The following is a 144,179-nucleotide window of genomic DNA, read 5'->3' as shown; positions in this document are numbered from 1 at the left end:
CTTTGTGCTATGTTTGCACTGCAAGTTTGTGATTGACTTTTTTTTTTAAGATTTATTATTTATTTATTCATTTATTTTATTTATTTTTGGCTGCTTTGGATCTTAGTTGAGGCATGCAGGATCTTTTGTTGTGGTGCACGGGCTTCTCCCTAGTTGCGGTGCGTGGGTTTTCTCTCTCTAGTTGTGGCGCGCAGGCTCCAGGGTGCGTAGGCTCTGTAGTTTGCAACGTGTGGGCTCTAGTTGAGGCACACGAACTCAGCAGTTGTGGCATGCAGGCTTAGCTGCCCTGCGGCATGTGGGATCCCAGTTCCCTGACCAGGGATCAAACCTGCGTCCCCAGCCTTGTAAGGCGGACTCTTTACCACTGGACCACCAGGGAAATCCCCTGTGATTGACTTTTGATCATGTGATTTCAAAGGACTGGTGTCTGTTTTTGCCTGGGGATTCCCAGACTCTAAATATCTAGCTATCCCTGATATATCCAGGTAGCCCAATCCCGAAAAAATACCAGGTGATGCACCTCAGGGCCGGGGGACAGGACTCAGACAGCCCAGCCACAATGCCCAGCAGGCTCTGAGGTGAGGTTAGCAGGCATGAGTCTGATGGCTTCTCTCCAGGACAGCCCACTGTGACAGGACACCAACTCTGGGTGACATAACTTGCCCTAGCTAGTGAGCAGTAGAGCTGGGACTTGAATTCAGGTACTTTGACACCTGAGCCTTAGCATTTAACCACTAGGTTATCCTGCAACTCTTACTACAACATTGTTGTCAGTACGAAAAGGATTCAGAGGAGAGAGTGTTTGCTGTGGGCTAGGATTGCCTGTAGGGCTTTCAGGTAGAATCTGGGAATTAAATGGTTTAGGTTTGGGTTATGAGGAGGAAGAAAGAAAAAGTATAAATAAAGATATGGGAAGAGAAAAGCAAAAAGCAAAAGATTAACAACAGTAACAACCATAATAATAGCAATAAATTAACATTACAGATCATTTTACTATGGGCTGGGACTTTGCTAAGTGAGCCATAGGAAACATTTTATTTAACTCTTAGTAAATTCTGATGAGATACAATTCCATTTTATAAATGGGGAAATGGAATTTAATGATATTAAGTAAGCTGCTCAAAGCCATGGAGCCGATAAAAAGGTGTAGCTCAGTAAGTGGACTGATGGAGGGATAAGGCACTCATGGATGGGAGGGCACCATGGGATGGGAGAGGAAGAGCATAGGGACAGTCAGTGGAGGGCCTTGAATGATCATTCCTGTAGGCAGTGGGGAACCCTTGAAAACATTCTGAGCACTAGAGTGACATGATGAAAATGGATGCATAATAAAATTCTTTTTTTTTTTTTTTTGCGGTACGCGGGCCTCTCACTGTTGTGGCCTCTCCCGTTGCGGAGCACAGGCTCCGGACGCGCAGGCTCAGCGGCCATGGCTCACGGGCCCAGCCACTCCGTGGCATGTGGGATCCTCCCGGACCGGGGTACGAACCCGTGTCCCCTGCATCGGCAGGCGGACTCTCAATCACTGCGCCACCAGGGAAACCCAATAAAACTCTTATTTTTATTCATTAACTCTCCCCACCCTCTGATGAGAGGTGGAGACCCCTTGCTCAGCCATAGCGGGTAGTGATTGCAAAGGATGAGCTGAAGATAAGAAAACCTGAACAGTGTGGCCATACTCCTTTCATGCCTGCTTTGGGGGCCCTAAAATAATGTATCTTAAACAAGTGGTTAGGAACAGCAGGACTCCATTGAAAAGAATCTGCGTCCTGAAAGCAGAAGGACCTGGATCCACATCCTGGCTCTGCCACTCTCCAGCTTTGAGCAAATCTGCTCATGTCAAATGACCAGTCTGTGGGACCCTGGTGGGGAGAGCAGAGACCTGGTCTCGCCATGACTGTCTGACTCATGGGCTCTGTAAGCATTTGTTTGAATAACAGGTGAATGGATTGTTCTAAACCTTCCTCTGCATCTATACAATGCGGATCATCAAACCTATTTCATAAAGTCCTGCCTCCTGTAAACCAAGGACTTGCAAACACTCCAGGCCCACACAAAAGAGAGGCTGGAGTTTTTGCTGTCATAGTATCCTGCCTTCCTGTGAGTTATGCCACAGGGGAGGAATGATAGTTCCTTGTTTCAAAAGGTAATTTTTTTTCTATTAAAGCAATACGTGTTCGTTTATAGAGAATTTGGAAAAATTCAAGGAAGTTAAAAATAGAAAATAAAAAGATCTTACTCTAAGATAATAGATACCGGTGTTCCTGTTTTGGCCAATTTTCTTTTAGTCATTTTTTTTCTCTCCATATATATTTTACATAATAAAATTGTGATCATGCTGAATAAAAAACTTTCTAGCCTGTTTTTTGTCGTGTCATTTTATGAGAACTTCCATAGACCTTAAATAGTATTTAAAATAGGATTTTGAATGCCAGTGTAAAATCTCAAAACAATAACTACACTTACTTTATTAAAACTTTTTGTTATTATTGAGCAGTTAATTGGTTTGCAATTTTTCAGTATTCTAAAGGACATGGTAATGAACTACCTCACTAATGGTGCCCTGAGGTTGGTTCCAGGCTGACAACATGAGTCACCAGTGCAGCTTTTAAACCAGAGATTTCTGTCTTCCTCCCTGGGGGTCCTGAGCAATAAGCTTAAGGGGAGGGAGATGGCTTTTAAGAAAAAAAAAAGAAAGGTTGGGTCCTCTAGGTGATCCTGATGGAGATGACGGACCTCTAATTTTGAGTTCCCTGAGGCCTGGCCTTGCGCATGGCTGGAGTCCCACACCTGGGTACCTGGAACACAGTGGGTGCTTACTAAACATGTGGTGACCAGATCATTCAACGCGTTTTAATTCTGGTTCCTCTCTCCTTAGCACAGAGTCTTGGAAGACAAATTATTGGGTTAAAGTTTTTTTTTTTTTTTTTTTAATTTTGTATTGGAGTAAGTAGAGTTTATTTATTTTTAAATTTTTATTTATTTATTTACTTATTTCTGGCTGCGTTGGGTCGTTGTTGCTATGCACGGGCTTTCTCTAGTTGCGGTGAGTGGGGACTGCTCTTCGTTGCAGAGCACAGGCTCTAGGCGCACAGGCTTCAGTTGTGGGTTGCAGGCTCTAGAGTGCAGGCTCAGTAGTTGTGGTGCATGGGCTTAGCTGCTCCGCGGCACGTGGCATCTTCCCCGACCAGGGCTTGAACCCGTGTCCCCTGCATTGGCAGGCAGATTCTTAACCACTGAGCCACCAGGGAAGCCCCAGGGTTAAAGTTTTAATTAAAAAATCTTATGGATATGTTTATAGTGCCTTCTTAAGAAATCAACACACATTTCTTCTTATTTTAAAAGAAATAACTTTTCTTAAGAGCAATATAGATCCATAATAGAAAAATTATAAAATGCAGATAAGTGAAAAAAAAGAAAAACCTCAATAATCCTACCTCTTGGGACCATCCAGTTCTTTTCCTCCATGTATATGTGTGTAAATATACATGAAAAATACATATTAGACATGATCTAAACATAATGTTTTATGATCTGCTTTTTTTTTTCTCTTAGTGGGTACTACAATCAATTAAATCCAGGTTTGTAGTTTTTGTAATTATATTTCTAGCCTGTTAATAATTAATTTCTAGTCTGTTACATCTATTTTCAACAAGTATCTACTTTAATGACAGAATTTAAATATTTCCAAAATGATAAGCAAATACATTAAGAAAAGTTATCAGTGAACATTTTGCTTGGCATGGTGTAGACTGAAAGTTTTCATACTTTTTGTACTTAAAGAACTGGTAAGATATCTTTATGGGACCAGTATGAAATTGACATATGAGTAAAGGCATTTAAATAACCTACTACCATTTACTGCCAAATTACAGAAAGAACAGCACTGCAGTGTAAAAAATTTAAATACATTTACTGTTATGAAAATTAGAACACACTCTCTGATGAAATGTGGAGCTCCTATGTCACCCTAGAATTGTAAACTTGCACAGTGAGATGGCATGTAGCAATTGCAAAGGATGCGCTGAGGACATGAAGGCTAAAGTTGAGGAGAAGTTGGCTTATGTTGCCCCAGGCAGGTGAAAACATCGTCATTAACCAGCTCTAGCTCTTCAGTATCAACAAAACAAACCGAAGTCTTGCATTTCAGCCATTTTATTCTTGTTTGCTTATTTGTGAGCTCCTAGAAGGGAGAGATCACATCTAATTCATCTTCATAAACTTTGTGCTTAGGACTGTGCAGATAGGGTAAATGAAATAATGGCCGAGGGGACCTGCTAACTGGTGGATTCCAAGGAAGAAACATATCCTATTTCTAGACTGCTTTCTTTTCACTTTATCCTTCAAGTTTCCCAAAGTTGCTCTTTAAATTAGTGTCCACTATTTGAGCAAAAGACTTAGGTTATAGCATTGAGGAACAGGTAATTTTTTATTATTTATTTATTTTTTTTTTATTTTGCGGTACGCGGGCCTCTCACTACTGTGGCCTCTCCCGTTGTGGAGCACAGGCTCCGGACGCGCAGGCTCAGCGCCCATGGCTCACAGGCCTAGCCGCTCCGCAGCATGTGGGATCTTCCTGGACCAGGGCACGAACCCGTGTCCCCTGCATCGGCAGGCGGACTCTCAACCACTGCGCCACCAGGGAAGCCCCCAGGCAATTTTTATACAGTACGAACTTCAGTTTCAAGCTCTAGCTGGATTAGAGAAATATATGTATTTAACATATATTATCTTTACAGCAACTTAAACTGTAAAAAAAGGGGCATCTCCAAGAAAGTATAAACATACTGCTGCTGCATGAGTCAGGCTGAAACTGCTTTGCAAATTTGGTCTCCGTCCTCGCTCACTTTAATGTCTCATTGCTATTTTGTTTCTCCTGGCAGAGGCTCCATCCTCTACCTGCTGAACTCTTCTTCCTCTTTGAAAGCCTAGTTTAAATGCCCCTTCCTCTACGGAGACTTTTCCTCTTTCCCTTTCAGTGTCTCCAAACTGGCCAGAATTAGTCCTTCTCATCTTTGTGCTCCCATAATGCTTTGTTCATACCTCTGTTTTAACACATCCTTGTGCTTTTTTTTTTTTTTTTTTTTTTTTGGCCACGCTGCACAGCTCATGGGATTTTAGTTCCCCAAGCAGGGATTGAACCTGGACCCTGCCAGTGAAAGCACCGAGTCCTAACCACTGGACCACCAGGGAATTTCTCATCATTGAGCTTTTTTTTTTTTTTTTAATAAATTTATTTATTTATTTATGGCTGCCTTGGGTCTTCGTTGCTGCGCGTGGGCTTTCTTTAGTTGTGGCCTTACTGGCTTAGTTGCTCCGCGGCATGTGGGATCCTCCCCGACCAGGGCTCGAACCCGTGTCCCCCACATTGGCAGGCAGATTCCCAAGCGCTGTGCCACCAGGGAAGCCCCCATTGAGCTTTTTTGGTGAAATGTATGGCTTAAACCATTTGGGCTGATATAACAAAATACCATAGACTGGGTGGTTTGTAAAAAACAAACATTTATTTCTCACAGTTCTGGAGGCTGCAAGTCCAAGATCAGGTTGCTGGCATGGTTGAGGGAGGACCCTCTTCCAGGCTGCAGACTTCTTATTTTACCCTCACATGGTGGAAGAGAGGAAGGCAGCTCTCTGCGGCTCTTTTATAAGGGCACTAATCCCATTCATAAGGGTTCTACCATCACGACCTAATCACCGCTCAAATGCCCCACCTCTTAATACTATCAGCTTGAGGGTTAGAATTCAGCACATGAATTTGGCAGGACACAAACATTGACTCTATAGCAGTGTATATGGGTCTATCTTGGCTGCAAGGTGGAGTTTCCCGAGGCCTGGGGAGGGTTATTATTTATCTTTGTATCCTCAGTATCTGGTACGATCCATGATGTAGAGTAGGGACTCCTGAACTTTGACATTTTCAGGCCCTTCTATTCAGCATCACCAGCTGTAAATACATTTAAGTCTTTTTTGTTCTCAGTGGCTGCTAAGCTGAACCTGTGATGATTCATAGCAAACAGGTTGTCCTTTGTGAATGGACTCTATTGGCTGGGTGGTTTCCCAGCATCCTCAGCCCATTGTTAAACCCATGAGAAGGCACTGTGGGTGGGGTGGGAAGAGACTCTTGAGGCAGATGCAGTACTCAAACTCTCTCCCTCTCCATACTGTTACTAAGCAGAGTGGCTTTCTTCTCACCCCATTGGTCTTCCAAACCCAAATGTGTTTAATCACCTACAAGTACCACTCATTAACTGCCCCTAAAAACAATAATTAGGTACCACATTTTAATGTGAAGTGATCCATGTTACTATTGTTTCCTCTGTATAGTGACTCTCCCACTGCTGGTATTGTGACAGCTAAATAAAAAGGCCAGTAATATATGGGTTTCTGGTTTTTGTTTTTTTTTTACCTTGAGGAAACAAAGACTCCCCTGACGAAATGAGATACTAGGAATCTCAAAAGAGCCAAACAGAACAATACGTATTTTTTTAAAAATATTATTATTATAAAGCCACCAAGAAGGAATTATTCAGCAATAATAAATGGGAGACTGGTTATTATTAGAGCTTATATCCCATCATGAGAGGAGAAACCAAGCTGTTCAAGGCAACCCGTAAGGGGTGGGTGACCACAAATGCACACAGTTTGCTGGAGCTGACACAGTCTCCCAAAGAAGACAGACATTAAAAAGCAACAAAGATGCTAATAAGAATTGGCCAATGCACCTTTTCAACAAAGCTCTTTGGTATTGAACTGAATTCTTTAAAACTTTCTTTAATATGGCTTTTTAAAAAACTATTTTTAATTTTTGTATGTTTTTTAAGGTTACTTTCCATTTACAGTTATTATTACAGAATATTGGCTATATTCCCTGTGTTGTACAATATATCCTTGAGCCTATCTTACATCCAATAGTTCGTACCTCCCACTCCCCCATCCCTATATTCCCCCCTCCCCCCACTGGTAACCACTAGTTTGGTCTCTATATCTGGGAGTCTGCTTCTTTTTTGTTATAGTCACTACTTTGTTGTATTTTTTTAGATTCCACATATAAGTGATATCATACAATATATGTCTTTCTCTGTCTGACTTATTTCACTTGGCATAGTGCCCTCCAAGTCCATCCATGTAGCTGCAAATGGCAAAATTTCCTTCTTTTTCATGGCTGAGTAGTATTCCATCACACATATACATATATATATATATATCACATCTTATTTATCCATTCCTCTGTTGATGGACACTTAGGTTGTTTCCATGTCTTGGCTATTGTACATAATGCTGCTGTGAACATTGGGGTGCATGTATCTTTTTGAATCAGTGTCATTGTTTTTTTCAAATATATACCCAGGAGTGGAATTCCTGGGATATATGGTAGTTATATTTTTAGTTAAACTGAATTTTTTAAAAGAAGCAAACCTCATTATTAAAAGAATGTTCTGTCAAGTGTTGCTCTGTAGGAGCCCTCACTGAAAACCTGTCTACCCTAGTTTCCCTGGAACTTCTCTATTTCTTGGTTGGAAGGTGTGCAATATGTCAGCACCAAGATTCTAATTCATTGGCCTGAGGGATACTCCCCACCACTCCCCACCCAATGGTCTTCCTCCTAACTGCCATGGAAAGCTCAGGGCGACACCACAGACCTCTCACCATCTGATTGGCCTGGTGCCCAGGAGCACCATGGGAGAGAATTTGAATGCTCTTGGCAGTTGAGATACAGACCTTGACAGTTGTAACTGATGGACTGGCTGGGGCACTGCTGAGGGACGTCACATTCCTGAGAGTAAACTCACGCAAAGTAAGGAGTTTTGCATGATAGACTGGTCTGAGCAGCAGGGATTGTTGCTGGAAAGGTGGTGTTTCTGAGGACAGGCCTTTGAACCCACCTGGTCCCCATCCCCTGAGAGGGCTCTGTGCTTTGTGAATGAGAGGATTATGAAATAAAACTGAAAACCAAGACAGAACAAATATTGTTTGGGGTCCCAGCCACTTGAGAGAGTTGGGCACCAGTAAAGAAAATGTTTCCCTGTTGGGTAGAGAGAGGTGTTAGGACTGGAAGTTAGGAGGCAGGGGATGAGGAAGGAGAGGCGGAGGGGAGAACAGATCCAACAGGGTCACTGGAGGTCAACAGGGTCACTGGAGGTCACAGGTGGGTAAGTGCTCCCCCATGGGTCTCTCTCAGGTTCTGAGCATCACATAATCAGGCACTGCTCTGAGAGCTGTGGGTATCTTTCAGAATCAAGAGAAGGTTCTTAATTTTAAAGAGAGAATAACCCACGCAAAAGATGGGACATAATGACCAACAGTACAGGACAGTGACATCTTGAAACTGTACCAACAATAAAAGCACTAGGAATTCAGAGGAAGAAGGGATTTCTGGGAAGGTGATTAGAGGAGACTTAGTAGAAAAGTTTAAAAGAGAGACAACATTTAGGTAAGTTGGAGGAAGAAATAACTGGGGCAAGAAACCTTCCTAAGAGCTGAGATGTATCTTGAGTCGGTCAGCAACTCTGAGTACCTTTGGTATCCCATCTATTGTAACTATACATCGCGCTCACTTTCGGTTTCTCAGTATCTTCTCCACCTTTCTAGACATTATTATGAGGGGCCCTGACTAACTGGAGAGACTCATACAGAAACCCCTGTCCCCAGCACAGCTACTTCATTACCATGTTCCCCCCACCCCTGAGGAGAATCATCACTAGGCCTTAGAAAAAAGAGAAAACAAAAAGGCCATCAACAAATTGAAAATTGAAGTTGAAAGGCAAGTCTTCAGATTTGGAGGGAGACTTGTATCTAGTCTTTAAAGGGAATGAACTGTCTGAGGCAGCAAATACCAGTTAATAAATGAATTTTGTCAATGGGGCTTATCTGAATAATTCACACGAACGCATATTTTATTACCCGAGATGAACACCTTTACCCTGGTTCGCTTTTGGCTCAAGGTACAAGGTTGCAGTAAAATGGAAAATACAAAATAATTACCAGGTTAAGAGAATTTTCAGATAGGTGCTCACTCCGACCCTGACCCCACTGCAACAGAGGATCAGTACAACGTGCACTGGAGGACTGATGCTGCAGGCAGGCTAACTCTGTTCTTCCACTCAACCTGGGAGACGGGTTTACTATGCAATGAAAATAATTTTCTCCCAATGCCATCATTGCTCTTTGGCACCAAGTGAAGGGGTAACAAGGAAGGGGCCAGGTACCTGGCTTGACAGGTCCCCTGTTCCCAGGCAGCCCGAGTGGGTGGCCACATTGCCTTGTGCTGGAAGTCTGCTTTCTCCTGAATGATCTTGGCTGGCTCTCAGTTTGACATGAACTCACTGTTCTTTGCCAGTTTTTCAGTTCCCTTGAAGGGGCAGGTGGATAGAAGCCTGCCCTGCTAAGGCAAACCCTGACTTCTAATAGTGCCCCCTTCTCGGCTGTGCTTCTGAATCTGGAGTTATAGCAACCAATGACCAGAGATGCTGTTAGGTGGGAGTTTTGAATTTTGGCTGCGTGTTTGGTCCAAATGTCATTTTTGAAAGGAAAGTGTTTCTTCGGTGTTATTATTTATAATACCACTACCACTATCCCACCTCTACCTCTCTCTAATAAAGGTCAGCCCCAAGCAGGCTTCTGGGGTTTCAGGCCACTAGTTTATTAACACCAGTGACACTGCCAATATTAAACTTCAAGTTATATTCATTTATTTCATACTCTTCTTTCCTTCCTTTTCTTTTCCTCCTCCCTCCCTCCCTCCCTCCCTTCCTTCCCTTCTTCCTTTTTTTTTTTTACAGTCCACAGGAACATCATGACTGCATTCTCCTGAGCATTTTCCTGTGGCACCCAGCGTGAGGGGAGTATGTTCCTGTGAGATCAAGACATTTAGAGGTAGATGTGGCCTGTCACCTGGACCTCCTGGCCCGGAGTCATTTCAGGTGGGGTATCATATGAACTATAGGTATTAGGAGGATCTTTGCTTTTCTACTCTAGTTGCTCCATGACCTAACTTCTCAACCTCACTTTACAGCCCTTCAGCCTTTTACGTCCATTGCCTGATGGTCAGATGTAGAACCCCAGGGATCAGAGAGGAATTAAACCCTTCTCCCCCTACACCCCTCTCCTCCAGGGAGATCATCAAAGGCCAATGGAGAACTGTGCCCTAGGAATAACCTTAGACTTTCTGAAAATCGTGGGGTTCAAGGACTTTAAGACGTGTGGCTAGTGATTTTTCTGGAACCCTTTTCCCCTCAGGGCTTTTAGGAGATAGGCTGAGTGAACCGTGTACTTGTCTCTGCGAGTGCATGGAACCTACCGCCACAGACTTCAGGCTCTGTAGAGAACCACTGGCCAGGGGATAGGTTGTTAAAATGTTAAGTGAAATGGGCAGTTGAACATGCAGTGAGTTCACTTACAAAAGGAGGAATATGTGCAGGTGAAAGATCTGAAGTACACTGAAATATTCACATCTACGTGTGAGATTATAGTTGATATTTTCTCTTTGTTTTTTTTTTACACTTCCCAACCCACAAAGAGCATGTGTTAATTTTTATCAATAGAAGGTTAAAGAAAAAGCCTTTAAGAAGAAATAATGTAGGGGTAGGAATTGTGCTGCTTTCATTTCATCCTTGTGGTTAATGAATCCTACAATTGACACCTGGCCTTGCACCTGGGTCGCGATTTACCAGCGTGGAGTCTGGGGTCTGCTCTAGTGCTCCTGGGGCAACAGAAACAGTGGTGTCTTGGAGACATGGAAATGAATCCCTAACTTATGGAGTCCTGGGGCTTGTCATGGCAATCAAGTTATGCGACCCTCTTAGTCATTTCAATAACAGAATCATAAGGTTTTTTTTTTTAATTAATTAATTTTTGGCTGCATTGGGTCTTCGTTGCTGTTCTGGCTTTCTCTAGTTGCGGTGAGCAGGGGCTGCTCTTCGTTGTGGTGCCGGCTTCTCACTGTGGTGGCTTCTCTTGTTGCAGAGCACGGGCTCTAGGCGCGCGGGCTTCAGTAGTTGTGGCGCGCGGGCTTCAGTAGTTGTGGCTCAAGGGCTCTAGAGTGCAGGCTCGGTAGTTGTGGCACACGGGCTTAGTTGCTCTGTGGCATGTGGAATCTTCCCGGACCAGGGCTCGAACTCGAGTCCCCTGCATTGGCAGGCGGATTCTCAACCACTGCGCCACCAGGGAAGTCCCAGAATCATAAAGTTTTACACCTAGAAGGATCTTAAGGAATCATCTGATTTTTTCATTTTTGTGGGAGAATCCGGATAAGAGTTTGATAGTAATAATATCTACTTTTTAGTAATCATTTATTATGTGCCAGGAATGATACTAGGTACTTTTCATAGATGAATCTTTAATCACACCATCAACGTAAGTATTATCGCTACCTTGATGTTATAGACAAAGAAGTTGAGGCATATAGTTTACTCCAAATTATCTAATTGGAGTCCAAGGCTGATTTTGAACTCATGTCTGTCTGGTTCTAAAATGGGCTCTTACTATGCACAATTCTGCCTCTTTATTTCTAGCATGGGCTGCGTGATGCCCAGTCGTAGAGCTTTGCCTCTTGCCTCCACATTGAAAACTCAGGTCTGTTTTAACCTGTGTGGGTTGAGCAGATCAACCCGCAAATGGCATTCCCCCTGCTGGGGTAGCCTGTGTGGTCACGAAGAAGCCCACTCTGTAGCTTAAAGGCCCAGGTCTGCTCTTCTTCAAAGCAATGTGGCCACAGGCCTTCAGCTTGAGCTTAGACTTGCTTTCCTTTACTCACTCACTTCCCTTTCACTGTGAGAGCTCCCATTCACATGCTGTGGGAAGGCCCAGAGAGAGTGAGGGTGTGGTGGGCAGGAGCTTGTCACCAGCAGCCCAGCCACAGGAGGGAGCTGGGAGGGAAGCCTCAGGCTGTAGCACCTTGAGGCCTCTGCTAGTGGTGGCTCAGGCCACCCCCTCCTGACCTCTTCTGCCCTCCAGCTGTGGGAAGGCTGGGCTGATCTGATCTTTGGGGAAGAGAGGATTGAGGGCAGAGAGGTACCTTCTCTTTTAGAGGGAAGTAAAGACTCTCAAATCATGAATGGGACCAACTTAAGAGTAAGTTCTCCACGTTTCAGCCTGGCCAGAGGCATCTGGTTAATCAACTACAGTATTCAAAACAAGGGTGATGGTGTGTGCTATATGTGGCTGAAGACTTTTCCAGAGATTATAACACAATAACGTATGGATAAAACCCCAACTGCACTAAATATAATTAAACCTTTCTTTGATGATTCAGAAAGCCTTTAGAATCCCATTAGGTCACCATTAGACTTATCATCACCCTTGATGAGGCAGGCAGCTGAATAAAAATGCCAGAATTAAAGTTAGAGACCTCATTCCTACTCTGCCTTGGGCCGGTGACTTGACCTCTTGAGCTACACAGTCCCCTCAGAATAGGAATGACAACGTTACATCATAGTAGAAACCTGTGTGTAAAGAATACTGCTGCCATTATTATCATTACTAGTAAGCTACCAGATGCCAAACTGCTGGCCAATAGAGAATTCTATCAAATGTTTTTTTCTAACACATTTCAAAGTAATTTACTCTCGTCTCCTTTTAAGGAAAACATGGCTTTCCCAACAGCAGGGATTGCTGAGAAGTGATATTTACTCAAGGGCTAGTAAGAACATTTAAACAGTGTTTTTAAACTGTAAAAATGGTACATAAGAAAGCCGAGATAAACCCACGCATATATGGTCACCTTATTTTTGACAAAAGAGGCAAGAATATACAATGGAGAAAAGACAGCCTCTTCAATAAGTGGTGCTGGAAAAACTGGACAGCTGCATGTAAAAGAATGAAATTAGAACACTCCCTAACACCGTACACAGAAACAAACTCAAAGTGGATTAGAGACCTAAATGTAAGGCCAGACACCAGCAAACTCTTAGAGGAAAACATAGGCAGAACACTCTCTGACATAAATCACAACAAGATCCTTTTTGATCCACCTCCTAGAGAAAGGGAAATAAAAACAAAAATAAACTAATGGGACCTAATGAAACTTCAAAGCTTTTGCACAGCAAAGTAAACTATAAACAAGACGAAAAGACAACCCTCATAATGGGAGAAAATATTTGCAAATGAAGCAACTGAAGAAGGATTAATCCCCAAAATATACAAGCAGCTCGTGCAGCTCCATATCACAAAAACAAAACAACCCAATCCAAAAATAGGCAGAAGACCTAAATAGACATTTCTCCAAAGAAGATATATAGATTGCCAACAAACACATGAAAGGATGCTCAACATCACTAATCATTAGAGAAATGCAAATCAAAACTACAGTGAGGTATCACCTCACACCAGTCAGAATGGCCATCATCAAGAAATCTACAAACAATAAATGCTGGAGAGGGTGTGGAGAAAAGGGAACCCTCTTGCACTGTTGGTGGGAATGTAAATTGATACAGCCATTATGGAGAACAGTATGGAGTTACCTTAAAAAACTAAAACTAGAACTACCGTATGACCCAGCAATCCCACTACAGGGCATATACCCTGAGAACACCATAATTCAAAAAGACTCATGTACCACAATGTTCATTGCAGCTCTATTTACAATAGCCAGGACATGGAAGCAACCTAAGTGTCCATCATCGGATGAATGGATAAAGAAGATGTGGCACATATATGCAATGGAATATTACTCAGCCTTAAAAAGAAATGAAATTGAGTTATTTGTAGTGAGGTGGGTGGACCTAGAGTCTGTCATACAGAGTGAAGTAAGTCAGAAAGAGAGAAACAAATGCCATATGCTAACACATATATATGGAATCTAAAAACAACAAAAAAAAAGGTTCTGAAGAACGTAGGGGCAGGACAGGAATAAAGACGCAGATGTAGAGAATGGACTTGAGGACACGGGGCGGGGGAAGGGTAAGCTGGGACGAAGTGAGAGACTGGCATGGACATATATACACTACCAAATATAAAATAGATAGCTAGTGGGAAGCAGCCGCATAGTACAGGGAGATCAGCTCGGTGCTTTGTGACCACCTAGAGGGGTGGGATAGGGAGGGTAGGAGGGAGATGCAAGAGGGAGGAGATATGGGGATGTATGTATATGTATAGCTGATTCACTTTGTTATAAAGCAGAAACTAACACACCATTGTAAAGCAGTTATACTCCAATAAAGATGTTAAAAAAGTGGTACATATTTTGAAATAAAAATGAAAAAGTTACAATATTACAGAAGAGAACTTAAAAAAATAAAAGTCCCCTTCTACCCTTATTGTCTCAGTCTTCTCCAGGGGTCAGCCTGATGTAGCTTAGTGTGTGTGTGCGTGTGTGTATGTGTGTTAGATTTAAATTACACTAGTCATTATTATTCTATGACTTTGCTTTCTTTCCACTTAGCATATTTTTGAGATCTTTTTATTCTTTTTTATAGCTGCATCTGCATGGCCTTCTGTAATATGGATGAGTTTTATCTTGTTTAACCATTGCCCTATTGATGAACATTAAGTTATTCCTAGTTTTTCTATGGCAAAAAATGCTGTAGTAAGCACAGGATGACAAGTTTATGGCTCGACTCAGATGTGGCCACTCAGTAATTTTTTATTATCTGATTTTCTTAACCCATACATCCTAAAGCATATTTTTCCTGAGCAAAGACTAATGAAAGAGGTAACACTGAATAGGAACAAAGCAAGTGATTTGCTGGCTTCTAAAGAAATCTATACACTTGTGCACCTATCAACACAACTGAGATTTACAGCATTTACATTAACCCCCAAAAGTTCCTTCTTGAGCCTCTTTGTGGTACATACTTACTCCAGCTCTAGGAAACCACTGATATGATTTCTGTCTCTAAAGTTTTGCCTTATCTAGAAATTTCATATAAATGGAATCCCAATATGTAGCCTTTTGTATCTGGCTTCTTTCACTTAGCAAAATATTTTTTGAGGCTCAGGCATGTTGGTGGACCTATCAGTTGTTGCTGTGTAGTGTTCCATTACATAGATGTACCCATTTTGTTTGTTCATTCGGATTATTTCCAGCTGGAGGCTCTTTTCAGTTTTTGCCTGTTATGAATAATGATACTGTAATCATTTGTGTATGGACATATATTTTTATTTCTTTTGGGTAAATACCTAGGAGTGGAATTACTGGGTCTTATGATAGGTATATGTTTAACTTTTTTTTTTTGGCGGTACGTGGGCCTCTCACTGCGGTGGCCTCTCCTGTTGCGGAGCACAGGCTCCGGATGCGCAGGCTCAGTGGCCATGGCTCACGGGCCTAGCTGCTCTGCGGCATGTGGGATCTTCCCGGACTGGGACACGAACCCGTGTCCCCTGCATCGGCAGGCGGACTCTCAACCACTGCACCACCAGGGAAGCCCTGTTTAACTTTTAAAAAAAACTGTCAAATTATTTCCCAAAGTGGTTATTTCATTTTACATGCCTACCAGCAATATATGAGAGTTCCTTTTCCTCCACTTCCTCACCAACACTTGGTATTGTCAGTCTTTTTTTGTTATAGCTATTCTAGTGGTTGTATAGTGGTAGCATTCTGTCATTTTAATTTGCATTTTCCTAGTAACTAATGATGTTGGGTACAATAAAGCCACTCATATATGTTCTAAATGCCTAACTAAATCTTTTGTCAAATTTTTTATTGTTGAAATCTTTTATTGTTGTAATCTTTCTAGATTCTGACTATAAACCTTATATATAGATATGTTTATATATTTATATATATGATTTGCAAATAGTTTCTCCCAATCTGTGGCTTATCTTTTCATGTTTTTTAGTTGTGACTTTTGAAGAACAAAAGTATTTAATTTTGATGAAGTCTAAATTAGTTAAGCTTTTCTATTATGGATTATGCGTTGGGTGTCATATCTAAGAGATCTTTGCTTAACTCACAGTCACAAAGATTTTAGATTATATTTTCTTCTAGAAGTTTTATAAAAACAAGGTGATTTTTAAGGTATTTCAAAGATTTAGATGAAGTTAATGTTCTCTATAGGCCCTTCCTAAGCTAAAATCAATGGAGTTAAGTCTACACAGGAGGTCTTTCGTACCTTTTCCAGGGTAGTTTTCACTGGTTGGCTAGACTGTATACCCACAGAATCAACTAATGTGTCCCTAGTTACTGACCCCTCAAAATCTTTTCCCAAGGAAAAATGTGAGATCACGCTCATTTAGAAGGATCTGGAAAGGTTTCCTTTGAGGAGGTCATATTTATTTCCTTTACCATAAATAGAATGTTCTTGGTGTGTCATTTCATTTAGCAAGTGTAGGGCAATATCTCTTAAAACCGAAGCAGTAGGGCAATATCTCTTAAAATCAAAGCAGTAAAGAATTATTTCTGGGCTTCCCTCGTGGCGCAGTGGTTGAGAGTCCCCCTGCCGATGCAGGGAGCACGGGTTCGTGCCCCAGTCCGCGAGGATCCCACATGCCGCGGAGCAGCTGGTCCTGTGAGCCATGGCCGCTGAGCCTGCGCGTCCGGAGCCTGTGCTCCGCAACGGGAGAGGCCACAATAGTGAGAGGCCCGCGTACCGCAAAAGAGTCATTTCCTATTACTAATGATTTTGACATGGGCATATTTCTTCTTGCTTCTTTTTATTCCTAGTTACTCATTTTATTTCTCAAGTAATCAGGCAATTATTTATTAGACTTTAACAAGGTTCTTTGACCATGTCTGTGTGTGTGTGTGTGTGTGTGTGCACATGCACACATGTGCACACTCAAAGATTGCATTGCTCTTGATTATTGGGAGAACTTAAATCTCATTTCTTCCAAATCTTCATTGGTCATAGCATATATAGGTCCTCATTCCTTACTTGAAACACTCAGAGCCAGGAATGGTTTAAAATGTGTAGTTTTTTTTAATCTTAGAGAGATACTACAATGAATATTCTGAATGAATATAATTTCTCCAGTCAAGATGACTAGTAATATTTATAATATGGACATATTAATATTTTGAAACATACTGAATACCTACAATATGTGAAATAATAAAGACCATAAATAGCTTCAATCAGTTCAGATTTTCTACCACTTGAATTCACGTCTGGTTAGTTTTGGGGGCAAATGAGTTGTAAACCTTTCCATTTAGAGCATTTGTGGATTCTGAACTGAGAGTAAGGGCTAGTGGATTTGTACTGCCTTTCCTGGGGGCTCGCTGCAGCAGCTGGTCCTGTGGACCGCCGAGTTCCTTAGCCACAGTTGACCACTGCTGGTTCTGCATTTGGGGCTGCTGTGAGCGGCTGTCCCATTCCAGGAGACACAGGGAAGCATGGACTTTGGTGAGTTTTGGTGAGGCTTTCGGCCTGAAAGAGTTTTCTAAATGAACATTTTAAAGAGAGCTTATTTCCACCGTATACAATGCTATGGTTTAGACTGCTTTCTAGGGGTAAGATATTTTGCCATTCAAAATCAATATATGCTTTAAAAATACTTCCTCATCCCCACTAATTCTAGGGCACTAATTCTATCTGCCTCAGTGCACAGGGTCTCAGAGGCAGATGCCCAATAAAGATCCGTTATCTAGGGGGCCCAGATTCCTGGCTTGGGGTGAAAGTATATTCTATAAAATGGAATTAAATCAAGCTGTGATATACTTGAATCCCACTGAGAGCTAGATTATATGGTCAATGGCAGCTCAGAGGCACGTTTTAATCACTGAGCACTGTGGTGCTGACCTGATGGCGCTTGTGGAAACTGTTGGCCCACGTTCCTGGGGAAAATGAGAGCCTCCTTGGTACCCACAACTTCTTTTTTCATGAAGAGGAAGCAGCTTAGCCATTTGTCTGATGGTACTTTATGAAAAATTACAGAAGCAGTACACACTCGTCATAAAATATTTACACAAGTAATTATATGTCCCCTAAGCATATAGAGTAAAAACGTGAAAGCCCTTCGATGCCACATTCCCACCCCATTCCTGCCACCCTCTTCAAGAGGTCACCACTGACAGTAATTGGGTGTGTGTCGCTCTAGGCCTTTTCCTTCCTATCCATGTATATGCACACACAAACACACCTGCACAGTCATATTTAGAAACAAATGGATTGTACTCTTCAAATTGTCCTGTAACTTGCTTTTCTTAACCACCTGTCAGAGACATCTTCCCTTGACACTACTATCCTTTTGATGGCTGTAGAGCATTGCCAAGAAGGTATTTAATTGGTCCCATAGTGAAAAACAAGTAGGCAATCTTTCGGGATGTTACAAACTGTGTTTCAGTGACATTTCTTATTCATATATTTTTGTGCATATATGTATTTTTATAAAATAGATAGTGAAATTTTCATGGTTTTTGGTTTATCTCCAAGGTTTTCCTCCCAACAATTGCTTTAAGTCTGAATTTCAGCATTCTCCTCTGTCCGTCTACTGTTTATCGAGAAAGCCATTGGGGCACTGCTTTGCCATTAGGCAAAGTCATCTTTGCTGGACACATGGGTGTTTCTTGGGGTGAGGATGCGGGAGGTTCAAAGAGGAGGATTGCTTATGTTACAACTTCTGATACTTTTGATTTTAGTTTAATGTCATTTAAAAAAATCTCCTCCCAGATATAGGACAGGTCAGATAAGATAAGAGCTTACCTTCACCTGTGTAAATTGTTACAAACTTTTTGCAGCGCTCTTGACAATATCTACTGAAACGTAAAATTTCTCAAAGTAAAAAATCTTACTTCCACACATTTCCTCCAGTCACCTGTCTTCTAGAGGAGCATTTTGTATCTCTCAATACAAATTAACCTCAGATTGGAGTTAAAGAGAAGGTATAGAGAAACTTAAAAAGTTTTTAGTCCTTAAGGTAAGGTCAAAGCTGACTGACTTTTTTAGGAAAAAAATCTGTAATCTTGGTCTCATTAGTCTTATGTTCTAAATGCTGAGCTTATTAGCCTGGACAGAAGCCTCTGATTGTTCACAAACCAGCAAACCTTCAGAGGTCTTGCCCTCTGCTTTAAAATATTTGAGCAGCATTTGAATCTGGTGGTTGGGTTCTGAGGAGGCTGTGACTGTGCTGGGGACCTTCCCAAGGTAGTCCAGAAGCAAGTCAGAGCCAAAGGCCAGGAGGGAGAGGGGGACTGAAGTATCAGGAGACCAGGTACAAACAGCCTGGGCTCCAGGCAGGTAAGTGGACAAGTGTGCGCGTCCAGGTTAGCTTAAAGGATCAGAGGTCCATGGGGAAAATATACTCCCAACATTTAACTCAACCAGTGAAAAAGCTAAGAGAACTCAAGTCACTCCCAAGCAATAGAACACCTGGGTATTTCTGTGTGACCAAAAAAACCTTTCAGGCTTTAATAAATCTTTTGGCTGATTTTATGTTGTAATGTAGAAAAATGATCGATTAGAAGAAGGATTGACAGCGAAAAGCGAGTTATATCCATGTTTTTCTTTCAGTGAACACTTTGTTTTTCCTCTTTCTACATGACGTGATATTTTATTAATTACTGTTTACCCTGTGTTTATTTATTTAATTTTTTGGCTGCCTTGGGTCTTCCTTGCTGCTTGAGTGCTTCTCTAGTTGCCGCGAGTGGTGGTTACTCTTCGTTGCGGTGCGTGGCTTCTCATCGTGGTTTCTTCTCTTGTTGTGGAGTACGGGCTCTAGGCATGTGGGCTTCAGTAGTTGTGGTGCGTAGGCACAGCAGTTGTGGCTCGCGGGCTCTAGAGCACAGGCTCAGTAGTTGTGGCACACAGGCTTAATTGCTCTGCGGCCTGTGGGATCTTCCCGGACCAGGGCTCGAACCCGTGTCCCCTGCATTGGCAGGCGGATTCTTAACCACTGCGCCACCAGGGAAGCCCCTGCCCTGGGTTTATTTAGATATACAGTACATGCACAAATTAATTTAGATATATAGTAACCTGATTACATTTTAATTTTTCAATTAAATGTTTTCATTTTTAATGTTTACTTCAATTTTAAAAATCACTATATTCTTTTCCTTGGAATTAAAAAAAAATTTTATTGGGGTATAGTTGATTTACAATGTTGTGTTAGTTTCAGGTGTACAGCAAAGTGAATCAGTTATACATATACATATATCCACTTTTTTTTTTTAGATTATTTTCCCATATAGGCCATTACAGAATATTGAGTAGAGTTCCCTGTGCTATACAGCAGGTTCTTCTTAGTTATCTATTTTATATAGAGTAGTGTGTACATGTCAGTCCCAATCTCCATCCGTGACTCTACTCCTGTTTTGAAAATAAGTTCATTTGTACACTTTTTTTTCAGATTACACATATAAGTGATATCATGTATTTATTTTTCTGTGTCTGACTTCCTTCACTCAGTATGACAATCTCTATGTCCAAAAATCACTATATTCTTGTCTTCAAGTTGCTTCCAGGATTACCCTCTACCTTTTCTTCCTGGAATTTACCACATTTGCGAGTAGCTAGTTTTGGTTTAATTTCTGTTTCCCTCACTAGACAGTAAGCACTCTCAGGGCTGAACCATATTGACCTTGCTCATTTTCTTTTTTATTTCTAGCAACTTGCACAGTGTCTGGCACTGTCTGGCATACAGTAGACATTTAATATGTACCAATGACCAAATGAAGGAGATCAAATAAGGTTAAGTGTTTAAACCAATAAGCAACCCATCGTCAGAGGCCATGGGCATTGCCGGAGTGTGGAGCAGAGAATGCAGGGAGAGCTTTCTAGAGGTGGGGTTTTCTGACTGGATCTTAGCCAGGTGAAAAAGTGGGCCAGAGTCCAAAAGAGAGAAAGGGGATGTTGGAAGTGGCCACTCATTTGACGTTGGCCAGAATTGGGCAGCTCCCTGTGGCGAGTGGGGAGAGACAGTCAGGTGCAGTGAGCAAGACTGGCCTGAGGGACCCATGTGCTGAGGAGGTGGAGCTTACTTGATGGTGGGGCACCCTGGGGTTGCCGTGGCAACAGGATGAAGTTCAGATTGAGGAGAGGGTGAGACTGGGTAGGGACATTGCTTAGGAGACCAGAGCGGTCATCGGGCACCCTCTTTTTTTTTTTTAATTAATTTATTTTTTTAAATTTTTGGCTGCTTTGGGTCTTTGTTGTGGTGCGCGGGCTTCTCATTGCAGTGGCTTCTCTTGTTACGGAGCACGGGCTCTAGGCACGTGGGCTCAGTAGTTGTGGCTCGTGGGCTCTAGAGCGCAGGCTCAGTAGTTGCGGCGCATGGGCTTAGTTGCTCCGCGGCATGTGAGATCTTCCCGGACCAGGGCTCAAACCCGTGTCCTCTGCATTGGCAGGTGGATTCTTAAGCACTGAGCCACCAAGGAAATCCCCCAGGCACCCTCTTTTAACTTCCACTCTCTCTCCCTCGTCCCTCCCCACCTCTCACCAGCACTTCTCAGAGGCTTGCTCCATCCCCACAGTTTCCTCTTTTTCTCCTTCCATTCACTTCTTAACCTATTGCTCGACGGCTTCCAACACCACCCATTCCAGACCCCATGGATCCCTCTCCCCACACCTCACACTCACACTGCTTTCACCATAGTCACCGGTGACCTCCTTATCTCGTTGTGGCAGTTTCCAGTCTCTGTTTTGTGGGACCTCTTGCCCACTATATTCCCCTTAAGATATGTTTTGAATAGGTAGTTCATTTATGGTTCAAAGCAGAAAGCTGAGGACGGGCGGACAGTCTCTCCCCTGTCCTTGTTTCTCATTTCTCCACAGGCAGCCACTGCTCTAATTTCTTACGTACACTTCCAGGGATTTTTTTTTTTTCTTCCAGGGATTTTTTATGCATGTATTAGCAAATACAATTTTATTTGTATTTAATGACAAATAAGAATATAGATTCTTCTTTTACCCCCTTCCTAACACAAACAGTAGAATATTATGTACACTGTTTGGCTTTGTGCTTTTTGTATTCAATAAATTTTTAAAAATCCACATGCATAGACACTGGGTTTCTCATGAGCATCTGACCCTCGCCTTGCTTTAAACTGAAATACACATTATTTCTTTTTTTTTTTTTTGCGGTACGCGGGCCTCTCACTGTTGTGGCCTCTCCCGTTGCGGAGCACAGGCTCCGGACGCGCAGGCTCAGCAGCCATGGCTCACGGGCCCGGCCGCTCCGCGGCATGTGGGATCTTCCCGGACCGGGGCACGAACCCGTGTGCCCTGCATCGGCAGGCGGACTCTCAACCACTGCGCTACCAGGGAAGCCCTGTCCTTCAGGAATTCTTTACCGAAGGACTCCTCTTGATTCACCCAGTTGTTCTTCATTCCCGTAGCATCCTATACACACCCATATTATTGAACTTGCCAGCATAACTGATTTGTCTGTTTTTCTCTCACCAGACTATGGGCGCTTGAGGGCAGAGATACATTTAATTCATTTTTTATCTATAGGGATATGACGAATGCTGAATGAACACATAAATTAAAAAAATAGGAGATGCTCAGGGAAAAGTTGACTTGGTAAACATTTGACAGCTGTGGTGACTTCATATGTATTGGAGCAGTGAGGTATCTCAAAGGATCCCAGATTTTTGGATTTGATGCAACGAGCAGAGATCAGGGCTCTAGACAGAAGAACAGGATTTCATTATACATTATATATTATATATATTTCTTTATATATATTAGAATAGTCTAGAGGAGTAAGTTCAGAGAGTTATCATCACAGGGTGGCTGAGGTCAGGGTGTGGTGAGATGTCACCCAAAGATTATAGTGAGAAGAGGAATGAAGAGAGGGTCCCAGATGACCATAAGTTAGTGTGTGGGAGACGGGAGAACAGTGAGCTACAAGTGAAGGACGAAAGACAGGAGTGTTGTCCTGGAACCCCAAGGAACAAAGGGTTTCAAGCAGATGGTGTAGGGGGCAGAGATGTGAACTGCTGTCCAAATGTCCAGCAAGATGAGGACAGAGAAGTAACCATTGGATTTAACAGCTCTGAGATCTTTGGTAATCAGCACAATGCCAATTTTAGTGTCGCGGTGGGTCAAGAGGTGACTCTGAGGGTGAGAAAGGGGAGGCCAGGGCTGTGGAAGATACTTCTAGAGGTTTGCTTGTAAAGAGAAGAAGCACGTTGCTCTAGGGGTATGTCAGGGACATGTAGAGTCAATGCAGAATTTTGTTTATTTATTTATTTAATTTTTTTTTTAGTGATATGCTGGCCTCTCACTGTCGTGGCCTCTCCCGTTGTGGAGCACTGGATCCGGATGCACATGCTCAGCAGCCACGGCTCACGGGCCCAGCCACTCCGTGGCATGTGGGATCTTCCCGGACCGGGGCACGAACCCGTGTCCCTTGCATCGGCAGGCGGACTCTCAACCACTGCGCCACCAGGGAAGCCCTATTTTTTAAATTCTTTTCAAATTAAAGGTAGCGTACATGGTCTTTGCAGAATATTAAGACACCATGGGAAGGTATTAAAAAGCAAAAAAGATCATTTATAATCCCACCACTCTATTTCAAACACTGCTGCCATTTTTTATTATTCCCTTCCAGTCTTCTCCATGTATTTTAACTGAGTTGAGAAGAGAACAAATGAGTGATTATAGGCTCTGCTTTTGCACCTACAGAGAATTGGCTCTAGCATCTGTCCCTGCATTAATCACCCAGGTTGATTTGGCTGATCTAATTGGCTAGACCCCTTTCCTCCCTCATGGCTCCCTGGGTGTTTCTCCATATGGAGTAATTTAATTAGACGGAGATAAAACTTCTCATTCATTCATTCAACAAATATTTATTAGTTGTCCACCACGTGCACTGTGTTAGGTGCTGAAGGATGGAGCAGTGAAGCAGACAGACACTTATCATCTTCTCATGTTTGAACAGTGTAATTTGCAGAGGGACTTGGCTTCATACTACGGTAACAGGCACTCACCTGCTAGACCTTCAGGCAAGCTTTCAATTTCATTTGCATAACTTTCTCACTTGATAATTCCTCCAGCATTAAAAACTCTTCAGAAATGTTACTTTCAATGGCTGATGTTAAATATTTAGTTTTTCTTTTCCTATTTTCCCCCATAACAATGCTGCCAGAAATATCTTTGAAATTAGGCTAGGTCCATATGTTGTACTATTTTCCTAGAACTGATTCCTAGACGAGGAATTTATCCAGTCAAAAGATCTGAACCTTTCTAAAGCACTTAGATACCTTTTGCCAAGTTGCTTTTCAGAAAGCACCTACTAATTTAAACAGTACAAAGACACCTTTTTCACCTGAGAGAGGGTTCATTTGTTTATATGCTGCTTTGGCTGAACCAGCATGAAGAGAAAGGTTGAAGATAAAGAAGATGGAACAAGGTCCCTGAGAAGCAGTGTTGGTGAGATCTGGAGAAGGTGCTAGAAAGTAGTTTTGAAAAAGAAGAGAGAAAGCTCTCCTGTTGGGACAGGAGTTAAGGAGGGTGCAGCTACAAGGAGTGTTTACTATGTATTGAGAGAGGGGGATCTGGTGGCCTCTATTTTCTTCACATGCCAGGAGGCAAGATCATCTTGGCAGGAAGCGGGAAGATAAGGGGAGGTAGGCTGATAGCTTGGGGAGAATGAAGATGTTTCGGAAGGGCTGTGCAGAAAATGGAACACCATCTAAAAGGTGCAGATGTCCAGATAATGTAATGTCACATTTTGTTTATAGTTGTAAGTGAAACCTTGATCATTGATACTGGGACCCTGTTTACCAGAGTATAGTGAAACTGAGGATTGGCAATTATTTGATTAATTTGATGAATGTTCCAAATTAGAAGCACCAGGTCAGGGTATGTTTCCGACCTAAATTGTACAGTGCAGTTGTCTGCACTGATCAAATTAACCAGCTGATTGCCAAATCTCCATTTCTCCCTGTCCCCTGTGGACATAGCTTAAAGAACTAATAAGTGAACTGGACTCTGCCCCAATCTATTTTGGGATAATTGATGTCTTTGTACTCGTATCCCAGCAGCTTGGTATTAAACACTGAAGCTTTGTGGAGACTATGTCAGGAGGCGATTTACTACCTCAAAAAGCAGCCTTTCTCTTATCAATCAGAAGTTTGGAGGAAATTTTCCAAACTCCCTAAGGAAAATTGTACTTTATTGCTATGGAAAAATATTTTATGCCATGCATTTTGCTTTATAAAATGAATTTTTTTCAGATTCTGAGTACTTATGATTTTTGTTTCTGTCTTCAAGTATTACTTTAAAGCAATTTTCAGTTTTACATTTAAATGGTTTTGGTTCTTAAAACACTTATGTTGACTGAAAGTTGGCTTTTTTTTCTTTTCTAAATGAACAGTGTCAGTGATTTTAACCTCTTAAAGGATAAGGAAAATCAATTATGGTGAAGAAACATTTCATTCCTTACTGTTTAAATATTTCCATCCTAAATTGATGGTTGATGTAAAGTAGGCTGCAAAATGAACGGAGGCAGCTACTGGGATAACGGGCTCTGAAACCTATTTTGTGAAATAGCAATGAAATTTGAATAATTTAGGAATTGACTTCAAGGCTTTGAGCTTCCTTTGTATGTTCTTAAACAATGCCCTGACATGTCATTTACTTATATATGAAAGCGAAGGTAACCGTTGCTTTACTCCAGTTTTGACTCTTGCCTTCAGAGACTCGGCCCACTTCTCTTACACTCAAGTATTCATCAACCTGCAGGGCTGTGATGGTGTAAGATGATGGCGTCAGAGGACCTGGCACAAGAGTTCCCTCCTCTCGAAGAACTTACAAGCTGTTGAGGTTTGCTAGCAGACCAAACTCTTAACAAACAGTAACCCTGTTTCAATCTGAATACTGTTCAGATACAAATGCAAAGCACAGCTTTTGGCATTAGAGATTTGTCATGCGCTCTTTTTTTTTTTTGCGGTACGCGGGCCTCTCACTGTTGTGGCCTCTCCCGTTGCGGAGCACAGGCTCCGGACGCGCAGGCTCAGCAGCCATGGCTCACGGGTCCAGCTGCTCCGCGGCATGTGGGATCCTCCCGGACCGGGGCACGAACCCGCGTCCCCTGCGTCGGCAGGCGGACTCGCAACCACTGCGCCACCAGGGAAGCCCTGTCATGCGCTCTTACTAACTGTAAAATAGACAAACAAGCAGAAGTTCAAAATGGCAGAATTACATCGTTTGCATCTAGATTTTAGTATGTTCCAAATCTCTGAATTGGCAAGAAAGACAAATTGGACTCAGCCTAGTTACTTCTAAGCAGCCCAAAGGGAAGGTGTGCAAAGGAGGATCCCTGGGGTCACTGTGGCTTCCTTGGCTCCAACCTCTCACCCAGAGGGAGGAACCTCCCAAGTCAGAGGATCCCAGAACCCAGGTTTTTGGAGAAACTAGAAGCCTAGATTTTTACACAAAATCCATGATTTCTAAACGTTAGTATTTCATATATACATGTTTGCCTGTGACACTGGACTGGATTCAACCTGAGGCTGTTGTTCTGTGACCTCTGACTGAAAGGTTTCCAAGCTCTGATTTCTAGGTAAAAAGCCAGACTTTACCACTTGTTTTAGAGGTCATTGCTTATGTCACATGATAACAAACTCGTTCCTTTTCATACCTTGATCTGCTCAGCCTTCTTTTTACATTTCAAAGAAATAAGAAGAAACTCGTATTTGAATAAAAGGAAGGCAGAACTAAAATTAGACTTACTACCTTGTTTTCCTCAGAACTGTCCATTTCAACTTTTCTGGCTAGATCATTCTTTAAGAAAGCTTTTACTGCACATTCTATAGCATTTTCTTTCCAATGAAAATATGCTGTGATTTTTATTTGTTAATTTCAAGAGTCAAATTTTGTCATTTGTTTAGTTAAAAAAAAGAAAGGAAATAACTTATTTTGGGTAGTGTCTATCGAAGGAGTAGTTAACTTGGAGAAATGTCACAAGGTGAGGTCTTGATTTACCCTGGGAGGTGTAACACTTGCTGTAGGAGGGAAAGGCTCTCCAATATAGGTGTGAGTAAAACGATTGTAACAGTAGGACCAAATCATGCTGGAATGGAGTTTGGTGTGACTGTTCTTTCTGAACCATTCAGTTTCATGACTCATCTTGTCAGGGACACAGTAACATACGTATTTGTTTCAGGTGGCGAATGCCTTATGATGTTTGTTTCTCTCCTCATGAAGTAATATAAAGCAATTATGGTGCATGCAATAAACTTCCATTTATATTAGAATGATATGAGATTAGCTCTGTTGATGAGTAAAATCTGCTTTACTGACTTTCATTCATCTACAAAATAAACATTTATTGAGAACTTATTATTATATTGAAATGCAAAGATAAATCAACAAAATACTTAAAAGTTGTTCAATTTATAGCACATATGTAACAATTAACATTTTTCTCCCCATTCCCCTCTTGCTGATAGGAAACTATAGCTTTGAATTGCATAATTTGGGAGTAAGAGAGATAGAAAAACATTTTTTCCAGGAAGCTCTTCTTTTCTTTCTAAAAGAAGGAAAGACCTGCCAAGGTCTGTAAATAACGTTTTCCACCGTCAGTGGGGGCTCATTACAGGCTTGCAAGGGTGTCCTGAGGAAACTTCACGAGAGGTTTGGGGAGGGTTACTGCAAAGCGTCAGATGAGTTCATTCTGGGTGCAGAAATTCACATTACATGGATAAGAAAGAAAAGAAGAGCAGTGAATAAATTTTTATAACTCAGGTTCAAAAAAATCTTAATGTTCTATTGATTGAATTTTGAGTATTTGCCTAGAATACTATGTGCTTTTTGATTTTCCAGTTAGCATTTCAGTGTGGATACAGAAGACAAGATTACTGCAGATCAATTACATGGAAAGAGAAAAAAGAGACAATGCTGGATGACACAGGGGCAGACAGCAGAAGGAGAAATCCAGACCTTGGCAAAAGCCATGTTATCCAAAGCGGACTGTAAGTCTTGCCCATGATACTCCTTCTGTGTTATAATAGTGAACTCTTATATAGCACTTAGTATGTGTGCGGCAGTTCTAAACCTTTATATATAATAAATCATAGATGGATGTATAGAAAATAGATGCACAGATAGATGAGAGAAATTAATTTTACAAGGGTTATTTTTTTCAATAATTTCCATTTTAGGCATGGGTTAAAGACCCCATTTAAATTTCATTGAGAAGAGAAACCTCAGGCCTCGGGAACCAATGGCCATTTGGTCTTGAAGCCATTGCCTGGATGGAGTTAGCTAGGTAAGCATCCTCAGGCAGGAGTTGCTGACTTTGACCTGGTTCAAATTCATCCAAATCCATTCACCACTAAAACTGTCCAGAAATTATTAATCTTTGCTATATCATAAGGGACATTAATGACTTGCAATGCCTTAGGGTCACTGACATGAATAATAATGATCACAATGCTGTGACATAAAAAAAAGGTCATTTAAGATTTTTAGACATCTGATACTAGAGATCTAGTTTTATTACCAGCTTTCATTACCCGGGTATGCAAGGTGTAGGTGTGTGTGTTTCTGTATGTGTGTGTGTGTTAGCATGTACACTCACGCATATGCCCATGTGTGCATGTTTACATGTAGTTGAAGACTTTGACAAAGAGACAAAGATGAGAAAACTGCTATGTGGTCTTGAAAACTGGCTGTTAGCTTATAGACAGAGCATTGAGAAGAGAGCTCCTGGAATTTCTCATGCCTAAGGTCACTGGGACAGGAAGAGGGAGCCAAGCCTGCACGAGGGGATCAAAATGTTTTAGGTGGGGTGGCAGGAAAAATGAAGAGACAAAACCAGCAAAGTGTGACACTCTGGATGTTAGAATGAATGACAGGACAGAGTAGCATGAGTTGGCAAAGGGTCTGAAAGGTGGAGGGGTAATGTTAGGCAAGGAGGGGAAAAGAAGCTATTGATGGGCATGACCTTCCCATGAGTCAGATTTGCTTTGTGTTCTCGGCTCTTTTCTCATTCTATTCCTGGTCTTGTCGGGGCTTGATTAAGTAGATACTGGCCCAGGTGATCCTAAGAACTTTCATGTGTACATTTTTAAACCAAACATTATCAGGCAGATAACTTTCATTAAGTAGACATTCACTACACGTTGGATTGGACTTTTGGACCTTTTGATGTGCCTTCAACAATCCCATTTTCCTTCTTTTCCTCTTTGCCCTTACTTATGGACTGCTTTTTTTTTTTTTTAAGAACTTTAAATACATTTTTTTTAAGATGCCAAAGACTAGATGCTTCCAATAAAAAATACATATGTACCAGGAAAATTTATACATTACTTTATTGGTTCAATAAATATTTTCCCAGACTTTGTGCTAAGCATGAGGGGCATGCTGTGAACAAGCCAAAGGGCCTGCCCTCCTGGGGGTTACAGTCTAGGGGGGAAGAGCTAAATCTCTGTTTCCACCCTTTCACAGGTCCTATCAAGCAAACTATTGGAATCAACCTTGCATATTTTAGATTCACTCATCCAATATGGAAAGTTCAGAAATTCAGTTGGGAGTAACAACATTTGAATTTGTCTCTAGATCTAGTCAATCATGGAATTCCCAAATGTAGTGCTTCTTTTTGACAATGCAGTAGGCTTTCACGACCAGATGTCAGTGTTGATGGGCCAATAGGCAGTGGCTCAAAACAGTGTTCTTCATATTTATAGGGGAACATAAATGTTAATTTATTCCTCATCTTTAACACGCTCCATAGAATGTGGGGATACCTTAATAGCTTAAACACAAAGTTATTTTCCTGTTTCCCTCAGCTCTCATAAAAAGTTTGGGTCATTTTTATCAAACAACTATACTTCTCAATGATAATGAAAGTGAAGTATATAGAAAATTTAATTTCAAAGCAGGATAAGAAAGAAATATTGTACAATTTCTGAAATCAAAGGAGATTTTCTTGTCTCCAGCTAGCCACAGCCTTTTATCCAACTCCTTATTTTAAAAAATCCTAGAGGAAGACATGACCAGCTTTGTATGAATTAGTGGAAGATTGTTTCTATCTTCACTCAGTTAAAAATCTACATGGGATTATTAATAATGATTTTTAATCATAGAGTGAATTTTTCTGATAGTTCAAAGTGCTTTTGAGACAGGTAACTTTCCAATCCCTGGGGAGCCCCTTATTAGAAAAGATTATAAGAGGCCAACCTGCCTTACCCTAATTGCACCACATTTTCTCTTTATCTCCATGCCTGATTTTTAAGGCATGATATATCTTCAAGGCCCCTAAACATAACATACATTATGATGATTTTTTCATCATAATTTGGGCCATATGACCCTTCTGCATTCATTGAGTTAATAGTTAAGTTATCATTTGGCTTAAGAATTTTATTTAAAATAGCTTTGAAGAGAGAAGGAATAGAAGGAGCTGTTACTTGGCGTTTTTGTTAGGTTCCTCCATTTATTTCAGAAGTGCTCTTTCAGGGAACGGCCCCGGCAGTGTGGGGAAATGTATACTGAACAGTGGTGGACAGAACACTGTGTGAGGGGTCAAGGGCGGCAGGCCCTGACTCTGTACCCTTGCTTCTGCCACAACCTGGTCAGGCAGCCTTGGGCATACCTAACTTTTTTTCTAGCAACACTTTTTGTTTGTCTTATAACTGTAGGTTTGTAAACTGGGGTCTATCTATGGCTGTTAGTATGGTTCAAGGATGGGTTTTTTGGGAGAGGAGTGTCTGTAACCCCCCATAAATAGTTTCATAATTCTGTTTATGGACATTATTTTTTTTCTTAGGTCCATAACTTTGTTTAGATTCTCTAAAGGATCTGTGATCATCAAAGAAACCTCTTCTAGAGGATCATTCAGTTGTAACATTCTGTAACCACTGGCTGTCTTTATGTGTGTGCATGTTTTCTTCTAGACCATAAGAATGTGTTCAGATTGTCACTTGTCACCAGAAGGAGAGATTCTGACCAGGATATTTAAGAACATTGCTTAGAGATCCTTACTAGAAGGCAAAAAGTTCTGATGCTAAGGAGACTTGGCTGGAGCTTTTAGTTTACTTTTTGCATCCTGCTTCTTCCATCTGTATTAATTTCTTTCTTTTTTTTTTTTTTAGTAATTCTTTCAGATTCCTTTAGAATTTCTTTCAGTGATGATGTCTGCATATTACGATCTCTCTAATCCTTATTTGTCTTTCATTTTCAAATGACACTTTAGTTGGTTATAGAATTCTAGATTGACAGCTATTTTCTTTCAACACTGAAGAGTCAATGATTTTTTGGTCTCTTTTGTTACTGATGAGGTATCTATGTAGTTCTTTGTAGAAAAGATGTCTATTTTCTCTGATTGCTCTTGATATTTGATCTTTTTCTTTGAGATCTTGCCATTTTGCTCTGAACTGTTCTGGGTGTGGATTTGATTATGTATTTATATTTTCAATAAATTGCTATGACATATTAACTTTTGAAATCTCCCCCATCAATAAGTATTGATATGAAATATATTTCCATGTCAATAAATATGCATCTGTTATGCCAATTTAAATGATTGCATTTCTGTATAATTGGCAATTAAAGCATTTAATCTCACATTTTATTTGAATAAAATCATATGCATACACAATCACAGAAAAGGGGTCATAGCCTACATGTAAGTATTGAATACTTCTGATGTGCTGACTAGCTCACTGGTGCTCTGAAGCTGCTCATACTGTCTCAGGGAGAGCTGACTGTGTGCATCTCTTCCCGACTCCACAATCAGTCATGCCACTTCGGCCGTAGTGGGAGTATTTACACTATGAAAATAGACTAAGGAGGGATTTTTATTTCCTTCCAAATTGGTTCTTAGACATTTACCAGCACACCACCTTCCTTTGGACACTTGTTACCTCTTGCCAGCATCCACAGTACCCATGTTCTGTATGCTTAGGCTCTCCTGGGTCCAGAAACATTCCTGACTTTAGCAATAAGCCATTTGACAGTCTCAAGTCCATTAACAAATGGTCCATAGAGTCATTCATTCATTCATTCATTCATCTATTAGGACACTTCTATAAAGAATATTTATGAAAATCTTCTATGGGTGAAGCAGCATGTTGGACAGCAAGAACACACAGTTGACCAAGGATAGGACATCTACTAAGCCAAGGGTTAGCTTTAGTTCCCAGTGTACATTCTTCCTACCACTTGGCATGATCATTAGTTGGGCTATATTCCTGAGGCCTTTCATGTATCAGCCTAATCTTTCTGCATTAGGACATCCATGTCAACTTAATGGGGAGATGTGGTCAGAAGCATGGTATAAGTTTGTTGTTTTGCTTATAGATATGAACTTCTCTTAGCAAATACTGCTTCAGGCTTCTGAAGAGTAGCAGAGCCCACTGTTTATCTGTAAGTTCTTAACCTCACCAAGTGTCTCTAAGTAAGCAATTTTTTTTTTTTTTTGCGGTACACAGACCTCTCACTGTTGTAGCCTCTCCCATTGCAGAGCACAGGCTCTGGACGTGCAGGCTCAGCGGCCATGGCTCACGGGCCTAGCCGCTCCGTGGCATGTGGGATCTTCCCGGACAGGGGCGCGAACCCACGTCCCCTGCATTGGCAGGCAGACTCTCAACCACTGTGCCACCAGGGAAGTCCTAAGTAAGCAATTTTAATAAGGTTTTCATCTTTAGAATTATACATTTTGGAATTAATTTTAGATGTTTGGGAGTTGATTCCTACTTACTGTAATTCCTAGAAATAACTTAAAAATTTAAATTCTGAAGACACCAAGTAGTTCTTCCAGTGTTATATTTTGATGAGTTCAGAATAAATTAATAAAAAACAGATGAATGAAATCCTTTTTAGAGTGCACATGGGTTTAAAAATTAAGGCTAGATATATTGACAAAACATGTTTTGGCTTTTGCTAAGCCCTGAAATTTTTAAAGAGCTTGGAACATTTGGAATTGAAAATGTGACTGAAACTACTAATATACTATTTAATCAGTATAGTGTCTGTTAAAACAATATAAAATTTTTAACTGAATTGATTATTCTCTCTTTATGTAAATCTGATAAAGTTAATGTCTTAGATTCACTAAATTAAAAATAACCGCAAAGAATTATGTATTTCATAGATTAGTTATAGGTATCTCATAAGTAAATCAATGTGTTAGTAACATGAAGACATTTAAAAATAAGATCCAAATTCAGTTATTGATGAGATCTAGTAAGCTCTTCAAAAATTCAGTGCTTATGTAAATTATTGCATAAATTAAGAAAACATGCAAATTCAAGTATATGTGTTACAATAGCTCCGAAACATCTGTAAACCTGTGAGGCAAATATATACTTTGTATCCAATGAGGTTTGAGACAAAAGCACAAGATTTTGGCCCAGAATCTTGAAGGAGTCATTCAAAATATTATGGGAAGTGTCTAAAGAGAGAGATGTGATTACCCAGGGAGTTCTTTGATGAGCTCAGATGTTAATGAGCCATGGGAGAATGGCGATATAAATGAGGATTCATGTTTAAAGGTTGTAAGAAAGGTTAATTTTAATATTCAATAGTCCACATGAAACACCAAAGACCACAAAAAGGACATTCAGAGCAAGAAGAAAAAGATGTACAAATTTGGGAAAGAAAATGTTATAATAATAGAAGGTGGAAAGAAGACAGATATATTAGTTCTTTTCATCTATTAAGAAACATGGTCTCCAGACTCTGAAATGTAGGGTAAACATTGTAGACAAGGGTACATTTAACTAGGATAGAATAAGAATTTTAAATCTAAATAAGTCCATGCCTTCAAATAGATTCCTGCCTCCATTTTCTTTTTAAATTTATTTATTTTATTTTATTTTTATTTATTTATTTTTGGCTGCATTGGGTCTTCGTTGCTGCGTGCAGGCTTTTCTCTAGTTGTGGCGAGCAGGGGTTACTCTTCGTTGTGGTGTGCGGGCTTCTCATTGTGGTGGCTTCTCTTGTTGCGGAGCACAGGCTCTAGGCACGCTGGTTTCAGTAGTTGTGGCACGTGGGCTCAGTAGTTGTGGCTTGCGGGCTCTAGAGTACAGGCTCAGTAGTTGCGGCTCACGGGCTTAGTTGCTCCGCGGCATGTGGGATCTTCCCAGACCAGGGCTTGAACCCGTGTCCCCTGCATTGGCAGGCAGATTCTTAACCACTGCGCCACCAGGGAAGCCCCTGCTGCCTCCATTTTTAAATGACATATGCAAGGTGCTTACAGAGTCTACAGATGTGACCACCAATCCACTGCTGATAAAACTTAATGAGACATTGCTGACAATGTGAGCAGGGCCAGTAGATAGGAAGTGAACACATGCTACTGCTGTTAACAAAAGGAAAAACAGTTGGACTACTAAATTGTAATGCAGATCCTGGGCAATAATTGAAAACAAATTATAAATCTAATGATTTCTAAGTACCTAAAAGAGAAGCAGAGCTGTTCATTGTTGTTGTTTTGGTTGAAAAACCAAATGCATCGACAAGCTGTATCTTATACTCAGCAAGATTATAGCCTCTCATGAAAATCTAGATGATAGGAGAGTTGGATGGATTAACAGCATGCCTCTGTGATCACAGGCTCCGGACGCGCAGGCTCAGCGGCCATGGCTCACGGGCCCAGCCACTCTGTGGCATGTGGGATCCTCCTGGGCCAGGGCACGAACCCGCGTCCCCTGCATTGGCAGGCAGACCAGAGAGGGATTCTTTAGAAGAAGGAAGTGTCGTAAACTTAATCTTGTTCTGTTCAGAACTTAAATGACTTAAATGGGGGCATATATAATATTCATCAAATTTGCAGAGAGGTCCAGACTGTGAGGGAGAGTTAATAGAAAAGATGACAGGTGTAAAAAGATAACACACACCTGGAATAATGGGCTTAAACTGACATAATGAAAATTAACAGAGATTACTATTAAGTTTTGGATTTAGGTAAACAAAATAAAATCAAAGCACACAGGAAGAGGTTGGAAGTCCAGCATGGCAGCAGTTTATGCGAAACGTTGATGGACCACCTCAGCTGCTCTATTTTCTGTCTCATGAGAAATAAAAAGTCATCACACATCATGATGGTCAGAAAGCACATTTGATTAGAGTGTTCACTTTTGGGAGCAAAGTAGTGAGGATGGTGATGGTTCTTACAGTTAACTATCAAAACCGGTGGCTGGTTGAATGGACCGACCTAAATCTAACAGGCCAGCTTATCTGTGAAGTGTGGAACAGGAAAAGGTTTTTGAACACTATAGTAAGATCCAGGAACAAATCCTGGCCACACTGTTGGGTGTCTGTGTGTTTTCAAAGAAGTCCCACAAATTCTATGAGCCTCAGTTTCCTTGGCTGAAAAGTGAGGATAAAAATACTTCTTTTGCAGAGTTGTCATGAGGATTATAGATGTTTAAGGGACTTAGCCCAGGGCCTATCCCCTAGTATCTGCTTGGTAAATGGTAGCTGTTAGAATGATAATTATCACCTAACCAGTGCTTGGAGATAGAAGTATGTGTGCATTTTAGCAATTAGGATACTGGTTCCCAGGAACTGGGTACTCATAACAAAATTAGGGAGAGTATGAGGACACCGTCTTTATGAAGACTAAACTAGGGATCGGATTATTAAATTTTGATGGAAATGGTCTCTATTAGAAGCAAATGTTATTTGATACGTACATCTTGAAGGAAGATGAGTCCCGAGCTCTGAGGTTTAAGGCTGCAAATGCGGGAGACTGATTTGAGGCTAGGTGCTAATGCCGTTAGAGGATTTTTTAGGACTGTTAATGTTTTTATTAGTGCTCTGTTCCAAAGGTCTGCAGCTCTTGAGTGGGCTGCCTAACCCTATTTTCCCCACAAACTCTTATTTTTCATGTGCAATTTTGCAGAAGGCAAGGGTTTTTACAGTTACACATATGTTGCATTATAGCAGAAATGCTGTAGATGAAACATAGGAATGTAAATGAAACCTTACATTTATTTGATACCTTACATTTATTTGATATCTTACTCTTAAAGTAATTCCACAAACAACACATAGCTAGGAATAAACATGGACGGAAAGGTACAATGGACGAGAGCCTTGGATTAGGTCTCTGGGGTGCTGGGCTCTAGTCCGAGCCCTTCACTCGTTAATTGTGTATTATGAGCTTAATTGTGTCCCCCAGATTGTAGTCGTAACCCTCAGTACCACAGAATGACTGTATTTGGAGATAGGGTCTTTAGAGAGCTTATTAAGGCTAAATGAGGTCATTGGAGTGGGGTGGGGGGGCCCTGATCCAACGTGACTGATATCTTCAGAAAAGGTTAGTACATATAGGCACAGGAAGAAGATGGCCATCTGCAAGCCACGGAAGGAGGCCTCAGAAGAAACCAACCCTGCCAAGACCTCAATCTCAGCTCAGGCTTCCAGCCTCCGGAACTGTAAGAAAATACATTTCTGTTGTTTAAGCTGCCCAGCCTGTGGTACTTTGTGATGGCAGCGCTAGCAAATGAAGACACTATTTAACTCTGATATTGAACCCCTCTGAATTTTCACCTTACCTGTAAAATGGAGATTATGATATAAAAGTGGGTGGTATTTTAAAATAAACAGGTAAAATAACCTATTTTGTATTGAGGGAAAAGATGACACGAAAGCAGATTGGATCACAGTAACTTTAAATTTTTATTTATTTCTCTAGAAGTCTGAGAGAGAAAATATACGTATATCCTGCCTTGAAAAGATCAAAAACTCTATGTTAAAACTAACTAAATAAATAAATGGATAATTACTTACAGGAAAATTCCCCAGTAGCATAATGCCATCGATCAGAGAGTGTTCCAAGAGAATTTCAAATATAATTTGATCCCCTCTACCCCCCAATTTTAATTTGCATCATCTTTCCAGAAACATACCTATTTCATAAACTAGGACGTACCTGTACGTGTTAAATACTTAAGGTTTGACTTAGTAAAAGATTTCAGGTTGCTGAGAGCAGCCCAGCCCTTCTGTTATTGTAATGCATGCAAAGGCTGCAGATGATAATCAGAGCTGTGTTGGGCATTCCACTTTGCACCTCCTAGGGCATCAATTTTCAGAAACTGTTAGAACCCAATAGAAAAATCTCACCTAAGATTCATCTGTGAGCTAAATTACAGGGGAAGCCATTATCATTCATTTTACATGCACTATTGGTCCAGGTTGTCAGCCAAGCACCTCTGGATCACAGGGAAGGGTTTTGTTAGCTTTGAGAATCCTGAGAATTGAAACAGTCACCTGAGGTATTTCATTGTTCTTCTGATCAACAAATGATTCCTAATTGAGCCAGAAGGATGTATTGAGTCCCATGCCTATGTTCTAGAGTGAGAACGGAGGAGTAGAAATTTAAAATCTGGTTAGAAGGGACCAAATACTAAACAATTAGTAATCAGTGACATGTTAAGTCAAATGGAATTAAGTGAAAAGGGACTTCAGAGGAGGTCAAGAACAGTGCGCGTTTGAGGAAGTGGATGAGGCTAAGGTAGGAGGTGGGAAGGATCTGGAAACGGAAGCTTAAAGGAGAGGATACGATGGAAGTTATTTTGGGGTGGGTGCAGCCTGAGAGGAATGCTGAGTGTGTGTGTTTTGTGCATACGTGCTCAGCACCCCTTTCTTGGGGAGAGTGTTGAGAGGAGAGATGGCATGAGCAAAGATGTGAGCGACAGAACCTAGATGCTGTGTATGCGTAATGCACGGAGGGAAGTCAGGCTGTGAGAAGAAGATGTGCGATTCCTTCATATGTACTATCACGATTAGGAATGTGATATTTCTCAATCCTGAGAATAACCTACAAGATTAAGTATAACCAACCTCATTTTGCAGATAAAGGAATTGAAGTTTAGGAAAATCAAGTGACTCGTCTTCAGTCACACATAGTAAATGCACAAGCTTCCAAAGTCTTCATGAATTTGTCCAGGCATAGTGGGACATACAGGGGTCCACATGGATATCACAAATTAATGGATGCTGTTGGTGCAAGAGGGTTGGTCCAGCCCTCTTGCTCAAGTAGGGGCTCACTTGGTGGTGCTTTGTGCTCCAGAGCTTCTCCCTGGGATGAGATCGAAGCTCGTCTAAAGCTGAGCTCACATTCTTGTTTCACTTCTCCTCCCTCCCCACACACTCTCTCCCGAGAGCACTCCCCCAATAAATCGAACCCTACGCAAAACACAAACAGTCCCCAGCTATACCTCCAAATTGTGATCGAAGTGCACAGTGCATCATTGCTACAAGTGAGGACGCTGTGCTGGGGAACTGCCTGTCCGACAACATCGTGCGGAGCGGGCTGCGGGAGTGGGTGATGAGGGCCTCTGCCGTTAGCCATCGTGTGGATGTTAAGCACTTTACCTGCATCTTCATACCTAAAGCTTATGACTAACCCTTAAGTTAGGTTCTATGACCATCCATATATGTATAGGTGAGGAGACTCAGTTTGGAAGAGGATATATTATTTGCTCATGACCACATAATTTGTAAGTTGCACCGTCAGGATTCCAACACGCCTATGTTTAACTTCATATTCAGCTCCCAAAAATAGTTTCTGCATACTGGAACATGTAACTACTAAATGCGAAACATACTGGAATATTTAGGGACCATGGCTCACAACATCCAGGGCAGTAAATATCTCTACTTAGTGTTGAAGGGAGAAACAAGTCATAATGGTGGATCCAATTTAATCCCTTAAATGGGTCACCATGAGCACAAAATGATTTGAGAACTATTGAGCATAAAAGACATAACAAGTTGGGCAGAGGAGTTTGAAGTAGGTAGAAGATACGGTGACCACACATTAATTATCCAAATTGGAACACTATTGAGGATAATAAGAGATGCCGTTAGTAATTACACAAGGATAACAAGTGTAAACCAGGACTATCTAGCAAATCAGGATGTATGATCACCATAGCAGTAGGAGGCAACAGGGAGCTATAGAAAGTTCTTGAGTAGGGGTGTGAAATAATTCTGTCAGTGGTATGCAACATGATTTAGAAGAAACCTTGAGCTGAGAGAACAGCAGACAGGAGATTGTGATAGAGATACTAGTGTGATTTGTCTAGGTTTTTGTCCTGACCCCTGTTTTATTTCTCTAGTTCACTGCTTGAAATGATTGTCATTTCTGGACCTCAGCATGCTTGCCAGAGACTATCAGCCAATCCTCATGTCCTGGGGGAACAAAACTCTGTTCATGTACCCCAGCCATGGGTGAGATCCTTTGTTTAATACAGATGGACTCTGCCTTGGAGCCAAAATGTCTTCCATCTGCTGGATCTGCTCCCTTGGAATATCTATGTCCCCATGGGGTGTCCCATGCCCCCATAGGGCCTTGTGATTTTCCCCGTGGACACTTCTGGATGAACAAGAGGGAGGGGATGCACATCTGTCAGTAAGATATTCAGGCATTCTGCCCAGATAGATTTGTTCTAAAGGTCATCTCCCTCTGGCTAATGCAAGAAAGTTAATGGAAAAGGTTTGCACGAGAGGTCTAATTTTGTGGGGCCTATGTTCCTCGGAGTTTTTAGCAGTTCTGGGTTAAATGATGCGGCCTCCTATCCTCATGTAGGGCCTTATGGCCTCTTGTCTCCTTGAGTTTTAAACACATTTCATTACCTTTACAGAGGTAAGATTAAGGGCAAGAGTTCTAATCATGTGGGTTTCAGAGGGGAAAAGAACAAAGGACCTGGGACTTCCCTGGTGGTCCAGTGGGTAAGACTCCATGCTCCCAATGCAGGGGGCCTGGGATCGATTCCTGGTCGGGGAACTAGATCCCACATGCCGCAACTAAGAAGTCTGTGTGCCAGGCTTCCCTGGTGGCTCAGTGGTTAAGAATCCGTCTACCAATGCAGGGGACACGGGTTCGAGCCCTGGTCTGGGAAGATCCCACATGCCGGGGAGCAACTAAGCCCGTGCACCACAACTACTGAGCCTACGCTCTAGAGCCCACGAGCCACAGCTACTGAAGCCCATGTGCCACAACTACGGAAGCCTGTGCACCTAGAGCCCGTGCTCCACAACAAGAGAAGCCACCACAATGAGAAGCCCGCACACTGCATCGCTGCAACTAGAGAAAGCCTGCGCCAGCCACGAAGACCCAACGCAGCCAAAATTAATTAATTAAAAAGAGAAAAAGAATGTAGGAACAGAGCTAGATGATGGGGTACAAGAGGGGTCTGAGGGAGGGAGAGGCCAGTTCTATTAAAAAAAAAAAAGTCTGTGTGCTGCAATGAAGATCCCATGTGCTGCAACAAAGACCCAGCGCAGCCTAAATAAATAAATATTTTTAAAAAAGAGGACCTTTTTTTAGCTCTTTTTTTCTTTTATTGAAGCATAGCTGCTATACAATATTATATAAGTTACAGGTGTACGATATAATGATGAACAATTTTTAAGGTTATACTCCATTTATATAGCTACTGTAAAACATTGGCTATATTCCCTGTGTTGCACGAAAAATCCTTGTAGCTTAGTTATTTTATACATAGTAGTTTATACCTCAATTCCCTGCTGCTATGCCCCTCCCCCTTCCCTCTCCTGACTGGTAACCACTAGTTTGTTCTCTATACTGTGAGTCTGCTGCTTTTTTGTTATATTCACTAGTTTGTTGTATTTTTTAGATTCCACATATAAGTGATATTATACAGTATTTTTCTTTCTCTGTCTGACTTATTTCAATTATTTCAATTAGCATAATGCCCTTCAAGTCCATTCACATTGTTGCAAATGGCAAAATTTTGTTCTTTTTCATGGTTGAGTAGCATTCCATTGCATGGAATCTTCTTTATCCATTCATCTGTTGATGGACACTTAGTTTGTTTCCGTGTCTTGGCAATTGTACATAGTGCTGCTATGAACATTGGGGTGCCTGTAGCTTCTCAAATTAGTTTTTGTTATTTTTGGATATGTATCCAAGAGTGGAATTGCTGGGTCACATGGTAGTTCTATTTTTAGTTTCTTGAGACTCCTGCATAATGTTTTCCACAGCGGTTGTACCAATTTCCATTCCCACCAACATCGTAGGAGGGTTCCCTTTTCTCCACACCCTCGCCAACATTTATTACTTATGTTCTTTTTGATGATAGCCATTTTGACAGGTGTGAGGTGATATCTCATTGATTTGCATTTCCCTGATGATTGCAATGTTGAGCATCTTTTCATGTGCCTGTTGGTCCATCCTTCAGAGGATCTATTATTATTGATGGAGAGCTCCTTTGTAAAAAGATAGACTATGGACTTGCAGTGTGGAAAAAAGTGAGAGACAGAGAAAGACTATTGTCTCCAGCAAATCACCAAGGTCTGGAGACATCCAAAGAAAAATTAAGCATGTAGCTTATATCTTTTGGAATTGAAACACAGGTCCTTTCTTTTTTGTTTGTTTTCCAACAGCATTATTTTTTATTTTATTTTTTAAATAGATCTCTATTGGAGTATAATTGCTTTACAATACTGTGTTAGTGCCCTGGTCCTGGAAAATACTGCTTATGTGGGAGAATGAAGAAAACAAATAAGCTAGGGAATAAGTGAAACAAATTTAGGGAAGAACCCTTCACTGTGTGGACGTGGGAATTCGTTTCTGAATTCATGTTGCTTGTACTGTCGTAGTAAAGAACTGAAACCTGTGAAATGGGCATAGAGTGTATTTTTTGTGATTTACGATGCAGTGAAAAACAGTCAAACTTTGGAATCACACAGACCTGGGCTCAAATCCTAGAGCTATCATGTAATAATTGTGGGACTTTGGATAAACTCCCTACCTCTGACCTCTATCTTTCTCATCTATAAAATGGCAGTGTACAATAACACCCCCCCACGCCGAGACTGTCACAGGCTGAAATGAAGTATGTACATTTATCAAGCCTCAAACATGGAGCCTGGTACTCAGTAAGGTGAGCTGTTGCTGTAATGGTTCTTGCTCAGACAAGGTGCATATGGGCTGACTTGTGCCTCCTCTTTGCATGGCCCCCTCTTTTTTGTTTTTTAGTGAAATATAGTTGATTTACAATGTTGTGTTAATTTCTGCTGTACAGCAAAGCGTTTCAGTTATACATATGTATACGTTCTCTTTTGTATTCTTTTCCATTATGGTTTTTCACAGAATATGGAATATTTAGCACAGCCCACTCTTTTTTTAAAAATACTTATCTATCTATCATCTATCTATCTATCTATCTAATTTATTTATTTTGGCTGAGCCGGGTCTTAGTTGCAGCGTGTGGGATCTTTAGTTGTGGCATGAGGGCTTTTTAGCTGCGGCATGCATGAGGGATCTAGTTCCCCAACCAGGGATCTAACCTGGGCTTCCTGCATTGGGAGGGTGGAGTCTTACCCACTGGACCACCAGGGAAGTCCCAGCATAACCCACCCTTAAGGCATGTATCACACAATCTTAGACTCAGTTGTTTGTGTGCCTCCCCCATCAGATCACCTGCTTCTCCTTGTATTCCAGAGCTTGGTACACAAGTGCTCAGAATATGGGCAATGGATAGGATTTCCTTTTTTATATTTTTGGTAGTAGCAGTAATAGCCTCCAGGCAATATTCTCTTTAAAGTGTTGAATTGATGGTTTGTGTTATTTTTTTTTAAACAAGAGGCTATCTGAAACTACCATTGCATTTGTAAGTTTCTTAAAGACATAAACTTCCAAGTTTGTTTCCTCATCAAGAAAATACAGAAACTCATAGAACCCCTTTCTTATGGGGTCGCTGTGAGAAAACAAATGGCTCAGGGTCCAAGGAGGGCTTGGCACAGGCCTGGTACTGAGTGGGTGCTTAGTAAGCACTTGTGATGGTTATGTGTCCAACTTGCTGTGCTTTTGCTATTATAGAGACATAGCATTCAGGGTTATTTATTTTGCAATTTTTATTTAAAAAACATGTTTATATTATAAAACCTAACATGCTCACTGCTGAAAATTAGGAAAATATAGAAAATACCAACTGCTCAGCTTAATGATTGGCACCTCTCTTGGGCTTTCGTGGATTGAGTTTGTGGTGGGTGATACTCTTCTTGGAAGAGGTGAGAGAATTGGAGACCAGAACTGGGATCCTCAGACAGACCTGTAGATGTAGAAATCCTCTGGCCCAGGGCCTTGGCCCAGGACTGGAGCACATTTGCTTGGGGTTCCCAAATGGGTTTGAAGAACGTTATCAATGATGGGCTCGGCTACGTGGCCTCTTTCTTTGCAGTCTGTGTTTCTGAAGACATCTTAATGGAACCAGAGTACTGCTCTGGAACCTCTGGAATGGGCCAATTGTCTCACCACTGCTAGAGTCCACGTCTGGACTCAGACTGCCTTGGCTGGGGGTCCAGCCTTCCGGAACCTGACCCCTGGTGTTGGTGAGGTCTGTTTAATGTTGGTTTATAAGAGCTTGTAGGTCAAGTAAGCTATGCCTACATTTATGACCACAGTTTTCTCATCAGCTGTTTGAAATACATTCTCTCATTTTAAACCTCTCAACCACACAGGGACCCTACCCTTTCTCCCACTCATCAAACTGACCCTTCAGTAGTGGATCCAGTGACTACACATGGAAATGGTCCGTATTAACTGTGTGGCTGCAACACAAGCTGTCTTCCCATTCTTTCCATATATGAGGAGCATCACCAAGGATACATCAACAATTACATTCTCTTGATTCAGTCTGAGAAAGAGCTTCCAAGTTGGCCCTTCCTGTCCATCTGCATTGTCTGGTCTTCTTGAAGTCCTGAAAATGTGTTCATGCCATCCTACAAAGGACTGTCAACCTAGTCCCAACCCACATTTCCAGTCTCATTTCCTGGAAGCAGCTGTGGCCGGATATTTTGGAGCCAGCTGCTCCAGGTATTTTGCTGCCCGGGAATCTATCACAAATGACACAGATGTAGAGAACAAACGTATGGACACCAACTGGGGAAAGTGACGGGGGCGGGGCCGATGGTGGTGGGATGAATTGGGAGATTGGGATTGACATATATACACTAATATGTAGAAAATGGATAACTAATAAGAACCTGCTGTATAAAAAAAACCATAAAATTCAAAAACCAAACCAAAACAAATGTCCATAAGCGTCTTTCCAATGCTATTCTTTTTACCTAGAATATTCTCCTATGTTGGAAAAGTCCTGCTCATCCATTTTTTTGCCTAATCTGAATGTCACTGCAGTGACATCCTTTGTTGATTCTGGAAAATAGACAGTTATCCACTTCCTTCCAGTGCTCTCAGAGCTCTCTGAATTGTCTCTCTTGTGGCCTTTATGGTGTGCTGTAATGATCTATTTACACATCTCTCTCCTCCCACTGGATTGTGAGATTGTGGAAGGCATAGATAGCTCATATTCAGTGGTGTGTCCCTAGAGCCTAACACACAGTAGGTGTGCAGAGCTGGTAGGAGGAATAACTAGTGACAGGATAAACATTTTTCTGCTCTTGTGAAATGGGCTTTAGGCTGCTGTGCTATTGGGATCTAATGTAAAATGATAAAGTTTAAAGGGGAAAACTTTCCTGACCTGTTGCCACATACAGCAAGAGATTTTATTGCTTATTTCTGTTCTCATCTGCCATATGGCTTTCCATTCACAAACTGCTCTAGTGAGAATTACTTTTGCAGGTAATTTTCTAATGATTGTCTTGGGATAAACAAATTTATCAGACTTGTTTGGCTAATGTATTCAAGGAGGTTCACAGGGGAAAAGATTAATCATCTAAGAAGCAAGCCGGTGTCTGTCATTAGGCGGAAGGGTCCAGAGATGATCAGAGCTGAGCGGGTGGTTGCTATGACTGCAGATACTTTGCTCTCCCTTTGTGAGGTCAACGGCAGCTCCCAAGCTGATTGGCTAAAATTAGATTATCCTGCTGACCAACCATGGGGAGTTAATTTCATCAGAAAGAGAAAAATGGTGGGAAATCCTGCCGTGATGCTACAAAGGAATTTTCTTTAGAAACCAAGAGAGTCCAAGTTTGCTTTCATTATAATTAATATGCTCCTTCTAATAAAATAATTTAAGGGAAGCAGACAATAGCATTAGTCTATTACTTTGTATATCCATATAAGCTGTAATCTGGTTTGTCCTCAAATCAACTCTCAAAGTTAAAGTGACCTTTATTTTCCTGTAATAGCTCCATAACCGAAGACAGTCGTCACGTACGACGTGTTTATATAATTGGAGATAAGCTAATTGTGAAAAACACAAAAGGAGCTGGCAAAATTAAAGGTATTTGCTTTCAGGTGTCCTGCTCTAGGGAAATAATGGGCATAAAAACTTTGAGTGGAACCACTTACCTTTGGATTGGGAGTGTCATTCGAGTTGAATTTGAGAGGACTCCTGCCTTCCAAAGCATTCTTTTGTAAAAGTCATATATGGCTTATCCTCTGGCTTTCCACTTGGTACATCTTTTTTTTTCCCCCCTAGGAATTAATTACCACTGACCTCGATTATTTTTATTTCTGTACAGGAAAGATACAGAATTAGTTAGTCTGCAGGCTCTGCTGAGTAGTAAAACTAAGTCGATGTGAAATACAAACCAAGGAAAACAGGATTTATTTGTTTCTTTAGCGTATATATGACTATGGAAATAAAATATGCTTAAGAGGAAGAAATGGACAAGAAGAGCTAATGTTGACTGAATTATGTACAATCTATATATGTTTTTTAAAAAGTGAATATACAATTTATTTAACACTCAAACTTCTCTATATACTTCTCTCTGTATGATTGCCAAATTAATGTATTTTAAAAATCAAAATAACTTGTGGTGGTGCATTTGGTTGCGTGCTAAAGGGCCCATGAAGAGGGACCCCAAATGCCCCCTTCCTGAGAGCCATGTAGGCGGATTCAGGGATCAATACGTACATATAAAAGGCAATAATGGGGCTTCCCTGGTGGCGCAGTGGTTGAGAATCCGCCTGCCGATGCAGGGGACGCGGGTTCGTGCCCCGGTCCGGGAAGATCCCACATGCCGCAGAGCGACTGGGACCGTGAGCCATGGCCGCTGAGCCTGCGCGTCCAGAGCCTGTGCTCCGCAACGGGAGAGGCCACAGCAGTGAGAGGCCCGCGTACCGCAAACAAAACAGAACAAAACAAAACAAAAAAGGCAATAATGAACTCCAGGCAGCATGAATGTAGTGTGAAGCAACAGTATCTAGCAGGAATCACTACAGGGAGTCCCAGGAGGAAGAGAACAGGAGCACCACGGGCGGAAGTGATCCACACCCAGGCATTTCTCCCAGAGGAGGGGGAGAAAGATGAGCAGAACACATCATGACGTGTGTGCTATTAGCTCATCACTGAGGATTTAGGATATGAAGACAAAGCTCTGTAGTTCAGTCACCCTCATAGTTACACTACAGTCAACATGTCTGCTGAGTGCTTATATCCTCTTAAGTCACAGCACTCATTTCCCCCCCTACTACACTCCTAAGAAATCAGTGATTTTATTATTATTATCATCACATTATGGTTAATGTGAGGAAATTGGACAATAAAGATTAACCCACCTAAATTTACACAATTTATGAACTGGGCAGACAATTTAAATCTAGTTCCCCTTGTTAACATTTTCTGCATGAGTCTCTGCATATGTTACATAGGTATTATCACAGTGCATGTTCTGTTACTTTTCCCACTTATTATGCTATTATGTAAATTTAATAATCATTTTTGATAACTACATACTATTTCATTGAGTGGATGTACCACCATTAACTTTACATTTTATTGTTGCTGAACTTTAAATATTTTCAAATTTTGGAAACATTTTCTATATGACTTTTTTTTTCCTGTTCTTATGTAGGCTATTTTCTTAGAATTAATTCCTAGAAGTGAAAGGATATAAAGTGTCTTTAAAAAACTATGTTGTCAAATTCTCTTTCGTCAAGAATATGAGGATGCTTAATTTATCACATTCCTGTCAGCACTTGGGAAGAATTATTAAAACAAACAAATAAACACCCCAAAGCAAAAAAATGTAGATTTATAGGCAACAATAAGCTTCCTTTTTTAATATGCTTTTCTTGATCATTAACTAATTCATTTATTTGTTAATAACATATTTATTGAACACCTATTAGTCTTGGGATATATCAGTGTGCAAAATAAAGTGATGATATATCTGTTTAATAATTCTACCACTACTGCAGCATGTGGAAGGGAGACTGATTAGAGGGGAGAAAGATTTGAGGAAGGGAGACCAGGTTCAGATGCTATACTAATTGAATGACTCAGATAACTATTCAGCAACTTAGCCATTTAAAAAAAGTGACAATGAGGTGCATAGAATATATAGTATCACAAGATCCAAGAGTTGTTTAGATCTTTAGTTCTAGTGGAATTTCCTTATAATGAAGATGTCCATCCCAGGGAATTCCCTGGCAGTCCAGTGGTTAGGACTCCTCGTTCTCACTGGTGATGCCCAGGAGATCAATCCCTGCTTGGGGAACTAAGATCCCACAAGCTGTGTGGTGTGGCCAAAGGAATAAAAAAAAAGTGCCCATCCCAAACAGTTAAATTTGATAAGAACTTTGTAAGTATAAGCGAGAGATTTTTCAGAGCTCACTTTCACATATATTTCTCTTACAAATTTTAACCCTGTGGCTGTTGGGTTGTCATGTTGTATAGCTTCAAATTAAGGTAGCATTTCAAGCAGGAGGGATTTGGTTGTGGTGAGAGATGTTGAAATTTGAGTTTGGTAGCATAAGAATAAAACACTGAGATAGTATTGTTCCATGGCACCCTGAGGTGGGAGGGGAGATGGCTGTCCATCCGCTCATTTCTGGCTACAGTGCAAGCATCATATAGCCAGAGAGTTGGTTCTTTTTTTTTCATATATAAATTTATTTATTTATTTTTAAATTTTTGGCTGTGTTGGGTCGTCATGGCTGTGGGCAGGCTTTCTCTAGTTGCAGTGAGCGGGGGCTACTCTTCATTGCAGTGCGTGGGCTTCTCATTGCGCTGCCTTCTCTTGTTGTGGAGCACGGGCTCTAGGCGTGCAGGCTTCAGTAGTTGTGGCACATGGGCTCAGTAGTTGTGGCTCGTGGGCTCTAGAGCGCAGGCTCAGTGGTTGTGGTGCACGGGCTTAGTTGCTCCACGGCATGTGGGATCTTGCCGGGCCAGGGCTTGAACCCATGTCCCTTGCATTGGCAGGCAGATTCTTAACCACTGCGCCACCAGGGAAGCCCCGGAGAGTTGGTTCTTGAGTGTGGCTATCACACAGTTAAAGGCTCCTTGAAGGCAGCCATGTGGTAACATAGTTGATTATTATCATCTTAGAGGGTGGACTGTGATGAAACCAATCACAATCTATGTTTCCACAGACCATTTATTATTTGAGACAAAAATAGCTTGCAAAACAGAAAAGGTGTTTATTCTGAAGTCATGCATGCTAGTTATTTAGCTTGGTCCCAGGTACAAAGTAAGTGCTCAATAAATATTTGCCACTTGTGTTATTTACATTATTCCTATTTTATTATTAAATTTGCTGAGGCGCGATTTTTTTTTTTTTCTCTCGTATTCCAAAGGCACCTAGACGTAAAAGGGAAAAGGGCATAGCACCACAGATGAAAGAACAGGCAGGATCAAGGGGGAGCTATTTTTAGGACCGGGCTGCAGAGTGCAGACTGTAAAGTGCAGAGGAAGGAGCAGGAAGAATAAAGAGGCTGATGAGGAGGGCAGAGGGGAGCTCCGCGGCTAAGTGTGCGGAGTTGTGGGAGCAAACGAAAGGTCCTGGACAGGAAGAGCAGCTCCGGGGAGCAACTGAAGAAGCGAGAGCAAGCCAGGGCTCTGAAATCCCTGAGGAGTTTAGCTGCCTCAGGCTAAGCCCCAGGTCCGTTTCTAAAGCCGCAAGCGCACTGAAGGCCGGGCCCCCTGCTGCAGGCAGCGGTGTGGGGATTTGCAAATGAGAACAAATTGCCCTATTGCTGGAGAGAAATTAAAGGCTGAAGCACTTTCTTTTGTTTCCTTTAGAGCAAGAGGAATAACTTAATGTTGAGATTTCCGTTGGTTCACTCCACAGAGGGGCTGGTATGCACAAGAACCAAACCGAAAGTTCCAAGATGGGGCTTCTGGTCCCACACGGTGGCAAGGACCAAGTGAACCAGGTGACGGCTGAGCACCCCTCCTCAGAAGTCTGCCTCAGCCGACGGTGGAGGCGGCGGCGTCTGAATCGTTCGTGGGTGCACAGGTTGCTCAGGGCCTCCAGAGAGGATTGGCCCATGGAGTCTCCACAGCCACTGGGGCACAGCCAGTCCAGAGCACTGCTGAGGTCACCGGGTCTGTGCCAGCGGAAGGGACGCCGTGGTGGGTTCAGACTTGGGGCATTGCCACCCACCCACGTGGCTTGAGGCAAGTCCCTGCACCTCAGTTCCTCAGCTGCCAAACCTGTAAAGCAAGGGGAAGAGCGCCCTGGCTGCTAAATCATGATCTAACTATGCCTGCCTGCGGAACAGGGGCCTGACGAGCCATTGGTTCCACAGAAATCCGGGCTGAAGTAGGAGGAATAGAATCTCTCTCAGATCTATCTTCTCTGGCCCACGACCAAGTCTTTGTTTAACCCCTTCCTTGCCTTTGTGCTGTAACTTACAAGATTGTTCTAGTGAACTCTTGCCCGTTGTACGGGTGTTTGTCTGTGTTGGCTGTGAGCTAGTCAAGGACAGGGACTACGTTTTCGTAGAGTGAAGCCTGCTTCCCGCGCGCACCCGTTTCCCCTTCCCATTGGCAGCCAAATATTATTGTTCTCTTGTGTCTCTCTCCAGAGTTCTTTTACGCACACACAAATAAACACATATATATTTCCCTTCCCCTGATTCCCAACATCTTTTGTGGAGAAACGGTAGTGCAGTACACTCCCTGTTCTGCATTTTCCACTTAATACTGTATCTTTTTTAACTCAGTATATCATGAGTTTTCCTAGACTTTTTTTTTATAGCTTCATGGTATTTCATTTGATAATATGCCATCATTTATTTAAACAGTCCCAGATTGATAAATATTTAGGTTGTTTTCAATCTATGGTATTATAAATATTGCTGCAATGAATATTCTTACCTATAAGTGATTCTGCAGGTGTGTGGGTGTTTGATTTGGTGCCAATAAGAGCAGTGGTGGGTGTCATTTAGTGTGATTTGGGAAATTCCAATGGGGTGTCTCCCACTCAGATATCTATCCCACCAATTTAATTTGATTTTTCCAAATTCTACATCCAGATGCATTCCTTTGCTTAAGATTTTGGCTGTTATCAAAACACCAACCGATTAAGTCTTATCAATCCTTTGCACTCTATCATGAATGCTTAACCCCCTGAGCCATCTTGCTGTGGAAGGAGTCAGGGAGGAGATGGCAAGTAAAGGACTGTGAAAAGGGAGACCAGATGGAAATAGTCAAATGTCACCTATTCATTAATTTTAGCTACTTCTACTCTCTTATCAGAGAGGCCTCTCTAAAGCTCAGAGTTGGTCATATCAGGCTCCTGCTTAGTACGTCTCTGTGTCCTCGTCACCTTCAGGGTCAAAGACACGTTTGGCAGCGTGAGCAGGGCCTTTCACAACCTGGCCCTGCTCATGCTGAGAGCGTCTTCTCTCTCAGCCTTCTCCCTTCAAATCACAGTCATTCTTCACTTCTGTGGCTTCTCACGTGGGCGATGCTTTCTCGTCTCTGGGCCTTTGCTCATGGTGCCCCTCTACTTGTGCACTCCCTCTAGACCTCATAGTGCCTTAGCTCAGTCATCACCTGCCCTGGGTGTCCTTTGCCATCTTGCCTCGTTTCAGCTCTGACGGCCATGCTGTGCACTCCCTAAGGCATTTGTGCTTGCTTCCACCAAGCAGAAGTTCCTTAATATTGCAATTGCCCTTAAAAGTTTTTTTTTGTTGTTGTTGTTTTAAATTCCTGTATCTTTTTTTTTTTTTTTTTTTTTTGCAGTATGTGGACCTCTCACTGTTGTGGCCTCTCTCGTTGCGGAGCACAGGCTCCGGACGTGCAGGCTCAGCGGCCATGGCTCACGGTCCCAGCCACTCTGCGGCATGTGGGATCTTCCCGGACTGGGGCACGAACCCGTGTCCCCTGCATCGGCAGGCGGACTCTCAACCACTGTGCCACCAGGGAAGCCCAAATTCCTGTATCTTAATAGACCATAGCTCCTTAGAGGTAGGAATTTTTTTTTTTTTTTTGGTCTTTTTTTCTCTAGTGCCCATAGACCAGTAGGGACTCAGAATATGTTTTTGGAGTGATAAGTAAATGGAATGTCCTTCAGCCCAAGGGATGAATTAACAGTAGGGAGTGGAGGGCAGACATGAGCCTGCCTCATCTGGCATGGCAAAGACACGGCTGAATGAGTGATTCTTGTGTCTGGCTTAGTATGTTTGGCTTTGACATGTGGGTTAAAATTGGGGAAGTTTAATTTTATAGACCTAGGCTATGGAGATATAATGCACAAGTAGGTGTCCCGAAGTCAGTTGTTGTAGTAAGATTTGTCATATGCACGTGTCGATGGTTGGGATGCATTCCTACCTAGGATATGAGAGTGGCGTAAAGTTAAGTAACAAAGCACTGCTTCCAAGTAGGTCCATGGGAACAGCTCACGTTACAACTCTCTAGCCATCTTTTCCTACATATTATTTCCTTTATTCTTGGAAAGTTGATGGATAGTTCCCCACATAAGACTTATGTGCCACTTATTTGGCTTTCAGTTAAAACGAGGCAAGCTAGCCAGTCACAAAAGGACAAATATATGTGTAATTCCACTTTATGAGGCACCTGGAGTAGTCAAACTCATAAAGACAGAAAGTAGAATGGTGGTTGCTAGGGCCTGGCAGGGGCGGTATGGGGAATTCGTGTTTAGTGGGTATGACATTGCAGTTGGGGAAGATGGTGGTGATGGTTGCACAACAATGTGAATGTTCTCGGTGCTACTGAATTATACACTTAAAAATAGTTAAAATGGTAAATTTATGTTATGCGTATTTTACCACAATTAAAAAAACCCACATTCCAAAAAAAAACAAAAACTAGGCAAGCTAAGGCCTAAAGCATCTTTAATTTTCAGTATCATAGTTTACATAAGTGCCACAAGACCTCGTATCATGTTGGTACTAGGATATGTTTTCCTCAATCTCATAAAATATTAGTGAAATTTCTCTGTACTGTGTGTATGTGTGGGTATGTGCGTGCGATATATGTGACTTGAGTGGTGACCAGCGTTCCTGATAAAGTTTACAGCAATGTCAGAGTCTGGTTAGGTTGATATATAGTCCAGAATGCTTGGCTTTCGATCCTATCTTCATACTAGCCTTATGACCCTTTGCAAATCCTTTAACATTTTCGTCACTTGTGTTGTCATCTGTAGAATGAGCTGATGATAATTCAGGAGATATTTTGAGGATGAAATAAGTTAATATATGTAAAGTATTTTCGTTGGTGCTTGGCACATAGTAAATGTTCAATACATGATAGTGATTATCATTATCAAGCCCCTCTACATGATACTGGGAGTGCTCAGTGGACAAGGAAGAGTGGTGTGTATGAATTCTGGGTTGCGGTTTGGTGTTGAGAATATGCTTACCTCCTCATCTCCTCAGGGGAGCCTGAAGGTGGATAGCTAGATCAAGGTAACTTAGCTGTCTTTCGGAGAAGTGCAGGCCATGGGGGATGAACCCCGGCTGTGGAAGGAAGCGTGGCCAGGCAGCAAGTAGATTTCACGAGAGTTCAGGTACGGGTGTGTCACCATGGGGATGGTCAGGCTGCCGATGCCAGTGCCACCATTGTGGGGCTGGGGTCCTCAGTGGAAACTGACAAGAGAAGACAGATTGTCGGGCCTGGAGAAATTGTGCAACTCAAGTCTCAGACAAAGGTCTAGTTTCCGTACTCAACAAGCCAATTAAAAAAAACCCCAAGCCCGATAAAAAGTGAGCAAAAACAGTTTGCAGAAAATAAAAGAGAAATAAAGGATCTTAAGCACACGAAAATCTTCTCAGCCCCACTCATAGGAACAGAAATGTAAATTGCAGTGACAGTGAAATTTCATTTTTCACCTATCAGACTGGCCAACATAAAAGAGTCTGATAACACTGGGAGATGGCTCTCTGCCAACTGATACAACTTCCAGAGAGAGATTTCTTAATATCTATCAAAATGAAATGCACATGTCTTTTGACCGAGCAGTTCCACCTGTAGCAGTGAATCCCACATATATTTTCTCAAATGTCTGAAATGATCCATGTAAAAGATTATTCACTGAGGTATTGTTTATAGTAGTACCGTTTTCAGAACATCCTGAAAGTACAGTAATAGGACTGGATAAACAAATAATGATGTGTCAATTTAATAAAATATTAACAGCTGTAAATAAGAATAAGGGAGGACTTTGTTTACAGATGCGAACTCCAAGATTTCTTGTTAAATGAAAAGGAGCAAAGCATGTCTAGTGGGCTACTATTTGTGTCTGAAAGGAAAAAAGACTGTATAGGTATATGTGCATATGCATAAAATAGACAATAATTTGCATATTGAGAGGGGAATTTGCCATTGGGGCTTGGAGGACACGTGTGAGAGAAACTTTCCACTTTGTGCCATTTTGCAGTGTTGGAATTTTGAATCATGTTAATTCATTACCTATTCAGTCTTTTCAAAGAATAGAAATGTGGCATTGGCTCTCTAATACAGCCATTGAATTTAACATGAAAAAGCATGTTTTGAAATACTCATCAATGCAATTACTTAATCCCACACCACCCTCCTCCTGTTCCACTTGACGCCCACCAATGTTTGGGTAAATCTGATACCCCGGAAGCTACTACAGATTTCTCCGATAGCTCCCTACATCCCTGGTGTCCGCCATCAAATACTGCTAGACAAGCACCAACCCAAAGGTGAGATAGCTGTAGTGCCATGAGCAAGACAGAGGTGAGTTTGAATCCTGCCTACAGTACTCATTGGATATATTAACCTGGTTGAGTTGCCTTACCTCTGTAAACCTCAGTATCTTGGTCTGTAAGATAGAAATAATAACTGTTCATCACTGCATCATGAAGTCAGCCTTGGCTACCCTGAGATACCAGAGGATTTCAAGTATTTAAGGCTCAAACTCATGAATAACAACAGCTCTATTGTAGCGCACCGCTTTGATGTCCCAGCTGACCTCTGTCAGAGTCACAGGAGAGCTGGCCAGACTCACCTCTGCACCTTGTTTCACTCACTCACTCACTCAGAAATCACTCGGGCCCACTGTTTTCTGGTCCCTGCTCTCTCCCTAGGGTTGGTCTCTGTTCTTTCAGGTCAGCCAGCTCTCCCTCTAAGGGTACCCTTGACTTAGCCCTAAGGATGCACCTCTTATCCTCTTTCAAATCCAAAGTCTCTGGCAGCTTTTTGGACAGTCTTAGTTATTTTCTCATGGTGGAGAGAAAGGGCGTTCCTTCAATGCTGGGGTGGGGCACAGTCTATGGTGTCTGGAGCCTCAGGGACCTGGCGACAATGACACTTATCTTGTGGGGATTTGTGCCAGGGGCACAGGGACATTCACCTGGGGTGAATGTCAAACCCCTATGCTACCTCTTCATCGGCTTGCGTTTGTGATTTACAATCAACTGTACATAAAATGTGCATGTGTCTTGCCAACGGTTGACTTGAGCAACTGCTGGGACCTGTTACCAAGTGACATCAAAGGCTCTGAGGTGGTGGTTTTATAGTCAGCCCAAGAAATGGTAGAAGGTTCAGGTTTATATGTGTTCATATACTTTACTGGGAGAAAAAAAATGCATATATGGTTAATAGCTTCGTTGCTATGGTGAGATAGAATGCTCTGTGAAAAAGTGTCTCTTTAAAGTCAAAGATTAATCACTTTCAAGGCAGAGGGAAAACAGGAGGAGGAAAAAAACCCAGACTGTGGTAGGCTAGATTTCCCCCAGATATTATTGCTGCTTCTGTCTCTACAGCCGAACATAACAGCTGGTGAGTAGGGAGAAACTGGAGAAAGATCTTTTTTGCCTTTAATCCAGTATGCTGTTTTCCTGTGCCCGTTTTACTGTAATTCTCAGCGGCCACGGGACAAAAGCTGTTGACTGATACGTGCAATTACCTCCTCTAATATTGCTCTCAGCTGTCGGCCCTGACTGACAAAAGTGGATGAGGTTTAGTTAAGGTCTGGGAAAACACTCTTTTAATAAAAGCCAGTCTCATCTCTATGATCACCTCCCCCCCTCAGACCTTTTCATCTGGAAAGATAAGGCCTGGTGATGGAAAGTTAAAAAGTGGTGCTGAACTTGGACGTTCTCAACGCCAGCATTTACCTCACAAAAATACTCCACAGTGTGTGTGTGTGTGTGTGTGTGTGTCTATATGTGTGTGTGTGTGTGTGTGTGTGTGTGTCTGTGTGTGAGCAATTTGCATTGGAAATGAGGAAAATCAGTTTAGGTCATCGGGCAGGGTTTTCCCAGAAAGAATGAGAGGTTATTTTAGAAGGTTAAACCAGCCAGTTCCTTATTGGTTTCAGCCCGCTTTTGGTTTTGGTGGGCAAACGAAAGCCTTGAGCGGTCATCCCCTTGGTTTCTTCTATTGGTTGCTGGACTCGGGTGCAGTCCATGTGCATCTATGGAAGATGCACACAGCAACAGAGGGTAATGAGCTGGAGATGGAAGCCTTCTCCTCCCCATTGGCACAGTGCTGTGTGTGTGCGCTCATGGTGGCAAGAGGGGGGCTAAAATCCTTGGGGAGAGCCCCTGGGCATATCTAGAGTGAGAAGCTCACCACCGCCCCGGCCCCTGCCCATCTTTTGTTTAGGAGAATTCCTAGTTCACACAGAATGAGGATAAGATCACAGAAGTGAGGATGACGCCCTAATTACAAGTGTGGTTTGGAAGACTGAAGTGGAAACTATGGGAAGATGTCCTTACAAAAACCAACAACTGTGTGGATTGGACTGTGTCCCTGTCTGTTTAAAGGCCTGCTGGTTGCTCTGAATGCAAACTGCTGGCCCCGGTGCAGATGGAGCCAGTTCTTCAGGACGGCTGCAGAGCACTTGGCGGATGGTCCTCACCGGGTCCTTTGATGGGGGCGAGTTTGCAGAGGAGGTTGGGGCTGAAGAGGTTGCAGTTTATTCACGGGCCCAGGAGGGAGCTGGCTTAGGTCTGAAGGAAGTCGGCTCCCTTATCAACAGTGCAGGTAGCTTTGTCCTATCAGTTTTCCCCTGCGTTGGCACTCAATTTTCATAACACAATTTGTAATGTGATAATGTCTGCACGTTAGTAATAGTGGCAATAGCGGGGCAAGGTTATTCCTGTGCCGTTTTAATAAAAAACAAGGGGTGTGCTTTACAGGTGCACAAAGGCCACTGCTTTATGTGCGAAGGCCACTGCTGATGAAGTGAATTTTCTAGGATTTTAGAACAGGACACAACATAATCCTCTCTTTCAAGTATCTGCAGACTCTACTAAAAGAACTTCTTCCCTTAGCGATAAGCCTGCCCTCCACCTCCACCCTGCCCCACTCCCACTGATATGGAGACCGAGTTAACACCTTGTTTGCTTTCTGCAAGGGGTCTCAGAGAAAGTCAGCGGAGGAGAGGAATGTATCGAAATCTGGGAGTAGGTCACACAGGAGAAGAAAAGAGTCATTGCCCAGGAGCCCCCACCTAGGTAGAGAGACCGAATTTCAGCCTAAGGTGACAAAACGCTGAAATGCTCTGAGGGAAGTGAATGCATGAGTCCTTGGAGGAAGAGGAGAGTCAAGCATGGCTACGTCAGGAAGAAAGAGGAGCCCGCAGCTGAACCATTGGAAAGGACGTACTCAGAAAATGCAACAGGTGGCAACTGAATCATTCTGGAAGGCGAGTAGTATAGTGGTGTGTGAGTGTGTGTGTGTGTGTGTGTGTGTGTGTGTGTGTGTGATTGTCTCTACTCAGGGTTTCAAAAAAGATAGTGAAGAGCTAAAACTTAACCCTTATGCGTTCTCTAAGAAACACTTGAGAGCTAGCTGGCCCCAGAGAGAGGGAGACAGAGGCAAGGTCGTGGCCATTTGAGGGAAATCCGAGTGTCTCCTGCAATGGGGACAGGCTCTCTACTCCAGGAACTTCCACCCTTACTACTCCTCATAACTTACCCCCCTTTGGTCTGGCACTACCTGCAAGGCGGGCTGGGCTTTTTAACCAAGTGACTCCTTCCTTGGTGTGCTTTACAGGTGCACAAAGTCCACTGCTTTACGTGTGAAGTACAACAAAAAATTAAATGAGACGCAGTACTTCCCTTAGGTCACAAAAGTTCCAACAATGCAGACAGGAATGTAAACAAATAACGGCATCGTGGTGCGCTTCCACAGGGACAGGAAGAGGGCTCTGCAGGGGCACAGAAGAGGATGCCCCGGCTCCCCCCTTAATGACAAAGCGCTCACCTGCTTCCCCAGCTTGTGCTAATAGCCGGTGATTACACGGTGCTTCCCCCATACCAGGTCTGGCTCTAGGTACTCCGGACATAGCAGCACATGTTATTTTCACACAGTCCTACATGAGGAAACAGGCAGAGAGAAATGCCCCAAAGGCACACAGTGAGGGCCAGGACTTGAGCCTGGGCTGCCTAGCTCCGGACTCTGTGCTCAGCACCCTTCAGTACCTGCGCTCCAGTGGGGAACAAATGCCATTCTGGCCTTTCTTTGGGGGAAGGTGGCTGTCTGAGCCCAAGGTCTGATCTGACTCCTGGGAGAAGGCAGGGGAAATTTCGACACGAGGTGTACTGGCAAGGAGGAATATTTTTATTTTTTTACCTATGGAGTTTTGCGGCCTACCACACACAATCACATATGCACTCACACCTACACAAAGCACACACACGCACGCGCGCGCGCACACACACACACACACACACACACTTCCTCCCCCAGCCCCAACTCTGCCTTTGCATCAAAATCACCCAGAGCTTTAAATAAAATACAGATGCTGAGGCTTCCTAGATATACTGAATAATCGTCTCTGGGAGCAGACCTTGAGCATCTGAATCTTTCCATTTCTTAAAAATTAAGTGACATGCATGCCCAAAGTGAAAATTCATAGTACAGAAAAGAAAATCGCTGTGTCTCTTCCACCTAACCCTCAGTCCTTCTCCCCAAAGGCAGACGTTTCTAATGGTACCTTGAGATCTGTTTCCTTCCAAAAACAGTGTTCGCACATAGCCATCTGTTATGATTTTTAACCTCTTGTCGATGACTGTGATGAATAGTCAGGTGAGAGTCTCCTACTTGGGCCCTGCTCAGTCCACCTCAGAGATGCAACTTTTGCGGGAAAGGAGGGTGGGAAGAGGGAGGCTTGGGAAGCGGGGAGCTTTCTGAGTGGACAAGCAGATAGGAGAGCCAAAGGACAGAGCCCAGAGAGGAGCTACTCTGGGCAGCAGAGCGCTTAAGAATGAAAAGAGGCAGCACGTCCTCTTAATACTCATTGAGCCCACATGCGCTAAGAACAGCAGGGTGGAGATAGTCAGAATCCAGTGGGGCTCAGTAAAGGATGCCTTCCAGAGGAAACCTGAAGAGCCCCCAAGATGAGAGGAAAGGGTATTCTGGGTGGAAAGAATGGCATGGGAGGTGACGGCTCGTTTTTCCTTTATTCCAGTCACCTTCTTCTCCAGTCCTTTGGGAGGCAGCAGGTGCAGTTGTAAGAGTGCACTTTGGTGTCAGGCTGCCCCGGATTCCAGGGCTTGAAAACGCAGTCGATGTGGTGACAGACATCCAGGAGGCACTGGGGAGAGAAAGGTGAAGGAGACGTGCCCTCGAGCTCAGTCTCTCGGGTAGACAGACACACAGACCCTCCCGTGCAATGTGGTGAACGTTTTCCTAACGGTAGGTCAGGGCAAGGTGTGTTGGGTAGAATGGGACTAGGACTCCTGGCATTTCTTTTAGGAACTAAATTAGGACCTCATTAGCCAGAGTCTTGAAATAGGTCGTAAGTTTTTGTTGCCAGATTCTGGAAGGGGTCCATACTGATCTGTCACAGACAAAATTGAGGGATAGCTGAGGTTGGGCTGACTTTGGCCAACACTTGGTTATAGTTCTGTGGTCTGTTTGCTTTCCAGGGTTTCCACAAGTTGCTCAAGGGCACAGGTGGCACCTGCATCCCTGTTGGATAGCCCTTGCTCTTCGAAACGCAGGTGAAGCCTGAGGTAGAAATCAAAGGCTTACTTGAGTTTTATTTGCTTTCAGGACTTTTACAATTGCTTTTCTGTCTTCCTAATAATACACTTACATTTTCTGAAGACAACATGTATCTGGAAAGGAATAGTATGTACTCAAATCAATTTTTTTGAAAAATGTATCAGAAGGAAATTTTCATGTTGTATCACAGACAAGCCCCAGGTTGGATTCCAGATTTTTTTTTTTTTGCTGTATGGTCATTTCTGTCATAGGAAAGACTGTGATTTTTTCCCCTTCTTTCTTTTCTTTTCTTTTTTTTTTTTTTTTAACTTGAAAGACTTTTTTTTTCTTTTTTTTTTGCGGTACGCGGGCCTCTCACTGTTGTGGCCTCTCCCGTTGCGGAGCACAGGCTCCGGACGCGCAGGCTCAGTGGCCATGGCTCATGGGCCCAGCCGCTCCGTAGCATGTGGGATCCTCCCGGACCGGGGCACGAACCCGTGTCCCCTGCATTGGCATCGGCAGGCGGACTCTCAACCACTGCGCCACCAGGGAAGCCCAACTTGAAAGACTTTTGACAGCCACCATTTTTCTTCTTCTCTTTCTGTTAAAATTCCTACTGTGTGCCAGGTATGGTTGTTAATGCTCTCTCTACAGCAGCATTGCAAAGGAAGTATTTTGCTCTTGTCACCATTTTACAGATGAGGGAAATGAAGACACCAATATATTCGGTATCCTACCTGAGCTGTTCTGATACATGGCCAGGCTGGTATCTGAACTTAGTAACTCTACATGAAGGTTAAGCCTCTCATTTTGCAGGTGAGCCAACTGAAGTCCCAACGTCACCTGCCTCATCGGTTGCAGATTTTGGGGCTGTGCCAAATGATACCTGTCTTTCAGGTCTGTCGGAAATGCCACCTCTTTCATGCCATGTCTTTCAGGTTCATCAGAAATACCACCTCTTTCATGAAGCTTGTGAAGTCCCAGAGTTGTGTAGGACCTGTTGCTCTTGTTGAGGGTTAAGGGATAGGGTGGGGAAGAAAATGAGCGTAACTCAGGACAATAGGTCTGAAGCTTGGAGATAGGTGCCGGCCGCACTGGATGACCCCGAGTTTAATCAACAACCATGAGACCTGGGGCTTTCTGAGTGTTTGCTGTGTCTTGGAACAGTGCCACGTCATCCTCTTAAGTCCTCACAGCAAGTCATCACATTGCTGGAGCTGGGATTCCAGCCCAGTCCTGCCTGAAGTCAAAGCTCATGCTCTCTCTCACCATTGTGTAGTCTCCCAAGACAATTGGTCATGGGGTGGGAAGAGAATGGAGCAACCCTTAAATGGAGGATTAAGGAGATGAAACAAAATTGGGGTCATAGATTGAGACAAGGCAGTGAGGGGCCCTGGAACTGGAAGAGAATAGGGGGATGGCTGGGAGTGGAGCTCTCTGAAGACTGTGGCCTTGGGCCCCTGGAACCTCTATCATAACAGTGATCATCTGGGCAGCAGGAATTGCGCTCACTGCTTGTACCTTTTGCTTTGTATTTCAGGGCTCTGGGTTCCCAAGCTCCCTGAAGGAGGAACTGCATCTCTGCCTTTGTAAGGTGGAGACATAGTCTGACCAAGTGGCCACATGGGAAGCATAGAGGGGCAGGCACCTCGGTCTGCCCAGGGATGTGGGGAGGCTTCACAGAGAGGTGAGGGTCCAGGCAGAGAAGGGAACAGGGTGAGGGAATTCAGGGCACACATTCAGAAAGGAAGGTCAGGAAAGCCAACGGGGCTGTATTTAGGGATGTTCCTAGACTATAAGTCAAGAGAAAGCAGTGGGGGAAATAAGGCTGGAGCGGCCCAAGCCTGGGCATAGATGTGAAAGCTGACCGCCCACCCCATATACTTTCAACCCACCTTCACAGACCACTCCCCGTGGCTATGGTGTTTCTGAGCCTTGCGTAGGCCCAGGATACCCTCCTTACTCATCTAGAGAATTCTACCATCTTTCAAGGCACATGAGGCTTGCGTTCTGTGAGGCCTGCGTTGCACTCTCGAGTAGCATTCCCTGTTTGCTCAGAAGGGTCTTTCCTACCTCTCTGTTCTAGCGCTGGTCACACTTTTGTCTGTCTTCCCTATTATTGTGAGAGCTCCTTCCGGGGGAGAAACTCTGTCCTGTCTTTGCCTCCCCAGCACTAGTACATAGTAGACACTCAGCACATTTTGATGATGGAGAGAGCTCAGCCTAGCATCCCTGTGTTTTTCAGGCAGACAGAGTGAGTGGCCGGCGGGGACTCGCGAGTCTGGGAAGAGCAGAGGGGAATTTGCCAGTTTGCTCTGTGAAGTCTGCTGGGGACTGCTGGCTGTGATGGCAGGCGGCGTCCTGCTCACCCTGACTCCCTTTAGCTTCTGGTAACTGCCAGCCATGCCCTGTAATGTCTCTGCATTTTCCCCCTTTGTCACTTTTTTTTTTCTTTCCTGCAAGAAGTGTAGCAGCCCCTCAGGAGTTTGATTTTATTGCAAGATGAATAAGATATTTGAACTATGCTCTTTAAATGAGTCATCTCAACCTGGGTGTAGTTGTTCACCCCCCGTCACACTCAACGTGACTACATTTCCAAAAGAGCGCTTTGGTCTGAATAGCGAGTTGCTGAAATTGCTCGGTTCCAATTCTCAACGGCTTATCATTTGCATCGCGGGGTGCGTCTTTTGTTTCACATCTGGGCAGATGTGGACTTTTACACGGTCACTCACCAGAGCTATTGGAACAAGCAGCATATATGTACAGAAAGAAGCTGAACTGATTTTCTAGATGTTTACACGTGTGTTGGGGGTAGGGTGGGGCTGAGGGAAGAGCAGCAGAGTGTTGCAGAAGATGATGTCTGATCGTGCCTGAGCAGTTTCTCGACATACGAGAGAGCTTAAGCTGAACAGATTTAGATTTTGGATTTGTGGTCTGAAATCTCCTTGTTTCATATTTCTGTTTTGAGAGTTTTGGTCGCTCCGAAAACTAAGCCGGCACTGATGGTCTCGGGATGGATGGCCCAGGTGCCCCAGGATGTCTTAGCATTGCCTCGTATTGGAGCTGAGCCGGAGGACGGGATGGTGACCCTGCCCAGATGGACTTGGACATGTTCCTCTTCCTCGTTCATTTCCTTTAATGAAGAGAACATGATTCATGGTCAGGTTGTTAAACATAACTGACTCCAAAGCTGCCCCTCCAAGTCTGGGAAGGTCTACATTTCGGAACTGGTGGTGATGTTGCCTCAGATACCACAGTTGTTCAGACTCTGAATCTGAGTCAGCCCACCGTGCAGGGCCCACACTGAGATCAAAAGGAATTCAACTTTCCAAATTAGGGGTAAGTTGTATCCTGAAAGTGATAAAGTCAGGTATTACATTCATCCAGTAGATACTGACTGTGTGCCCGTGGAGCTTGCACACGCACAGGGGCGGGTGAAATAAGAGAAACAGGCCCTTGAGGCCCTGACCTCGAGAAGCTCACAGTCTAGAGTGGTGGATGGGCATACAGATGGTTATAACATAATAGAAGCATGTAAGAAATGCCCTGGAAAACTAGGACAGCAGAGTCTGCAGGGAAGATTGACCAAATTTTTAAAAAGTAGGAGGTACTCTTGTTGGAACTTGAAGGACGAGTAGTGGATTTATCAGCATATATAATATGCTCAAAGGCAGGGATATTTCAAGAAGGCTGAATGCGGTGGCTCAACTCTGTCATTAAGGACCTAGGTGCTTTCCACTTCTCTGCTCTGCCATTCTTGGTATGATGGTATATCCTCCGACTTGCCCTTTTCCTGATCACAAGATGACTGAAGAGAAGGAGACGTTTGTTTACTTTTTGTCTTGATGTGTCTCTCTTTAATCAGTGAGGAAAAGCTTTATTGAGAAGCCCCCATCAACTCATCCTCATGTCTCAGTGGTCAAAACTGCATGGCATGCCCGATCCTAAACCGTTCACTGGCAAGGGGAATGCAACCACCATGACTGGTTCACACTCCCAGAGGGGAGAGACCCATTGCTTCTGAAGTACATGGCCGGGTAGAGGATAGTGGAACAAAATTGGGCTTCTGATAGAAAGTAGGGGAAAGGGGACAAATGGTTGCAGAGTTGACAACTAACAGAGTTTACTACAGTAGGTGATGAAAAACTATTGTAGACGATTGAGCAGGAGTTGGCATGATCTGCCTTTCATATTAAAAAAAAATCACCCTGTCATCAGTGTAGAGTTCAGTTTTGTAGGCAGGAAAATTGAGAGCAAATGGGATAGTCTTATGAGAAGTCAAGCAACCAATCTATCTATCTACCTATCTATGGACTTGGAGCTAAATATTTTCCTTGAGCCATGCTCTCTACCTGAAGGGTGAAAGGGGAATTGAGGGGTGGGGAGGTTCTAGGGCAGAGTAGAAGCTTTGCATTCTGGATTCGCCAAGAAGTCTTTTATAGTGCTGTGGCAAGCGTGCAACCTTTTTTAAGTCCAGATGATCATGCGGTCCACTCAGAAGGGCTAGTGTAATCATACAGTCCCAGCATGTTGGAGCTGGACATGACCTTGAAGTCGTCTAGTTCAAGACTTTTATTTTACAAATGAGGAAACTGGATCCCAGACAAGCGAAGTGACTCAAGTTCCTATGTTTGTACGTGGCTGAGCTGCAACTAAATCCACAGTGTCTCTTCACTCACAGCCCTGGGTTCTCTGAGCCAGCTCTTCAGGGGGTTTATATGTACATTCAGGGGTACTGGAAAGGCTCTTAGGCCCTCTTCCTATGTTTCTGTTATCCTTGACCACAAGCCTATTGTTGGAATTTACAAAAAGTAATGCTTTGGTTTCTATAAAAAGGCAAACAATACCGGTAGGTATAATGTTTAAGCTTTCTTATTCATTTTTAAAATGATCTTAGTGTGAATATACTCCTTTGGTTTTTTCTTTGAAGCGGTTTTGGTGGGGAATGAGGATGAGACCTTCGGGGCACTGGGAGCCTGAGAGAGGAAAGGAGACCCTAACTGTGGAGCTGGAGACTTGAGGCCTCCTAACTTTGTTGAAGGCTTTTCCTGTCCCACCAAGCCAAAAAGATACTAAATAAGAGCCTTGGTGACGGAGGCATTAGTGAGTGGCTGTTGGTGTGCTCCTGTGAGGTGGAACCTCTGACCCGTTTTTCTTGGGGACACAAACATCCATTCCTAGTGACTCATCACACACTGTCTCCACTCTTTCTTTTGGCCTTCAGTGTATATGTGCCCAGTCCCCCTAGAACATATACACGTTTCAGGTAAAACTTTTACCAGAAACTTCTGTAAGTTCACCCTTGTAGACAAAGTAGTGCTTCAAACCATAGGCACCAAAAAGAAAAAAAAACAAGCTTAGTAAAAACTAGAAATGGTTTTAAAATCAAAATTTTACTGAAAAAGTGCTATGTGCAAATCACCAAGTTAACTAAGTCCTGCTCTATAAAAATCCATTTATTTCATCTTCACTTTTGAAAATATTTTTTAAATGTATTAGATTATTTTTCTGGTAGTAGGCCAAACATTATAAAACTGCTAGTTTTAGATGTCGAATGGAGATCAAGATTGGGCTGAATCTGAATAACCGTTCTTGGATATCGTGTAAGGATTGTTCCACTTCTGTAAAACAAATAACGAAAAGAAAAAAACACAAAAACGTTTATGTATGTATGTGTCTGTATAGGATGACTTCAGCCTGGAGCACCGTATGAATGGACATATATGAAGCTGCTAGCAAGGGTTACTTTGCTGGGCAGTGCTGATGTGCACGGACGAGGAAGGCTGGGGAAAGTCAAACATAATGTAAGAGGGAAAAAGGGGATTGAAAGGGCATGTATATAAATTTATATAAATTTATCTCTATTTTTGGATAGATATACAAAAATTTGAATAAAATACTTTCAAAAAGTGATCTGGGAAATAAGAAAACAGAAGTGACTTTAATTCTCCTGTAAATCAGAACGTAGGGTATGCTTTGGCTGTCTGGCTAGACTGAATGATCATCGAGGGGCTTTTGTACTTGAAATTTTAGGGTTCTCTATGGTTCTTTAAGTGTGGCTGGGAATGCTGTTCTACTTTAATTTGCATGTTGTTCTACTCTCATCTACTTGTTATGTAGTTTTTCATCTCATTTCATTTTTGCCATCTGCGTATCAGTAAAGGCTGAACTATAATTGAAAAATATGTATTATATATCATTATACATAGTTAACTATATACAGAGTTAGATCTAAGTTTATTTCAAAATTGCATAGTTTGTTCTGTGAATTTGGTCCATCTTAAAAAATCCTCTAGTATTTCTATGATGTCCTGATTTAAAGGAGGCCCTCAAAATACTATGGAGTGATCCCTGAATAAGCTGGTATCTCCTGACATTTTTAATTGAGATCTTGTGTCCTCTTTTGAAGAGTGTGCCTGATCGACTATAACTGCTTTGGGGGTCACTCAGCACATTCCTGCAGTACTTTACCTGTGCAGAGGCTCGCGGCATTCATCCCCACTGCCACACACACCCAGCACACACGGGAAGGCCAACAGCATTTACTAAGCACTTACCATGCGTCAGGTACTTTCCTTACAGTAAATCAGCAGGGCAATCACTTTATATCCATTTAATAGATCAGCAACCTGAGGCCCACAGGGGCTAAGTAATCTATTCAAGGATGAGTAAACTGAGCCAGTTTTAAAATCCTGGTTCTTTGATTCCACAAAACAAGGGTTTTTGTTTGTTTGTTTTTCTCTTCCACTACACAAACTCAGGCACGTCAAAGGAGAACTGGAAGGGTTTTCTTCCTCTGAGGACTTTCCCTTCCTCTGATTCTCCAGCCACTGCTTTTGAGCTGTGAGACAGGAGATGGAAGAGAAAGACAGGAGGGGGAAGACAGGATAGACAGTCTCTATCCACTCAAATGCCAGTTTCCCAGGAGAAATAACTGTTCTGGAATAGCTCACATTTGGGATAACCTCCTTCTAAGAACCTCATCTGTTCACACACTTGGCTATCAGAGTATTCTGATCTTCTTAAGGCCAATTCATTCTTACCATATTGGGCAGGGAGGAATAAATCTTTGAAGTATTTAAAGATACAAAAATGAGAGTAAAACTGGGGAAGGGGATCTTGATGTGAGCAGACTAACCTTCTTTCTCAAATCTTGACTCGCTAAGGATAAGCTTCCTTTTCTTAAATAGCAAGAGTTGAAAGAAACTTCCAGTAAAAAAATCACTCACTATAATCTCCTAAGGCCAAAAATAAAATGGAAACAATGCAGTGTGGATTTGTTTGCTCCGTTACTTTGGACACTCATCGGCTCTAAGAGGCAACTGAGTGTAAATATATTTGTTGTGTTTATTCCCTCTGATACATGCACTTTAAAATTAAACTTCCTGGGCTTCCCTGGTGGTGCAGTGGTTGAAAGTCCGCCTGCCGATGCAGGGGACGCGGGTTCGTGCCCCGGTCCGGGAAGATCCCACATGCCGTGGAGTGGCTGGGCCCGTGAGCCATGGCCACTGAGCCTGCACTCCGCAACGGGAGAGGCCACAACAGTGAGAGGCCCACGTACCGCAAAATAAATAAATAAACAAACAAATAAATAAATAAATTTCCCTTTGAGTTCGTTAAGAGGGAAAAATCTAGGGTGCCTATTTGACATTTTAAGTCATTAATTATTGCCTAGGTTTCATGAACTGTTTTACAGGAGGCTTTTGCTTCCCATACATATATAAGATTTTTTTTTTTACTTTTAAATAGGACAAAATAGCAGAAGACTGAATTTTTTTTTAACATCTTTATTGGAGTATAATTGCTTTACAATGGTGTGTTAGTTTCTGCTTTGTAACAAAGTGAATCAGTTATACATATACATATGTTCCCATACCTCTTCCCTCTTGAGTCTCCCTCCCACCCTCCCTATCCCACCCCTCTAGGTGGTCACAAAGCACTGAGCTGATCTCCCTGTGCTATGCGGCTACTTCCCACTAGCTATCTATTTTACGTTTGGTAGTGTATATATGTCCATGCCACTCTCTCACTTTGTCCCAGCTTCCCCTTCCCCTTCCCCATATCCTCAAGTCCATTCTCTAGTAGGTCTGTGTCCTTATTGCCATCTTGCCCCGAGGTTCTTCATGACCATTTTTTTTTTTTAGATTCCATATATGTGTGTTAGCATACGGTATTTGTTTTTCTCTTTCTGACTTCACTCTGTATGACAGACTCTAGGTCCAACCCCTCACTACAAATAACTCAATTTCATTTCTTTTTATGGCTGAGTAATATTCCATTGTATATATGTGCCACATCTTCTTTATCCATTCATCTGTCAATGGACACTTAGGTTGCTTCCATGTCCTGGCTATTGTAAATAGAGCTGCAATGAACATTGTGGTACATGACTCTTTTTGAATTATGGTTTTCTCAGGGTATATGCCCAGTAGTGGGATTGCTGGGTCGTATGGTAGTTCTATTTTTGGTTTTTTAAGGAACCTCCATACTGTTCTCCATAGTGGCTGTATCAATTTACATTCCCACCAACAGTGTAAGAGGGTTCCGTTTTCTCCACACCCTCTCCAGCAATTATTGTTTGTAGATTTTTTGATGATGGCCATTCTGACCGGTGTGAGATGACATCTCATTGTAGTTTTTTTTTTTAATTAATTTATTTATTTTTGGCTGCATTGGGTCTTCATTGCTGCATGGGCTTTCTCTAGTTGCGGCGAGCGGGGGCTGCTCTTCGTTGAGGTGCGCGGGCTTCTCATTGCAGTGGCTTCTCTTGTTGTGGAGCACCGGCTCTAGGCGTGCACACAGGCTCAGTAGTTGTGGCGCATGGGCTTAGTTGCTCCGTGGCATGTGGGATCTTCCTGGACCAGGGCTTGAACCCGTGTCCCCTGCATTGACAGGCGGATTCTTAACCACTGCGCCACCGGGGAAGCTGCCCTCATTGTCGGTTTGATTTGCATTTCTCTAATGATTAATGATGTTGAGCATTCTTTCATGTGTTTGTTGGCAGTCTGTATATCTTCTTTGGAGAAATGTCTATTTAGGTCTTCTGCCCATTTTTGGATTGGGTTGTTTGTTTTTGTGATGTGGAGCTGCATGAGCTGTTTGTAAATTTTGGAGATTAATCCTTTGTCAGTTGCTTCATTTGCCAATATTTTCTCCCATGCTGAGGGTTGTCTTCTCATCTTGTTTATAGTTTCCTTTGGTGTGCAAAAGCTTTGAAGTTTCATTAGGTCCCATTTGTTTATTTTTGCTTTTATTTCCATTTCTCTAGGAGGTGGGTCAAAAAGGATCTTGCTGTGATTTATGTCATAGAGTGTTCTGCCTATGGTTTCCTCTAAGAGTTTGATAGTGTCTAGCCTTACATTTAGGTCTTTAATTCATTTTGAGTTTATTTTTGTGTATGGTGTTAGGGAGTGTTCTAATTTCATTCTTTTACATGTAGCTGTCCAGTTTTCCCAACACCACTTATTGAAGAAGCTGTCTTTTCTCCACTGTATATTCTTGTCTCCTTTATCAAAGATAAGGTGACCATATGTGCGTGGGTTTATCTCTGGGCTTTCTAGCCTGTCCCATTGATCTATATTTCTGTTTTTGTGCCATTACCATATTGTCTTGATTACTGTAGCTTTGTAGTATGGTCTGAAGTCAGGGAGCCTGATTCTTCCAGCTCCGTTTTTCTTTGTTAAGATTGCTTTGGCTATTCCGGGTCTTTTGTGTTTCCATACAAACTGTGAAATTTTTTGTTCTAGTTCTGTGAAAAATGCCAGTAGTAGTTTGATAGGGATTGCATTGAATTTGTAGATTGCTTTGGGTAGTACAGTCATTTTCACAATGTTGATTCTTCCAATCCAAGAACATGGTATATATCTCCATCTATTTGTATCATCTTTAATTTCTTTCATCAGTGTCTTATAGTTTTCTGCATACAAGTCTTTTGTCTCCTTAGGTAGGTTTATTCCTAGATATTTTATTCAGAAGACTGACTTTTACTTCTTGTTGGCTCAAGCAGGAAACATGAGACGGGCTTTGATTCCTCCATGTTTGATTGATAACTTTGAGAGCATCTAGCCAGGTATTCTGAGTGTGATCCAGCAGGTAACAGCTGGAGAGCGTGTGGCAAAAGAAAACACACAGCAAGGGACCAAATCACATTTTTCATTGATTACTGGACAATTTTAGAATAAGTTGATTCTTAACACACTGCAGTCTGATGTTTGACACCATGTGCAATATACATTACTGTGTGTATAGTCACACAATTATGTTCTGCATGTGATTGCTCACAGAATCTATTATAAATTTGGAATATATATCATTAAAATGTATCACTCTTGAATTTTTAGCAGAAAAATTATATTTGACACAAGTTAATACAGATTATATATAACATTAAACTGCATGTAGTTGTTTGGGGTGTATGATCTTAAGGGTCCTGCACCCAGTTCCAAAGCGTGGGTTTCTCTCTGACATCAAGCAATGCTCCGACAACAGCTGGGTGTCCTGCAATTCAGCTCAATAAATGCTGTCTACCCAGAGGTAGTATCAGATTCCACAGATTAAAAGTCCCACAAGACTACCCTTCACTTCAGAGCAGCCAGCCAGCCCAGGTCGATACCTGTGCTTCTGACTGACTGGTTACTATAAATCAGAGGTTCCCATGACCTCCTCCTTGGGTTCAATTAATTTGCTAAAGGGGCTCACAGAGCTCAGAGAAACCTTTTTCTCATTAGATTTCCAGTTTATTGTGAAAGGATATAACTCAGGAACAGCCAGATGGAAGACACATATAGGGCAAGAGGGGAAAAGAGGCACAGAGCTTACGTGCCCTTTCAGAGTGGGTGACCCTCCCCAAATGTCCCTGTGTTCACCCAGAAGCTCCCTGAACCCCTTCCTTTTGGGTTTTTACAGAGGCTTCCTGAGCTAGGCACTATTGATTAAATCATTTGCCATTGGCTATTGACCTCAATCTCCAGCCTCTCTCTCTTCCCCAGGACAGAGCTCCAACCCCTCTAATCACGTGGTTCCTTCCCCCAACCAACCCTCCCTGCCATGGAGCCCCATCCCATCCTTAGGTGTGGTCCAAAAGTCACTAACCTAACAAAACACAAAAGACACCTTTATTGCTCTTGCCACGTAGGAAATTCAAGGGTTTTGGAGCGACAAAGATCAAATATGTATTTTTTTTTATTATAAATCACAATATAACAGATACCCACTCTCTGCCCATTTCATACTGAGATAATTAAATTCTGCAATAATGAATTATTAGTTCAGACATTTTGAAAGACAAGAGAAAAATCGTCTAAGACATTTCAGAGGGCAGCACCTGAAGAAACAAGAGGAATTATAAAGTAGAAACAGACACGGTTTAACTGGTGGTGTTTCCACTTTCCGTTGCCGCCTTTTGGCTGGTTGGCCCTCCTGCAAGTAATAGCCAGGCTTTGTGATCTGCTGCTCACTAGTTATGAGTATGCTCTCAACAGCTTCTAAGACACTGTTAAGCGTTAAACAGACCCATGATAATTGAAAACAGTAATTTTTATACTCTTTAAGTTCAAGGAAACTAATAGCCAATTTAGGGTAGGAAGGGGTAACGAGATGTTCACATTTTCTTCCTGATAATAGAGGCAATTGGTACCAAAGTTTATTCAACCAATCCTGTAATTTCTGAATTGGGGCTCAATCACATGCAAAAATGGAATGTTGGAGACTTTGAAAGGACTCCTTATTTAATCTTGCCTCAGAATTTCTTTAATTAGCAGGGATTCTAAATTATGAGCCACAGAAAATAACATACTTCTTTTTTTTTTTACTTAGGTGTAATTCATACACCATAAAATTCACCTTTTTAAAATGTACAAATTAGTGATTTTTAGTATATTTACAAAGTTGTGCAACCATCACCACTATCAAATTTTAGAACATTTTTATCACCCCAAAAAGAAACCCCATACTCATTAGCTGTAACTTCCAATTCCTCCCTTCCCCAGGGCCTGGCAATCATTAACATACTTTCTATCTCTATAGATTTGTCTGTTCTAGACACTCCTGCCTTAATCACATGAGCTAAGTCATAGTGATTATTTTTGTCCCATGTCTTCTGTCAAGAGTCCTTTGCACTCTCCTAATATGTACTATTTCTTTTCCTCTTTATAAATTTATTATTATTATTTTTTGGCTGCGATGGGTCTTTACCGCTGCGCGCGGGCTTTCTCTAGTTAATGGTAAGTGGGGGCTACTCTTCAATGCGGTGCCGGCTTCTCATTGTGGTGGCTTCTCTTGTTGCGGAGCGTGGGCTGTAGGCGTGCAGGCTTCAGTAGTTGTGGCTCGCGGGCTCTAGAGCTCAGGCTCAGTAGTTGTGGCGCACGGGCTTGGTTGCTCCACAACGCGTGAGATCTTCCCGGACCAGGAATCGAACCCGTGTCCCCTGCATTGGCAGGCAGATTCTTAACCACTGTGCTACCAGGGAAGTCCCTGTGCTATTTCTATATCGAAAGCCTCCCATGTGCACATATCCATATAAAGAACTTACTATGGTTTATCATCATGTCTTTTTGTCTCGTCCAGGTTATTAGTTTCAGAAGATCAGGGAAAATATCTTAAAATTTACCATTAATTGAGCACTGCTTGTGTTATTGGGACTTGATTGAGGTCACGTATTTATTGGGCACCTACTGCATACTAGGCACTGTGCTATGTGCTAGGGATACAATCTCTACCTCAGAATTATTTAATTTTCACTATAACCTTGGGTACTTCATATCATTATTACAATCTTATAGACATTGAACTTAAGGTTCAGGTTTTCTCTGGTCTGTGTTTAGTTTTGGTGTTGATGCTCTTCACACACCCCTATTGTAGATAATTTAAGAGTAGTAAGCATGTTTTAAAAAGTAGGAGAAAATGTTTAACTTCACAAGTTATCAGGGAAATGGAAAGCTGAAAGAAAAAGGAGGCATTGTTTTTTTTTTGTTTGTTTGTTTTTTGTGGTACGCGGGCCTCTCACTGTTGTGGCCTCTCCCGTTGCGAAGCACAGGCTCCGGGTGCGCAGGCTCAGCGGCCATGGCTCACGGGCCCAGCCACTCCGCGGCATGTGGGATCTTCCTGGACCGGGGCACGAACCCATGTCCTCTGCATCGGCAGGCGGACGCTCAACCACTGCGCCACCAGGGAAGCCCGAGGCATTGTTTTATATCTGCTAATAAGCATTTATAAAGTGACAGTATTCAAGTGCTTGCAAAGTTTTGGTGAAGTTGGTGTATCCTTATATTTCAGATGAAAGTGTGAATTCTTAAAGTACTTTGGGATGTAATAGCTGTCCAAAAAATGTTCAGTCCCCTGACTTATTGAGGGAATTTAATGTAAAGAAATAATCCAAAGGAAGAGAAGAGTTTTCTGTACAAAAATGTCCATTGCAGCATTATTTCCAATGCCAATGCCTTATTTAAATGCCCAAGAATAGTTTAATGAATGTTACAGTGTAGCAGATATTCTTTTTTTTTTTTAAACATCTTTATTGGAGTATAATTGCTTTACAATAGTGTGTTAGTTTCTGCTTTATAACAAAGTGAATCAGCTATACATATACATATATCCCCATATCTCCTCCCTCTTGCGTCTCCCTCCCACCCTCCCTATCCCACCCCTCTAGGTGGTCACAAAGCACTGAGCTGATCTCCCTGTGTGTAGCAGATATTCTTCAATGGAACATTATGCAGCAACCAAAAGTGTTAATTATGAAGATCTAAAAAATGTTTGAAAACAATGAAAAAATTTGAATGTTGGCTTATATTTAAGCCTTGAATATAACTATGTAACAATTACATGTGAAAAAAAGTTTTAAAAACTTAGGACAGGGCCTCCCTGGTGGCGTAGTGGTTGAGAGTCCGCCTGCCGATGCAGGGGACACGGGTTCATGCCCCGGTTCTGGAAAGATCCCACATGCTGCAGAGCGGCTGGGCCCGTGAGCCATGGCCACTGAGCCTGCGCATCCGGAGCCTGTGCTCCGCAGCAGGAGAGGCCACAACAGTGAGAGGCCCGTGTACCGCAAAAAGAAAACAACAAAAAACAACTTAGGACAACATCTGGCACATAGTAGACAGTATTGGTTGAATGAATGGGTGACAAAGGAAATAGAAAACACCCTACTTGGTATGTAATCTCATCCCCAGAAGTTATAATATTTAAATAATGTACTAAGGTTGAAGCAAGATATTTTTAATAATGCTAAAGTTTACATAGTGAGCCAGGAAATGTCAGTTGTTATAAAAGATCATTGTAGGTCTAGAAAAATTCAATTTTTTAACTAATTAATTAATTAATTTGGCTACGTTGGGTCTTACTTGCGGCACGCAGGATCTTCGTTGCAGCGCATGGGCTTCTCTCTAGTTGTGGCGCGCGGGCTCCAGAGCACTTGAGCTCAGTAGTTGCGGCGCGTGGGCTTAGTTGCCCTGTGGCATGTGGGATCTTAGTTCCCTGACCAGGGGTCAAACCCGCATCCCCTGCACTGGAAGGTGGATTCTTAACCACTGGACCACCAGGGTAGCCCCCGAAAATTTTAATATTTTTGATGATACATGCATGCAAATGATTTATAACAAAACTTTAGAACATTTAGAGAATGGTAGCGATTATATCAACAATCATAATAGCCTTATTAGGGCCCTGGAGCTTAAGCTTCATTGGCTTCAAGACCAACGCGCCTTTGAGTGTCACATTCCCAATGTAAAGGTTAACAATGACTTTTCACTTTCTATCTTCTCTTTAAGTAGTCAGTGCTTAAATGTGAGATATTGTGATGGTTATATTACAGTGTAAAAGAGTTTACATATGTATTTACATAGGAATTATATATAAGATATAAAAATAATACTCGTAACTCTGAATGGTATAATCTATAAATATTTTGTTACATATATAAGAAGACATGTGCATGTAATGCATATTCCAAGAAAATTGCCTTATTTTCAGGGTACTGGAATGGTTGTAGCACATTCACTAGCTCTGGCAGGAGGGGACACTTAATGGTGATCACAGCCTCTGGTTCTTCTTTTGTCGTACATCTTGGAGGTCCACTCCTGAGCCCCTCCCCACTGTCACCATGGAGGAACATGTCTCCACGTCTCTTCAGTTCTTCAGCTGCCACTGCTGGGACGCTCATCACCCAGCAGTGCCTCGGTCCCTGGAAACAACCACGAAGAGATTCTGCCTGGCTTCGCCATTGCACTTTCACCTACCCAATTCTGTCTCAGTCCATAACTTTACCTCAGCTCCCTTGCTTCTTTTTTTCAGAGTAGAAATTAACTCGCGTCGTTAGAGGGGGAAGAACTGCAAATTGTAGCACAGAAATCAGCTGTCAGAGAGAAAGAAAGCTGTTCTAATTTTGGGCCCTGCAAATACATTAAACCACTTATTGAAGTTTCCTTGCTGCCTTAATATTACATGGCCTCGTGGCCTTCACTCCAGGCACCCGAGATTAATCAGCTTTTAAGGAAGACAGTCTTAAACAACTAAACAGGAAATAGGACACCCCAAATCTGAGGACAGTCACTGTGAGACTAGAACATAACAGAGCATATCTGAATTTTATAAGGTCACAGAATAAACGTTTCTATTCAGGAACCCTTTAGTGACAAAAGAAGGCTGTTCGTGGCAAGTGGAGGAGGAGGATAAAGTGGGTAAGACTCTTTGCTTACATTAATTGGCAAGATATATGGACTCTGGGAGTAAGGTATAGCTTCAGTAGCATTTTGAGGGGGATAGCTACCTCTCTAAAGTTATGGCTTTGGGGAGAGATAAGTAGAAAGTTTTGGCTTAGTTTTAACCATCTAAATAATATGAATAAAGGATAACACCCAGGGCTTCCCTGGTGGCGCAGTGGTTGAGAGTCCGCCTGCCGATGCAGGGGACGCGGGTTCGTGCCCCGGTCCGGGAAGATCCCACATGCCGCCGAGCGGCTGGGTCCGTGAACCATGGCCGCTGAGCCTGCGCGTCCGGAGCCTGTGCTCCGCAATGGGAGAGGCCACAACAGTGAGAGGCCCGCGTACCGCAAAAAAAACAAAAACAAAAACAAAAACAAAACCCAGAGGCATCTTTAAAAAAAAAGAAAAAGAAAGTTTGGGCTTAGTTATTGACGACCAGGTGACAGTTAATTATGGCATTTCTTACATCCAGATAGTTGTTTGAGACTGATAGTCTAACGTCTGGATAGTCATTTTAGACTGAATTTTATCTATGCTTAGTAATTCTTAAATGCATTCTTGTGCCCTTCTCAATCCTGGAGGTAGAAAGAAAAATTAGATATCAATTACCTCTATTTTTAATTTTAATCACACATTTGAAAAATCTGGGTGAAAATGTCACTCATCGAAATAATGAGTTTTTCTGATCACAGTATAACATTTCACCCTAGCTCTCACCACCCTCAGGATTTTACTGTGGTATGAAAGCCCTGGATTTGGGAAAAGGAAACAGAAGTTCCTCATAGCAGAGCTAAGGCAGGGGTTGCCGCATTGACAAAGAAGAAACCATGTGTGGGAGTATGGAGAAAGGAGGACAGTTATCCCAGTAACATGTGTTCAAAACCAGGAAGGAAAGCACATAATTCCTGTCTGGGACTGAATTTATAGCATGTTTAGTAGAAAGAACACAGGCTCAGATCAGACCGAATCTCGGTTTCATTACTTAAAAGCTGTATAACATTGAGCAAATTGATTTATCTAGTTCTTCTCAAACTTTTGCATGCATTAGAACCCCCTAGAGGGCTATATATACACACAGATTGCAGAGGCCTGTCCTGAAGTTTCTGATTCAGTAAGTGCTGGGTGGGGCTCAAGAGGTTTCCTTTCTAGCAAGTGCACGGGAAGCGGACTTCGAGAACCATCAGATTAACCCAATTTGTCTCAATCTTTTCATCTATGAAACGCTGCTAATATTACCTACCTTGCAGGATTGTGTGACAATAATATCCAGCTCATACTGAGCACTTAACCCATGTGTCAGCCAAATACTATACTAAGCATGTTACAATCATTTAACTCACACAGATGGGACTTCCCTGGTGGTCCAGTGGTTAAGACTCTGGGCTTCCACTGCTGGGGCACGGCTTCCACCCCTGGTTGAGAAACTAAGATCCCTGCATCCCATGTGGTATGGCAAAAAAAAAAAAAGTTCTCACAGAAACCTCAGGAGGAAGGATTTGCTATCACAGAAGAGGTAACAGAGACATGGAAAGTTTCTTAAGGTCAAAGAGCTAAGAAGCAGTAGAACTTTAACCCAGGCAGTCTTCGGACCAGACCCATGCTCTTAACCATGCCCTGACGCCATCTTTTGAAATTAAAGGAGATCATGTGTAAGGTATCTGTTATGGTATCTGGCACATGGCTGCTTAATACACGCACCAACTGGTAGTAATTTTGAGTTGTTCTTTGTCAAAAGGACCCAGGGGCAAAAAAAAAAAAAAAAAAAAAAAAAAAAAGGAACACGTACAGGAGGGTGATGTGCTTGGGTTCCTAGTAGCTTCTTCTGTCATATGGTCCCAGGCTGGTGGTTTCGCTCCCTGAGCCTCTTTGCGTCCTCATCTTAATAGAAACAGATACATGGAGAACAAGGATAGTCACGGGAGCCTTAGTTTTCAAAGGTTTCACCCAAACACTTTGTTTGGTGTGGTTTGCCATGGTTAAAGCCCTAGATTTGACTCTCTCAGGTTGAGACAAACCCTCAACCCCGAAGCACATTTACACGTCATCCGGGTTGGCTCAGGGCTTGGCCAGGAGTGAGTGTGTTATCCAGAACCAAACTTTAGCATTCTCATTGGAACTTGAAACCACTCGAGTTCATATATGTCCCCCAGGCCAACTTTGACTATTTGGCTAATATGATAATAACTCTACATAAATACCACAAGATAGGGTATATAACTGCTCTGAAGAGAAACATAGGAAGAGGACATGAGAAGATCCTCGTTATTCGTTGCATCGTTCTGTCTTTAATGAAAGTCTGTGAAATGATTTTTTGGGGGAGTGGAAATCACTTCCAGGACAGCTGCTTCGCGTTGTCACTAACTTGTCCTAAGAAGAAGTCAGAGCCTTTAAGTTTATAAGCTCATCAAACCCTGAACTAAATCTTGAATTTAAAAAAAAATTCCCCTGGTTCAATGCTTTAGTAAGTAGCAGCAGCAGCAGGAAAAATGGTGACATTATGTAAGGTATTGTGATGGATATCTTTTGTATTTGGCTCTATTTGGAAAATAATGTCTTTAAACTCAAACAAAGCCTTCAACTTTGTCTTTCCGATATTTCTTCTTTCACACCTTGAAAAACAATCACATAGCTTGAACAAATTCAGTGAAATTTATATTGCAAAAATCTGACTCTTAGAAAAATTAGAGGGAATTTTTCCTCAAAGAAGGAAATAAACCAAAATCCAGTTATTTACGGTTGTAACTGGAACTATTCCAGTTACTCAGGATTTAACTATTATTCCCTTGACGAGGCAATATTACCAAAGGTACTAAGGATGAGGGTAATGTGATGAATGGGGACATGGCTTTTACTTCTGTGACTATGATCATTAATAAGACAAATATGTGCATATATACATCCATACTTATATTTATGTATATCTACAGCATTCATTTTCTATTAGTTATTACATATTGAAAGCTAAGACATGGTAGAAATTCAGAATAGAAAACATAATTGACAAAATCGGACCCTTTTCATCAGGAAGAACAGATGTATTTTTCTGGCCTTGCTGTAATGCTCTGAGCACGTTCTCCTAGCCCTGCATGAGCTGCATTTTTCCATCCACACACCCCTTACCTCCGGAAGGGAATGCCATGAGGGTTATCAGGACAATGTTAGCATGTGTGTCTAGAACTCGATAGTAGGAGGCAGCTCTGACAATCACAGCACCATTATGTTTGGCACTTTTGCTAATCTAAGGTCTAACTTCTCTGACTAAAGCTTACTATGCATAGAAACATAAATATCAAATCCTAGTACCTGTAAAAATTCCATTGCCAGTTACTGCTCTGTACTCATTAGCTGGGGACCTTTGATGTTTTCCATCTACAAAGTTTCTAATCTTTCTGAGAAGTAGAGGAAGCACTCATTCCTTTACATTTACATTTACATTTGGAGTTTTAATTTTGTGATTCCGCCTTCCCCTCCGCCCCTTCCTTCCCACTTTGCAGATCTCACAGGTGTCTGGTCCAACCTGTCAGGTGGGTCTCTGTTTGCCTGTCATTTGGGAAGCTGATGGTCTTACCGGGCATGGCTGATTGCACAAAGCGGAACAGGGGTTAGTTTGAATTGCAGGTGTGAGCAATCAGTGTAGATCAGCACTAATCCGTCAGATATTAGAACTGCCAAGCTGCAGCAGACACGGCAGAAAGAGCCAAGTGCTGAGTGTGATGGTAGGGGTGCGTGTGTGTGTAGCCAGTGGTTCCAGTGCTGAGGGACGTTGTGTTTGCAGAACATAGTCTCCCTGACTCTGACCACGGCGCTTCCTTACGGAGGCCCCTCTCTGGCTGTGGCTGTTCAAAAACGCATGGTGATAAGAGACAAACAAAAAACCGATCATATCTTCAGGTAGCTCATACCCCAGAAGAGAGACAATGATGTACAGCCCAAGGTACGTATAGCTCACATGATACCATGATATACAGCTACGGCTGCAGAATCCTGCGCTCATATAGCCATGCTGTCATTTATTGTCTGTCCGATCTTGGGTAAGTTTCTTATTTTAAACTGAGTTTCACATTTCCTCATAAATGTGGAAATATATAAAATAGAGGTAATACCTACTTAGAAGAATTATTGTCTCTGGCACATAGTAGGAGATAAATACATGTTAATTGTTATTAATATTATTTGTTTTTACTATTATCATTAGAAAGCAGTAAATGCCCTGGGTTGTACACTTGGAGTGAGAACCAGAAGACACCACTTGTGGTCCAGGAGGCCAAGGAAGCTATCAGGAATGGTCAGGATGCGAGGAACCTGAGCCTTGAAGATTCAGACGGGTTCACGAGGAAATGGCATAAACGAAGGCTGGCGCTTGGGTTCTGGGACAGCAAAAGTTAATTTGGGTTGGTCTGACAGAGATAAAGGTCCAAAGGGTCCAGTTTGTCAAGGGCTGTGCTCTTAAGGGGTTTGTCCTTTCAAAACAGATTCTGAGATCTGAAGCTCTACCAGCCATTTATCAAGTTTCCGGGGTAAATACTATCACTATCATACGTTTGTCACGCAAAAGCCAGGGCATGCAGGAGGCACACTTTTTCTTCTGGCCAGCGAGTAAGAATGACTGCACGTACATTCCTCAGTCAAAGAATGTCTTAGTAGTGACTGCTACATGTGGGAGCATTGACCTTTGATTAACTTTAGTACCACAAACACGAGGGAGGAGTCTCCAAGCTACGGGGAGGTTGCCCTTGGGATCCCCTTGTGCATTTATGCTTCGTATCGAAATGTGGCACCATAAGCCTGTGAGGTCCAAGTGGCTGAAGGCAGCCTAGGACTGAGGTTATGGCTGTTAACCGTGGTGATCATTTCACAGTATGGGTAAGTCAAGTTGTTATGCTGTCCACCTTACACTTACCTATACAGTGCTGTAGGTCCATTTATCTCAATACTGGAAAAAATTAAAATACATTTTTTTTTTTTTTTTTTTTGTGGTACACGGGCCTCTCACTGTTGTGGCCTCTCCCGTTGTGGAGCACAGGCTCCGGACGCACAGGCTCAGCGGCCATGGCTCACGGGCCCAGCCGCTCCGCGGCATGTGGGATCTTCCCAGACCGGGGCATGAACCCGTGTCCCCTGCATTGGCAGGTGGACTCTCAACCACTGCACCACCAGGGAAGCCCTAAAATACATTTTTAAAAAGACTGAGGTACACAGAAAGGTGACTTGTGAGCAAAATAATTGGTCATACTAGCAGGTGAAAAGTAATAGATGAAATCAGGAAACCTCTTTCGCTTGTTAGTCAGGAGACCCTGGAACAGTCACCTCATCTCCCAGGCCCTCAGTTGCCCCACTTATAAAACTGGGATGTCGCACTAATCGTGAGTGGAAATCAGATTTTTCATTCTATGTCTTTCTTAGGCTTCAGCAAAAGCCCTTTTACGCCAATAATTCCAATTCAGAATCACCACCTGTAAATGAAATAAAAGCAGCGCAGCTCTGGCTGCTGGGTGGAGGGCCCCGCCAGGGCCTCGGGGTCCTCTCCTTCCTGATCCACCCTCAGAGTCAGGCACGGGAGGTCACCTAGGCCTCTGCAGGGTGTGATGGGCAAGCTGATGGACCGCAAGTTTGCTGAGATTCCTCATACTTCCAGCAAGCTACAGCTTAAATTAATGCGACAGCAGAGGGTTTGTAGTTTTCAACTTTTCCACTAACTTGGCTGAAAAGTTTTAGAAAATAAACTCATTTCCATAGGCCTCTCTTTTAGCAGATTGCATAATATTTACTTCTGCGATGGTTTTTATTCACAAGACAAATTTCATTTTACTAATGAATGCCAGTACTCCAACACCAAGAGCCCTGATAGAAAGGGCACTGAAAGATTATATCTCATCCTGAGTCAGAGATATTCTTATTCATAAGGGAAGCTATCTTTGTTAGGAATGAGACCCAAGTATTCAGAGTAAAAAAATCTTGCCTGGCATTGAAACAGAGGTGAGGAAACTTAAAGAAAGAGAATGTTCTCAGCAGCAGAAAAGGCTTCACCTGGAGTTGGTTGATGCTTGTCTGTTGATGTCTAGCCAAGTGAGAGCAGCACAATCAGATAAAAGGGCAAATGCTCTGGCCCTGAGAAGTTTGAGCAAAAAAGAGAGCAGCTGAAAGATGCTGACATCCTAACCCTTCAAAAGTTTCCCAGCTCACTTCTGCCCCTGTTAGAGCGGTCAGTGCTACGCTGGAGAAGATGCCTTCAAAGGTGTTCTTTATGTGTCTCCTAGCACTATCATTCCCCAGCAGCGGACTGTCAGTAGAGAAGAAAGTCAAGGCCTTGACTTGTCTCTAATGTTACAAAAACTTGGACCACACTATAAGCAGAATGATTATGCATATACCCCAGGATGAATGCATCATAAATTTAGAAATCATATCCTATGCACAGTCACCGACTGCAGTCACGGAATACCTGTGACCAGTCGGCACGCTGCATCCCAGAGGAGCAGAGGCACAGACCAGATGATTCCGAGGACCTTCTTGAGCCACTCAAACTTCACCTTTGCAGCTGGGGAGCCCCCATGGCTAGCAAAGGGTGTGCGTTCTCCTCTGTGCCTCATTTCTGTCATGTAGTTAATCAGTGGATTTTGTCCTGAAGCTTAATCTGAAGAAAGTTCCGGGTTCATCAATAATTCCTTGAGAGTTATGCTTGAAATTCTATGCTAATTTCAAATTCTATACTAAGATTGAATTACTATGCTAATTTTTTCATGCATCTAAATGCACATTATTATACACATTATAAAAGGAAAACAAAGAAGCAAGCCCTGGCAAACAGAAAAACCAATAGCAAGCTAAATTCCATGTGTTGGCTCTACCAGAAGGGATAGCTGTATAGCTATATTATTCCTGCTGTGTAAGGCTATTCTAATTCAAAGCATAATACTTTGGAAAGTCCCTTAACCTCTCCAATCCTCAATTTCTTCTTCTGTAAAATCAGTTTAGTAAAACTTACCTTGCAGAGTGGTTATGAGAATTAGAAAGTATATTTTTTACCTCCTTAGCATAGTGCCTGGCCCAAAGGAAGGGATAAATGGTAACTTCACTGTTGTCATTCTTAGTCTCCATTTGTTAATTGGTTGATCTTGTTGATGACTGTGTCTGAACCATGAATTCGTCAAACACAAATTACTTATTTGAAATCCTCTAAAAGACTTCACCCGTCTAAGACTGGGGATTAAACAACTGTGTTCATACCAAGAGCACACGTGAGGGATGGCCCATGCTCAACAAACCAATGATACATTGACATTCTGTAACTGGGAATTATAAATTCATTAGAAATGAATTCATTTTAAATCTTAAATAGTAAATAAATTATTATGATAAATAGTTTAAGATGTTCCTGAGGCATGGCTTAGCCTTTCCGGAGGCAATTCCAATACACTTTGGTTCAGACCAATTCCTAAAACACATGGGATTAATATTAAGTAAACAAACTGGCAAAGAGATATGAATTAAGTCACTCTCCAGCCTTGCTAACTTAATGCTAATGTGGACAAAGCTTAAATGGCTAATTCTACCTAGAAAGGAAGGTTTGAAGAGATATCTCCTCTCCATTCTTTTGACCCCTTTGCTGGCTAAGGTGTTTTTCTTAGCTTGTATGGTAAAAAAAAATACCCAGAAAAAGATTGCTAGGTATTTCTTTCCTTTGGTTTATTTTTTTCAGCCAAAGTATAAGACCTTACTTAGATGACTAGCAATTAAGGAATTTTTGTGGTTTATTTTCTGATCTAACTGCTTACTACTGAAGAAAGCAATTCTGACAAGCTTGTGTTAACCTGGATCTTACCAAAACTGTAGAGCCAGAAACATTTTTGAAGGATTTACATAGAAAAGTCAGGCTGGAATTTTAACAATAAGTGTTTCTTAAGGTCGTTTTTCCTAGATCACATGGACTTAATTTTTTCCCCTTGGATACTGATTTTGTAGAAAATAAACCATTTTTTTATGCATTAACTTCATATTTCAATAACATTGCAGACCCGCAGCTCTACTAGAAGGAAGGTGAATAATCGAATCAATGTTGGTAATTCCACTTACGGTAATACTTTGAATTAATAAAACCCTTTACTTATAAAGATCTCAACATTTGTTTTTATGAATTTGATCTCATTGCTCTGTAAGCATTAGTTGAATATGGAGTTAAAGTTTATTTTTCAAAGCATTATTATAATGAAGAAAATAACTTTTAAAGATCTATTTTCTAGGAGGAGAGACTGAGAGATGTCACATGCAGTGTTAAGATACACGATTGCCTCTTTCCCGATTATCCTTATTGCTGGGTAGTGCTAGTGTCAAGCATGGCATGAACCAGCAGTCCGAGAATGCCCCAAGGACCAGATATTTTCATGTCTCTCTCTGCCGTGGGTTTGTTGGCTTCATCCTAAGAGGCTTTGCTTACTGTAGCAATATGACTGCTGGCACCTCCTAGGGCTGTTTGCTTCCTGGCTGGCCCAGCAGAGGAGTGTGACTATTTTTGCTCCAGTCTTCCCTGCAGAAGTCCTGAGGTTCTCTCTGACTGCCTTGGCTGAATCATGGCTTAGGGAGACCCGGGGACCATGTCTATTGGCTGGGAGAACACAGGGTGATCACTGGCCTAGTTAAGCTCCCTGTTTGGGGTCCTGGGGCAGAATCCACTTCACCCAAAGCACATGGTCCAAGATAGGGGGGAGGAGACGTTCCCCTGGAGCAAAATTGGAGCGGCTGCCAGGTAGAAAGCCTCCAACCGAAACACAGAAATGTCCATGAGACTGATCATCAATTCACATAGCCACGCTTTGGGAAACGTTGTTGAAGGTGGAAGAAGGCTGGAAGTGGGTTGGTGGGTGAGAGCGTGGAGGTACTGGGCGTTTTTGAGCTGGAATGTGACAGAGATAAAACAGCAGTTTAGGCATTTAATAATAACGATAATGATAATATCTTGCATGACTAGTTCTTTATATCTTCCAAAATGCTTTCACTTAACAGAGCCCTTTGGATCTATCCTCCTGTGAAGTAGGAGGAGTAGGTACTATACCTATTTTGCAGATTAAATTGGGGTGCAGAGAAATTACAGCTAATGACAGAGCTAGTATGATAATTCAGGTCTCTTAACTTTTGGTACATTTCTTTTTTCACTATTATCATTTATAATATAAACTATTATCAGATCAACTTCATCAAAGAAGATTGCTCAGTTTTTGAAGGTTTTCCTAATTCATTCACAGTGTGTTTATTTAATGCCGGCTATGTGCCAGGCATCATGTTAGGTGTTGGGAACACAAGGAATTTATTAAGAAGTAATAACAAATAAGCCACGATTTTGAGTCATTAGCTAAATGAAAGCGCAGAGTGACACAATACTAATCTAGTCTTGACAGAGGAGGAGGGGCTGTCAGGGAAGGTTCAGTGAGTATATAATGTCTCCGCTAAAACCTTAAAGACAAGTAGGAGTAAGCTAGATCAAAGGATAGGAGACCAAGAGTTGGGAGGGAGAAAAGCTTTCCAACAGGAGGGACAGCATGCACAAAGGTCCTGGGGTGAGTGCGTGGCATGTAGAAAAACTGCAGGGTTGAATATGGCTGGAGCTCTAAGTGCCAGAGGTCTGAGTTGTGGAGATAGATGAGGCTGGGGAGACTGGCTGTGGGCACACCTTGAAGTATCCTGAGGCTTTGGGTTTTATCCTGAGGGCTTTATGCGGGGATATGGAAAGGTTTCAGAACGGTCATTCAGCTTATAGAGTGGAAAGTGGATGGGAGCAGGAGGGAGGAAGGGGAGGAAGAAATGGGACAGGAAGCCCATTATGCCTCTTTCAGTCACTGAGAAGTGAGGTGATGATGGCCTGAATTAAAAGCGTCAGCGGAAAGAAGAAATAAGCGTTTGGATTTGCATGATATTAAAATCGCAAACTTACATAGCAGTATTTTGCCCCAGAGAAATAATAACCACTGATAATTATTAATTTTATCTCTTCATTCAAGTTTCACTTCAAAAAACTTCCACTGGACCTGCTTCACTCAGCAAGAATTTATCGAGAACCTATTACAAGTCAGATGTTCTAATATTGTCCAGATGTTAACATTCTGTCAGTTTAAATTGCTTAAAATATACATTTTCATCTTTTAGGTATACCAGTCAGTCTGTTTCCATCCTGTTTTACTTCATATGGAGTTATTCTGAACTCATGTTATTTTGAGTGTAAGCGAAAAGGTTTTCAAATACAGGTGTGGGATAACTTGTTTTTTAGCACCTTTTTTTTCCTAGCCAAAAAAAAAAAAAAAAAAAACACCTTGTTTATTTTTCTGATTGTATCTGGGAAAAACGTGAAGAAGTATATTGAACATATCACTTTACTGATTTCTATAACTGCGTAAAATCGCTACCGAAATCACTCCTAGTGCATTCTGTGGGGCTTGCTCAGAGTTCAAAATTAGGACAATTCAATATTCCCACAGATGCAAATGAGGAAAGGTATTTAGCTCCTGCGGGGAATGAAAGGATTTGGGCAAACATGCAGTATGTGTTTACTAATTAATTCAGCTAAATTTTGATGAAGTCTGATGCTTAAAAACATTCTATTTATTTATGGAATTAAAAGTCTGCACACTCCTTCATTATCAGCAGACTGGGTATATTCTTCACCCAGGTATCAGCTTTTCTAGTAATCTCTAGGCTGTTACAGCGCTTTACGACTCCGGCTGATAAAGGCAATTCTAATCTATTGCTCACGTGAATTATCAGTAATATTAAATGAATATATTGGAGGTATTTACATGTGTCATTCATAGTTGCTGTATTCTAAAGAAATGATTATAATTGTTCTTATTAGTTATCATATTTCATGCTTCTGCAGTGAAATTTTTTTTTCTTGGTTTTGTTTTGGGAATATCTTAATGAGGAAAAAGGCTTACAGTATTTTGAAATGTTCACAAGGCACTGAATAGCACGTTCTAATTCATTAGTCATATTTTATTGGAAAATTCTTTTGTGTTGCTTTATTTTTTTTCTGAGCACATGTAAACCAGATGAAGAAGGAAAAATGGGGCAGCCCGTCAATCTTCTTTAACTGATAGCTAGCAAAGAGATTATAATACAGAATGAAAACCAGAATACCTCTGAGATTTGAAAAAGTTTGCATTTCTTTGCATTTGCTCTTAGTTCTGTTAGGGACTGAAATACGAAAACGTGAAGCATAACTTTTGTTGAATTAGAATCCTGACTCATTGTAAGCCTGTAGGATAACCTGTTTTTTATAGTACCCTTTCCTTAAACTGAAAACATTTCCCTCTGCCCTACGTTGAATAAAAACTTACATTCCTAATATGTGGATTACCACCTGCCTGCTATAGATACCTGATTAAGTTTCAGAGTTGATTCAAAATTCAAAACTTTGCTAAGAGGATAAAAGCTGCCAGATGTCCATTTGAATTGACTTATATAGAATAATGTCTGTTATTTCGTGCAATGGGCGAACAAGATGTTTCCAAAAATGGATTGTTTGCAAGAAGGTGGAATTAAAATTTTAAAATCATTTTCACTCTGAATACTCCTCTTCATCATCCAAGGTTCAACTCAACATTGAGTTTTCTGGAAATTCTTCCCTGATCTCTGTGCCAGTCCTGGTCAGAGTTTATGCTCTCTTTTTCATATGGCCACCCCATTTCGTATTATAAGCATCGTTTTACTCATTTGTCCTTATCAGCACTGCCCCACTCCCCTCCCCCAACTGTAAACTCACTGAGAGTTGGGACTGCCATCCTCATCTTTGTACTTTCAATGCCTTAACTAACTCTGTGTCTCATACGTGGTAGGTAGAGAAGCCATCTGAAAATAGACCATACATTTCCCTACCTTTTAAAATAAAGTATACCAAAAATAATAATAATAAAAATATCGATCACTTAGACTTGTCACTATGAGCCACAAAGGTTTTTAAACCCTCTGAATATGTGTCTGTTGGTCTCCTTGTACATGGCCAAGCTGCCTAGGGTTTGTGTGCCCTTTAACAAGCTCCTGGGAGGAGGTGGGTTCTCGGTGTCAGATTCTGGAGCTATTGCAGAATCCTGTGGGATCCTCTGAGCTGACTCCTAACATCAGGTGTCTGCTCCTCAGTGCTTTAATTGACCTTCATCTCTGTGCTGTCTCAGTATATTAATAGTGATGCCGTCAGCTAGAGATGCCTGGGGCAATCCCCCGTCCCACATTACTTGTAGTGGGCCTTCCAAACATTTCCACAATGGGTCAATGTTGTGGCTGGACCGGCCCTTGTGGTTCTTATTACGATTGCAGGAAGTACTTCAGCAAAATCCATCAGAAAATTTTGAGGAACGAGATTTATTACTCACAGATCCTGGAGAGTACCAGGCACACCCAAGGGCCACACAGCTAGGTTGTGGGTAGAGAGAGAGAGATATCAGCTCTGGGACTCTGCCTCTGTGGCCCGAGGGTGACGTGTCTAGGGTTTCACAGTTCACTCTTTATTGGATAATTTAAAGCATAAGAGTGGAAATTAGGGTGCAGGAAGGCAGAAGAGTGGTCACTCAAGCCGTCCATTATCTAGATTACCCAGAGCTTCTGAAAGAGGCACCTTCATGGGCGGGGACAGCCTAATTCCTTATCTGGTAGTTTTGCTAGTAGCTGGCACTCGTGCTAACTCTGCCACTTCCAATGGACCCCATCTCTTTTCTCTTCTCATTTCCTTTTAGTTTAGGCAACAGTTGGCTCTTAGACCGAATGCCCTGGTTTTCAGAGCTATCACCATCCTTTTCTCCCAATACGTAAGCCAACTGTTCCCAACACTTCTTATGGCATCTTTTTGGCTAGTTACATTACTGCTTGTTTTTCTACTGTTCAATTACTTTTTTCCTTCTTTCTCTCTACTGACAGAAAAGTCTTAAGTTAAAAGACAAACAAAAAAGAAAAACCATAGACTCAATTTCATTTTAAATGCTCAAGCTGAATGTTTAATGTTTACAGAAAACCGCTTTCTAGAAGATAGGCATGCTACTCTGATTCTCATGTCAAATGATTCCTTAAAATTTAATTTTTTGTCTAAGGGAAAAATACAATTCAACTTTGCAAAGAGAAAAATAGAATGTTGTAAAGGCACCAAATTCACTGCAAGTAATTCTACAGATTTTTTACTTTAAATCATCCTAGGATGAGATCTTTGTCCATTTCCTTTAAATTCTTCCAAGACTCTCAATACCCTTTATTTTAGTTTCTCAGGCCTCTTGCATTAGAACATGCTTCTGATAGTTAACACAGATATTTCCTATTTTTACCTCTTCGTAACTGCACAATTTGCAGTGAAAAATGAAGATTCTTCACTTACTACCAATTATAGTTCCTCACTTCAAAAACGTGGTGACTCCTGTAGTTTACTATTCTTTGAGCCAAAAAGCTCATTAGTTTTTTAACCTTCACTTTTGGGACTTACATACAAACCTGCTATTTTCCCTTTTAATTGTTGCTCCTTTCCAAGATGCACATTAGAGAAGCCTGTCTTAAAATAAGATTCTTGGACCACTTGCATCAGAATCGACTTATTCAGTATTTACTGAAAAAGAGAATTGCCACAAAATGACACTTCATGTATTCATTTATCCAGTATCTCACTTTGTATAAAAATAAAAGTAACATCAACAATAAGGTGAGTATTCTATTAATAATTAACTTTAGACTGTGGTCCACTCAGCTCCTGATTTTCCCCCCCTTACCTGTTCAAAGTCAGTCTGTTTCACTATGAGTTGTTGTATTGAGAAGGCCCTACAGAGGTCAAGTAATACTTCTCAGTTACTTTTGAGGAATTCTCCCGCTTTTCAAATCTCAGTTTGGATTCTCTTTGTTCCCCGTACTCTCTCTGGATAGATGCATCTAGTCTCGTGGATTTATATAGGTTGATGGCTTCCAAATTTATAACTCTGGCCTGGCCTCTCCTTTGGATTCAGATCTGTAATCCAGTTATCTACTTGTCTTCTCCATTTGAACATCTAATGGGCATCTCACATTCATCATGACTGAAATTTAATTTTTGATTTCCATCCCAACATCCAAAACCCATACTTCTTCAAGTCTTCCCCATCCCAGTGAGTGGAATTACATTCATTCATTCTCTCAGCCAGAAGCCTAAGAGTCATTTCAGATTCTTCTCTTTCTCTCTTCCATTATATCTAGTCCATCAGCAAGTCCTGTTGGTACAACCTCCAATATGAGAGTGTGAAAGAAACGATGTTGAAAATTTTCCATGACCTAAGATGACAATGAGAGGACTCAGTTTTGGACGATCACTAAAACAGCATGTTAGCCTTTCATCTCTTGTTTGAAAATGCTTCCTTAAGTCTCATGAGCTTTATTCTCTTACAGAGACTCCTCTCTTCAAATTGGCTGAGTGTTCCTACAGTCTCTGAGCTGGGCCCTCTGCCAATCTAGCCCCAAACTAAAGCATAACCCAGTCATAACTGTTTTCACTATTTGATATCCCTGTGAATCTGTGGATACAAGTTATCTACAGAATCTCCTCTAAGGCATTTCTTGATCTTGTCTTCTGATTTATAGGTTGGACATATTTTGGACATGTTTAGTCATATTTTTGCTGCCTGAGTAGCAAGGAAATTTGTTAACTTGGATATCAGGAGGGATGTGAAAGCCCCTTCTTCTTAGTTCATCATTATCAGCCATGCTTATGTAGGTAGTTGAATATATTATGCCCAGAATTTAGTATATGCATTAAATATGATAGAGTTCACCAGGAAATGTAAAAATAGAACAAAATACAACACTTTACTTGCAGATTGGAGGTGAGGTGATTGGTATGTTAATTAAAGGTGACCCCAGCACTCTTAATATTAACCTCCTGATTTTCTCCAGTGTTTCAGGTAGGAAAAAAAATTATTCTTCAATATTCCTAAGAATGAGATTGGATAAAGGACACAAATGAAGTCCAGACCAAGTACAAAAACATGAGCTCCTTCTCCTGGCTGCTCAACTAATGCAGACTTAGTCTGGGGATGAGATAACTATCTCAGCCATTCCATCGCTCAGACTTCAAATTATAGTAATTATGACAATTTGTACCAATAGCCATGAGGTGGGATTTTTGAGGTGGTTAAAAATAACATCTGTAAAATCCAATAAAAATTACATTTTGCTAATTTTCTGATAAGATACTGTTTTAACTATACTGTGTCTTCTGCCACTGCCAGTTTTCAATTAGAGCATTCCTTTAAAAAAATTTTTTTTAACCCATTTTGCCTCCTGGATCCAATTCCATCCTCAGCAACGCATTTGTTTTAATGCTCCTAATTAATTGTTTTGTATGAATTTTGCCTTTCAAGCCGATGCTAATCTTCGAGACTTTATTAACTTGCTGATTGCTAAATCTTGATACAAAAGCAATAGTAGTACTCAATCTGTTCCTTCTGGCTTAGAAAACAGAGTTCCCATACAGGCCCGCTCAGCCAAGTCAGTGCAGAAAAGGACAACTATGACATGAATAATGGGGCTACTAAAAGAAGTTGGGTCTGCAGTTCTGTCCAGCTTGGAAATTGCTAGCTCACCGTAGGGACACAGTCATTGGTGATAGCTCACAGAGTTCCCCTAAGTGCGTTTTAACAGTGCCCCACGTGTCTTCCAATGCTGTGTTTCCTTAAACCCCTTTCATTTTGGTTCATTTCTGATGAAACAAAGTACATATTTTCATGTTTTTACTGCAGAGGTCATGAAATTGATGTTCAGAGCGCTCAAGTGGCCTACCCAAGCTCTCTCAGGTGGTGAATGAGGACCAAAGGCAGGGCGAGCACGAGGGCCTTTGATTCTCCTTCCATCGCTCTTTCAATCAAATCATGTAGCCTCTAAGCCAGTACAACTGTGTGTGGGTAGGACCACCCCTGGCTCCTCAGGAATCCTTCTCCTTTATTTTTGCCCTTCTGTCTTCTCCTTTTTCCCTCTAAACAGATAAAGTCTCCCTTGATCCAGGAGCCCCCTCCAGCCACCGCCTCATCTCTTTCCTTTCCTTTCCCTCAAATCTATAACTTTTTTTTTTCCGGTACACGGGCCTCTCACTGTTGTGGCCTCTCCCGTTGCGGAGCACAGGCTCCGGACGCGCAGGCTCAGCGTCCATGGCTCACGGGCCCAGCCGCTCCGCGGCACGTGGGATCTTCCCGGACTGGGGCACGAACCCGTGTCCCCTGCATCGGCAGGCGGACTCTTAACCACTGCGCCACCAGGGAAGCCCAAATCGATAACTTTTGAAAGAATTTGACTACTCATATTGATCCCCCATTCTCACATTCACTCCGCAACACACCCCTGCTCAACTGAGACTAGTTGGTCATGATATTTCTCAATTCCAATCTTTCCTCCCCATTCTTATCTTCACTGCTCAGTTTCTTACGCACATCTTCTCTCCTCTGATCAAGAGAAGATTGGATGAGATGTAAAAGTGGAGTTTATATCCATCAATTGTTGAGAGCATGAAAGTTAGCAAGGCAAACATGATTCCTGTCCTCACAGAGCTTACAGTATCTTGGGCCTGTTCTGTCTGAGGTGAATGATTAAATCTCCTCACTTCCCGGATTTCCTCTGTCTCTCTACCTCAATTATGAGTACATAATCCTCTCACTCAAAAATAAAATTTTATTTTACTATAAAGACTATAGGTCAATAATTGTATCCTTTTACTTACATGAACTTCTGAAACACAACAGCTAAAATAATAGCCTAGTTATTAAGTATCAAAATACTATTCATATTCTCTAGCAGTATTTTTTTTTGGAAGTACGCAGGCCTCTCACTGTTGTGGCCTCTCCCGTTGCGGAGCACAGGCTCCGGACGTGCAGGCTCCGCGGCCATGGCTCACGGGCCTAGCTGCTCCGCTGCATGTGGGATCCTCCCGGACCGGGGAACGAACCCGTGTCCCCTGCATCGGCAGGCAGACTCTCAACCACTGCACCACCTGGGAAGTCCTCTAGCAGTATTTTTTGACCTCCAAGACTGGAGGTTTTCTTGGCGAGCATGCATGGTCAGAGTGTACATGTAATATTTTATGTGATACTTCTCTGGTTGATCTTTATCTATGAAGACATTTTCTTACTTTGCCATTATTGACTAGTTTCAAACACTCACAAGCTTGTTTAAAAAAATTAACATTCAGGGATTCAACGTTTGATCCATTTTCTCACATTTGCAAGAAATAATCTCTTCCTTGCTGGGTAAAACATTGATTTGTTGCATTATCATCTAATTCCTCAGCAATGCTTTTCTGTCAACTAGTCCATTCCCTTAATTATCTCAAACTTTCTTGTTGGAAACAGACTAGACATTTCCAGTTTATTTTGGTTTTGGTCAAACATCTTCTTTAGAGTTTTGGGTTTTTTTTTTTCCACTTATGCTTTTGCTCACTCTTCTTAGAGCTTGAAGACTCAGACATGCTAAGAAATCAGCCCTTCCTGAACATTTGAATGACTTGTTAGGAAACCCGGCTCTGTCTGTATCTGGAACATGAATAAATATGGCATGGACAGTTCTGGGAATCTTAGGAACCACCACCGAGACCTAAATTATCCTTTCCTATCAATCATAAAGAGATCTGGAAAAAAATAGCCATCTTCAGTTATTATCTTGATGACCTGTCACACAGAGATTCGATTTCAGGAGGAACAGTGGACAAGGCTCATGCTTTTCAACCTCATTCAAGCCATGGCTCACCTGATCTTATAGAAGCAGAGCTGACTGGATGGAAGGAGACAGTGAAGGGCAGCGGGAAGAGTGCTGAGACTTTCACTCTGTTTCCCCTACATCTACCTGGGAGATCCAGACTTAAGGTCTCAGAGCTGTGAGGGCAGGGCTGTGTCTGTATTGCTTACCATCATGACAGCTTCACTTGGTGAACCCTCAACGGTGAGAGTGGTTTTAGATGAATGTTTTTGCTCCAATTGCTTTGAGTTGCAAAGTAAATGGGAATTGAAAAGTGAAGATAAGTGTGGCCTTTTCTTTCAAGAAGTTTGGTTGAGTAAGCATGGAGTGATGGCTAGAGGAACTGTGGAATCAGATGAAGTGGGCGTTTTAGCAGGGGCTGGGGTTGGCAGCATCTGAAACATGTTTATAAAAATAGCAAATAGGTGGCGGAGAGTTTGAAGATAAGGAGACAGTACTGATAGATTGAGATCCAGGAGGAACGACGTAGGACATACACACACTTTCCCACACACCTCAACAGACATATGAGTCTCTTTCCTACATGATGTAAGAGCATCAGACTCTGGAATCTTTTGACCCTCATAGGAAATTCTTTTCTCTTGCTTTTATTTCTCAAAACTTCCCTGTATAAAATTCTTAATTCTGGAAAAATGAAAGTAAAGAAAAAGAGAGTTCCATTAAAAGCACCAAACAATAGATATATGCACATATAAAACACATATGAATTATTTATGAATATATATGTGATTTATATATACATATACATTATATATAATATATTATACATATAAAATATATATCGACAGGCATGAATCTCTATGGGCAGAGATACATACTAAAATATGATGTGTGTGAATTTTTAAAAAAATAACCTAGGTTGGGAGAGATTGAAAAGAGTATAGATGAAACAAGATTGACCATGAGTCCTCTCTACTTCTGTATATACTTGAAATTTTATGTAATAAAAAATATTTTATAAAGCACTGAAGAGTTTAGTTTTTAAGATGTGCATATTTTCCTGAAGAAAGTGAAATGTGTTAGATGGTAAGACCTTGGCCAGGCTACAGCAATAGTTGACTGGTTGCCTTAATGTCTTTGGTGAAAATTGCATCAGGGGACTTTTTAAAAACTTCTCAATCTCTTTAATTTTTATGATCTGATAGGCAACAAATAAGTGAACTAATTTTTTTAATTGACAGTTTTAAAAATTATTACTAACGTTGAACATCTCTCATATGCTTAGTGGTTATTTATATTTCTTCTTCTGTCATTTGCTCTTTTATATTCTCTGCCAATTGTATTAGTTTCCTGTGGCTGCTGAAACAAATTACCACAAACTTGTCGGTTTAGAACAGAAATTTATTTTGTCACCTTCTGGAGACCAGAAGTTAAAATCAGTATCGCTGGACAGAAATCGAGGTGTCAGCAGGGCAGCACTCCCTCTGGGGACTCTAAGGGTAAATGCATTCCTTGTCTCTTCAGCTTCTGATGGCACAAGCTGGGTCATTCCAACTTTCAAAACTAGCATCTTCAAATATCTCTCTGCTCCGTCCTCGCATTATCTTCTCCTCTCTGTGTGTAAAATTCCTCTGCCTTCCTTCTGTAAGGCTACATATGAGCACATCTAGGGTCCACTCAGATAATCCTGAATAATCTCCCCATTTCAATATCCTTAATTTTTTTTTTTTTTGCTCTTTCAGCCATCTTTTTATTTACAGTTTGTGTTTAATGCAAATCAATTCCATAACAAGAGAAGTTACTATGAATCAAAGCATAAATACACAAACACAGTATACAATCCAAAATAGATGTACAGCATTCAGGCATGAAACGAAAGAGAATGTTCATTCACACACACAGTAGCTTGAGATCTGTTGGATATGGTTGTTCCAGTGTAGATTTCTAAAGATGGAAAAAAAATGACTGGTTATCAAGACTACTGTGGCCATATTAGATTTCGGAACATCTAAGCATCAGTGTGTGACCATGCGAACAAAAGACTTTAGGGAGTGTCTATTTTTAAAAAGGTTTCTGTGCATCAAGGCAGTTGTGAAAAGATTTACTTTCCAAAATCAAGCCCATTTTAGGCTTAGGACCAGGTTCTAACTATCTAAAAATATTGAATGATAACATAAAGTGTTCCAAATGTGGCTATTCTGATTCAGTTTAAAAAGAAGTATTTACAGAAAAGAGTATAAAAGTTTTTCTGAATTTAATGTAAGCAAGCTTCCAGTCTTCCCTTGCCAAACGTATTTGATTTATAATTTAGCTCCTTCACATATTTGCCTTTTTAATTTCAAGATTTGTCAATCTTACCTTCAAAACATCATTTTTTAAACTGTAAAAAGTATCCGACATATGCAGAAATAAAAAGCATTTTGAATTAGTTGAGATCAATGTAATTCTACTCTTTGTTATCTGTTTAGCTAAATGAATCTCTGCTCTTTTTGAATAAGAATAGTTGATAAATATATAAGCAAAATGTACTCATTATGCTTGGATTTGGGGTAGATTCCAATCCATCATTGCCCTGGTACATATCAATGACTATATAAAAATTCAAATGCAATGTCAAACCCAAACCCCAAGGGAAAGAAAGAGTTCAGCTCCCAAGAGAACAGCGATAGCTTAACATAAAATTTTCTCTAGAGTATATCAGCATTAAATTAGTACTGCTGAAACAACACATTGAGGATTTACAGTAACACCTGGAAGTTCCTTCTAATGTACATATAAATAGAATCACAGAAGCTTTGTTTTACCTCATTGTTTTATGGCCTTATAATTATAAATTTAATTAACAAATGAAAACTGAATCTCTGTTCCACATCCCATTCTTTATCTCTAGGTAAGATAAAATCTATTCTCACTTTCAAGGTAGAGTTTTATGTGTCCATACTTCTTAAGCCACATTTAAGGAAATCATCTCTTAACTAATTTTGGTTGTTGTCTCTCTTCATCTTGTACAGGAAACTCCAGCAGATTTAATATTGGCATTCGTCATCTAGTCAAATCCTTCACATGCTCTTCAAACCAATCAAATTTGGGATCCTCAACAGTTTCTGTCAATAAAATAAGGTGTGGAACTAGCAGATTCATTCAATGAAGACCTGTTTTTTTTTTCCCCTTGTCACACTGGATGTCTGGATGCCATCTGAATTGGGTTTAGAGGATGAGAAGTATAGATGTTTCTTGGCCTGAGTCTCTTAACAGTAGAGATGTAGAAGGGAGAGCGAGATCACGAAGAGACTGGCTGTTGACTGCAGAGTACCGTCACTTGCCTTGGTGGTGGCATTCACTGGATTGGGGGCAGCTGAGGTATGCTGGGAGGAATTACTTGAAGGCGTTACAACAGTTGTTTGATTTGAATAAATCTGCGTAGGTAAGAGCAGTGCCAGAAGCAGCAGCCCCAGTCCAAGTCTGGCCACCATCGCTTTGCCCATGTCCGCTCCGTCGGTGCGCAGCACGTCTCACTGGATGCGGGGTACGTGAAGGATTGCTGGCTCCGGGCGGGCGCAGGCAAGATGGGCAATATCCTTAATTTTTATTCTTGTCTTCTAAGAGCTCCCTGCCCAGCATTCCTGCTGCAAATAAAGTAGTATTCACAAATTCCAGAGATTAGGCTGTGGATATCTTTTGGAGGGCCATTTTTCTGTCTATCACACTCATTCTTTATTGCTTTTTTCTTTTAAAAAAATGGATTACATTGGAATAATTTTAGATTTAGGAAATGGTGCAGAAGTAGTACAGAATGCTTCCATATACTCTTCCCCCAGTTTCCCTAGGACGATTTTTTAAATGTTTTATTTCTTAACAATATTGTTTCAGGATTTCCGGAGCTAATAAGATTGGATATAGTGTTTACTTTTAGGCCAAAATATGTTGAAAAAAGCCTATATTGTCCTTTTTTGTTTAAAGTGAGATCTCCATTATCTATATCCTACTTTTCTAAAGCAAGGAGAGAGAAGACGACCATGATTGTGTCTAACAAAGGAATTGACTGATAACAAGCATGGGGTTCACACATTTCCAGTTGAAACAACACCTGGAAAGAGTCAAGACTGACAAACATGGGTAAGAGTTCTAGTAATTTTAATATGATAATGTCCAAATTTATTTTTTACCTTGCCAATAAGTTTCCATATACTAGATTCTGTTTCATATATGCTCAAGAACAGCTTGGGTTACAGCAGAAATTAATACAGCATTGTAAATCAACTATACTTCAATAAAAGAAAAAAAGAACAGCTTGGGATACTTTAAGATTTTTATCAGAAGAAGGAATCAAAAGTAACAAGTTCATTTTGTGAGTCAGGGTACACTGAGAAAAGGTACAGCTTGGGTGCCCCATTTACTAGTCCCATGCCGTGCCATTAAATTACACATCGAACATACTGAATTAGTTATACATTGTTTATTGAAAATTATCCAATGTGATTTGATCCAAACTCTAAAGAATGTCAGTACATCTAGGGATTCAGCTAAGTCAGTCTAAATTGCGTTCAATTTCAGGCATTTGGTGGTGTGGGCAAATGATCAATTGGTTTGACATTCATTTTCATTTGATTTCTGAGACCAGACACTTATCACTATATAGATTTGACTATAGAGATCTGTGGACTGATTTGATAGCATCAGGTAAACAGAAGATGGCATTCTATCTGAAGACTGGAATTTGGGGGTGATGATACCTTTGGCTTCTTTATGACCATGGAGAATCAAGCTGGTGCTCTTAGTGTAGGTAGCAGAACAAGCATGTTTCCCATTGGGCCATCTGGAGAAAGCTACTGGTTGAATGATATTATATATGATGTACAAGAGACAAATAGAAAAGCAAACATTTTATTCAAGTTTGAGATCTCAGAGCTCCTTGGGCCACCACCATCTTCAAATACTGTTTTCTCAATGGCTTTGGGCCAATTACTTAGCCCCTTTACCTCAGCTTCTCAACTGGTGAAATGGGAACTGTTATAGTGTGATTAATTTATCTCCTAAGGGGGTTGTTTATATTAATTAACTGCTGTTAAGAGCTTTGAAGATGAAAAGTGCTAACTGCTTATGCCATGATTAGCCATGGAATAGTGGAATATGATAACTGCTTCACTAGATAAATGACTAAACCTGATATATACAAACTGTGAAATCTGTGGGAGGAGTAAAGACCCAGGGCAATGAGACAGCTGAGGAATCAATCTCATCAAGAAATACATTAGTTACACTTGAGCCTTGGTTTAAGCCGTTTAAACTACCTTCTGAAATACATGTTTGAAATGTCATAACACCGGCACCACATTTTGCTTTGTCAATACCCATAATGACATTTCTTTCCTGTACATATTTTCCCCATAAACCCAACTAATCTACCTTGACTCTAAAAAGTTATCAATTATTCTCAATTACCCTTTGCATGTGCACTTACATACACCCACAGACAGCACGCAAATTGCTATGGTTGACAGGGCAGAACATTCTGCTTTTTATTTGTATTGTTTGAAGCAAACCAAACACATTAGTGGAACATAAACGGTCACTGCTTTGAGCCAATGAATATTTAAGGATATTAATTTACTTCCTCTAATAGTCTTTAAGAAATTTAAAAAAAACATATAGAACAAAGGAATAAAATGTCAGACTTTAAGCTTGAGCTCTTGCTAAGGGCTATGTTTTACAGTTGAGTGTATCATTACCCACCTAGTTATGAGGTCGTATTTCTGCACAGTTCATTAGAATTTATCTTTAATTTTATAGCAAACCATAAGTGAAAAGCCAACATGTCTTGGTCAACATTTATTGCAGTGGCATATTTATTTCAAGGGCACATGTTAAAGAAAACGAAAAAGACGAAGTATCTCCAAAGTACTTTGAATTAGAATTCTTGGTGATACTTTAAAGTGATATTTCGTTCAGGGTATCATTTTGGGAAACTCCTCTAGCATTCTAATTATTCACAGATAATATGCAATTTCATTTTGTTTTGAGACAATTCACAAACTTAAAAAAAATTTTTTTTCAATTTTTGTTTCTATGTTTTTTAGGTATATGCCTCTTTATTTAAAAAAAGATTTAAGGCACACTCCTTTATTAGGGAAAACACTTTCGGTATATTGCAATTTAATTCTTAAAGCTTTTATTTGGAGTGGGATATGAGAAAGCACAAATTTAAATCAATTCTCATTTCAAAAACAATCACCGAATACTTAATATTCATGCTTAAGAAGTGTCGCAATGTAGTGAAGAGAATGCCGAATTTTGAGTCCAGAAAACCTGATTTTACATCCACACTCTAGCACTTTCTTGGCAGTGCAACTCTGACAAATCATTCGGCCTCAGTGTTTCCATCTATAAACTGGGACTAATAATGCCTTCATCACAGATTTACTCTAAGGATTAAATGACCAAACTTTATGAAAGAGTGTCTGGCATCTGGTAGGCACTACATGACATTTTATTTATACTTTTCGGCCAATAGAATCCAGTAGAGATCCCTGCCAAAGGGCCATTATAGATTATCTAAGATCTCAGGTTTGCCTCACTTCTATGTTTCTGAGAATAGTTCATTCTTGAATAATTTCCACAACTATAATGTGCCTGTATCTTTTTCGTGCTGTGAGTCATGATACTCATATTAAAAGCTAATTTGCTCTTAAAGAATTTAATCTTAAGAAAAAAAAGATTATCCCAAATGATTCTTCAATTGAGAATTCAATGATATAAAATCTCACCAGGTATTTTATTACTGTCTTTTAAAAAAAAAGGTAAGTTTGCAGAGTGGTGAGCTGAGGATATGACTCTGTGACTTGGGTTTGTTTCACGACTTAGATTTTAAAAACCTTTAATCTATGTGTCCCTGAATCCACCGTTTTCAGGCTCCAGCTACTATTTCAAGGAAGAAAACATCAGTCCTTCAGCACAAATGACAAAGAAATCCTCGTCTAACCTTAAAAAGAGAGAGGAATGGGGAAGGTGGTAAACCTAACAGAGGAATAAGTCTTTTCGGAATTCAAGCCCAAGTAAGTATTTGAACAGGAATGGTATCCTCATGTGTGTGGTGAAAAATAGGTCCGTTTCCGGCCGCACACTTTGGCTGCCTGGCCTGTTGACTTTATCACCTCGGGATCACTGGGCTTTCAGACGTCTTCCCACGGGTGTCACCCCGCGCATGCGCACACCCCTACCCCAGTGCCGAGGCTGCAGGCCCAGGCGCGTGAATTGCGCCCACGAGCCTCCCCTGGCCCAGCCCGCCCTCGCTCAGACGCCTTTCTTGGACCCCCGCTTCAATTCCCCCACCCTGTTTTTGAAACACTCTCCATTAAATGCCACTGTAGTCGCCTCTACTTAGTCACTTCCCTGGAAGTCAGAGTTCTCTGCACAGCACATAGAACTGACAATGTTTCTATTCCAGATTGAATTCTGCTTTCCTTACTTCATTTGTATGGTAAAACTCCACACATCTGGATTGAGAGGAGACACAAGAGGCCAGTTCAAGTTTTTGAGAGTTTGGATTGCAGGCTATATGGAACAGAAACGTAGACCATAGCAGCCTGGTAAGTACAGATCTTTAGCAAGTTCAGTTTATTCATATACTGCGGCGGGGGCAGGTTAAAACGCCATTTGGGGGGTAACTTAACAATCATAAGTGTGGACACTGCCCAGGTTGCCCTCTCATTGGTTAGTGAGTTCAAGAAGGAAGGAAGTGGGTTCAAGAGATTATTTCTGAGGGCAGAAGATTCTGCTTGGTACCAGTATGAAGAGTCCCACCACCAGTGGTCCCAATCCCATGACCTTATATGACAAATGCCCAAAAGTCGGTTTGAAAAATGTCATTATACTCTCATATGAAATAAAAATGCCAGAAACAAATTGTTGTCTAAATGGGAACCATCTGTTGTTTATAAGTGCTTTTAGATATCTGCAATGTTTTCAGAAAATAAGTAATTTTGCTTGCTTTTTGAAAGTCACTCTATGATGAAAATGGTTATGTCATATGTTTCTTTTTAGCTCACCTCAGCCTTTAGCTCTTAGAGATTAATAATTCTAATTACTATTATTTTTTAAGTAAAGTAACAAATCATTGTGTGTTATTCACACTTTGACGTGTTTGCCTTCTTGAACTGGATCCCTATACTCACCATATACTTTGTTCTTCCAGGTTGACTTTGGGAGAGTTGGAAAGGCTTAGGTTTTCAACGGTCCAATAGTTGTAAAGGCAGTGAATATGATATTTTTTACTAATAACCAGTACCCAGGTTTTTAGAGTAGAGGCTGGAATAAATAACCAATTTTAAAATAAGAAGAATAGTTTAATTCTTGCAAAGCATTCACCCAAATTTGCAAAGCTAGGGTCTAATGAACCTGTCTTTGACGTCATGTGAGCTTTTTATCCAGGTTGATGGGATTAAATGAGATAATGTCTGTAAAGTGCTGGCACAGAGTCTGGCACACAGAAAGCACTAAATAAATAAACAAAGTTACAACACTGTTAAAACAAGCCTCCAGATTTCATTCAAATCAAAGAGAAGGGAGACGTGGAAGACTGTGTCAACCGCTGCTCCTGTAGCTCTTTTGCCGTGCTCCGGTGTGTGAGATACGTATTACTCTGGAACTTCTTGGATCACTATGAAAAGTCTCCCTCCTTAATACTCAGATTTACTCTGGAAGGACAGTCCAGCACAGCACATCTCAGAGGGCATTGACTTGTCCTGTTCTGGCACCAACTATATGCCAGTAAGAATAGTGTGAGTTTAACTGACAGAAAGGTGAAGTTCTGGGGGCATGTCATCACTTCTGTCCCCCTAAAGTCAATATCAGTCTTAGCTGGCAACTTCCCTCCATCCAGGCTTAAGGGTTTCCCAGGATATTGTCATCAGTTCACAACTTACTCCACTGCCCTGACCCCATTCTTGACTAACCTGCTATGTAAGAACCACAGCTTCCGGTGGTTGCCCAAGACTGGGAGATGGGCTGGATTCTGAAAGGTGTTTTACAAGAGGGCAGCTCTTGCTCTGGCTGGATTTATATGCAGAAGCTTCACTGGGGAGGCAAACTGTTCAAACGTGCGAGGGGGCAGGGTAGAGAGCAGGCAGGAATATGGCTGCCCAGCCTGAAACTGGCCCGTATCCTAGACTGCCATTAACTTCTCCAAAAGTGAACTCCAATGACCAACAACTTCAAGCTGACCTTTAGGACTTAGCAGCAATGTCAAATTACTAGGTTCCATCAGGACCTAAAACATCTCTGGAGGCATTTGGTCTGCAAACTCAGTGAGTAGCCATCCATCCATCCCACTTTTGTGGCCATTCTGATTTCAGGAAGATGGTTGTCTTGATAGCAGCAAGAGGACCATCTTCTGTCGTTTGTCTTTCTGTCTTCATGGGTTGCTATGGGGCAGTCATAGGTGGGTGTGTGTAGAATGGGGGTGCAAATGGGGGGGTGGGAGAGCAGAGATTAGATGGGGAGAAAATGATCTCAAATGGAGAGTATGGATTTCATGAGCCTAAACTAAGACAACTGGGGCAGTGAGGCAGACCTAGGGGAAACTGAAATCTCAGCCTTCCAGAGGAGAATTCAGCATCCTGATTATAGCCTCAGGCTAAGGCTGAGAGCAAGTTGGTAGGCATGGCTTTCCCACCCATTTTACTGAACCTTAATTCTTTCCTTCCTGCCTCACTCCCACCATTCTCATTATATTACTTCTGTGGCTTTAAAAAGACCCAAAAGATATGCACCAGGCCGTTAATACTGGCTAGTATAGGAGGGAGGGAGCAGATATTATTCACTTTTAAAACTCTATATATTTTTGGATTATATTACTTGTTGCCTTAAGCATTCATTACTTTTGAAATTAAAAAAAAAAGTTGATAAACACATTGTCTTTCCCCTATTGCTTCCTTCCCCCAAGTCTTCTGGTTCTTTCCATTCCAGCCCAATAAAAATGTCTATTTCCCAACTACTGCCTTCTCAGCAAGATAGTGATCAAACTATTTGGTTAAACTAATTCCACTAATGTGTGTGTGAGAAGTGTTGTTGGGTGATGTTGACATTGACGATTACCCAAAAAGTGGCTGGAGGGCATTTGAAGAGCAGTTGGCCTGGGTGGTAATCCCGCTATCACTGTTAGCTTCATTCAGGACTTTGAGCATGTCACTTCAAATGCCTGTATCTTTGCCCTAATTCTTTATCTTACATGCAAAACTAAGAAAATAATGCTACCACTCTTGCTAACCTCACAGGGCTCTGAAAGTTTTTGAAATTTTCAAAAGCTTCTTCGTCTGTAATTATTCACTACATTTTCTCCTAGGTCTGATGGCAATGGTGCTGATGGCAATGAGGTGCAGGAAGATGAAGAGAAGGGAAAACAATTTTTCTTTACGAAGGGAAAAGATATGTCCCCATTGACCTAGGTGTCATGAGTATTTTTTCTTAAAAGGGTCTGCAGCTTCAAGAAGTACCTTGTTGTTGGTACCCACTAAAACACAAGCTACTTTGCTTTGTAATCTTTATAGAGTGATATAACCTAAAAATGGTTCCCTGACTGTCATTCCACTTTCCATAGAGCACTATGATGGAGAATTGTCTTCTTCAAGGACACTCTTTGTCACACCAAGTACCTGCCTTGTCCTTTGTCTCTACTGTTCCTATACTGGCCTCTTAGAATGAGAAAAGTTAAATGCTCATTTAAGAAGTGAAATGAGAATGAAATTTCAGTCACAAGCAAAGCCTATATTATTTTAAAAAGCAATGGATAAAACAAAGGAAATTAAATCATAACCTTTACCTGAACCAGTTCCTCCTCCCCTCTTTTTTTTTAAACTTTATTCCCCTCGTAGGAAAATAATTCATCCAGCCTGACTGTGTTCATTACCACATAGCTGGCATGGCTGTCTCACGCAAGCACCAAGAAGATATGAAACTAAATCAACAGACCCTGATTTGTTGGCTCAACCAAGTATAAACTAGCCACTGGAAAATCAAGTTGAAAACATAGGACAAATATATGAAAGAGACAAGCCACAGCTTGCAGGAAAGAAAATGTTTGCAGAAAACTCCAGTGCTTCAGGTTTATCTAAGGTGTGGTCTCAAGTAAGCCGCAGTAATTACCCAGGATACCACAGCTAGTGGCTGAAAACTGAGGTGCTTCACGGGCTTAACCCTTTCATCCCACCCCTAGACAAATTCTTAGAGGAAATCACATTCTAGCCAGGTTAGATTAAACCAGAATTGTTTTTATGGTACAGTAATTGAAATTATTTTAAATTTACTTCCACCACTGTCTACCAAAGATATTTCTTAACTGTGGCTTTTAGTGTGTTCTTTCTAAATGTAGGTTTCTGAATGGCTAGGCCTTCATTTTATGATGCATCATAGCTGAAGATCTTACACCACTTGGGGGCTTTGAGGTTTAGGGATGCTGTGCTTTAGGAAACTAAAAGAGCTAAAGATTGTGTTCTGGTTTTATCTCTGGCCTGAGGCAAGTCCCCTCACAACTTGGATCTCAGTTTCCTCATCCTACACATGGGGTGACATTGTATGAGCTCTGAAGACCATTTTAGCTCCAAGTCTCCATTTTTCAATTCTGTGTAAGTGTGACATCAAGAAGCAGTTCTTTCCAATTATATCCACACACACACAAATACATCTAAATTATTGATTAATTATAGCGTGTGAATTCAGAAAAACTGTAGTATTTCGAGGTTGCTTAACTTTTGTTAAGTAATGAGAAAATATATAAAGCACTTGTTTTAGTTGAAACTGTACCCAAGCAAAAAAATCTTCCACCTACTTTGCTTCCCTTGAAAATGACCTGATTATGTTTGTCTTACTTTGTGTTTCAGAATTTCACAACATATTAGCATTCCTATTTCCTCTGAATATATTTTTATGCTTTATTTTCAAATGGTTTTAGCTTCACATTAAATTTAGAGTTTGAGAGAGAAGATGCCTATCCCTACATCTATATTCCTTATAGAATCTATGACTTCATTTTGCCTTACTGCCATAAATAGCCCCTCTCCAACAGAAACTATGCAAATACCAATAGTTAGTGGTCCATCAAATCCTAAATTTTGGGAGAAAATTTAAGCATAATCTTATCTAGCCTCTCACTTTTAAAAGTGATGCTAATAGTAGTATGATAATAACTATCGTTGTTTGAGTACTTACTATAAAACCAGATACTGTGCTGGGCACGTTGTGTTCTGTTCATTACTCATTCAGTACTTAAAACAGCCTTGTGAGGTAGGATTTATTATCTCCATTTTGCATGTTAGAAAACCAGAGCAACAGAGTTTAAGTAACTTGCCCCCAAGTCCATATACTTAGGAACTATTGGAACTGCAGCTCAAACTCAGGCCTGTCAGACACTAAAATCCTTTCATTTCCTTATTTTTTGTCCTTATAAGATGCTTCAGGTTCATCTTGTATATTTCCTGCCCCAGCCCTGGAATGAGCTACTTCTCTAAGGAGCCCTGGTTCCTTTTATTGGAAAATGGCATTAGAAATCAAGATCTGAACACTAGTGTTCTCATCGCTTCTGGGATGTCATTGCTTCTAGGTCCTCTCGTTGGACAGAGCTAGGAAATGTGTCTATGCTAACCTATGTGTACCCACATATCTGTAATTATTTCTCTATATATCCATCTGCATCTATATAAGCTAAAGATGAGTTTATACTGATGTCTCTGAATCTAATCCAGTACCACATGGTTCATTCTAGACTTTCCTCTTTGTTTATCTGTAACTTCCTACTCCAACTATGAGAAATCTTGTTCCCATCGTGCACTAACCATTTACTTACTTGTTTAGTCTTAGTATACAAGTATAACAATTTCAGAATTGTTAACAAATACTCCCATGATTATCGCAATAGAGTCTACCATTTATTCATTAATACTTCTTGCTGAGAACTTCACTGAGACATTCAATTGCTATGATATATTTCATACATCTATCGACACCTGTCATTTAAAAAATTCTTTCACATACACAATCTTATTTAATCCCCACAAGACCCTGTGATGTGGGCAGGATAGAATGCTGGTAGATGAGAAATTGAGGTTCAGAGAAATTAAATAATGTGTATTAAATCACACAGTTTACCAGCAGTGGAGTTGGGTTTCTTCTCTTAGCCACTGTGTCTCCCTGTGGATGAGCAAAACATATCTGGAATTCATGGGGTACCGGTGAGAATGCATCAAGCGAGTGAAGTTAGACATAGCAACCAGGGCCCTGAGGCACCTTCCCCCCTCAACACACACACACATGCACACACTCACCCGGGAGAATCCCAGTTACTAGGACAGAATGAGCATGACTTCATGTCTTTGATATGATATAATTCATCTCTCATCAGTGGCAAATATCGTTGTGATCAGAAAAGAAACAAGTGTAAAAAATTCCATGTCTCTTAGCCATTACCACTGGGGAAACCCTCTAGAGCAATTCTCCATAAACCCACACAACTTAGCCATCTTCTAGGCAGATGAGAGAGTACAAGCTGGGCCCAGATAATCACTTTAGGGGGCTATCATGAGGGATATTTGTGCAGGGAGGGCATGGAGAGAAGGGAAGGGAGAAGATCAAGTGACCTTAAGGGGGCTTTACTTTCAAAGACCGTATGAGCTGTTTTGTTGGAGAGCAGCATCAAGGAGTAATTGATGGGATGTTGTGTGGCAATATATATTCAAATATGTGTCATGATAGATTATCTTGCCTGTTTTAAGGCAAATTTAAATCTAGTGTGGTCAAGCACATTCATTAATAAATACAACTTTGTTCAGACATCCAATATGTAAATACTTGAATGATATTTGAATCAACTCCAATAAGAGTATGTTGTCTTTAAAAGCCCCGATTGCAAATTAAGATGGTATCTCTCTAACTTCCACAACACCCCTTGCCCTCCCACCATCAATGTCTTTAAATAGGTTTTAAAATATTTTATGTGAAAAAAACATTTCAAAGGATTACCTGGGGCACCTAGGCTTGGCCCAGAAACTACTGTGGTCTTGACAAAGATTGGGCAGTTGACTTGACAGAAACAAGCTGCCTAGTTTCTTGAGTAGCCTCCTTTGGTTTTCTTCTCTCCAAGATGATGTGAATGGTAATTATTTACCTGCTAGAAGAGGCTGTAGTGAGAGAAAACTGGAGTAATATTGAGCACACATTACACATTGTATTCTGGTTTATATTAACTACACACATACCCCAAGTTTCTTTGGCAGAAGGCAGGAAGGCTGGGGTTGGAGTTAAAGAAGGGGAAAGATGAGAAAGAAGATGAAGAATTGCCATTTCTCTCTGCGTCTTGGAATATTAGCTGTCTGTTGTTGCAAAACAAATTGCCCCCAAACTTAGCAGCTTAAAATGATAAACATTTATTATCTCGGGGCCTGTAAGTCAAGAATTCAGGAACAATATATATCTGGTTGGTCTCTTATGAGGTTGTAGCCAAGATGTTGGCCAGGGCTGCAGTCGTCTGAAGGCTTGACTGCGGCTGGAGAATCTACTTTCAAGACTGTTCACTTCTGTGGCTCATATGTTGGCCTGAGCTGGTAGCAGGTGGCCTCAGTTCCTCCCAAGCACTTCACGGGGCTGCTTGAGTGTCCTTGCAAAGCGGCCGTTGGTTTCCTCCAATGTGAGTGATCCAAGAATGTGAGGCAAAGCCTAAATATCTTTTATAATATGGCCTTGGAAGTTACACTCGTCATTTTGGCATTGTTCGATTGTTTATACATGTCAGCACTCTTTGATGGGGGGGAGACTACACCAGGGTGGGAATTCCAGGAGCCTGATTATCTCACTTCGTTTCTCTATTATAAACATAAGGTAATATTTGCCCAGCCTATCTCATGGTGTTATTGTGAGAATCACATGACATAGTGGATATAACCAGACATGAAAGAACATAGAAGTATAACGCATATTATAAATGTTATTTTTAAATTATTATGAAAAAAATTTACTGGACACCTACCATATCCCATATCCTGGAAAACAGTAGCGAAGAAGATGGACATGGCCCTGCCTTTAGACCTTGACTTCTAGTAGAAAACAAGAGACCATAAGAAGTAGAACAAACAGTGAAGAATTATGGAATTGTGTTAAGTTTCCATGTAAGAAAAACCAGCATCCTCTGATGGAGAGAAATAGGCACAGAAGCTAAGAGGAGGACTATGAAATGCCCCTCTCAGAATCTGACTTCTCAGGTGAGATCTGAAGGATGAGATGGACACAGTCACATGATGAGACTCAGACCGCACTGGACCAGGGCTCCCCACTGAACAGATTGGTAGAGCTCCACAAACACCTAACTACGTATTGTAAAAGCCCAAAGGAGCACGGCTCTCCTGTGATTCAGGGTGTCCATCATCATCTCAAACACTAGAATTATAAAGTGTGCTCATTGTGCTTCCCATTCAGGGAAAACTATCTATTGACCTTCAACTAGAGGGGTGGCACCTGAAAGAAACAGCCCGAAAGATAGTATTTACAGGGCTTAAGATGCGTCTGAGGATCCACAAAGCCCCTACCCCCTACCTGCCCCACCACAGTGTGGCTAGCCTCGGGGTTTGCCAGAAAAATAGATCAAGCCCTGGAGGGGCCTGAGGAAAAAACAATGAAGGCTTTTCTGCTCCTCTCACTTCTGTTTCAGGTCTTCACGGAGCCAGCTGAAGATTGGGTGAAGGAGATTGGAAGATGGGAAATGGAAATTCAACTCCATGACAGGCTTCCTGGTCTATCTATTCCAGGCCAGCCTCTTTCCTAGATTTTTATATCTCTTAGTACATTCAAAAACTCTTTCAGATCCAACAGAATCACTGGACACAGGGCAGGCTTACCCTAGCAGTGTTGGTTTCTGGGCTCGTTTTTAGTTAATTTTTAAAAACCATGCTCTAGCTTTTTAATTGTTTTGTTACTTTGAATCAGAGCAATAGAAGGAATTCTTCCTCTACTCAGTCTCGCTAAGTGAGCATAGACCTGAATGGAGAGAGCTAGGCCACCCGTAGTTTGGGGGAAGAATAAAAGATAAAGTGAAGTATCTCCTTCAAATCCTGGCTCAGAATCCTTTTGTCTGAAGTCTAGCAGAAGTGTCCTTCACATGAGAAGTTTTTACGAATGGATCATTGAAAGCAGAAGACATTTCTGGGTCCCTCGGGAACGTGTATCCCTTCCCATTCACCCCACCTGTATCAGAGCAAGCAGAATGATAATATAATACAACACCTGAGCAGCTGGCAGAGGCAGGTTTGGGCCCACAGAAGCTTTAAAAGGAAACCCCAAAGCCCACAAACTCCCCCAAACAATTTTGTTTTAAATATGGTTTTTATGTTAATCTCTGTCACAATAGATGATCTAAATCAAAGGAGCGCACTATGGAAAATTACTGTAAAGCACAACTCGCGCGACAAGGTGCCGCTTGACCAAGAAACATACCTGACAAATTGCTGCAGGATCATGCTGGATGAAGCCTCACTGTGGTTATTAGATGTACGACTTAGGGCCATGTACCTCTTCTGATCTAGCCCACTGCTGTCAGTGTCAGCAAACAGAAAGCTAGGTTACTGCCACATAGATCCCAGGAGCTCACTCTCTTGAGAACCCTGGCAGTCCAGCATCGCGGTTCTGTCATTGATGTCAAATGGGTCTGAATCTTAGCTTTGCTGTTTCCTAACTTCAGAACTTTGGGTAACTCACATCTCTCGGAGACTCACTTTCCTGTGGGAACAAAAATAATGTTTACCTCCCAGGCATGTTGAGGATTCAATAAGACAATGTTGATGAAACATCTTTCCTTGTAAGTGCTCAATCAATATTAGTGATTTTTATTATTTGTTATGTAATAGTATTAATATTACACGTTTATTATGTCTTTTTGCTCACCTTTCAAAGGGTCAGTTATGGCATGTGGGCAGGTAGATTCTACATGTATTATCAATTGCATCTCTTACACTCCTTTTCCATATGGGTTTCATGGTTTCCTTTTTGGGGTTGGTAATAACAAATCTCACTCAATAGTACAGCAAGAGACTGTACTATTGCCTCAAACCTGTTCTGTATAAGCCAGGGTTCTGGGATTATACTGTTAGTGTATATTTGGACAACCTCAGTAATACTGTTAATGGATGAACATGGATCAATGTTGAAGTTACGTTCCAAGAGTTCCAGTTAGGTGGAATGTTTTTCAGGCAACTGGTGTACAATTTGGGGAAGTCATTTCAGCCACGTGACAACCTTCCTATGAGCCATTGTATTGGTCTAGGCATCCCTTTCAGAGACATTAGCTAAAGGTTTTGTACTATTAAAATTCACCTTAGAAGATCTGGGAATAGTTGAGCTGATTGGAAAAGGCAGTGGGCACTTCGAGTTCAATGTAAATTATCAATGTGGTTTAGACAAATTAAAGACCTCTTTAACTCCCAGTGCTCAATATGAAAAGCATCCAGACTAACACAATAGGTCACACTTAAATGATTCTCTCCTTAAGAATTAAACTGTCTTTGCACCTTGCATTGGTGGCAGAAGATAATAAGATGCAGCTCCCCTAACTGAATCTTTCTTAAAGGAAATGACCAGGTAAAAGAATGGAGTTACTGTGCATGAAAAAAGAAAAATACAAAAATAATTTGACCTGCAAAAAGAATCAATTTTTCTGTGTACTGAAGCAAGACGCTAACAAGCATGACAGTGAGCCCTTCGGCTATTGAAACGCTCTGTAAAGGCTTTGCTTCAGCACGGAAGCCATCCGTGGTCGAGGTTTCAATATGGGGTGAGTCTAGCTGCCTAGGTCTGAATTCATAACGAGTTTTAGATAGGATATGTCTGTAACGACTGGGGGTTGGGATTAGTCACAAGACTGTATGCGTGGGGGAGGTGGGATTAATAGGATACTGAGGATTTAACCCTCCAGAGAAACTAAGTATTACTTCTGTCTGAGACTGCCAACCACCACTGAACACTTCCCTATGGCTCAACTTTCGTGTTTGTAAAAAGTGGGCACTTTTGTTAGTACTGGCATAGAAAGGGCAGAGGACTAAATGGGGTTAAAACATTCAATTTCTTCTGAATAAGGTGATAGCCAGTGAAGATGGAGTTGGGAAGGAGCTCCATTTTTGTAGTGAGATTGCATAAAGCTGCTTGAAAAGTTCTGTCATATTCTTTGGTGAATAGGCCTTTTAAGTTCTTCATAAATTTGAAATTCTTTCATCCCAGCAAGTGAATTATAGCTCTAAGTTTGCATTGACTGTGTGAGAGACACTGTTCTTTATATCCATTTTCTTATTCTATGTCTATAATAACCCCCTAAGGCACAGGTAGGTATTCCCAATTAAGAGATCCACAAACTAAGTCTTAGAGAGTAAGTAACAAGGTCAAGTTCACACAATAGTTAGTGGAAAAGTGGAGATTTGAACCCAAGTCTGTCCAATTCTAAGATGCCTTTATGATGCTCCTAAGCGTTATGTGATCATCCTTGCTTCCATCTGGGCTTCCTTGTCCCATGGGGAACAGCAGGACCCGCACAGAAGGACTGGGGACAAGTCCTCAGTTGTTTGTCTAGGGAGAGTACTTTTTCATGTTATAACACTATTCAATTTCAAGAGCTAAAGTGTGTCTATTTTTTGTGTTTTGAAATGTTAATCATAAATATACTTATGGAGACACAGAATAAAATATTTTAAATTGGAACTATCAGACAATACCAAATGCCTGGTCACCCTAATTACAAGACATACAACACAATGAACAGTGCTGCAATTCTTAGGCCCTGACACAGCAGCCCAGGTGGGATGGGCCGTTAAGGATATGTTGATTATCTAGATCAGGGGTCCACAACCCCTGGGCGGGAGACCAGTATTGGTCCGTGGCCTGTTAGGAACTGGGCTGCACAGCAGGAGGTGAGCAGTGGGTGAGCGAGCGAAGCTTCATCTGCCGCTGCCCATCACTCCCCTTCACTCCCCAGGGCTCCCCGTCGCTCCCCACGGCTCCCCATGTCTCCCCACCGCTCCCCACGGCTCCCTACCACTCCCCACGGCTCCCCACGGCTCCCCGTCGCTCCCCATGTCTCCCCACGGCTCCCCATCACTCCCCACGGCTCCCCATCGCTCCCCACGGCTCCCCACGGCTCCCCATCGCTCCCCACGGCTCCCCACGGCTCCCCATCGCTCCCCACGGCTCCCCACGGCTCCCCATCGCTCCCCACGGCTCCCTACGGCTCCCCACGGCTCCCCATGGCTCCCCATCGCTCCCCACGGCTCCCCATTTCTCCCCATCGCTCCCCATGGCTCCCCATCGCTCCCCATCACTCCCCGTCGCTCCCCATGACGCCCCACGGCTCCTCATCGCTCCTCATCGCTCCCCATCTCTCCCCGTCGTTCCCCACCACTCCTCATCACTCCCCACGGCTCCCCATCGCTTCCCATGGCTCCCCACCACTCCCCACGGCTCCTCATCGCTCCCCATGGCTCCCCGTCGCTCCCCATGGCTCCCCACCACTCCCCACGGCTCCTCATCGCTCCCCATCACTCCCCGTCGTTCCCCACCACTCCTCATCGCTCCCCATGGCTCCCCATCACTCCCCACGGCTCCCCATTGCTCCCCATGGCTCCCCACGGCTCCCCATGGCTCCCCGTCGCTCCTCATTGCTCGCGTTACTGCCTGAACCATCCCCCTCCCCACCCCCACCCTCTCATTCATGCAAAAATTGTCTTCCACAAAACTGGTCCCTGGTGACAAAAAGGTTGGGGACCGCTGATCAAGATGACTCTCTTTTCTTTCATACGGCAAAAATATGCAGGCTCCACTTAAAACTCCATTATGAGAACAAGAGACTCGGATCTTTAGTCAGTTCCCATCTACCCTCCAAGACCTTTAGACAGGCTCAGCCATCCCTCCGGCTTCTTGATGGGTGTTGAGCTTGGCTGTAATGGCAATGTGTGAAAGAAACCTGGTGATGTGAAATGCTAAAACACACAATAAATAATGTGAGCAGAACAGAGAAACTGCCAGGGCCACAAAGTGACTGAGGCTACTGAAAAAGTGCTAGTGCCCTGCCTTCTGTCTCTGGCTCCTCCCCCATCACCATCTATGGGCCTCTGCTCTCTGGGCAAAGTTCTCCTCCCATTCCCCATCCTTGGATGAAACATCCTAGATGTTTCCTCGATCTGGTTAGTTAGACTCCATCTGAAAAATAAATTCCTGCCAGGGATGTTCTATTTCATGCTTTTAGTTCTAGTTTTATTGAGATACAACTGACGTAACAGCATGGTATTATTTTGAGGTGCACAGCATAAGGATTTGACTTACATACATCATGGAGTGATTATCACAGTAATTTTAGTGAATATTCATCATCTCATAGAGATACAAAATGAAAGAAATAGAAAAAAATGTTTTCCTTGTGATGAAAACTCTTAGGGTTTGCTCTCTAACAACTTTCATATGTAACACAGAACAGCATTAATTACATTTATCATGTTGTAATCCCATGTTATCATCCCTAGTACTTATTTATCTTGTAACGGGAAGTTTGTACCTTTTGACCACCTTCATCCAATACTCCCTCCCCTCACCCCCTGTTTCTGGTAAGCACAATTCTGTCTTTTTCTATGAGTTTGTTTTTGAAATATCAGGGACCTACAACACTGTGTTAGTTCCTGTTATACAATACTGTATAGTGATTTGATATTTCTATACATTTCAAAATGATTACCCCAATAAGTCTAGTCACGATATGTCAGCATACAAAGATATTACACACTTATGAACTATATTCCCCAGACTGTACATTTCATACCTGTGACTCATTTATTTTGTAACTGGAAGTTTGTACCTCTTAATCTTCCTCACTTATTTCTTTTCTCCCCCCCACCCCCCTCCCTTCTCTGCCAAGGATATTTTAAATCCAACAAGTACAAATGGACCCAAAGTCACCTTACAAAAAGACTGTATGAAAAGCATATGTTTATATAAAATCTTTCATATCAGTGCTGAGTGCCAGAAAGCAGAGAAATCAGAGACCAAAGTGAATACTATTGTGCCCAGTTCTTTAACATAACATTTGTTCTGAAAAGCACAGACTATTACGAGAAAAGTCTAGACAGGGATAATGACCTTTTACTAAGAGTTGCAAAAAAGGGGTGGCGGAGAAGAGGAAGGAAGGAAGCATAGAAGGGAGGAAGGGAGGAAGGGAAGGAGAAAGAAAAAATGTTAACATGATGGGTGCCTGAGCCAGATACTTTCAGCCAGTCTTTACAGAATGTGTACTGGGTTAGATCTAGGTTGGCAGCTAAAGATGCAGTATCACAATACATTCAAATGCCTTCAGAATTTGTGAGCTTCATGGCAGAATCTTGGAGGGAGAAGGAAATTAACGAAAGTTGTTATTGTCATTTATAGTAAGTCAGATGTTAGAGACCAGCACAAATCTCTCCAAATAGACTGGATTTGCTTAAAAGCAAATGGTTTTTGTTAGGGGTTTATTTTTCTCGTGTCAAAAACATGAGGTTACACTGTAAAAGGAAGTGGTAAAACCTACATCACTCAAAGCCTTGGGGGATGGATCCACGTGTTCCCACATGCTCAACAGTTATAGAAAGTGTGATTCTCATTTTACCTGTTAATCCAATACTTGGAAATATTCAACAAGGAGCTTAGCCTTCTTCCCAGTTATGATTTCTCAGCAATTGCAGAAAACACATTCTATTGGAAAAAACCCTGAACAAACCTGAAATGTTTACAATTCCAGAATTCATTTTATGACCAACAGTATTTTACGTGGTTTATTAAACAGTGTTTATTGTCAGAATGAAGCACTAATTTCTGATTAATATACATTATCCAACTTAAGATTTCTCTGAAGGACATTCAGGAAATACCTAATGAATGTATTCATTTTACCCATATATTTTTTGAGAGGCTCTGTGATATATAATAATAAAGAAAACAGGTTTTTCTAGATTAAATATATATAATGGGAAGAGTTCTGAGAACTGAGAGAAAAGCAACTTTAGCCTGAACTTTTCCAGATAACTGGTTCAGTTATGTCATTCTCCTTCTGCTGTAATCTCACACAGTTTTAAATTTGAGAGGAGAAGCATGTATATTTTCATTGCAGTATAAATGATCTCAAAATAGAAGTTGATTTTTAATTTTGTATGATACTCTTTAAAAAGTTTAAATATCTTAGAGTTTTTAAAATATTTATTTTTTTATTCTATCAATTTTTTAATATTTATTTATTTTTTATTGGGGCATAGTTGCTTTACAATGTTGTGCTAGCTTCTGCTACACAGTGAAGTGAACCAGCCATATGTATACACATATCCCCTCCCTTTTGGATTTCCCTCTCATCCAGGTCACCACAGAGTACAGAGTAGAGTTCCCCATTGCTACACAGCAGGTCCTCACTAGTTATCTGTATCATACCCAGTGACATATATATGTCAATCCCAATCTCCCAATTCATCCCATCCCTTTTCCCCCGCCCAGTGTTCACACTTTTGTTCTGTACATCTATGTCTCTATTTCTGCTTTGCAAATAGGTTCATCTGTACCATTTTTCTAGATTCGACATATATGAGTTAATATACGATATTTGTTTTCTCTTTCTGGCTTACTTCACTCTGTATGACAGTCTCTAGGTCCAACCACGTCTCTACAAATGACCCAATTTCATTCCTTTTTATGGCTGAGTAATATTCCATTGTATAAATGTGCCATATTTTCTTTATCCATTCCTCTGTCGATGGACACTTAGGTTGCTTCCATGTCCTGGCTATTGTAAATAGTGCTGCAATTGGGTTGCATGTGTCTTTTTGAATTATGGTTTTCTCAGAGTATATGCCCAGTAGTGGGATTGCTGTGTCTAATGGTAGCTCTATTTTTAGTTTTTTAAGGAACCTCTGTATAGAGTTTTAAAAATATTTAAACAAAATGTGATATTATATAACTTGTGAGTATAAGAAGAGCAATAACATTAAGTCACTTTTTATTAAGCCACTTTTAACATTATTTACACACACACACACACACACACACACATATAATTTTTAGCACAGTATCAGGGAGCAGTTGTCCTCTGAAATTTGTGTAGAGATGAAACTTATTGACTTTGAAGGTCACAGTTGTCCCTTACTTGCTGACTTCCTGGGTCCAAGATTTTAGGGCTAAGTGGAGCAAAGGATCATTCTACCTTGGGGGAACCAGGAAGACAGGGCTGACCTGGCTCTTAACATGACTCTTCTACTGACCTGAAAGTGTACATCAGGTCTCTTGAGAGCTATAAATGATACTAATAAATTATTAGTCATAATAAAAGGCATTAATTATGCTTGACATGGATGTAGCACTCAGAATTTCTGTGGGCTTACATTTGCGTTATCTAATTTCTGAATTCAAGTGACAGTAGTGTGCCTTAAACTGTCTATATAGCTGCAAGACTAAAATAGAAAGAAAAAAATAATAATCTGCCAATTTTCTTGAACCAAATAGCCATCCTAACTGAATTTGAGTTTTCTTCTGGTACTATGAAGCACTGGTGAATGGCTCATGCTTTTTGCATACCATTTCCTTAAGAGATAAAGATGGTCATTTCTTCCTATTTAGGGGTTTTGTCATGGAAACATACTCTAAAAATCGGCCCTAACCACTTGGGACCAAGCTTCCCAAATGGATGTACTGAGCACACTGTTGATTCAGACTGAAGCATCCACTCAGCTTTGTGATTATCCAGCATTATCTCAGTGGATAATGATTTTAATACTTCATAACACTCATTATGGCATTAGTGGTTTCATATTAATAAGATATTAGTTTTGTTATTCAGGGAATCTAATACATGAGAGTAAAAAAACCCCCAAAATCAACCTTAAAGCCTTTGTTACCCAACAGAGTTTTTGTTCTTTTGTTATTATCAAAATGCCTTTCCTTACTGAAATAATTATTTGAGCTTTCCATGATTCTATCTCATTATTCTTAGTGTTAAAATATGTTGTCCTTTGAGAGTTTGATCCTTGTGACTACCATACTTTGCGTTTGGCTATAGCTGATCTAAAGAAAAATGTCAGATTATCTTATTTTAACTTCTTACTTAGTCTTTTGTATGCAAAATGACTTGACCATAATGCTTATCTTTCATTCTGTGCAGATTCATTATAAAATATACTGTAGATCAAAAAGCAAAATTTTAGCAATAATATCATTATACTTGGGACCCAATGGCTTTCAAAGCTTATGAATTAACAGAAAGTCCTTTAATAACATCACCCATCCTGTTCTCATGATGAAGCATGAAAATTGACACGAGAGTGCCATGTCAGGGTTTTTAAAAGGTCTGATAATGTCTGGATGAAAACTTTTACTGTAAAGACTTGGGAAATTGCCTGAGGAGAAGTCTTCCTTTAAAACCATAGTATTTTCTAACAATTTTTAGACTTCTGAATTTAATCCCAAATCAAGAAAATGTGAAATCTGTGTAAAATCTTGGAGGAAAAATATAAATATACATGGCTCAAGTAAGATGATAGCTCTAATAATTAGGTTAAGATGTCTAACACACAGTTATAAATAAAAACAAGGCTGATTCATTCTTTCAACAATACCTATTGAGGGCCTGCTATGAGTCTGATACTGGGCTAAAAGTTAGGAGTAGGGACACAATTATGAATAAAATGCAGTTCCTGCTCCAAGAAGATGTTTATTCATAAAGTTACTTGTCAGATCTCACAAGTATAGACCTATTTTTTTTAATATAAATAGTAATTGCAGGTTCTAAGTCTTCTTCATTCAAGATACACCGCCATCCCACAATGAGCACAAAGTAAAGAATATGGATGGCAGAAAGTCTAATGTAGAAAACAATATTGTTAATAACACCTTCAAATTGGGAAGGCATGTGAAGAATATTTTAGGTCCACTCTTTCTCATAAAATTGAAAAGTGAAGAATCGATGCTTCTTGCAAAGTTTTTGGAAATACATTCTAAAAATTATGGTTTCATAAAGCTAATTTTAGTTATTTTGCTTTCCCGCTCCAATTTCTTATTTTATCCATTTCTCCCTGTAACAATGGAAAAATACCCTCTCAGGGAAATTTGATTCTGTTTCAAGTGACTCATAATCGAGCCTAAGGGGACTTATAAAAAGGATTTATTTTTTCAATGCATTTTTTTGGCAACTGAACCAAAAGCTTTGAAAATGCAGAGTGAGCAACAAATTGAAAACTATGAGAGTTGAAGGGAATGCCACCAATTCAGAAATTATGGTTTTCAATCTTGCATTTGGGGAAGTACTGATTTTTAGGAGACTTTAATGTGTGTAAATGGCAAAACCATTACTGACAGTAGTGTTTTTACTGAAGAACGTAAGATAGATTTTAAAATCTTGAACTTGGAAAACAATGGTTTAAGATTTAAATTTTAAGTGTCGGACATGTGGAAATGAGGGATGGGGCTCAGAAGAATCTGGTAAGAAAAACCCATGTCATGAAAGCTTTAAAAAAGGGACGAGGATTCTAAATGTATCAGACAGCTCTTGATGTTATATTAAATGCATTTCGGAGTTCACACTATAGCACACTAAATAAAGTAAAAAGGTGAGTATTAAATATTTTCTGTAGCATTTTTGGTGGTTATCTCAGTCTAGTCACTGAAGACTTTATAAAATCATGCTGATTCAAGAGCATATGAAAGCATTTATATACCCCAAGGTGAGCCCCAGAATGAATACAATTCACTTCTTTTGCAAGTTTAAAGTTACTTATATCAGACGTTGACATCTGGACCTTTTGCTACTAGACACAGTGATCTTTGAGATGAACTGATGTTACTCAGTACTTCAAAGAATACTGGACAGATTCTCAGAATCCTCAAACAAAGCATCCTAGTAACACCAACAAAAGTGCACCATGTTCTCCAGCGTCTAATGGACCAGACAACAAGATATGACAATGCTGTGCGAGTCGTGGAGATCGCAACTCAGCTTCATTTCTATTTGGAACTTAGCCTCTAATTTTAAGTTTATTTTTCCCAGATTTTAATGTAAATCTGCTGGCAGAGAAGAGATGCATATATATTTCAGCAACATTAACTCATTTAGTGATCTCCAAACTTTTGTGTACTCGTACACACACACTAATGCCCCATAATTCTTGCCACCTGGAAGTCCTCCTGAAGCTTCTCTCTTAACACCAAAGTAAATGGTAAGTTTGAAAAATAGCACCCTTTTACTGCAATTTGACAAAAATCATCTTTGCAGATATTATAACAGGCTCTTGTCCATGGCACTTAATACAAAACTTTTCTGTATATCACAGGATGATGTAATGGCATGTTGAAACCCTACATTACTGCCAAATCATCCCTTTGCCTAAAATTATCATACCAAAGCCTCAGAATTAAATATGTGAAGATTCATATAGTTTTCCATTTTTGGAAGAAGCAAAAACATCCCAAGGGGGAATTTGGATGACACATGGATGAACAAATATTCGCTTGTTTCCTTGTAGTTATTTTTCAAAAAAGTCTTCCACATTAGGAGTAATAAACTTATGTAAGTGAGCTCTAAAATCTAAAAATTAGGTTGCCGTTCGCTATTGGAAATCAGTGATGATGATGTGGGAATTATGCCCCAGGAAGTTAAAGTTCCAGTGAGCAACCCTGGCTGTCGAATTCTGATCTCGTTGCAACCTGAGCTCAATAGCTCGGAAAATAGCAAACCAGTAATTGTGTGAATCCAATCAGGGAACAAAATCACAGAATTTTTCAGTAAGTAAGAAAATGGAATTGTAAATATCAGACTTGTTTAGTTCCCATTACCACAGCTGGAGGCAAGAAAAGAACATGGTTTAGTACAATACAGTCAGGTAGGAATTATCACATACAATGAGGTTGAAAATTCTAGAGAAATATTGGAAAAAGAAAGCACAGCACCTTCACAAAATTTCCTTGGGTGTGGCTCCCCTGTCCCCCATTTAAAGATCACATGCGGTTTAAGACAAAACAACTGTGAAGTTTTTAGCAGCAGCAAACCTGCCCCCTTTTGCCAAGAGTAAATTATCAGAACATTTCTGTGATCTGATATTAGTTTTTAAAGAAGGATATCTTTTTCACACTAAATGCCTTGATGATAATTTTTTCAGAACACTCTAATGGCCGGATTGTTATTAACAAACAGCAATAGCTGTTGCTCAGAGGAGTACTTCTATATTACTCCATGATTATCCTGGGAACAAATTTGTGTAACGATCCATTATGTGTGTGTCATTCACGAATGCTGAACTGAGGTAGGCTGCCTCAGCTAATACTGGCAGCTACACGTTGTCTGTAAGGACAGTGAGTGTCCCCTCTGTGAATTCAGACCTTCAGGCCTCTCAGCATATGCATGGGGCCTGTGAACTTCACTTTCCTGAGAACCTCCCTAAAAAGCCTGTTTCTCATACCTTTCCTCTTCCTTATTTCTCCCACTGAAATGACTCTCTCATTTCCTTTGTGACTCTCCCAACATTGATATCTTACACTTCTGGTGAAAAAAGCCCGACTTCCATCTTCCTATAAATAATGGCAGTTAGAAGCCAGTTCCTAAGATATTTAAAAATCTTAATCAGTCTGGCACCAAGTGTTAATCTTTTACTTAAAAATAAGTAAGGATAACAATTGGAGGAATAATAGGGTCATGTGAAGATGACAATAGGACATTTGCTATAGAGAGTCTAAATTCATCTTATGAAAAGCTTAGCAAAAAGCTTCACACACTTACTTCACCTATACCAGAGTTCCTGGCATTATCTATTCATTGTAGTAAAGACTAGAAACTTGAGGGAAGAGTGATCATGTCCAAGGGGTCGTTTGTTCATAGTTTGATTACAGCCTTTTTATTCCAGAGGATATAAATTGGCTCACACAATTACATAGAATGCAGTAAGTTATATTAAATGTAGGTGAGAAGAAATAAAATAAAACAAAGATACGGACATATCAAAAACACAAAACAGGAATCAGGCCAGGATAAAAGTATAGATCTCTATACTTGCTAAGGGTGGGGTGTATTAGTGAAGGTTCTCCAGCGAAATAGAACCAATGGGGTGAGTGTGTGTGTGTGTGTGTGTGTGTGTGTGTGTTGGCTAACATGACTATGGAGTCTGGCAAGTGCAAAATCTGCAGAGTGGGCTGGCAGGAGACCTGGGGAAGAGCTGATGTTGCAGTTCAAGTCCAACAGCCTTCCTTCATTTTGTCCCGTCCCTGTCACCTTTAGTACAAACCGGCGGTGTTTCTGCTGTGCGTTCCATCTCTGTTCCTGGATTCTGCTGACATGGCTGAGTGGATGCTTGAGTCACACCCTTAGTCTCTTTATGGAGTGATTGTCCAGTAACACCCTTGCTGTTCTCTCCAAAACACACTTTCTCAGATTTTTGCCATAGAGATAGGCTAATTTTCCAAATATTCAAGTTCTTTTTGCTTAACAGTTCCTTCAATCTATCTCCCTTCTTTCGCATTTTACTGTGAACAGTAACCATGAAGCTGGCCACACCTTCGATACTTTGCTTAGAGATGTCTCCAGCTAAATATACAGGTTCATCACTCACACATCCTACTTTCCACAATTCAGCCAAGTTCTCTGCCACTGGATAGTAAGAATTGCCTTTCTTCCAATGTGCAATACCATGGCCCTCATTTCTGTCTGAGACCTCACCTCAATCACGTTTAATGTCTGTGTCTGCCAACAATCTCTTCTAGGCAATCTTGACTTTTCTCACATGTGCCTCAAAACTCTTCCAGCTTCTATCCATTAACCAGGTCTGAAGCCACTTCCACATTTTTAGGAGTTTGTTACAGCAGTGCCCCACTTTTTGGAACCAACATTTATATTAATATGCTAAAGCTGCCATAAAAAATACCACAGACTGAGTGGCTTAAACAATAGAAGAATATTCTCTTAACAATTCTGGAGGCTGGAAGTCCAAGATCAAGGTGTCAGCAAGGTGGGTTTCCTCTGAGGCCTCTCTCGTTGGCTTGCAGATGGTAACCTCTTGCTGTGTCTTCACATGGTCTTTCCTCTGCCCATGCACATCCCTGGTGTCTCCCTATGTGTCCTAATCTCTTCTTGTAAGGACAGCAGTCAGATTGGATTGGGACCAACTCCAATGGCCTTATTCGAACTTAATCATCTCTTTAGCAGCCCTATTTCCAAGTACAATCACATTCTAAGCCTGAGGGCTAAGCTTCAGCGTATGATTTTGTGGGAGGACACAATTCAGTCCATAACATGGAGGTTGGGAGAAAGTTTGGTCTAAGCTTTCCTGCCACTAAAATGAATAAGAAACATTGATTAATGGCACAATTCATGTGTCCATAAGACAGAAACAAAACAATTCCTGAGGAGAGCACAACCCTTCCTTTATGTTAAGACTTGGCCGTCATAAAGGCTTGTGAACAAGCAATCTGAGGGGCTGCCTCAGTGGACAGAAGATGGGAGCAAACTGGGGCAATATTACTAAGGGTATGTGTCTGCAGCAAACTCTCCAAAAATCAGTGTGGTGTCTGGGTGTGTTCAGGAAACTTGAGGCAGAGAAAAGTGGAACTTTAATTAGATGCAGGTGTGCTGATATTCTAGCTAATGTCCTCTGAGAAGAAATTTTGGCAAAGGAATGGGTCTCTGTGAGAAAGGGGGACAGAGGAGACCTCCCCAGGGGAGCAGCACCTCTCCCTCTAGGAGAGGAGACAGATTTCAAAGACAGGGGCTCTTCAGGGATGAGTGAGGAACCTTGGAGGTGTTGACTGAGTCCAGAGATTCAGCTCTGAGGGCTGAGTGAGATACCTAAGCAGGAAGTTTCTGCAGATGGAATCTGGGGCCAGCAGGTGAGGTGGTGGTTCACGAGACTGGAGGGCAGGCAAGCATGGCTGAAGCTGAAGGGAAAGTCCTTTAAGTCAGAAAAATATTCTTCCTTCCTTCCAGCCCCAGGGAAATGGTGTGTGTGTGTGTGAGAGAGAGAGAGAGAGAAAGGGGGGTGAGGCAGAGGAGAGAGAGAGAGACCCCACAAAAGAGAGGCACTGAATGATTGGTTGGGTCTGGGATCATCTTTCAGATAACAGAATCCAGAATATTGAATGGCAGGTGACTGGGACATTGATTAAAATACTTCAGTTTAGAATTCCTAAACAAAACCCCCAAAACGATGACCACAGTACATTGGGTTTACCAATTTTGAGCACGCAGAATGCACATTGGCTCATTCGAATCTCGCCAAAGTTTTTGAGGTCTGCCAGGCGAGAGTGTTCTCTTCAATTCACATTTGAGGAGACTGAAGCTCCGAGGAGCAATGCCTTGCTCAAGATCATAAGGTTGGGGCTTCCCCGGTGGCGCAGTGGTTGAGAGTCTGCCTGCTGATGCAGGGGACACGGGTTCGTGCCCCGGTCCGGGAAGATCCCACATGCCGCGGAGCGGCTGGGCCAGTGAGCCGTGGTCGCTGAGCCTATGCGTCCGGAGCCTGTGCTCCGCAACGGGAGAGGCCACAACAGTGAGAGGCCCGCGTACCGCAAAAAAAAAAAAAAAAAAAAAAAAAAAGATCATAAGATTGATCTCCACACAGACTAGGTCTTCCAAGGCCACGCCCAGAGCTCTCCGGCCAGTGCTCAGCGCCAATGGACCATGGGCCGTCTTGTGCCTTACATCGCAGCACTGGAGAGAGAGAGAGTGGGTGTGGCTTTTGGAGGAGAAGCAGCTACTTTACCATGGATTCCCCCCCAACCTTCTACCCATACGTTCTTTTAAAAACTTGGTGGTGGCAGCAGAAAATAACCCAAACTGAGTAGCATTTGGAGAATGGCTCGAGGGTGACTCGAGGAGGTCTTGCCACACCACAAGGACCGCACTGGAAAAGAAAGGAAACTAATCAAAAGGTTTTGTTTTGTTTTCTTTTGCTTGAAGAAAGCCAGAAGTAACGAGAAGCTGATTCAACTGTCCAATAGTGATTTACAGGAGGTGTATGTAAGAGTAAATTCCCCTCTTGCCTTAACAATATAACAAAGTAGAAATGAATAGCCTTAGGGATATTTTAAATTCAGCGTTCTATTTTCAAATGGAACTCTTCTCAGAGCCCAAGGCTCAGCCCTATCATGAAAAAAGTTCAGTGTCAGGCCATAAGAAGACAGGATTAAAAGTACAGAGTTTTTTTTTTTTTAATTATTAGAACTTTTAAAACCCACAACCATAATTATCTTGTGTCTTTGGAGAAGAGGGGAAAAAAGGCAGATTTTTAAACTATTAATTAATTTAGTCCAAACTCAGATAAAGTTATTCTCATTTAAAAGATAAATAGAGATAAGGAGTAGTAAAATCATCCAGAATGTCAGACATAGAGCATAGATTAGATTAATTTCATGGAATTAATCCCAGGTTCTACTGTTCCTTTTAAAGGGATGGCCTTTGTACATTCAGTGGAGACTTAACAAACAGGAAGGGAATGAAATATGTGAATGAGGAACACACCATCTTCAGTTTGCCCATTCTTGTTGACATGAATGAAAATTACTACACTAATTATAAACAAAATCCTAGTGGTACTAAAAAAATATTAGAAATATATATGCTTCATCTCTATTACAGGCATATTTTCCCTCACATTCTGCTACAAAATCATGGCAGGTTAAGTAAGGCCGGGACTTTGAGACCACGTCCAAGCTGGTTTTAAGAACACTTCACTTCTTCAGGGTTCTCTTGCCTGGTTTATCAGTGACTGTCCCAAAAGGAAACAGATGACTAACTCAAACGGGATAATTAAGGAGAATGTAACGAAGGGAATATTCACAAACATTTGACGGGGTTTAGGGAGATCAAGAAACGATGGTGAAGAATCCTGGGGCTAGCAACCTCAGGGAGTTCTTAACACCCCCAAGTGCGAAGGAGCAAGCAGAGGAAGCAATCCCAGGACTCCAGAAAGTTGTGGCTGTAACACTAGCCTATACACACAACTCAGGCAGAGGAAACACAGCACTTTTACACTTAATGCATTCTTAAAACATGCATGCAAATTAAATGTGTAAAATCCAAACAACAGACTTAAATGTTATAAGAAGGTTTCCATTCTCAGAGAACTAAAAAATAAATGTGGACACAAGTTTTAGTGGTGTAATTTCCAACATTTTACATATAATTGTGTTCATTTCCTTTACAGCTGAGTGCCTTGACTCCTTTAAGTATCCAACTGAAGCCAGTCATTCCTTCTATTTATTTATTTTTGGTTGTGTTGGGTCTTCATTGCTTCGTGCGGGCTTCCTCTAGTTGCGGCGAGCGGGGGCTACTCTTCGCTGCGGTGCGCGGGCTTCTCACTGTGGTGGCTTCTCTTGTTGCAGAGCACGGGCTCTAGTTGCACGGGCTTCAGTAGTTGTGGCTCTCAGTGCTAGAGCACAGGCTCAGTAGTTGTGGCGCACAGGCTTATTTGCTCTGCGGCATGTGGGATCGTCCCGGACCAGGGCTCGAACCCATGTCCCCTGCACTGGTAGGCGGATTCTTAACCACTGTGCCATCAGGGAGGTCCCCCAAAGATTCCTTCTCTTTGACATGCCTAATGATTTCCATTTTTTGTTGTTTGCATTGCACATACGGAATCTACACATCTTAACACTAGCATTAGCACTTTCACTTTTCTATATTCAGATATCTAAATGTCATAATTAAAAAAACCACTTTCATATTTAATTAGGAATTAAAAATAATGTCCACACTTTGTGATTTATTGGTATATCTTTTAAATCCCTTTTGATCTATAGGTTCCCTCTCTATCCGCCCCCCCGCCTTTTTTTTAAAACTTCCCTTACATTTCTTTGTTGAAAAAAACAGTTGTTTGTTCTATAGTTTCCCATAGTCAGGATTTTGCTGATTATATCCCCGGAATTCTTCTGTCCTCTGTGTTTCCCCTGACTAGGTAGTTGTATCTATAGAGCCTTGAAAAGATTCTGTTTAGATTTTTGTAGCAAGGATACTTCAGAGAGTAGTATGTGCTTCCATCAGGAGGCATGTAATATCTAGTTGCCTGTCTTTCTGATGTTAACACAAATTTCTATGCATTATTTAGATTTGCTATCTAATTAGGGATTGCAAAGTGGATATTATAATTATCTTATTCCTTCCCCATTTATTAGCTGAAATACCTCTATACAGAGAAATTTGTTCTCATTTGGTTATTCAGTGGTACAGTTCATTTAAGAAAGGCAGGAATCTACTCAATACTTTATTCTTCCCAGCTTTTTAAAATGAGTAAGCCAAAACCCTTTCCTTACTTGTTCAGATCAGAGGTATGCCATATTTGCTTTGTTCTTAAAAAAAAAGTCAGATGAATATTTCTCTTCTGACTGATATTCTCCAAGACACTTACCAATCCTCCTTATTAAAGGAACATGCCCAATTTTTTTTTTAAATACATTTGTTTATTTATTTATTTTTGGCTGCGTTGGGTCTTCCTTGCTTAGCGCAGGCTTTCCCTCTAGTTGTGGCGAGCAGGGACTACTCTTCATTGCAGTGCACGGGCTTCTCATTGCGGTGGCTTCTTTTGTTGCGGAGCATGGGCTCTAGGCACACGGACTTCAGTAGTTGCATCACGTGGGCCTAGTTGCTCCGCGGCATGTGGGATCTTCCCAGACCAGGGCTTGAACCCGTGTCCCCTGCATTGGCAGGCAGATTCTTAACCACTGTGCCACCAGGGAAGTCCAACATGCCCAATTTTGAGGTGTACCAGATGATATGAAAAAGAGAATTGTTGTGAGTAAACACACCAAAGTTAAATTGCTTATCTAAAACCTATGAAAATCATTTGTTTAGAGAAGAGAATCAGAAACCATATAAAAACAGAAGAGAAATTCTGAATTGATTTAAACAGTTTTGTCATTATCAATATATTAGGCAACAAAATTTAAGTATAATAAACTAATACTTGAACATAGATCTCTAAAAAAAATTGGTTTTGGTAAGAATATGTAAATGAAATTCATTATTGGCAGAAAACCTGAGGTATTTTTGTTTGAATTGGCATTCTAATTCCTGTTTATGCTGTATAGGTAACTTATCATTTTCAAGAAGGGGCCATTGTTCTTGTTCCAATCCTTTTAACATTTCCAGATTTTCAAGTCTTGTCCATGATATTGACCAACTTGATGACTCAAGACACCCCCCTTGTTCTGAATGTCAATTCCATTTATACTTGTCATCCAGAAATAGTGTCCTTGAATTTAGAATTTATGGGTAGATTACTCTAAATATCAACTTCAATTTCAAATCTTTTATCCTATTATCTCATGAATTTGTTTTTTTTTTGTTTTTTTGTGGGTTTTTTTTTTGCGGTACGTGGGCCTCTCACTGTTGTGGCCTCTCCCGTTGCAGAGCACAGGCTCCGGACACGCAGGCTCAGTGGCCATGGCTCACGGGCCCAGCCGCTCCATGGCATATGGGATCTTCCTGGAGCAGGGCACAAACCCGCGTCCCCTGCATTGGCAGGCGGACTCTCAACCACTGCACCACCAGGGAAGCCCCATGAATTTGTTTTTTAACTAAAGTTATAGTTTACAGTAAAGGTAGTTTTATTAATATTATGTATCTCCAGCAAATAGTAAAGAGGTTATTATTGCTGTTTGTCAAATCACAAAATATCTTTATGGTGTTTTTGTATGTATTTGTTTGTGTGTAACTTTTCTTCCTTCCTTCCTTCCGTCCGTCCTTCCTTCCTTCCTTCCTTTCTTTCTTTCTTTCTTTCTTTCTTTCTTTCTTTCTTTCTTTCTTTCTTTCCTTCTCTCTTTCTCTCTTTCTCTCTTTCTCTCTTTCTCTCTTTCTCTCTTTCTTTCTTTCTTTCTTTCTTTCTTTCTTTCCTTCTTTTCTGTTTCTTAATCTCACCAGTCTGCTTATTCTAAGGAACTGTAACTGGTGTCAGACCTTTTAAGTTTACTGAGACCAGATACCATTTATACAAACCTTTTAAAAATCTACAGTCCTCAGGTGAAGAAGTCTTACGTGCTAAAAGGAAAGATATTTGAGCTTTGTAAAGTCAGTTTTGACACAGAATAAATGCTCAAGAAATATTTATTGATTGAATACAATTTAGAATCTCATTGATTTCTTGTATAACATTTGGAGCAACTATAGCTACAGAAGTATCATCATAGACATTCAGTTTTCAAGCAAACAATTCCCTCTGTCTTTTTCCCTCTCCACTAAACCCTGCCCACCCCACTCCTCCATCTCAATTCTGTCTTTCTCTCTTAATAAAAGATACACACTTAGGAAGAAGAAAAAAAAAACATGACCAAATGCAGTTTGAGTCCTTTCCCACCCCTACTGTCGATTTGGTATTTTGTTAAATGTTACAACTTTTCACTTTCAAAAAGGTTAACCAACACTGTTCAATCTACTTTCTACTAGGTAAACCTTGCCCACTCCCTAACCTTTCGGTCATTCCAATCATATTATTTCTCCCATAGTTCTAGAAGTAATGGAGTAGGCAGGAAGTGAAAGTAGAAGTTACATAGCTCTGTTTGCTTGTCTTTTGTTTGATTGTCTCTAACTACCTTAAACTACTTCCTTATCATCTTTATAACAATAAGACAAAATGGTTCCCTCTAAATGGTCCCAAAGCCAGCCCGGATATCTGTAAACCTATTATTATGACCTTTCTCTCATCAGTAACTGTCCAGCAATTTGTACCTGAAAAGCCTTATGGCCTACATGCCCACATAAGATATGGTGAAAATAACTTTGGAGATAGCTGTGGCAATTATCACAAATTAGGATATTACAGGTCACTCAAATGCTCTTGCTTAAGGTACTTCAAAATATTTGAATAGTGCAGTCTTAAGCACAGTTTTAGAGTAATCTTTTAATTTTATTTTAAATAAGTATCTACTCATGTATTCTTTTTTTTTTTTTTTGCGGTACGCGGGCCTCTCACTGCTGTGGCCTCTCCCGCTGCGGAGCACAGGCTCCGGACGTGCAGGCTCAGCAGCCATGGCTCACGGGCCCAGCAGCTCCGCGGCATGTGGGATCCTCCCGGACCAGGATACGAACCCGCATCCACTGCATCGGCAGGCGGACTCTCAACCACTGCGCCACCAGGGAAGCCCTAAGCAGGTATTCTTAATCTCAGCTTGGTATCTGTTATAAAGGTGTCTTCAGTGAAGGGCCAAGTAAGAGGTTTTATGTATGTTTGGCAGAATGTGTGAAATAGCCATTCAAAAAAATAACTAAAAGATGGATAAGAAGAAAAGAAGTGAAAGAAGAGAAGGAAGAGGTGGAGGAGAAAACACCAACACGAAAACACATATCTGTGTTCATTGGCTGATTATTTATCACAACCTGTTATTTGCCCAGGTGTGGTGAGAACGAGCAGCAGGCCCTGGTGAGCAGTAAATACAGCAGTTACAAAAGAAATGATTTATTCTTTATCTTCATGTGCTTTGAGCATCTCTTTTGTATCATTCCCTTCCCACATACGCTTTATTGCCATTGCATTCTCTCATAGTCAGAATTTCAATGATCATTATGCCTGGAGTAGTTTTATGAACTACTAAGTGGGCATTCAATTTATGATCGTGATTCACCATGTATTATGGATCATGGTGCTTTTCTTGGCTCACAACTCATTAGTCTGATCTGAGCCATAGCAACCTTATAGAAAGACACAACTTTAGTAATGACAGCATGTCTTTAAAGAATTGCTTTTGGTTATAGGATAACGAACACTTAGGAGAATTCCCATATAGAGGTGAAAACACTTGAAAGCATTTGGTAGGAGAAGGTGAAAGGAATTAAGAGGCACAAGGGTCAGGCTTCCCCGGTGGTGCAGTGGTTGAGAGTCCACCTGCCGATGTAGAGGACACGGGTTCGTGCCCCGGTCCGGGAAGATCCCACATGCCACAGAGCCGCTGGGCCTGTGAGCCATGGCCGCTGAACCTCAACAGTGAGAGGCCCGCGTACTGCAAAAAAAAAAAAAAAAGACAAACGCACAAGGGTGATTGGTAGGGATGTCTTCTAAGGTCCACTTCCTCTAGTGGGATTTGGGATTATTCTTTGGTTTAATACCATGTACTCTGTCACCATCCAGCACTCCCCAATGTTCTTTGCAAACTACTTTTTTTTTTTTTTTTTTTGTGGTACATGGGCCTCTCACTGCTGTGGCCTCTCCCGTTGCGGAGCACAGGCTCCGGACACGCAGGCTCAGCGGCCATGGCTCACGGGCCCAGCCGCCCTGCGGCATGTGAGATCCTCCCGGACCGGGGCACGAATCTGTGTCCTCTGCATTGGCAGGTGGACTCTCAACCACTGCGCCACCAGGGAAGCCCGCAAGCTACTTTTAATTTGTGTCTGTCGATTATGATTATTTACCCCCAGGTAGCAAAAGGCAAAAGAAGCCAGAAAAGACTCTTTGAGTCTCTGAAACTTTACCCACCAGCAAGTGCTAAAGTAGGCCATGCACCCGGGGATATGCAAATGATCAAGTAGTGGCCCTTCAACTTTTAGTTACTTAATTAATTTATTTGTTGTTGTTTTATTTTTTTAAATTGAAGTATAGTTGATTTACAATACGTGTTAGTTTCAAGTGTACAGCACAGAGATTTGGTTATAACTTTTAGTTATATTAGTTAATATTTTAGTTATTTTAACTTTGAGTTATAACTTTATTCTTTATATCTATTTTTGTGTATATTTTCTTTTGCGTGTAATATATTACCAATGAATTATAAGTATATGATTTGTCATCAAGCAGTCCATCCATAGACAAAAAGATTTTGAGACTTCAGGGCAAGGCAACACAATGTGATGGAAAGTGAAGAGGTAATAATGATGATGAGATTCAGGAGAGAATAAGTTTGTTATGTACGAAATAAACAATCCTTGTTCTCTTGAAATCCAAGAGTAACTTACATTGTATATATACTCATGAAAAGAGGGGAAAAGAGGCAGCTGACAGGGATAATCTTTCTTGTTCTGATTTGGGCTAGCTTTGTACTGGTTTTTCTGCTTTCTTCATAGAGATTGGAATCCCAGGGAGTACATACTCTTTACAAGTTAAAAAACAATCTTCAGCAATTACGTTTGGCTAAGGTGGGGGCCAAAATGTAATTTTGTATTACATTTCTATAAATGTAATTTTTCACAGACTCTCAGAGCTTTTTGAATATGTAGAAAGTGCTTTACTTAAAACTTTCCAATCTAAAAGCATTCAGAAACAGGAACCACACCAGGCTTCATATGTGAGGATTTCAACTTCAATGGCATTAATGGCCCTGTGAAAGCAGGACACTTTTTCTTAGTCTATTATTCCCAATGTTTGTGCATAGCTTTGAGATGTTTTGTCAGAATTATTTACCTTGTCACGTCCAACTAAATGTAAGAGCAATGGGATTGTAGAAAGTACTCATAAGATGAGGTAAAAAGTATCGAAAATAAAGTAGAGGTCATCAAATAATCGGAAGTGGGCAGAAAGTGGTGATCATTGCATGTGAACATGGATGAATCTTTGTCTAAATGAATCATTCTAAAGGATAAACAGTGAATCACTTAAAGAACAGTACCTGTGCAAGTTACAATAATGAGAGAGAAAATAATTATGTGGGTGTGTGTGTGTGGAATTTTTGAGGAGGTGCCTAGGTAGTAGGTTTCAAACCATTCCGAACAATAAGCAGTTGTTAAGTATGTATCCCAATACATTTGTAGTTATTTATTTTACATAACATACAAATACAACTATCATTAGCTAAGGTCTCAGAGAAAAATACACTTAAGGCAAGATTATTTATTAATAACAATGAATGCAAATTCAGATTTCAGAAATGCTTCTTGATGATAATTTCATTTTCTGGAGAAGGAAAATGTCTTGTTAGATCTGATAAGATCATCATTAATTTTTTCTTTGTAATGTGGTCAACAAAGAACTTATACTAGTAGTAGGAGAAGTATTTCTCTGCCATTTCCTTGTTGTTTACATGTACTTACATAATTAATATTCTTTTTGATCCACAGCTTATTTACAGAAAAACTTTAAAAACCACATGTCCATTTTGAGAATGTTAACTTAAACCAGAATATATAGTCTAGAAATGCTCTGAACTGGGTATACACTGTAGCAAATTGTAGTGTGCCAGACAGGAAGAAAGAGAGAGGGTACCACTGCTAATTTCTCCATACTGTGGACTGTTCCCTCTTCCTTTAGGACATCCAGATCAAGTACAGATGTAAGTGTCAAATTTTATATTAAATACTAGTAAATATTAATTCCTTTTGATTTTTAAGATAAAAATATTTGTTAATAAAAGTTCTAATAATTTCTTCCTGTACCTCAATGGATAACCTTCTGCACTCTAAGAGGTATGCACATCTCATCTGGAGACCCTAGACTTAGAAGATCTACATCAATGTCACACATCTATCAACTTGATATTAACCTTAAAAAGGGCTAAGTTTGTTCAAGAAATTAAAGGCCTTGATGGTGATAAAGCCTTTGGTAAGCCTTTATTCCAGAGGTTCAAAGCTTGTTTTAATTTGTGTAACATCAAAGTGTTTGGATACTGAATTATAAAGCTACTATGGGATTTTTTATAACAGAAACTGGGAGAGATGACACCTGCCTTAATATATTTTGATATATTTAGATCTAAAAATATTTCAGATAGCAAGAATCAAGGAAGAAAAGTATATGACAGATTTTAAAGTGTTGAAGGACAGATTTAATCTCCTACTTGGAGGAAATTCGTTATAACTTCCACATCTAGTAATATTGCCAGCTAGAGATCCTGGTTGACTCTCCTGTTAAACTGAATAAATGCTGTACAAAATACATTAAAAATATTTTTAAAGGTGCTGATGAGCTACTAAGAAATAAAGATTCCTAAGAGGTCAAATACTAAGTGAAAGTAGAAACTCAGAGGGGCAAGCTGAACACCCTGAAGCTATTTGAATCTCAGTGACATTGAGTTTTAATTTTCATACTGTGGACAGGGGGCAAAACATAGGACCTAGTCAAAGAGGGGAATTTAATTAGGAGACCTCTGACATAAAGCTAAAACCTCAAAGGGTTATAGCTTCAGATTAAGAGGAAAAATATAAAAACCTGAATTCACTGGAAGAAGTAAGGAAAATGACCTCTTTCAAGTCTTGGTGATGTGAAGAGGAGAAAAAAAAATCTCTTGAGTATCCTCAGCTACTAGTGAGTCCTCACCTAAGTTTGGAGTCCAAAAATGTACTATCTGGGTGGGCTGAAAAGTCTTAAAGCCAATAATTTGTTGTAAAGAAGTATGAGGTAAGCCATGCCCATGTGTCTAGGACATGCAAATGTTTGGAAAACCCACCTAAACTCAGACCCAAATAATTCCCATAGATTGAACTTCCCATAAACATGAGCTCATAGTCAAAAATCAAACACTACGTATGAAAACAAGATACCAAGAAGAAGAGCCAACAGAATCAGACCTGCAAAAGCTTCAGATTCAATTGGAAATGTCTGACACAAATGTAAAATAAATATGTTTATGTATTTAAAGGAATAAAGAAAGAGAATATAGTTAGGAGTAAAGAACAAGAAACGAAAACATTTCCAAACAGAGATTTTAAAAGAGAAAGATATAGTAATTGAAATTAGAAACTCAATGGATGGAATTAAGAGCAGATTACATATAGCTGAAAAGTGAATAATGAACTGGAAGAAAGATCCAATGAAATCATGTAGGATGCAGCACAGAGAGCTGCAACAGTCATGAGAAGTTAAGAAACCTGTAGGTAGAGTTTCAGAAGAGAGGAGAGAGAGAATGTGTGGATGAGGCAATACATGAAAAATTGATGGCTGAAATTATGAGAAACATATTTCTTAGATATGAGAAGCCCAGAGAATCCTAAAAATAATAATTAAAAAGTAATTAATATCTAGACCAATCTTAGTGAAATTGCAGAACAACAAAGACAAAAAAAAAAGTAGCTTAATGGTAGCTGGAGACAAGGAAGGGTTACCTATAAAGGCATGACAATTAGACTGTCAGCCAACTTCTCAGCAGCAACAATGGAAGCCAGAAAACGGTGGGGTGATGCTTTCTAGGTGTTGAGAAAAGTTGGAGTTATATTCCTTATAAAAATATTCTCCAGAAACAAGCATGAAAAAAGTTATTTTCAGACAAATATACATATTGAGTGAGTTTGCCACCTAAAGAATATACCACAGCCAGGAGGAAAGTGATCCCATGGGGGAAGTTTCAGATGCAATAAGGAAGAATTTTTTTTAAGTGGCAAATAGTAAGTAAATTTAAGCAAACATTGACTGTATAAAACAATAACAACCAATTTATGAGGTTAAAAAGCAGAAGTAAAATATAGGACAATAAGAGCATATAATTTGGAAAGTTGTTATTGGAGTTAAAGTTCTATGGTTTACACGGTTATAGTTTAAGAGAAGTATATAACTATATGGTTATAGAGCTTAAGAGGATACAGTTATTAACTGTAGGCTTTGATAAGGTAAAAATGCATGTTTAAATTACTAGGATAATCACAGAAAGAATAGAAATAAAATATACATCTAAATTAGAAGAGGGAAAAATGGAAAGAGAAAAATGCTTAACCTAAAAAAGTCAAGAAGGGAGAAACAAAAAGGAAGATAGAAAGACAAATAGAAAGCACCAATACTATGGAAGAAATAAATGCAAATATATTAACAATATGAATGAAACATGCCAATTTGAAGATTGCTAGATTGGATTTTTAAAGAAACCCCAGCTGTATGATGCTTATGAGACCCTTAAAAAGCTTAGGGATGTAGAACAGCTGAAAGGAAAGGGATTCAAAATGAAACTCCCTGCAAACTCCCTACCTAAAGTAGGCAATATATAGCAAAATCCAGCCAAATGAACTTTAAGGCAATGTAAGATTGAGGACAACTTCATTATGCTAAAATGTTCAATTAACCAGGAAAATATAATACTTTTAAATTTGTCTATTTATAATACTATAGCCTCAAAATACATGAAGTAAAATTGATAAAACTGCAAGAATAAATGCACCATCATAGTTGGAGAAACAATGCACTGTTCTACATAATAGATCAGACAGACAAAAATTAGGTAAGGCTATAGAAGATTAAAACAGTGTAAATAACAAGCTGTTCCCAATGGATATACTATACAGAACATGACACCCAACAAATGCATGGTCTTTTCAATCACCTACACTCATAATATCTAAGGAAACATCTTAGAGAGACTCTTTTTTTTTTGTTTTTGTTTTTTTGCGGTACGCGGGCCTCTCACTGCTGTGGCCTCTCCCGTTGCGGAGCACAGGCTCCAGATGTGCAGGCTCAGCGGCCATGGCTCACGGGCCCAGCCGCTCCACGGCATGTGGGATCTTCCCAGACCGGGGCACGAACCCGTGTCCCCTGCATCGGCAGGCGGACTCTCAACCACTGCGCCACCAGGGAAGCCTCTTTAGAGAGACTCTTGAAACAGGAGACATGTACAAGAATGCTTATAGTAGCATAATTTTTAATGGTAAACAACACAACAACAATAAAATAAACTCAACTGTACATCAAGAGAAGGTATTGGATAATACATTGTGGAATATTCATATAGGAGAATATTATATAGCAATTAAAATAGATGGTCTGTAACATGAATTTCGAAACATAATAAGCTAAAACCTAATGAGCCAAAAAAATGTAGTATAAATCCATTTATTTAAAGTATAAGAACTTGCAAAACTAAGTAATATATTATTGGGACTTCCCTGGTGGCTCAGTGGATAAGAATCTGCCTGCCAATGCAGGGGACACGGGTTCGATCCCTGGTCCAGGAAGATCCCACATGCTGCGGAGCAACTAAGCCCGCGTGTCACAGCTACTGAGCTCGAGGGCCACAACTACTAAAGCCCAAGCGCCTAGAGCCTGTGCTCTGCAACAAGAGAAGCCACCACAAGGAGAAGCCCGCGCACCACAACGAAGAGTAGCCCCCGCTTGCCACAGCTAGAGAAAGCCCACGCGTGGCAATGAAGACCCAGTGCAGCCAAAAATAAATAAAATTAAATCTTAAGAAAATAATAACTTATTATTTAGGACTACAAAATATCAGGGAAAGGTTTAAAGACACACAGGAGTTATAAATGCATAATTCAGTAGGGTTTACTCCTGAGTGGGGAGGAGAGAAGAGTGTGCCTAGATTATGCTGGTGGGTACACAGACGTTCAGTCTACTGATATTCTTTTACTTCACACTCTATGCACATGTGTAATTAAGGCAACAAGTGCGATGGAGCCTGTAAGCTTCTACCAGGCTTGGGTAAGCTGGAGTTTTTAAAAAATGGATTTCACTCACAGGTCTTATGACCTGTTTGGAAATAGAGTTGCTTCCAAACTATGTTGAATTGAGCAGCTTTAAATATAGAATGACCATCAGGTTACTTCTTTGGCATCTCCACAGTCTCAAGATCTCCAGACTTCCTAAGAACTGATGCACTCTGGGATCAAAAACCCCGAATAATTCAAGTCCCAGCGCTAAGACTAACCAGTTAATGTTATGTTGGTAGAAGGCACTTTACGTAAAGAAGATCTATTAAATCCTACAGTGATCCTATTCTGAGATAGCTCTATTAAGCCCATTTTACAGATGAGAAAACTGAGACAGGGAAACTGAGACTCTTGACCACTATCCATAGCTGTCAAATTGTAGAACTGAAACTCCTGCCAAGTTATGTCTGACTCCAGCCACACTTTTCCCCACATCACTCTATGCCCTCTTAGCCCCCTGAGCCTTTGCTCTTTCGGTTAATATCTTCCCTCTGTACCTCTTAGTAGCTTTCCAAATATAAAGGGTTTTATGAATGCAGTCCGGAGCAAGAAATTGGGTGGAGAGGAAACTCACTGCTCCTGATGGAGACGGGCAGCCGCACACACCCATCTGTTGTTTACTGAGGCTGAGAATGCTGAACGGTTCCCAGCAAGCAGTGTCTGCCTCCTGCATTTTGCCTCTTTGGAAGATGTTTCTTGTCCTGCCCTTCACCACCCACTCGCTTCTGTCTGCTTTCTCTTTTGCTGGCCCTTTTCCCATAGCAGTTAATGTTTGCCCTGCAAGTGCCAGAGCATTCATCCTTTCTTCCTTGAATGATGTGCCCATTTGCATATCATGCAAACAGCCCAGCTGCTGGAGTCCCAGTTTGAGTAAATAACGGTCACAGTGTTTATACTGATTCCTCCTGGGGCCCTCTGGAACCTGCTGCACAACTCCAGGGAGAAAATTGTTTAGTTGGTATCTCTGCTTAGATCTTCTGACATCATGAATGAACACTTGTGCTAAAAACGTACACATAACCCTCTCCATGTAAATATGTGCTTTAGAGTCTAATGGCTGAGGGAGGTTTTTAGATGGAGAGACATGCTCACTGTTATTTTTGTCTGGTCTAATTCCACTTATTAATCTTTAGGCTTTGAATATGCTTTCTAAGTACACATCCACTTAACAACAATTCAATGAATAACTCAAGAATTTAACATATTTCCATAAACATTTATTGTTTTCAAATGTAATCAATTATACCCTTATAAATCTAATATGTCAGTTTTATAACATCTTAAGTAGAAAAATGGCAATGAATAAAGAACTGATCCATAAAGTTACGCTGAAACAGACTATAAAGATTCTAACGCTGATTTAGTTTTTCTTCATTTTCTCTATTCTTATTCTTTTCATTGTTTTTTAAAAAAATATGTTTTCCTTATTTCTTCTTAGGAATACAATTTACACATCAAACACAGAGTCAGAGTTACCTTTTCTGGACCAGCTGAGGCTGCAGATTTTCCAGGGAACACACACCCTTGAGTAGTTACAATTTGTCCATTACAACACAACCACTCAATTTGCTGGTTCTGAACCAATCAGATAGATTTTGGTTTTTGTGACCCCAATCAGCACTCCCTAAACGATGTTTGTTTTGAGATTCTTATTTTTGTAATATTTTGCAGTTTTTTCATGTGCCAATTAAGGTTTAGAGTTTCTTAGTATTCACCTATATATGAATACGTGAATATTTCTATACTATTTCAGGCCATGTGTACTCTTTTAAAAATAATTCATTTAATAAGCTTCTTAAAATCTGATCATTGGTCATTTAGGGGCAGCCTAGGTGGAGCCCTGATAAAAAATAGTCAACGGTCAGGTTGTGGCAGCTGCTAAATTCCTGGAAAGCTTAATGAAAATATCTAATCATTTTACCCTTTAATGTTCCAGTTTATATAAATGTCTTTGTACCAGAGTGATTTTACCAGCAACTGTTTTGAATGTCAAGGCTTGAAATGTAGGAATTGCAGGTAGAAAAAGTTATATAAATACACTTTTTTATCAATATCATAAATCTATATGATATTTATTCTAGCTAATTCAACTCTTTATTTAATGTTTACTGTGTCTCTCTTCTAGGCCCCGTGGAGGACATAAGTGAGTCAGATCACCACCTACACACAGCATGCAGCCAGCCTAACACCTCTGAGAAACATCCTAACATGGTACACATGTGAGCTGACAAACCCACATGCACAAGAACAGTACCATTTTTGTTTGTTTGTTTGTTTTTTACAACAGTTTCTGATGTCACTCTAATATCAGTATGTCCTTGGTCATCCTTTCCATCTAAACTCATTCTTGTGAGCTTCTCATCAAGTCTAATGGCTTTACACACTATCCGTATGCTGGTGGCTCCCAAACTTATCTCTTCCATCTTAACCACTCTCCTGATTCCAGACCTGTGTGTTCAAATGTCTGACTGAAGTTTCCACTCAGATGGTTAACAGGCATCTCACACCAAACTTGTACACGGAAGTCCCACTCATCACTTGTAAACTGCCTCCTCTTGTAGATTTCATCTCAGCTAAGAGCAACCCTGTTCTGGCAGCTGAAGACAAGAACTTCGGTGTCATCCTTGACGCCTCTCTTTTTATCACATCCCATATCTGATCTGTCAGCAAATTCTAGTGATCATCTTCACTAGATCCAACACTTATCCACTTCTCACGACCTCCACTTCCACAATCATACAAATTACCATCATCTTTCACCTGGTTTTATTGCAAATAATCTTCAGACTAGTTTCTCTTCTTCTGCTATACCCCTTCACCTCTTGATCTCCCTTCCGCCTATCCCCCATGTCCCTCAAGTCTATTCTCAAAGCAAAAATGTGTAATCGTTTCAGTATAAATCAAATCCTGTTACTCCTCCATTAGAAATTTTACAACTCCTCCACTAAATATCCTGCAGTGGCTTCCCATTTCTTTCAGAGTGAAAACCAAAACATCATTCTGATGGCCTAGAAAACTGTGCCCCCAGCCCCTACCTTTCTGACCTCATCTCACTCTGCCATACTGGCCTGGCAATTCTTTGAATATCCCAGGCGCCATCCTGCCCCGGGACCTTTGCTCTTCCTCCAGTCTCTTCTGGAAAGGTTCTTCCCCCAGATAGCGGCATTGCTAGCTCCTTTCTTCAGGTGTTTATTTGAAAGTCACTTTCTCAGTGGATCTCCCCTGGAAACCCTTAACTAGAATTTCAGCCCCCACTTTTCATATTCTCCTTCCTTGCTTATTTTTTTTCTCTTTAGCACTTATTACTAATATCTTAAATATTTTACTTTTTACCTTGTTTACAATCCATCTCCCTCACTAGAATATAGCCTCTAGGAAGACAGTGATTTTAGTTTGTTTTGTTCACTGCTTTATTTTCATTACCTTGAACAGTACCTGGCAATAGTTGGTACTCGATAAATATATATGGATATGTACGCATTTTTTATGGCAGTATAATTGACATACAACATTATATTAGTCTCAGGTGTACAACAATTTGATATTTGTATATATTCCAAAATGATGATACTCAATAAATATTTGTCGAAGGAAAGAATGAATGGTGAATGAATAATTGATCACATTCTTATTGTCATATTGGTGACCGCAACTACTTAAAAGTGGGTCTTCCTCTCATTAACTGGTTGCATGAAGCAACGTATCTCATTAACCCTCATTCTATTTTATTCTTCTTCTGGGTGTCACCTCATCTTGACTTTTCCTTGACCTATCTCCAGCAATCAGCCAGATGATGGTGAGGGACTAGCTTCTAGGGCAGTCAGTTCAGGGAAGGGCCAACCATTCCATCCTGTTCCATCTGAGGAAGCGGAGGGAAGGAGCTGGAGCTACCGGCACGTGGCTCAATCTCAGGCAGCAACTCAGGCACCTTGCTGCTGCTCCAAAGGCAAGATTGATGTTTCTGTTGTCCTAGATTTTAGCAGATACACCTGAATCTCATTTGTTTCAGTCATGCACTCTTAGGCATAGCCAGTGAGAGTTTTGCAGGTTATTCCATTCATCTTGTCCTGAATTCCTTGTAACTTATTAATTTTAAGAAAAGGGGAGGGTCCTTCTGAGGAAGGAGAGGTGGTTTAAAATATCATAGCTACCTTTTAGGAATCTGCCCTAAAGAAATAATGACTGAAGATCCATGGGTAGAGAAATTAATCTCAATTATAGTTATCATACTGAAAATTAAAAAGCTAATTGTTTATAATAGGCAAATGTTAAGTGGAAGCTTTTATAGAATTAAAATGCAATTTTTGCAGAACTTTTTGTGGCAGAGTGTTTAGAAGATTTCTTGAAATTTGTTTTATCTTCCTGGGACTGATAAGGAAAAGAGAGCACATCTTAAATGGTTTATGAAATGCAAATATCTTGAGAAAAAAAGCCAAAATAATAGCCTTAAACTAGCCAGGAAGACCTCACCATGAGAATGGTTTGGTTCCCAGTCTTATTAAATATTGCCTTTCCATACAAGATAGCAGTTGATTCATTAATAAGATCTCAACTTGGAAGAAAAAGTTCTTAGACATGAAGGAGCCAGTACACAGTAAGCCCCATTTCTAATATACGGATCAGAGGGGAGGGTGGCAGTAACCCTACAGGTTAGTGCTCATAGAACTTATTGTCCAAATTGGGACACTATTAGTGAGTGAAAGAAGGCATTATATTATTAATAACATGTGCCAGAACAGCAGGTATAGACTGGGAGTGAACAGGCAAACTGGCACATATGGCCACCTTCTGACCTAAGGAGACTGATTTTGCTCAGAGAACCCTGGAAAGTCTCTGGAATGTGGTCTCCAGGGACGTAAATAACTAGCAGGACAGGAATAAAGACGCAGATGTAGAGAATGGACTTGAGGACACAGGGAGGGGGAAGGGTAAGCTGGGACAAAGTGAGAGAGTGGCATGGACATATATACACTACCAAACGTAAAATAGGTAGCTAGTGGGAAGCAGCTGCATAGCACAGGGAGATCAGCTCGGTGCTCTGTGACTACCTAGAGGGTTGGGATAGGGAGGGTGGGAGGGAGACGCAAGAGGGAGGACATACGGGGATATATGTATATGTATAGCTGATTCACTTTGTTATAAAGCAGAAACTAACACACTTAAAAAAACTAACATTATCCCTAGCCCATCCAACCTCATGAGGAGTGTCTGGATTACATTCCCTTTGAGGCCAAGGCTGGGATATTAAGGAGAGTTGGGTGACCAGAACCACTTTCTTGCTTGTTCGGTGCACTCAATTTTCCTTTTGTATAGAATTTCTGTTTGATCTACCTGGCTGAGAGGGTTGGGAGAATTAGGTTAAACTGCTTTCCTCTGTTCAGAAATCACTTGAATACCTGAGGATGTACCTATGAAATTAGTGTTTCTCAAACTTGTCTGAACATAAAAACCACGTAGCAGGGAGTAGCTGTTAAAAATACCAATTCGGAGACCTCACCTCAGACTTAGTGAATTGGTTCTCGTGTGGAGAATTCTGAAAGATCTGTATTTTAAATAAGTTCTTCAGGTTATTCTATTCGATAGGCAAGTTTGAGAAATGCTATTTTGCATAATGTTAAGTTTTAAGCAGTAGTATGGAGAGTATATTCTCAAGGAGGCAGATATATAAATATTTTCATATGTGCATATGGGGGAACCAGAAGGAAATACAATGAAAAGGTTAACAGTAATGGAGTGATGATCCCTGAACTAAGGAATTACGATCGACTCACTTGTCTGTACTTTCTACAATGTTTACAGTGAGTTATAATCAAACATAATAAAAAGCATTATTTTTAAATTATCAAGCTATTTCTCAAATATAATGACAAGCCTGGATTATTTTTTTTCCCTTGATATAAGAGTGAAAATACTTGGTATTATATGAACTATGGTTGTTTCTCCAAAGCTTTCCCAAGTCGGAGAACTTCATGCAGTCCCGTGGGCTGCGGGCTGCACCATGCCAGAGGTGCCTTTTACACTGTGCTCTGTTGAGTGGCACCTTGTAGGGTTTGCCATGGACACCTCTGCACCATCGCCTGAAAAGCCACTTACCTGGAATTGATTCTTGCTTAGAGATTACATGTAAAAAAGCAAGGTGATTTGTCAAGGCTTATGCATATATAGCTGCTTTTGTAGAAGGAATTAACAGAGATATCACTGATGTGAATGTGTTGTAATAATCATATGGGGAAAATTCTTTTATGATAGATTTCAAGTTAAAGCACCCTGATTATTTATTTATTTATTTATTTACATCTTTATTGGAGTATAATTGCTTTACAATGGTGTGTTAGTTTCTGCTTTATAACAAAGTGAATCAGTTATACATATACATATGTTCCCATATCTCTTTCCTCCCTGATTACTTTAATAATGAAATTGGTTAAAGCAAATATATTGCTGCAAACCAATCCCCAAGTAGCCCAAGGCCCAGAGAAGAAATGGGGTTGATGTCAAAAAAGAGCTCAAACCCCATCGTTTAAATCACCACCATGTTCAATATAAGCCTTTCCTTCTCTTGGATATATTGTGTGGTTTTGGTTTTGTCCATTCAAGCATATGCAGTTTAAATATCTGAAGTGTTAAGGGATGAGGGGAATTCATTCATTCATTCATTCATTCAAGTAAGCAAGAAATATAGAGAGAGTATCCACTACATGCTAAGTTCTACATGGGAAACAAAAATGAATCTGGCCTGAATTCTGCTACCAAGGAGGTGACAATACAGGGAAAAGGGAAGCTTGTATATAACTAGTTAAAATGCATGGAAGAAAATGATAAATGTCATATCAAGGAGCTTCCAAAAGAGGGAGAAATTCACTCACTGTTTGGGACGAGTGTAGTGACAATTAAGGAAACTTTTATGAAGGGGAGCCATTGTGAAAAGGTCCTTGAAGAATGGATGGAGTTTTTTGTCTTTGGTCATTTAGAGACATGACTGTGTCAGGCTCAGGCCTTGGATAAAGACCCAGAGGAGAGGAAATGTAGAGGATCGCATATATGGTCCTAGTGATGGAGGTGAAGGGCAAGGGCATTGAGTAAGGAGTTGAGCTAGTAGGTTCAAGTGATCCAAGCACAGTAATAAAAAAGCCAAGACTGAGGCATTGATTCCTCCCCGGAAAGGTCAATGATGCTCTTCTCATGCTCTCAACAAGGGACTCAGTAATTCCAGAAAGGAGGCCTATGGTCACAGCTCAGCTGCCCATCTAGCCTCTCAGAAGGCAAAGTCCCATTACCTTCTTAGGAAGTGAAAGCTAAACATTTTATATTATGGATTGAATGTGCCATGAAGTGACCGGACAAAGCTGTGTTGCATAGGGTTGGGTTATTTTATTATTCATGTATAATTGGTAACAGTAAGATTTTAAAAGAATGTATTGTTGGTATAGGCCATTGGTTTGGACATGGAAATTCCTTCTGCACGGAATCCTCCTTTGTGGTGTATGTGCCTTACTACCTATCAGAGAAAGCTTTTTTTCTTTGTCTTCGTCATATCTTCATTGATCAAGATAATCTAAGTTTGATGTTCTCCTACATTTGTACTGTTGTTTGTGGTGGTAGTGGTGGTTTTGTGGTGAGTGTTACTGCCTCAGTTAGTTGTCTTTATAATGGGGCAGGGAATATGGAAAAATCAATGAGTTATGAGTAGGCAGTGATTAAGGTTGATTCTAAATGTGAGGGACAGAGGCCTCTGAGGACATACAATTTTGGGGTCTGAATGAAAAAACTAAATGAAGGGGCTTTCAGTTGTTTGGCTACCTGGACCAAGAGGCAATGGAAATAGCTGAGTATCACTCTGGCCCCAGAACTGGAAGACAGCAACCTAACTAAACCTCAGTAATTCCATCCCCACTGACCCTCTGCTTAACCACTCTGAGCACCATTGTTTCCTTGGAAATGTGGTTATCATATTTTATTTCAAAGAATTAATAATAGGATAAGATTATTAGTCTAAAAATAAAAGTGCTCTATAATGCAAATTGTAATAACAATTTTTGCTATAATCTGTAAAATACCTAGTGTATGTTGGGAATTGTCCTGTGCTTTAAATGATCTGAAATCTTCAAAGTATATTACTATGTAATGTACCAGGTACTGTTCTACACACTTGAAATGTTACAGCTCAATGAATCCATATAACCCTATGAGGGAGGTTGTATTATTATCTCCATTTTATAGATGAGAAAATTGAGGCCCAGAGATGTTGACTAACTTGTCCAAGCTAGTAAGTGGCTGAGCTAAAATTCAACCCAGTGAGTCATGTGATTAAATTATTTAGAGGATAAATAAATTATTGGAAACCTACAAGGGACTGTCTAACTTTTTCTTGATATAATACCTGATGGAAAGCCTTCTTAGCAGGTACAATTTACACAGAGATTAAGGTACATTATGCATTTATGTTCTAAAGCCTTATCAAAACTGTTTCTATTTGGGGCCTATTTTGTCTATCATGAAATGAAGTTGAAGAATAAGCCACATCTATGAGCATTTGTATACATCTAACTCTGTAAAAATTACTTTCCCGAAGAGCAGTATAAATCTATAGTTATAGAAATGGTAAATTGACAAAATGTCTCCA

General features: G+C 41.0%; 1 protein-coding gene across 1 annotated transcript; it reads right to left on the bottom strand.

The window, feature by feature from the left end:
* Positions 1–95,477: 95,477 nt before the first annotated feature.
* On the bottom strand, positions 95,478–95,714 carry LOC309961646 (signal transducer CD24-like; the record flags this gene model as incomplete). The annotated part of the gene is made up of 1 exon (XM_082839105.1): positions 95,478–95,714. The coding sequence occupies one exon, from the start codon at positions 95,712–95,714 to the stop codon at positions 95,478–95,480; it is 237 nt and encodes a 78-aa protein (XP_082695231.1).
* Between the last annotated feature and the right edge of the window lie 48,465 nt (positions 95,715–144,179).

The sequence above is a fragment of the Leucopleurus acutus genome (genome assembly GCF_964270905.1).
Source record: "Leucopleurus acutus genome assembly, chromosome: 5".
In the NCBI taxonomy this organism is placed as follows: domain Eukaryota; kingdom Metazoa; phylum Chordata; class Mammalia; order Artiodactyla; family Delphinidae; genus Leucopleurus; species Leucopleurus acutus.
This window is presented reverse-complemented; position numbering and strand designations above follow the sequence as displayed.